This window comes from Phaenicophaeus curvirostris, chromosome 7 (assembly GCF_032191515.1).
Source record: "Phaenicophaeus curvirostris isolate KB17595 chromosome 7, BPBGC_Pcur_1.0, whole genome shotgun sequence".
Lineage (NCBI taxonomy): Eukaryota > Metazoa > Chordata > Aves > Cuculiformes > Cuculidae > Phaenicophaeus > Phaenicophaeus curvirostris.
In genome coordinates this window covers 13918672-14062850 of record NC_091398.1, presented here as the reverse complement: position 1 = coordinate 14062850, position 144179 = coordinate 13918672, and the positions used below count along the sequence as shown (strand labels likewise).

Genomic DNA, 144179 nt, shown 5'->3' with positions numbered 1-144179 from the left:
CCAAGGGAAACTGGCAATGAAGAAGCGGCATCTAAATAAACTGGGCTATCATGTCATTCTGGTAAGAGGCCTGTTGTTGTTCTGTTTCAGGCCTGTTGTTCTGTTTCAGGCCTGTTACCAGCAAAGCGATGAGCATGTTTGTTTGGTAGAACAGGCCTTGTAGGGGGCAGTCAGTCTTCCCCAGAGTGGTAATTGTGTATCAGCTCTATTAGAAGGTGGTGGTGATGTCCCAAGTGAGAAAGAATAAAGGAACTCTAGAAGACAACCTACCACTTAGCATTCAGAGTGAAGTAAATACAATTGTGGTTCAGCAGAAAAATAATAATCAAGCCACTGAATTGCTTTTTACATAAAAAATTACGTACGTGACTTTGGCTCATTTCCCTGATTTTTATAGAATGAACAATTTAGGTCAAATTGTTTTCAAAATACAGTGACTCCCTGTGGCCTTCCTGTCACCAAGGGTTTGGTTTATGGGACAGGGCAGTTTGCTAAAGGCAGTAGGACTAATGTGCCCTTTCATTTTCATTTCTTCAAGGTCCTGAACAAGAAGTTTCAAGAAATGACAAATGAAGATGCAGTTGAATTTTTGAAAGGAAAAATTTATTCAGAAAATGCTTTCTCTGAAGTGACTGTGCAGGATAATAATTGAAATAAACTAACAGTTTGGGGTCTCCTGATCTCTCTTTTTCCTGTGTAGTTAAAGTTAGGTTTTAACAGAAGAGATAAGCAGTTTTACGGAAAACTGCCTGCTCTGAAGTGTTGCAAATGGAGAAAAGTTTGTAAAGGAAACAATGTCTGCTGATAATGGGTGTTCTCTTTTGTGAAGTGGGAGTGGATTTTCTTTAGTGGAAGGAAATATTTAATCAATCCAACATGCATCCTGGTATTTATTGCTGTTGAAATTTCTTAAAATAATTTTATCATCACTTTGCTTCCTGTCCTTATGCTCCAAGTAAAATTTTTCACTTTTCTCAAGATGAATGAGGGAAAGGAAGTGACCATTTCAAGTGCTATTGGAATCTGACCTACAAATACATGCTAGGATACCCCCCACCATTCCCTGGATTCTTTATGGAGAACTGTAGGTGGTAAAGCAGTAAATAACTCAGCCTGAGAGGTTTGTTAAAAACCACAAAGTTATGTGGAAAGTTTCTGAAGAAAATCTCACCCAGTTTTCATAAGTTCAGGCTGAAAATGGTTCCGTTGGCTGTGTGCTTTTTCTTTTGAACCATTTGTTTCACTGTTACTGGAATAGATTTTGATACTTTGCTACAAGAACATGGGTCTGGCATGTCTTTATAAGGTGATTCTGATATCGGTGTCTCTACAACTGTTTCAAGAGGTGTTGCACTGCTTAGATTTGTTCATTACATAGCAGTGCACCTCCACTGACCGGTTGCGTAGTGGTGGAATTGGTTGTGTTGGCAGAGTCCTGGAAGTTCAAAGCAGCTTTGGGCCTTCTTGCCGAAGGAGCAGAGAGAACTGGTGCATCTTTTTTGTCTTGGTAACGTTTACCGTTAAAACCCATTTGTTGTGCTGGAGTTGCTGGAGGACTTAGCAATAGCATTGGAATGCGCAAAATACATTTGCCAACAACAGCTTTCTTGTTTCTGCGGTGTAATCGGATCTTCAGTCACGATTTAGCTGAACCATAGCCACAGGCCAGTTGGCGTGAAGGGAAACAGCAACACTTTGTACAGTGACTCTGCTACCTCACGGTGGTGCCCTTGCTTCACTTAATAGGCTACAAGAACGAGGTTCTTTGTCTTTTCGAAGTAGCGTGGACACGTGGATAAGGTATTACAATGATGAGCTTAAAAATGCATTAGAGTGATGAGGTAGGTGAAAAGGAACAATGTGGTTAGAAAAGATTTCACTGCCCAACTTCTTGCAAAACATGTGGGTGGAAGACGGTGCGTGTTTATGAAGGAAAACGCAACCAAAGCAGCATTGTCCCAGCAGTGTAGCATAAAAAGCAGAGTGAGCTGTTCAGCATCTCAGTCTCTGAAATGCAGCACATGCAGAAAAGCAGATTTGATGCAGTTGTGAAAAACGACCAAAGCAGAGTTCATCAGCTTGACTTGATGAGAAGTTTGTTGTGCCGGCCTTTTGGATCTTTAAGAAAGTATTGTCCATTCAGATTTGTCTGTGAACCAGACTGGCTAGAGCCATTCCAGCGTTCTGAGCTGGCCAAGCGACTCGGTCCCGGCCCGTGCAGCAGGACACCTGAAGTGCTCTGTGCTGGAGAGCCAGGTGGTGCTTGGAGATGTGTTTGAGAAAGAATGTGCTGTTCAAAGCTGAAGCCCTGCAAACCAAGATAACGCAGCGTTAGCTGCAGCTCTCACCCGGGCTGGGGCATCACTTCCTCTGCTTTGAGCTTTTCAGTCAGGTCCTCAGAGCTTCCTGGGGGGACAGGACAAGAGGAAATGGCCTCAAGCTCTGCCAGGGGAGGTTTAGGCTGGACATTAGGAAAAAGGTTTTCACAGAAAGGGTCATTGGGCACTGGCACAGGCTGCCCAGGGAGTTGGTTGAGTCACCTTCCCTGGAGGTGTTTAAGGCACAGGTGGACAAGACACTGAGAGGCATGGTTTAGTAGTTGATTGGAATGGTTGGACTCGATGATCCGGTGGGTCTCTTCCAACCTGGTGATTCTATAATTCTACCTCTTCAGAGAGAAAAGACCAGGGTGGGAAGTGTACTGTCCTCTTGTGTGCCATCAGCCTGGACAGAATAAGCCACCAGTGGGCACAAAATGGCATAATATGTTACATTAAATTAGCTGATCAACAGCTTTTCTTTCTTTTATTTTAAACACCTTACGAGTAGGTGGAAACTTATACAAGCAATATGGAAGTGTAGTAGTCTGTCATAATAATCACCTTGGTTGTTAAAAATATCTTGCTTTATGCTACTTCAGTAATTTAAGTCGTTACCATGTCATCTAAACTGATTCATAGTTCCAAGCAGCAAGGGAGATCTAATCCCATTTTGTGCATTACAGTCTATATTTAGAATACCGTTCTCCCCTCTCCCCTGAATCATGCTTATTAAAATTAGAGAGAGACTCACATTGAAGATCAACAATAACTATTTTGTTCCTGTAATTGTGGGGTTTGCCGCTGCAAGGATTGCTCAGTGCGAAAGGTGCAAAATCGGCTTTTTTAAGCGAAACAGATACTAACCAGATGTTTTTAGCTGATCTGTCAGTGAGGCTAACGGGGCATACACTGCACCTTTCTCACCATTTTCACAGTCTGCCTGCAGAGTCGGAACAGGGGTTTCCAACGTTTTGTGCTGGTTTTGGCTGGGATAGTGTAAATTTTCTTTATAGTAGCTGGTGTGGGGGCTGTGTTTGGGATTTATGCTGGAAACAGTGTTGATAATACAGGGATGTTTTCCTCACCGCTGAGCAGAGCTTACACAGAGCCAAGGCCTCTTCTGCCCATGAGTGTGTTGTGGTCGCACAAGAAGTTGGGATGGGACAGAGCCAGAACAGCTGACCCCAACTAACTCAAGGGATATACAGTAGTATAGGATATATGCTCAGCATGTAAAACTTGGGGAAGAAGAAAAAGGAAGAGGGGAGCATTTGGAGGGATGGTGTTGTCTTCCCCAGTAAGAGATGTGATGGAGCCCTGCTTTCCTGGGAATGGCTGAACACCTGCCTGCGGGTGGGGAGGAGTGAATGAATTCCTTGTTTTTCTTCACAGGCAAGCACAGCTTTTGCTTGACCTATTAAACTGTCTATCCCTCATTCCACAAGTTTTCTCTCAATCCATGAATTTTCTCACTTTTGCCATTTCAATTCTCTCCCCTATCCCTCTGGGCAGGTGTCAGCAAGCGGCTGTGTGTGGCTTAGTTGCAGGCTAGGGTTAAACCACAACACCTTTATTCACACTTGGAACACTTTGTAAGAGCAGAGGCTGGAAATTTTTTTACACACCCTTGGGTGTATGTATTATTAACAGACAGAACCGAGACATGTGTCGGGGTGTTGGACTCGCTAGAGGTATTTCAAGGGTGTATCCAATCTGTAGCAAACCCAAGGTTCTCAACCCCATGTAAACTGAAAATAGGTAATCTATTAAGTAAACTAAATTGCTGGTGGAGGGGATGATCCTCAATGAATTGAAGGCTTGTTAAAGAAGATAAAGCAAGTATAGGGCTCAGAATAATTACGTAGCTATGACTTAAAGCCAGTGGACTCGTGTGCAAAGAGCAGCCACATATTTGATCAGATTCTTGTATGAAGGCAGCATACTTTATTACTGAGCCACAAAGTAAGTCTAAAAAGTAAAACTGTACAAATCTCTCCATCGTTCTGAGCTATGAAATACTGGACTTAAGTATTTGCCCTGCTGATCTCAAAGAAACAGATACTATCTTTTATAATTCCTGGTTTTTACATGCTGCCTGCTCTTAGATATTTTTTGATTCATAAATTTTATCTTATTACAAAACACTAAAATGTCATGATAAAGGTGGCTTATCTTGTAAATATTTCCTTGAGAATAATACTGCATATACTGTTCATCCCTTGAATTCTCCAGGTCATCTAAAGTATGTCCACATATAGGAGGGTGACAAGCTCAGCTCATTGTCATGAATTGCGCAATCAATAAGAAAACATTGTGAGAAGGATTTACAAATGTAAGTTATACAGCAAAACTCAGTGGCCCAAGAAATAATGTTAAACATTGCAGGATGTGTGAACAGGTCTAAAATGAGAGCAAGAAGAAGTAGGCTACAAGGGTCAAAAACATTCTTGCAGTGAACAGTAAATAAACTAGTAACAACTGAACAAAAATAAAACAAGGTTTGTGAAGTAAGGCAGAATGAGAACAATGAGGGTTTGGGAAAACCATTGTTTCCATAAGCAGCTCGAGTTGCAGATCCTGATGACATGTAGTTCTCTCCTGCTTGGATTTGCTTGTGTCTAAAACCACTTTTCATCCCTAACTCCAGCATCATCAGGGTACAAAATATCCCAGCCCTTCATGCGAAAGAAACACCCGGGAACTCTCTTTATAAAAACTTCCACCTTGCTCTCAAATTGGTCAAAACACACAAACGTTACTGGCAAAGAGGGACTACAAGTACATTGCAGGAGTTTGATTTTTGTTAGAAAATCAGAATCTAAATAAACAGAAGTTTGGAATTAGAGAATTAAAAGTCTGTTTCTCATATATCAGAACTGTTTCAGCATAGACAAGAGGTTGGCTACTGCTTTGTATGCAGAGACCTAAAGATGCCACTCTGGTCAATTGCTACAGTGAAGAAAATACTCAGACTTCCATCTAATGCGTATTTTTTTCATCCCTGGCCATTGCAGTAGATACTATTTTATATCACCATTTGTTAATGTTAAGCTGTTCCCTGGGCACATGAATCTCACAGTGCCTAAGTTTGCATGAATGAGGTTCCAGATTCAATATGTCTTTGCTGACACTAGAATATCTGAACTAAAAAAGAATTGCAAGTATCTTTTTTGTAGATCTCAGAAAAGGTGGAATGCTCACTCCTACCTGAAATTAATTATTTCAGAACAAAAGCAGAGCCGTGGTTATCTGTTGTTATCTACATGTATACTCTTAAAATGATGGTACTTAGGTATAGATTTTACTGAACGTGTAATCCTGTGGTTTTGTTCTTTGCTAGTAACCATAGTGGTTTTAGTTTTTCCACATTGTTCCTCTTTTCTAAGCAGCGCAAATGGATCTCTGAGCCATGTTTAAGATCTGTGTTTCTAGTTGTAGCAGATTTTTCCCTTCTTCCGTTATTTCTGGACAACAGCAGTATAAGGTGAAAGTATGACTGCGGTGGCAAGTATAAACAGCCACCCAGGACAAGAGGGAAGAGAATCTGTGTTTGGATCTGCAGCAAAAGCCCTTATGTCCACAGATAACCAGTGAGCTTTTTGTTTCATCCTGTTCCCTCTCTCTGAAAACACTCCTGTGCTTTACTCCACTAACATTGTTGCCATGACACCCATCAAAACCCAGAGATGCTCTTGCTTTATGTAGCGAGATGCAAATTTCCACAAAGAGGAGACTTTCTTTTCACTTTTCACTGTGATAGGTAAGTGGCTCTATCCGTGCCTCCTGAACTTACTGAACACTCTTTGTCACTCCTGAATATGTGCCATAGTTGACTCCGAGCAATTCAATCCACAAGGGGCACCTGCTCACTTTTCTGTATTTGCCTGTTCACTTTTCATGGTGCAGATTCCACTGCACGTAGATGTCATCTTTACTCGACCACCCTTTAGAAAGGTGGGGAGTGTGGGGAAAGTGGGAGTGGCTCATCAGCTGGTTTAAATTAAATCCAGGACACTACAGCAACAGAGAGCAGCTGAGGTTGTAGCTCTAAAACTTCGAAGGAGTAAACTTTAACTGTTATGCAAGCCAAATTTTCTTCTTCTGCAGCAGGGAGCAGCTGGCAAATCACTCTATCTGTGCAGAGGCTGGTGTAAATGGTGAATATTTGAAGTCTGGTTGTGTGCTGACACAGATGAGACAAGATTAAAGAAATTGCAGTGGCTTGTTGTGGAGGAGATGATATGCATATATGTTAAGATGTTATTGCATACAATAGTAGGGAGGGAGGAGAGACCAAGCATGGAACCGACATCTGAAACGTTATTCACATGGTAAAAGACTATTTAATTTTTTTAAACACACATATTGAAGACCAATACTGGGTTGTCACTTGCCCTTTGTGCTGGCTCAGCTGTTAGTTATTAGCTTTGACAGAAGAACAGACAGTTCCTTGACATTGAGAATTCTCCAGCAAATACAAACACAGCCTAAAACCCTTGCACAGTGCGGTATGTGAGGCAAGAAGGGGGTCTCTCTAGTTTTAGAATATGCTCCATTTTGCTAGTGAACTACTGCGTGAATGCAGGGAATACTGTTACACTTGGTGATGCTGGTATTAAATAGAAAGCTAAGCATGTGTACCACTGTTGATAGAATGGAGGCCAAAGGTTAATATGAACATGTTTTATAGCTGCAAAAGCTAATTACTTCAGTTAAAGTGACTGTAGAGTATATTGTTTGGGTCTAAGAAATCATATGCAAGCATATTTGTATCTAATCATGAAGTATTTTAGTGCTTGTAATAGAACTCATTAAAAATAATGTTGGTTATTCTAGAATACACTGCAGTAAGCTTGTTTTTTTAAACATTAAGCAATAACAGAGACTTATGAGCCATCCTTTATAGTTCTGCTAGTTGCAATAAAATAAGACTAGTTTATTTATTTACAAAGGGAGTTATTTCATTTCAAACTACAAGATAGACTTTTAATGTTATATGACATCTTCTTTAAAAAGGCCTAATTAAAACAACCAACATACTGTTTTGACAGCTAAAGGTTTACAAGTTTTGTCTCTTCACCAAATCAAGGATCCTTGCCTAGTTCTTGCCTGCTCAGAACATCAACGTAAGATCAAACACTTCTGAAACTCCTTTTCCCCCAGAGTAATACCTTTGAAATTATATGTTCCAATCATGTCATCAGCCAGTATTCTTATGAGGGAAAGTTTTCAGGGCTGGAGAAGGTGAGCAAGAAAATCTAACTGGTCTTTCTAACAGTGGATTCAGGCACATTAAAAACTGTCTGCAAAGTGAATCCTTCCTTTGATCAAACCACGAGGTCAATATTTTGCAGCCAGCTTGTATATGTGGACATCGGGTTCAGTGATTTTACCATAGCACCTGAAACATACTCCTAATGGTTTTCTAAGCTGAACTGCACAAGCCTTAGGCAGACGAATTTCCCATAGGAATTGAGTTTATATAAGGACTGCAAGGGTTTGGGCACAACTCCTTCTAAAGGTGATCACCCTTAACTCCTAGAACTGAACCAAGAATGTTTGTTACCTTTTCATAACAGGTGATAAATATCTTGATTTCATTTTATATGTTAAAGGACCGGCTCAAGATCCCTTAGCAGAGACATTTTGCTGTCTGAAGACTGAATCCATCAAGCCACTTGTTATTAACAAAAGACAACTCGGTGACAACATTCCTCTTTCCTGGTTGAAGAAAATGGTGTTTGAGGAAGCTGCTCTGCCAGCCTAATTAAACCAATAGAGATTAGTCAGCCTGCTTCCATAAGGAACTGCTTACAGATCAGGTACCTGAAGCTCATCTCTGGTGATAAAGCTGTCTGAAAACTGCATCATGGGGCTTGTGGAGAAAAGGCAGATGTTATTTCCCACACTGACACAACACACTGATATTTCCACTGATATTTCAGTTTGGCTGAAAATATGTGAGTACGCATGTGAGTAAATGCTGTAAAAACTATGGAGAAATCTGTGAAAGTATCTCCACATGTGTATCTCCTGGAATGGCCAGATCGTGTACCAATCATCAAATTAGTTCCGCTAAGGTAAATCTTAAGTATCCCACGTCACTTGCTAATCTAGAGGACGCTTAAGGCTGGCTTAATGGAACTAATTTTAAAGTTTGCTAGTAAACTAGATGTGAAGGGGAAGCAGTCTAGGAGGCTCCTGGAGTGCGTGGAAAACAACTTCCTTGCACAGCTGGTGAATGAACCAACAAGGGAAGGTGCCCTCCTGGACCTGCTGCTTGTGAACAGAGAAGGCCTTGTGGAGGATGTGGCAGTAGGAGGAGGCCTAGGACAAAGTGATCATGAGATGATAGGGTTTTCTGTTCTAGGTGAGGTGAAGAGGGTGGTTAGCAGGACAGTAGCACTTAATTTCCAGAGGGCAGACTTTGAATTCTTCAGAAGGCTGGTTGGCAAAGTCTCATGGGAGACAGTACTTAAGGGCAAGGGAGCCCATGAGGGCTGGGAGTTCTTCAAAAAGGAAATCCTAGCAGCTCAGGAGAAAGCCATCCCCATGTTCCGGAAAAAAAGCTGGCAGGGTGAAAAAACAGCTTGGTTGAACAGAGAGACCTTGAGTGATATCAAGAAGAAGAGAAATGTTTATGGGCTCTGGAAGAGGGGACAGGCCTCTTGGGTGGACTACAGGAGGGAAGTGAGATTGTGTAGAGAAAAAATCAGAAGGGCTAAGGCTCAACTAGAAATCAGATTGGCAAAGTCTGTGAAAGATAACAAAAAATCTTTCTATAAATATATAAATAATAAAAGGAGGACTAGGGAGACCATACAGTCCCTATTGAATGCAGAAGGAATGAGAGTGACAGGGGATGAGGAAAAGGCTGAGGTACTTAATGCCTTCTTTGCCTCAGTCTTTAATTGTAAAGAAAGTTGTTCCCTCTGTGTACAAACCCAGGAGCTAAAGGAGAAAAATGAGGCTCCCGTGATCCAAGAGGAGGTGGTCAGAGCCTTGCTTGCCCAACTAGACACCCACAAGAATATGGGTGTCTAATACACCCAAGTGTATTGAAGGAGCTGGCGGGTGTGCTGGCCAAACCCCTTTCCATCATCTTCCAACAGTCCTGGAAGACTGGGGAAGTCCCACTGGACTGGAGGCTGGCTGATGTTGTGCCCATCTACAAGAAGGGTCGCAGGGAGGATCCAGGGAACTACAGGCCTGTCAGTCTGACCTCAGTGCCAGGGAAAGTCATGGAGCAGGTGATCTTGAGTGCTATCATGAAGCACATGCAAGAGAACCAGGTGATCAGGCCCAGTCAACACGGGTTCACAGAAGGCAGGTCTTGCCAAACTAACCTGATCGCCTTCTATGACAACGTGACTCGGCTGCTGGATGAGGGAAAGGCTGTGGATGTATCTTCCTGGACTTCAGTAAAGCCTTTGACACAGTTTCTCACAGCATTCTGCTTCGGAAACTGTCAGCCTCTGGACTGGACAGGCGCACACTCTCCTGGGTGGAAAACTGGCTGGATGGCCGGGCCCAGAGAGTGGTGGGAAATGGTGTGAAATCCAGCTGGAGGCCAGTGACAAGTGGGGTTCCCCAGGGCTCAGTGCTGGGTCCAGCCCTGTTCAATGTCTTCATCAATGACCTGGATGAAGGCATCGAATGCACCCTTAGCAAGTTTGCAGATGACACTAAGCTGGGTGGAAGTGTGGATCTGCTGGAGGGTCGGGAGGCTCTGCAAAGGGATCTGAACAGGCTGGACTGCTGGGCAGAGTCCAATGGCATGAGGTTTAACAAGGCCAAATGCCAGGTCCTGCACTTGGGGCACAACAACCCTGTGCAGCTACAGACTAGGAGAAGTCTTCTAGAAAGCTGCCTGGAGGAGAGGGACCTGGGGGTGTTGATTGACAGCGACTGAACATGAGCCAGCAGTGGCCCAGGTGGTCAAGAAGGCCAATGGCATCTTGGCTTGGATCAGAAACGGCGTGACCAGCAGGTCCAGGGAGGTTATTCTCCCTCTGTACTCGGCACTGGTGAGACTGCTCCTTGAATCCTGTGTTGAGTTCTGGGCCCCTCACCACAAGAAGGATGTTGAGGCTCTGGAACGAATCCAGAGAAGAGCAATGAAGCTGGTGAAGAGGCTGGAGAACAGGCCTTATGGGGAGCGGCTGAGAGAGCTGGGGTTGTTTAGCCTGGAGAAGAGGAGGCTGAGGGGAGACCTCATTGCTTTTTGTAACTACCTGAAAGGAGGTTGTAGAGAGGAGGGTGCTGGCCTCTTCTCCCAAGTGACAGGGGACAGGACAAGAGGGAATGGCCTCAAGCTCCGCCAGGGGAGATTTGGGCTGGACATTAGGAAAAAAATTTTCACAGAAAGGGTCATTGGGCACTGGAACAGGCTGCCCAGGGAGGTGGTTGAGTCACCTTCCCTGGAGGTGTTTAAGGCACGGGTGGACGAGGTGCTAAGGGACATAGTTTAGTGATTGATAGGAATGGTTGGACTCGATGATCCAGTGGGTCTCTTCCAACCTGGTTATTCTATGCTTCTATGATTCTATGATTCTAATGTCATTCTAATCTACCTTGGCTGGAATTCTTGCTGTTTTAAGATTATTTTAAAATCCCAAATGTAAGTTTCATGCAGCATTTCAAGTACAATCTCAGAGAAAGTGAGAGCGAGAGAAGAAGACTCAGCAAGATGACTCTAGAAGAGAACTGTCATAACTTAACGCAGCTTCCAGTATATTCCTGCTTATGCTAGGATTGCTGCTGGAGCTAATAAGGCTTGAGAAAAGCTGGTATTGTCAAGTCATTATAGATTCCAGAGAATTTCAGAAAAACCTTTCTCTAACAATGCTATGAAAGCTGAAGGCTCGGCATACTGAGAGGAGCAGTGATTCACATTGCAGACCACATGACGTATTGCTGAATATTCATATGCTACAGAAGTAAGACCATATACTTAATATTGTAGAATGAATAGGAACATTTTGAACATTGCTCTGAAAGACAGAAATACCTTTTAGTACTCATAGGGAAAGACCGTTCCTATAGAATAAGTTATCCCCTATGGCAAGTCAATGGGAGACAGAACTGTCAATTCATTTTCTTCTTCCTCCAAGTAAAGCTACAGAGATAACCAGAGGATATTTTAGTAAACTAGCTGAATTATCCAGCTCCTTTCTTCAATGGAGCAGAAGACTAGGATTTAAGGCACATTAGTCAGCACGCTACTGTATTGACCCTACTGAGTGATGAATCTGTCCTGGACACACATTGCGTTTACTGTAGCAATGAGAGAAGGAGATTTACTGGATGATGATTTTCTCAGGATCGAGGTGATGATTTTAAAAAATGTTGATTGTGTTGAATTCCATCTAGTTCTAGTTAGGTTTTTAGTTCAGATGGAATCAGTGCAGGATTTAGCTGTGGGACTGGGAAAGCTTAACATGATGAATTGGTGTTTGTGGAGACACACAAGTGTGCAAGTTTTTTGTCATTTTAATAAGCTCTTTGTCCTTGAATGTTACACACAGCTCAGCAGGAAATCTGTGTAGAGGCAGCTACCAGGATCAAACTCATTGCTATATGATAGTTGTTTAAAACATGTGATGTGCTTCTGTATGGACTCTGTAATCAAAACAGTTCCAGCTCGTGGCTGTTGCTACACAGACTGTATGCAGATAAGTCCCAAATAGCTGAGCATATGTGTGGTGCAAGGTTAAAACAATAACAAGCAGGTCGAATCATTCAAACACTGGAAATCACTTTGACTCCAGGCCAAAAGCTTAGCTTGAGATGATATCAGTATGGGATAAAAAGAGGATAAACTAACAGGCTTAGCAGCCAGCTTATTGGAGTCAGCATATAGTATCTATACTTCCAGCAGGAGAGCAGATGGTCATATATTTAAGGAAGCACCAGACAGGGAGTCAGGAGATCTGAATTCTATTCCTGGCTCTGCAGCAGTGTTTCTATGTCACCTTGGGGAGTCACTTTTTTCCCCTTTTTTCTTAATCTTTTAAATAGTGGAAATAATATTTGTTTGTCTCACAGGGTGGCTGAAAGGCTAAACTGATGCTGAAAAAAAATGCTCTGAAGCTCTAGCATGAAAGAACTGCAAAGTAAACTTGTTTGGAAGAAAGGGCACTCCATGGTTTCATATGGTATATTTGTGTCATGTTTATGACCTTTTCTCTCCCCAGAATGTCCCATGTCTTCTTGAATGCAGTTTTCAAGGAGGGAATAAATGGATTAAGCTGCCTTCCACATTTGCTAGAAAGATAAGCAGCTGCCAGTAAGAACCTGACCAAAGAACAGACTTTGTTACTGAGAGACACATTATTTATGCCCAAGAGGGCAATAGGCTTGTTGAAGTTAAATATTTGTCCCAAGATATTTTTGCATTGGTGGCAGAATAATGTCTCTAATGGCTTTTATTCTGAATTCATCAGTGGTGCATGCAAGCCGAACATTCAGTACATACATACGTATTGTCTTTTACAAACAAATCTGCTGAAGTCCCCAAACAAGTCCATTTTTTAAAGGAGATATGTCCATGATTATTTGCACAGGACTTTCATCTAAAGCCCATTAAAATCAACTAGACTTCAAAGGAATTTGAATCAAAGTCCTAGCAAGCAACTATCATTTCTTCCGAATCCTATGCCCATTAAGCAAAATGACACTATCTGTCTTCATAACTATCTGGCATCATAGGCGTAAAGTTTCCACCACAGAATAAATAGCTTCTGCTTTCAGCATGAAGGTGTAAGCTTTGAGCTGGAGTTGAATTTTAGCACATACCATGACTTGCTCCATTTGTTTATATATCTTCTGCAAAAGAAAAATAATTGATCAAGTCTTTTGTTTTTTTCCTCTGTGCCTCCATTTTTCTTGTTCCTAGAACATGAGTGTCTGTTAAGGGACTGAACCCCAGTTCAAAGCCAGCTTTTGGAATAGGACACAGACAACACTGCAGAAAACTTCACAATACTAGACTACCTCATAGCAGTGGTGGAGACAAAGAAAGCAAAAGCAAAGGTTTTCAGAGCCCATGTCCTGATTGTCAGTCTGGAATATGGTTCTCCAACATGACCTCATTTCTCTGATGCCTTATAAATGAAGCTGCTTCTAATCTTGTAAACTGGGCTGCCTTCAGCTCTTGTGGAAGTCACTGTCAGTTGAATATCTACATGGCGGAAAATATTCACCAGGTTCAGGTGAATTTTCAGGTTCAGGCTGGTGAGCAGGTAATAGTGTGTGGCAATAAAATGAGAAGGGGCTGGTGTGATCTATGAAGATGAATATATTCTTCTCTTTCATGCAGCCTGGTTTTGTGAGAACACACTTCTGAGTTAATCTGTTCATCTTTTACACTGGGACAGTTCTGTTGCCTGTTTCCTTAATGACAGCCTTGGTAGTAATGTAAAAGAACTACATACTAGCTGAGAAAGATTTACAAAGATGACATAATTACAGTCAGTGTCTATTGATGTGTACACAAACAAAATGACTTACTGGACTCTCTTCACCCAAAATCCACGGGGATACCTTTAATCCAAAAGAGAAGATGGGTGAAACAATTTCTTTCTGAAAAGAAATCATGCTGTATGTCTAACTGTAGTCTGTTAAGGAAGGAATTTAACAGTTTACTCTTGATATATGAACTAATCAAGAAATAAATTTTGAGTATATAATAAAAACATTACTTATTCGAGCATGAAGTTGATAGTTTACAGCCAGCGACTGATCTGGTCCAATTGAAACTTGTTTGGATGAGACTCTGATATCCCCATATTTCCCTTTTACAGGAAGGGTGTCCTCTTTGGCTGGTCAAGTAACAGAACTGCAGTTAAGAGGTCAAAGAAGTGTTCCACAAAGACACAGACACAGGAAGGAAGAGGGTGAGGATAGAGCTTGTTTTACTGCTCTCTCGTTCTTCCCATCCCTATGATTTTTATAAGCTAATCTTCACTAGTTGCCATGGACCTTGCAAGTACCACTTTCTCCAATGACTCCCTAGTTTGTCACGTAACATTTTCAAAAATTTGAAACTGGCATATAGGAAAAAAAAAATCTTCTGATTTCTTAGAAGAAGTGCTTTTGTGAGAATGTTGCTATTTGCAGGTGTTCATGTCCTAGGGTGTCTAAGAGAGCTTGGAGAATTAAGAAAACATGAAACTATTTAAAAGTACAGTTAATGATTCAACAAGGGCAAGTTCCCTTCCAAGATATATCTAGTTATATATTACAAACACACAAATAAAATGTTCAGTCCAGCTCTATCCTCCTCTTCCTTAGCCCTGCACTATTGGGGCTGGGTTCTTGGCACAAATATGCAGCTTTTTCTTGGGATCATCTTTTCTCTGGGGATGCTAATTCCTGGAAAACTGAGCTTGAAATTGCAATATGATGGGTGAGTGTGAATGGGGTTATTGTGAAGTTATGCATGTGGTGAAATTCCAAGGAACTGTGTAAGAATAATAATAAGAATTTTGAACTGAAAACCTGGACATAGCCTTGCTAAACTGGAAGCTTTATAATATTTGGAAAGGAAACATAGAGATGGGAAATGAAGAATAAGTGGACCAAATCCAAACCAACAAAGATAGGGCTGCGTCTGTAGGAGACACAGAATGTCCCTCAAATGCACCTCAGGATGTGTTGCTTCCATTAGCAGAAATTCACTTGGCTTAGTGTCTTTCATAATGAACTTTGAAATCAGATGTTGTAGGAACAAAATGCCTTTTCTGAGTATGAAGCAGGAGGGATGACTGAGCAAAATGATATCCATTAATAAAAGACAGATGGGGTTACATGAAAACAATGGGGTCTCAAAAGCAGCTCAGATACTGAACCCCTGTTCAGAAACCTGCAACAATAACAACAACAAAAAGCTAACGGAGTTGATCCAGACAATCTTCACCTCTAGGTGTTCAGAAAATCAGATTATCACACTTTTTATTACTGATTTTTGAAAGGTATAAATGTCTAGTTTTGCTGTTCTCTTTCCTCAGTTCTGCTTTGTAAGGAAATTTTATAATTATGCTGTTTGCCTATCTAAATTATTTTGTTTCATGCACCCTCAACATTACAAGGAATGGTAAGTCACTCTGACTTTACAGGAGACGGGATTTGCAGGAGGGGCACAAACTTAGTGTGGAGGCCAGCTATCCACACATAACTTTGTACACCAAATTTTCTAAAGTAAACAGAGAAAGCAGCCCAGTACTAAATGACTGTAGGCTGATTATATCCCCAGAATATAGATTTTAAAAGCAGAGAAAACCAAGCAGCACCTACTGCATGTAAGTTTGTTTGTAGTACACTTGTTCAACAAATCTCCTGGCAAAGCTCCTAGTAGACGACATAGAGTCCCCACTTCTCTCTTTGAGTTGTATTATTTGCCTTGGATAATATTTAGTCTAGATTTGTATCAGGGGTGCAGTCAGAGTGTGGTCATTTCACAGGATAGAATTCAACAGACCCTTGGCAATGTGGTGTTAGATTTTGTTTCTAATTGCTGTCCAGAACTGAACCTCTTGAGTACTTGCATGGGATTTAAAAACACACTTAATAAAATGATCGGTGTGACTTCGGGTGGGCAGCACCCACACAAAGATGAAGTGACTAGTAAAGTCCATTTTCATTGTCATTTGCTTTGCTCAACAACTGAAATGAAACACCCGAGCTATGAGCATCCAAGGAAACGCAGCTTGTGCTGAGAACAGTCCTTTAATTTGGTAAGAAATCTTAACCGTAGCATTTAAAAAGCTGTTGTTCTCACATGGTCACATGGGCTGACTTTGCACTTCTCCACTGAGAGTCCTAGTTCATAACCATAAATGACTGTGTGCTTTCTAATCTAAGTTTACTATTAAAAATCATTTGTCTCCACACTGGCTATTGTAAAAGGTTTATCAGTAAATAAGAGCTGGCCATCTGGCAGCAATCTGACTGTCTGGCATTTCTTTCATTTGGTGTAATTAAGACATAATGTCAATGAGGATAGAAAGATATTACAGGGTATTGTTTCCCTTCTTGATAGACAAAGAGCAAAGCAAGCCCAAGCATTTAGAGAGAATAAACTCTGAACTGCAGCTGAGATGTTTATTCTCCTAGCAAAGATGTTTATCCTGCATCTACAAGGTTCTATTACAAAGATATCATTGGCTGTTGTACCAAATCGTTAGCAATGCAAATGCAATCATTTTGCCCCACGGATGAGGGCCCTATATGCTAACAGCATCTCCTGAACCAGTATTAAACAGCCCATTTTGACTATCAAGTTCTACGTTTCTCTGTCAGCAAAGGTGATATTTTCAAGAGAGACGTAAAAACGCTGAAACCCCCTATTTTTCAGTGGATAATACAAATGAATCATGAATTCTATTTGCATGCATATTAAGCTGATAATTGTACATGTGTGTTTGGAAGTACAAATGATAGCTGTTGCAGTTCAGATGATGAGAGCACATTATGTTGATGACCATAATGACCATGGCTCTAATAAGAAAACATGCAATGCTTTAGCAACAAGATTTTCTGTCACAAAAGCTTTAAAATGTAAGATGCTCTTTTTTGTACCTGTCTGGTAAGTGCTCCAAGACTCAGTGAAGTCACTGAAAGAGGCTGTGAAGCAGTAGATATTGGTTACTAACAAACAAATATTTATTGAGTTTCCCGTTCTGTCACATCAGTAGCAGATAACTGCTATCTCACCTTTAAGTAATGTAATGTAGTCATCAAAATACAGTCCTCATTACAATCTCCTTTCATTAACAATGTCACCCATGCTATCAGTCCCAGAAAGACGAATCTGAAGCAACATTGAAAATAAATTAGAAAAATAATGACAAAGGGTTTATTTAGTAGAACATATAGATTTGCTTGTTCTGCATTTCCAACCATTTTACTTTGTTCTTTGTAAACTTTCATTATTTTTTTCAGTGAGCCTGCAGTAAAGGAAAATTTCATGGGGGCTCGTAAGCATATCACAGAATCATAGAATAACCAGGTTGGAAGAGATATACTTAGAGGCTGAATCATAGAATGATATAATGATAGAATCATAGAATAGTTTGGGTTGGAAGGAACCTTAAAGATCATCCAGTTCCAACCCCACTGCCATGGGCAGGGATACCTCTCACCAGACCAGGCTGCCCGAGGCCTTGAACACCTCCAGGGATGGGGCAGCCACAGCTTCCCCGGGCAGCCTGGGCCAGCGCCTCCACTCTCATCTGTGTGTCTTTTCTAGAAATACAAAATGATAAATATTTGTATTTGTCTCTAATAGATTCTTTTGTTTCCTATGAATTGAGTAAGAATATGCAATTCTGGAGACCACACTATTCACTATTTGTGGAATAAATTTGCTGTTCTCATGACAAGTAGTTTGTGAACACCTCAAGCTCTTAGCAATGTTCATTTGTCGTGGCTATCTAATGCTTTTGCATGCTGAAGTAAATCAGGAAAGCACAAAGTCTGTCTGGAATAATTGAGTAATTCCCAAACAGGAGAAAAAAAGTGTCATCTTATCAAATAAATAGTTTATTATACACTACCAATTATCTTGTTCTCGCCTTGCGAAGGCAGAAACACACACTAGGGTTCATGCAACCAGTTGGCTTCAGTGAAGTTGGTGTGGTGAATAAGGATTTGCCACTGGCAAGGAAGCAGAGTTAACCTAATGTTCTAGCAACAGAAAACCCACAACACTTACCCCTATATAAATAAAACAATCAGGAATTCATCACTCAGACATGTTTTTGTTGGAACAGCACTTAGTTACATGCTTTGTCTTTCTTCTGTCTTCCTTTTGATTTATGAAATCATGGATACTTTAACAGACATTAAACTAAATCTTGTTTCTCTACTGAATTTCCAGGGATCAGGTTTTGCATATTGTGCCAGAAACATTTCAGCAAGTCCAGCATCTTCAGCATCTTTGCAGAACTTTACTGGTGAGTAAGAATAACCATATGTGCCTGAAAACCACGGTGGGGTCTTGGGCTGTAAAACAGATTTGCGTGTACATTGGACAGGAATGAAGGGTAAAGTGAACTTGAAAAAAACTTTACCTAGCTTCTCCTAGTGTAGGGTGGAATTGCCCTTCACTACCTGAAGGAATTTATGGGAAGTTAGTTTCCCAGCGTGGCTCTGTGAAGGTGCTGCTCTTCATCAGTGGTGCCTGAGTCAATGGAAACACTAAGCCTGTGCTGCATGCTCTATGATTAGGTGGCTGGAGAAGAGATAAGGGAAGAATTTGAAGGAAAACTTCTGTTTGTTGATATGCAACTGCTCTATCTTGAATGTATTTTCTCATTCTGAAAACAGAGCTAGATTTGTGCATTTCTTTTTTTCTGCACAGCTGGATTTGTGGAAACCCCTCCTGCCTGAAGACATCTGGGCTGGAGAAGATATGCACATAAGGGTCCCAGCTCCTCTTGTGCAGGAGGCAAAAGACAGCTTAGATGAGCACAGGATCTCCTACAAGTATGACCCCTAATTTCCTCATGGGAAAGACTGGCTCTAACTATCTTCCTTCCTATAGCAAAAGGACCTGGTGCTTTCTAATGAACAGTCAGCAAGTACTGACAGTAGGAACCAACCTTTGATCCAAGTGCCTCCAAATTACCTTGACCTGCCCAATATGCAGATGCTATGGATACCTTTAAGTTTTAAAAGCACATTCCTTTGTACCCTGTTTATTCTCCACCCAAGTAGCCTGGACTGTGAAACTGAAGCTGGGATCTGAGACAGCCTTGTTTCCTGCTGTTACCTTCTCAGTGGCAGAGGATGGTCCTTGGACGTATGACTCAATTCTTCAGTCTAAAGTCTGGAAGCCAGCCCTGGTATAACCAAGAGCAAAGCGTGCTCTTGGGAAGTACGTATACTTGAACACAGGGTTCTCCCTGTTTTGAACAGCCCATAGGTTTAATCAGTGTCACTGCAGAGAAGCAATCTCTGTAGTTCTCCTTTTCCATTCCCTGTCTTTTGTTGCTCCTCTGGTTTTGACAAGGGCCCTTTCAAAGTGAATATTCAGCCAGTTTCTTGGAAGCTGCAGTTTCCTACCCCTATCTCACCACCATCACCACCAAGCTGGTGAGAATTTCCTGGCACCATCCAGCCAAACAGATACATCTGACCCTGGGTCAAAGGTTCTGGTGGCAGGTCCCCACTATGCACACCATTGGGAGCCCTGAGCTGCAAATGGTCCATGATTTGAGAAGAGGAGGCTGAGGGGGGACCTTATTGCTCTCTACAACTACCTGAAAGGAGGGTGTGGAGAGCAGGGAGCTGGCTTCTTCTCCCAAGTGACAGGGGACAGGACAAGGGGGAATGGCCTCAAGCTCTGCCAGGGGTGGGTCAGACTGGACATCAGGAAAAAATATTTCATGGAAAGGGTCATTGGGCACTGGAACAGGCTGCCTAGGGAGGGGGTTGAGTCACCTTCCCTGGAGATGTTTAAAAGACAGGTGGATGAGGTGCTGAGGGACATAGTTTAGTGACTGATGGGAATGGTTGGACTCGATGATCCAGTGGGTCCTTTCCAACCTGGTTATTCTATGATTCTATGATTCTATGATTCTATGATTCTATGATTCTATGATTCTATGCTTTAGCACACCTACCCAGCCATATAGCTTCACTAACTGAAGATATGTATCTGCTTCCAACCAGAAGATCTAATCCAGATACAAAGACTGTTTATAAAGCCAGATGGAATTAGATAAGGTCTAGTCCTCAGACAGCCCCATTCCCATTTGGAACTGACTTTTCCAGGTAACCAGCAGCTACATATACTTCATATAAACAATCCTGTATTCACTCAGGGCTGGTGACAAATGGCCTATGGACATACACCGACATTTACCAATAAGAGATAAGTTAAAGGAGAATTGATGCCACTTCAAAGCTGTTTAGAGGTAAATCTGGTCTTGACATCCTGCATCTTGCCAGACAATTTCTTTGTAGTAAGTGTGATGCCCTGACAGCTAGAGATGGAGACAGATGAGGTGGGAGACAGTACAAATGATCTGGCATCATGTTTAGGTATTCAGGACCTAGACCACATTCTAGAAAATATTTAACCTCTTATTTATATCAAAAGTCTTAATTTTTTAATGGTTTCAACTGATTCTAGTGGTAATTTAAAGACTAAACTGAAGTTAGCAGCTTAATCTTTGTGTTTGTTTTTTCTCTGGTGGATTGTAGCCGGAACAGTATCCACCTTGTGTCCTTGCGTAGGGTCCTAAAGAAAAGGACTTTGTAGTCAGGCTGCAGTTTTGGCTTTGTATTGCAAAGGGGTTGAGATGAATACGGCAATATTACAGTTAAAGTTTTTATAATGGATTCAAAGCAAGAACCATCTTTGAGAAGGCAGTTGACACGCAAGGAAGGTAACATGACAGCTAGGTATATAATGATAGAGACACGAATGACAAATTATAATCAGGACATCAATATTCTGACTGTGTCAGACTCATGGATTTCAGTTCTCCAGAGCTGTGATAAGGCATTTTGCATGTGTGGTTTCAGCTCATGGGAATTTGCACTGCCTAAATTTTAGTTTGAAGTTCAGATGTGAATAAACATCAAAGCTCAGAGTGAAAGTCAGCTGTAACTAGTCTTAGAAGTTACTTAGGTGTAGTTTACAGAAACGCTTCTGTCAGCAGAATAGCCTATTAGCACTTACAGTGTTCAAAATCAACAGTGTTCAAGCTGCCTTTGCAATTGTCTTATCACAAGTATTTACAATGAGAGTAGATTTGTAACAGTGTCCAAGGGGCTGATTTCACTGAGAAAGCACAGAGTATGTTCCAAAGTCCTCTGAAGCCAAGGAAAAGGGTTTATTGACCTTCTTAATCGTGGAATCACATCTGTGCTAAGAAGAGCTTCCTGAACAAAAGAGGGATTTTTTCTGATTTTTACAAATTGCAACAAATACTTCTGTGAAGTCTTTGCAAATGGAAAATGTCTCCATAAAAATACAACGATGCTGATTGTGATTTTTTTCACTTTTCACTCCTTTTCCCAGAAAGTGGTGTTTTAGAGTTTTACCCAGAAGTGCAAGTGGTGAAGAAAAGAAAGTTATTAAACATTTTCTTTAGTAGAAAATCGTAAATCTTTAAAAAATCTTGTTTTTAAAAATATGGTAAAATTATTACTTTATTGTTAAAACCCAGTGAAAAATCTCAGTGTTTTGAATGTTCTCTTACATGAATGTAATCATTATGCCGATTGTGATGAATTTGCCAGGCAGTCCACCACAGAATTGGCTAAATCCTTTCATTTCTTGATGTAAGCATTGTACCTGTCATGGCAGCTGTGCAGCAATTCTTTGTTTTCTTTTCCATCTCCACCTTTTTCCTCCTCACAGAGTCCTAATACCTGACGTGCAGGAACTTGTGGATCAGAGCATGCCAAAGGAGAGGAGCAGCCACAGGCAGGTCCCAGAAGGTTATGTCTACACCCAATATCATCCAATGGAAGAGGTAAAGAGTAACCCAGGTCTGCTTACTTTCTTTGTGCTTACAGAGAGCTGAAGTCGGTGGAGCTCTCTTTGGCTTTCTTCTTTGCAGTATCAATTCTTTCTCTTTGACTAGAATCTTGGCCTGCTTGAATTGAACATGAATTTTCCATTGATTTTGCTTAAATCCTCAATCCCTCCCTGACCAAAACCCAAAAGCTCTGCGTGAAGTAGTCATATTGCTTTGCAAATACTATTCGGGCATTCAGTTTACTGATTTGCTGCCTTTCTACCCTATTACACTTGATCATTATCGCTAGTGTTTATTCATTTAAGCAACAGTATGTTTGGAGCTGACCAAATGTGAAGTGCGATAACTACTGTGGTCTCTGGAATCCCGGTGAGGAAGAAGAGGTGAATGGTGGGAGACCTGTAGAAAGAAGTAATTGAAGGACAGGTTTTAGTCACTCTGGGAGAGAATAATGTTGTGGGGTTGGGTAGTGAAGGCTTGTTGGTGCTGTTTCACAGAGCAGTGTGTAAGCCCGGACAAAGGCAGAGCATGGTGATACTCTTCCTCCTGGCCACACAGTAAAAGTGAGAGAGCAGAGTCAATCCTCACATACATGCTGTTTGAACCACCTGTTGGGGATGACTGCTGCTGAACTCAGATGTGAAAAATCGGTACTGATAGGGGAGAGCCTGTAACACTGTTTTGAAGATTTGGTTGTGTCTCTACATTTAGTGAAGTCAACAGAAAGCTTCCCAATAGGATGGGCATGTTGAATGAGATCCAGAATAGACTATAAGTGTTGCCCAGCAGTGATGTTATCTTCTAACACCCAGGGAGGCGTGGATGTGGGTTTGCACAGAGGCAAGTGAAAGGACTTCCATGAGTGTTAAGTGATATTACAGACTGAAAAAATCTCTGCAGAAAACATTCCCTGTCTAAGTGAAGGAAAATGCTATAACTGGAAATGGAGGTGGGAAAGAGAAGAAAAATCCCACTTTGGACCAAGAGTTCTCTGTGACTATTTCAGATTTATCAATGGATGACTGAGATCCAGAAGAGCAACAGTGAGTTGGTGACTCAGCACTACCTAGGGAGGACATTCGAGAATCGACCAATGTATTATCTGCAGGTAACGGAGGAACTTTCTTAAAATGAGTAGAAGATACCTTCACAAAAAACTACACAGGAGAAGACAGGATTCAGGTCTTCCCTAAGGCAGTGCTCATCCTAGTTCACTGAAATTACAGGAGATGGTTTCACTCATCTACAGTACAGCAAGATTTATATACGTTATTACCATAACCTTGCTATTGCTCTTATGCAGTGAAGGCAACAAATTCAACCAAAGCCTTGTTCAGAAATACAAATCTAGTGGAAACAAGCTTGGCAACACCTGTGTGTGAGCATAAAGAGTTTTGTTTTGTTGTTTTTATTACTTTTTGCAGCATATAACCTAGGAGCATTCCATGACAGTTTTTATTGGATACTCTAGTAAAACCATAGTCTTAATAATTGGGTTAGTTATTGCCTAATCTGTCCCTATCACTGAGTAAAATTAGATTCTCTGCCATTTTGTGCTTCCCCTTCTAAAAAAGAAGAATGTCAAAGTAAGAACAATCAATCCTGTGAATGACTAATATAAATGGAAAATAAATGCTTTTATTGACATTGTAATGATACAATAGGGATGGGATTATTAGGAAAGAGAGCTTGTCATAATGATATCTAGCAATAAAAGTCTCAGATGGGTCAACAGCATATCAAGGCACATCCTTTTCTTTCTATATTACACTAGGCTACATTACTGTAATGTAACTGTTTTTCCTTTTTACACTCTCTCAGATCCGTCAACCATCAGATAAAACAAAAAAGATCATTTGGATGGACTGTGGGATTCATGCCAGGGAATGGATCTCTCCAGCTTTCTGCCAGTGGTTTGTGAAAGAAGTGAGTCCTCTCTTTTCCATTTAGATAATAAAAAACCCTTATCCCTTTGTATACTTCAGTTCTCCTCTCTATCGTGATACCAAGCATTATGCTTTTTCTGTTAAAGTGATTTTCAAAATTATTACAGATAACTGTGGACAACTAAGTCAGAATAACAGTTTGAGATGAGAAATTAAAACATTGTTTCTTGCACCTGAACTTATTCCAAAGCCACCGAACTTGATAGCAATCTCTCTGTTTCCCACTTGGAAACTTCTGGATCAAGCCTCTCTGCATCACAGAGCCACCGTCCCCCTGGAATAAAGCAACCCTAGTGTATGGTTTAGTAATATTCCACATGTACTCAAAGTACCTGGTGTACAGGTACATTATCATGCAGCTTTTATGCCTGCAAGACTCTACCATATGAAGTACTCTGCAACTGGATACACTGTCACTTTGTTAATGGCAAAAGGTAGATATCTCAACCTATCTGGGGACTGAGTAGATCCTGGATACCATGGTGATACCAGGGAGTGAGTGGTGCCCTGACGGTAGTTTTAAACTAGCCCTTTCCAGTGATCATTTCTGTATTCTCTGCTCAGTCCTTTGTACTTTCTCTTTTCAGATTCTTCAGAATTATGAATCTGACCCAAAGATAAGGAGATTTCTGCAGAATTTGGACCTCTACATCTTGCCAGTCCTCAATATTGATGGCTACATCTATTCCTGGGAAAAAGTAAGCAATGAAAACCCACGAACTAGCTTGAAAGTTTGACGCGCACATTATGTTTTGTTAATTTTAGCTACAATCGTAGCAATTATATTTAAACAGAGAACAGTGACAGAATCATTACTCACACAAATCCTCTCATGGCAGAGAGGTTTTGTTTCTTCTGGTATATCAGCAGTCACTTGAGCTTACAGGGCTAAAAATTTCTAGGAAATGTCATGAACCTTGGGAAGAGGGAAGGACAAAACCACACGATCAATTGCTGTGGGGTTTCTGAGGATGGTCTTACTTCCCTGCTAACAGCTCGAGGCTTGGTTGATGGAGTTAGTCATTTTTTGCAAGAGATCTCAAGTAGCAGATGGGTCCAAGCACCTTTGCAGCACTGGACAGGAGGAAGATTGGGCTATTTGGTTTAGAAAGAGGTGTATCCTCTCAAATAATCTCTCTTTTCTGCAATGGAGGATAATGCAAAATGTTGGTCTTCAGCAACTCTCATCATGCTTCCAGGCTCCTGAGCCCAGTAGAAACAACTTTTAATGCAGGACCTCAGCTCGGCCCCACAGGCTCAGCCTGTGGACCCTACTGTCGCCCAGCTTGCTCCCTGGCAGGTTTGAGGCGTTTGGCACCTTGCAGTGGAATGCACAGGTAACTCAGCCAGGCAGCTCATAGAGGCAGCACAGTGAGGTCAGTAGACAACCAAATATGTAGCAGTGAGTATAGCAGGGAACCAAGGAGCAGCAGCAAGATTAGCTGACAATGAAACTTTCACCTTCTTGAATCTGAAACAAACATAAGTTCTCAGACCAAGAGATATCCCTCACAATGCCAAGTCTTTCTTAGGAGTGCAAGACAGCATGGAAGTAGTTGAGTAGAACAGAAGAAGCATAATTTTTTTTTTTTTTTAAAGCTCAAAAAGCTCATTCCAAGGTGCATGCATGCTTGTGCAATGTGACAGCCTGGCTGTAGTAGATAAAATGTTCAATCGCTAAGCTTTATCACCCTTGCACACAGAGTTGCACTCTTTAAATGCAAGCATTGCTGAGAATGCAGGGGTCTAAAATAAAGGAGTCTTTATGCTGTATTATCACTAGGCCCTACGGATCATTGAGTTGTTCTTATGCAACTGAAGTTACTTCTGTTTAGGAACGTTTGTGGAGGAAAAACCGTTCTCCATATATGGATGGCACCTGCTACGGGACAGATCTAAACCGAAACTTCAATTCCTCCTGGGGCAGTAAGTTCCAAGTATTTCAGATTAGCAATGCAAACATAAAGCAAGAGTAATAACTACTCTATGAAATGAGATGAAGCCCTATAAGAAAGGAATATTCATCTTCTTGTCATCAAGAAATGTACAAATACAAACCTGGTTTGTAAAATATTAAGTCATTGACTTTCACCTGGCATATTTTTGTGAGCAGAAAATTTCTACTTACATAGCTACACCTCTAATCCACTGCAGGAACAATCATCAGCTCTAGGCAGCAAGGTTAGGAGTTAGTCACTTAACAGGCAGCATTTGTGTTTGCCATGAATTTCAAGGAGCTTCCAAAGCTCCCCTGGCAGGTGGTACACTGTGGCTGTGTCAGAGTGTTTTCGTTGCAGCCAGGCTGTAAATGTGCTTTAAATATTTCAGTCTTGTAGCAAATTTCAGTTGCTACCAACAGAGTAAGATGTTAAAGTCCCACTGAGCTGTCTAGTCTCCCTACCAACATAAACGCACGCCTTAACACTCCAAAGTAAATTTCCCTCTCCCCTCTGAACTAGTGTTTGTATGTCTCTCCTTTGATTCACTTTTTGTATTCCTCTCCAGGTGTTGGTGTTTCTTATGACTGCAACAGTGAAATCTTCTGTGGATCTGGACCAGAATCAGAGCCTGAAACAAGAGCTGTGGCTCAGTTCATTGAAGGAAAGAAGAGTGACATTTTGTGTTATTTAACAATTCACTCCTACGGACAGTACATCCTTACTCCGTATGGTTCCACAACCAAACCTCCAAGTAACAATGAAGAACTGGTAGGGCAAAACATTCATCTACTACACTTGTAGAGAACAAGTGCAGGCAGTAGTATGTGACACAACTCTGTGTGTCCTCTTGCCTCTCCTTCAGAGGATCTAGGCTTATTCAGTGGCTTGGATCCCAGAGCTACTCTCACTGCATGCAGCATCAGCAAGGTTTAATTGTCTCAGAATTAATCCTAATCCTTCATCTTAAATGGGGAAAATTGAACTATTACAGATAGGGTTACTGCAGTGGAGAAGAGCACCAAATCCTTTGCTGCATACAGGAACATGTTTGCACTTCAGGATGCCAGCACGTTTTACACACGTTTGTCACAATTGTGTCCAGAATTCCAAATGTACTCACTGGGAGAATGGGAGCAAAGTTTTTTCTTGATCACTTCTCTCCTCAGTTTCTGTGTGTTCTACTTTCAGTTCATTGACAGGTATTTATGAACACTCCAGTAGCTGGACCACTAGTCAGGCGCATGAGGGGCTTGGGTTAGAACTTCATTCGAGTCATTGGAGAACTCATTTAGTCTGTCTATGGTTCAGTTTCTAAAGATGGTGAGATGCAGAATCTATGGAGATATCATATATTTCTCCAAAATACAGCCCTCTAGGTTTACAACAAAGCAAATATCTTCTCTACTCAATAGCAGAGTAATTTTAAAATTTTAACATAATTTTCATTTAAAAAATCAAGAACAACTTGCTCAAATGTTTCTGATGGGTTTCTCTAGAGTTTTGGACTGATAATATCAAAACTTAAAGCTGAAAGAGACTAACATTTTGGTCAGCTCAAAAAAATTGTCAAATATACTGGCACTCGTGACAATGCTGTTTCTATTCTGAACTTACAGATGTATGTGGCAGAGAAAGCAGCTGCTGCCCTGATGGAAAAGTATGGGACCAGCTATCAAGTAGGATCAACCTCTTTAATTTTATGTAAGTTGTTTGATATTTCCCTTTGATTGCTCTGTTTTTCAAAGAAAAGAGTCATTCTTGTGTTGCAGGCATTAGTAAGTACTGTTTTGCTGAGTTTCCTTTTTGAGTAATATTTAATTGGCTGGTTTGGTGGAACATTTAAGCAGCAGTCATTTGAATAGAAGATAGCATTGTACGTTATAAAGCTGACTGTGGGAGAGAAGAAAGCATTGATCAGAAGCCAGTCCCTATACGAATTCCTCACACATACATCACAGGGACAGAAGAGATTGGTGATAGATCATCCTGACCCTGCTGAAGTCAGCAGCAAAACTCCTATTTGTCTTCACCAGAGTCAAGCAAAAATTAAAATCCCAATCAGGTCCATAGTTTCTCCACCAGACATTATCGCCTGGCAGCTGCTTGCAGTTCTGTGTGAAATATGTTGGTTTCAGCCTCATTTTTAGTAGGCTCGATAGCCACATCATGAAGACAACATGACGGGTGATACTAGTCAACAGCCTTTACATAGATGACTAGAGGGCCCTGTAGACTGCCACATAAACCAAATCTTTTCCCAGAAAGCAATGTCACACTAATCACTCCGAACAGAAAGCAGTTGAGTCTAGTTTTTTTGGCTTCTTTTGCATATTCGCAGCGTCTGTCTGTGCCAGTCCCAAAGCCATGCAAGTCACCTACTGCATGAGCAACGTGGTGTAAGGATGAGATAACTGGTCCTTGCCTAGGACTGCATTCTGCTGGGGTTTGTAATTATCAGTATAAGTAAATAGCACGCTAAAGAGAATAGAAGTAAATAAGTAAAATAGGTAAGAAAAAAGATCCACAAGGCAGATGTACAGGATTAGCCGGAAAATTCTCAGGCTTGACTAAAATTATGCTTAGAAACAAATATACAAAGAAATTCCAGGCAGTGTCAGTGTAGGAAATGAAGTACCAGAAGAGACAAATTATCAATCCGTCTTGTACTCCACTGTAAGCACAGAAATATGCTAAGCCCACAGTATTTCTGTAACTCATGTCCTGTTATTGTACAATACCTTCTTATGGAGAATTGTTTCACTTAGAAAATGCCGTGGAAGACTTTTAGTATAATTATGAATTGGAGCACCTAGAAGCTCTGCTCTCCATGTCACAGTGATATACAGTTACTGCTTACTTCAGGGATTCTGATATAATCTTTCATTAACTATAGCAAGAAGCATTTTCAAGGAACTGTGCTTAATACATATCTCTCACTTCTATTTTTAAATTTGCAGACAATAACTCAGGCTCCTCACGGGACTGGGCTCACATGATAGGCATTCCTTTCTCCTACACGTTTGAACTGCGAGACAAGGGTACCCATGGATTTGTTCTACCCCCTGAGCAAATTCAACCCACGTGTGAGGAGACTATGCTGGCTGTGACAAGCATCATAGACTCTGTCGACCAGAAGTACTTCCCAGATGGGGCTGTCACGCTGACCTCTGGCAGCCTGTGCCTGAGCCTGTGCCTGAGTGTTGTACTCACATGGGCTGGGTTCTCACCGATGTAGAGAACCCAGCAAGAGGCTCCCAGGGAAAGTAAAACTTCCCTTTGAAAAGACATAATTACACAAGCAGAGGAACTAAAGATCATGTATTTCAATAAAGGTTCATCCCACAAATACAAGCATCCACTCGTGGTTATGATAGTTTTAGGAAAGGAGGGAAAGATGAAGAGCTGTGGCAATTTCCCAAGCTTCACTCACTGGTGCTGCAAGAATTCAGCTTGAGTGCACAAGGGGACAGAGCACTGTTGTTCCCTGGTTCTTGAGCAGCGTTTCAGGTGCGACTACACAGCCCTTTTGCCAGCCACAGTCCTGCTCCATCACATTTCTCCCAAACGCCTGACCTCACTGACTCCTGGGTCTTGCTGAAATTAGTAGGACACCTGTGAGACTTAAATGTCCCCAGTTCTCACTATAGAAAATCAGACGGCTTCCTTAGCACCCACCTTCCTTCCCTAAACTGGCATATTGGGATTTACCAGAAAACACAGGGCCACAAAAGCTGTTGAAAGGCAATTATCAGGCAACCATCCACAGCAGCCTGAAACAAGCTGAAGAGCTGAAGAGAAACAAGCTGGGCCAAGCGTGTGAGGACAGACAAGAGTGTGGGGCCCTGACACTTAGATACAATCAGGTTCATGAAGATCAAAACTGTCCAAATCCTTCATAAATACAAATGGGAAATAGAAAAAGAAGATGAGGATGGGGCATTATTCCTATGTCACAGAGCAGACCAGAGAGTGATTTCTTCACATCTTCCACTTCTGAAACTATGTGACTCGTGGCTACAAATGTTCTCCTAAAGTCAGACTCCTAAAGGATTTCATTACACAGAGTACATAAAGAAAGTTTATTTACAGAGGGGTGCCTTTCTTACAAACCACTTTAATCCTTTGGGGCTGACTCTGCAGAAGGACTGGGGCTGGTTGTGTGGCTCTCCTTGGGAAAGCCTGTAGCCTGCAGGGATCTGACTGGGTCCACCAGGCAAAGCTGGAATCTCACTGGAGTGCCAGAGGAAAAGGAAAATTTCAACCATTGAGCAGGGACCCACTGCCTGAGCTTCTCAGAAGGAAATGCCAAGGAAAGAGCCAACAGCAGAGGGTGCAGGGCACAGGCTGAAATAGAGAAATCCTATTTTAACCTGTGCACTATCTCCTTTTGAATGCAGGAGTCCTGCATCCCAGGAATACATCCATCAGATCTGGCTATTACAAATGTCAGGATAGATTTTTTTTTCTCATAGTAAATGAAGAGTCCAGTGAAAAAATAAGATTTTGTATAAAATGCCTGATTTTCTTCACAAATTTCAAGATTCCACTTGAAAACTGAAAGTGTTCTAACAAAAGATTTCAACAAAATCTTTCCAGCTTTGGAAAGAGAATCTTTTTTTTACTCCTGACTGCTTGAAGGTTAGAGATGGCAAATGCAGATCAAGAGCTTCTGCCAGAGAACTCACAGATAAAGGATGTGGAAGGAACTGAAATGTTACTGTCCTCAAGATATAATGTACAGCAAGACTCAGTGACTTGACTATGATCTCATAGAAGGTCTGTGGCATAACCTGGAAAATTCTTTAGTCCAATTCTCTTCCAATGTTGCCAAGAGAAGGATTCATATCACTGACCATGGTACTGTTAAAAAAAAAAGAAGAAGAAAAAGAAAAATCAGTTAAAACCTTGCAGTTATTTTTCCAAAGCACATCTTATTGTCATTTTTTTTCTATATTGTTAGTCGACAAATCTCCTGTGTTCATTGTCCATAGATTATTACCCATCAGTGTAGCTAAATCTGTCTCACTCCTGCAGGTTCCCCAGAGCATAGTCCTTCCAGACCAGCCACTCATTTACAGTAAGACCCGTCTGTTGCTGGGCTCTGTAGCAGAAGGTGTCACTAATTAGCACTTCTCCCCACAGGAACATCACTCTCTAAACTTATGTTTAGTTTAAGATATGACTTGTAAGTCTTAATATTTTTATTTGTGTATTGTGTCTTTGGAACTGTAAGAAACAAGGCAAATCCATCTGGCCCAGGACTGTGAGCTGTTTGTAAGCAAGTGGGATATGACCAGGAGTGTTTCGTAGCCATTTGCTGGCAAACGGCAGTGAAGCTCCCAGTGCCACCAACAGCAGATGGGAGTGACCTCCAGGGACTGATGCTCACACACTCACCTTGCCAAAGCCAAGCAAGCTCATGCTGCCACCAGGCACTTTCCAAAACTAACCCATGAGTACAAAAATGTTGCCAACCAGGGCTTCTTTACTGGATTCAGAGGTGTTGGACAGCCTGCACAGCTAAAACCATAGAAGGACAAAGATGGTTTTGCTGATCTTGGTTGTCACTTGATAAAATCGTTTAACACTACAAGATACAACCAGGTGTGTCCTAAAGTCAATTAGCAGCTTTCCGTGGACAAGTTCAGTCCATCATTACCTCCTCTTGTTATAATAAACACCATCAGGCAGGGAAAGATGCCCCTGTACATGGCACCTAGGTGGGAGGATGAGGGGATGTATGCCTCCAGCATTCAAGAATCATAGAAGCAGAGAGGAAGACTTTACCAGAAAAAACCGAAATATTTAGCAATAACCGTTGCCTAGAAGAATGTCTGCTGCTGTCTGCTCACCAACCATGTCTAGACTACAGGTCCTTAGATCTGTCAGCAATGACCTACCCACTTTGCAAGGTGAAACCACAAATGAATGTTGTGTGGAAGCAGCACCTTGCCCCATGCCTCACCACTGCAGAACTGGTGTACTGCAATGACTGCTTACAGCTCCCTTTAGGAACTATCGTTGCACAATCAAGTCCCAAGCACAGAAAGGCCAAGGCTGCAGCAAACTGATCTTTACAAACATTCCATGGACTCTATGTGTAATGAGCTGACTTCTCTGCACACCTTTTGTGTTTGTAGAAAAGTGATATATATGACTGCCAAAACTCACTGCACAGAGGGTGTGCTTTATTGACCATGTTTTGCAAAGCAAAATTTAAAAGAAAAACATAGCATGGATGTCTTTATTGAAACTCCTCTTACTTCGTGAATTCATTGTCTCTCTTTATCTTTGGTATGGTCCTTTGTTGCTTTCTCTGACTCTTGTGAGGTTTTTCTTTATGATGAAGTATGGTAAGAGCCGCATTCTGATTTCTTGCAGAAGCACAGCATCATCCCATTGAGACAACAGAGTGATTTTCAATTTACTCATGTGTAAATACATGAAAAACTAAATGCTATCATGCAGAACTAAAAGATACTTTTATTCATTGTTATTTGCCCCCAATAATTTTACCATGACCCATGCCCCCTTCTTTTCTTTCTCATAGTTAAATACCCAAATCATCCTTTATTATATAATTACTATTTTGAAGGATTAATTACTTTTGGTCATTCAGGTTATTAAATAAAAACAAGGGCATCCCAGTTCTGAGTAACAGTGTTCTATATTATCCGTGTTAACATTTTCTCTGTAATACAAAAATAAAGATTGAAGAAAGGGCCTTCAGTGATCTCATTCCATTTCATGCAAAGAGCTCCTCTCTCTGTTCATTTTCCTCCATGCTATGTTAATTTGATACAGTCCTCAGGCTCCTAACAAGTTAGCAACACTGCCCTCATTAAAGAAAGTGAAAGATACCACGAGGGAACTATAACATTAAATGAACGTGTCTATCTTTGTTTCTTAGAGCATCACATTCTGGAAGAGAAAAAACCTAGTTTTGAGGGGAGTGTGGAAAACACCTCTGTCAGTTGACCTATCTGGGGATGCACTTGCAATGCAAGTTGTTGCTTCCTCATTAACTGCTTATCTTTCAGAAATCCACTCAAACATTATTCCCTTGAGCAGATTCTATTCCAAGCATAAAACTCTCAGACGTGAACACCTGAGATTGTGTATGAAAATTGGAGGCAGTCCTTAACTGGAACAAACCTGCTCAGAAACACAGAAAGATATTCTCAGTGTGTTCCAGACAATATTGTTGATGGAATTGCATTGATTTATGACAGCTGAAGATCTAACCATTTGTGCCCCAAATCCCTCTAGCCAAAAGTCCCATTTTCCCAAAGTAACCTGGGAACCTACTTCATACAGAAAGGCTTTGAATGGAAACCAAAATATCCCGAGCTGGTCATGGATTCCCGCAGCCTACAGCCTGTAGATATTCATAGTCCTGATAAGCTTTGTCTCATTCCCTGTGTCTTCTTTCGGCTTCACCCAGAGCTGGGTTTCCTTAACTAAATGGGATGTCCAGTCATATCATACTCAAAAAAACTTAGCAAAGCCCATTGCTTTGATGAGACATGCTGTGCTCACAATTTCTTTCCATGTAAATGCTTGGCCAAGGCTGCTTTGTTTTCACTACTACTAAGCTGGGAAGGGACCAATACTAGGAAAGAATAAACAGAAGTCATGATTGGGCATTAGAATTAGCAAACTTGGCTATTCTTAACGAAAATCTTGCTTAAAATGCATTTTGTATTTCCTGCATCCTCCTTCCAATGAATCTAGATGATCCTTTCTAGTGTAAAATAGAAAGGAATAATTTAATGACAACCAGTCATCACTTTCTCCTGTCTGCTAGATCTCATGGTCTCTGTTTATGCGCATGTTAGGCATTCGCATAACCAGCTTCTTTTCTGCAGGCTGCCAAACAATTTGAGAGCGTCATTTACAAGGCAGCCAGTGGCAACCAGACAGAGCAAATGGAGTGTCACAGTCCCACATTTTAACTCACCTTGGTACACTGAACCAAGGTGCATCCCAGCCGAGCCGCACTCTGCTGTGTGGGAATGCCTCAAAGGAAGGCCATAAAAAATCAAAAATCCCTAAAGAAAGAAGAGAATTTTGAAAATGATGGAAATTTATTGTGCTGGCAAAGATGTAATATTGGCTTTAGCAGTGGGAAAGGGGAAATGGGTAGGTCACAGACGGACTGATCATGCCATTTTTTCTATGTTTACCTTCTTCTGCATAAGTGTCTAAAAGAGACAGCCCTTGTTTTGAAAATACAAACACTTCCTGTTCTCAAAGACCCATAAAGCTTTACCTGGGTGAGGGATGAGAAGGAAAAGGGTTAGCGATGAGTGTCATTTAGCTCTGATTAGTGGGGCACAGGATGGAACAAGGACTAAAACTAATGAGGGAGATACTAAGCACAAGCATAACCAGGCAGCAAGGAACACACAAGTGGGCAGTATGCTCTGTAATAATTAGGTATAAAAGTCTGTTTGCCAGAGTCACATAACAGAAGTTTCCATCCTAACATTGCTGTACAGGCTTTTACGCAATTTACTGCTAGTGCCAGGGCAGGTCAATCCACTGATTGCAGCAAGGATTCCCCATCCACTGTCATAGTCTAACATACAAAAAGTAAGTTTGTATTTAATGTCTGTTCCTAGTTTTTAAATACGAAACAGTGAATCTTTGAAAAGGCCACTTTACTCCAAATTCTTCCTTCTCACTTCAGCCACTGTTTCTGCACATTCTTTACATTTGCTTGTCGCAACTGTTCTGTTTTTTCCCCAAGATACCTAGTTAGAAACAAATGAAGGGGTTTTTTTTTGTTAGATTTTGGGGGAAAAACACTTTAGCTTCTATTTGAAAAATGAATCTTCCTTGGGATAAGCAATGTCCCTCGTGGCTGAACACTTTGACATTGGAACTGTCTCTGAATTTGCTGTTGTTTGCTTCACCAGTTACCTGTGACATGGACCTGAATAGTATGATTTTAAAAACATTTAAAATTATCATTATGTGGAGGCAGGAATCTGGGAAAGGCAGCTCTGTGTCGAACAGTTGACTGGGAAACATTATAAAAGGGTCATGCTCAGAGTGTCAAACCATCCCACGCCAGGGTAATGTAATTCTATTGGGGAAATGATGCAAAAGAGTGCACAGCCAAAATGCATTACTTGGCATTGCTCCCCCCTCAGGAGCAGGTATCAAGCTACTTGTGCATGGAGAAATCCATCCAACTGTCTTTTGTCTGCTGCCTACAGAATCCCATTAATTTCACAAATCCCCAAAATATTATCCAAGGATATTCTTAGCATCCAAGCAACTGGGAATCAATAATAGTCTTGGGAAGGGGCAAGAAGGGGAATAAGGGTTAATAGCAGTTATTCATGGAAAGCAATCTAAACCATTTATTAATTGAATTTGGAGTGCCAAATTCACGAGATTCTTGAACACTAAGGGCATTTTCATCATGCTGATCCTGCGTCATATTGAAGAGGACCAGAGTATTACTCATTTTTGTGACCCTGAGTTATCAAGGACATGCTGGGCAAACAGCCAGTGTAGTAGGAGCTCAGTAATAATAATCTGTTCTTAAAGCTAACATGATGGCTATTACATGACGGCTGCACCAACTGGAGGAAGGCTGGATCTTCCAGCTCAGGTAACTTCTTGACTTAGCACTTTTTTTAGTGCATGAGAAACGTCATAAAACAAAGCATGTGCCTCACAAGTGGGAGAAAAGTCATGCAATGTAAGCAGGGAAGAAATGGGAAGAGCTAGCAGAATGATGGGGGTGGGGAAGCAGTAAACCCAAAAGCAGCTTGGACATGTTTTTCAGAAAAAAAAAGGGTACTAAAACTACCCTGGCTCCATGTGCACATAGAAGTGTCATTGTGTGCGCTAGGAGAACAGATCAAGAGATTGATAGGAGCCCTGTTCCATTTAAAGGACATGGATATGTACAGAAACAAAGAAGAGAGAAATGACAGAAAAGGCCAATGAAAGACTATCTGTCTCCTAGGATTGCTCTCTGGGGTACGTTTCTGGAGGTGGTTGTCTAAGCTGAGTCATTAAAATCTCAAACTCTCCTCTTCTGTGTCCCCCTTCAAACTGTGGAGTCGTACTTTTACCTTCAGTTTTCAGCCTTTTGCAATACATGTGACTCTGTTCAGCACAGGAACTATATATTTCAAGTATATGTGCATTTTTCTATATATACTTGTTTTGTTTAGCAAACCTTACTTGTTTTACTTCTGTGGATCCAATGGACTCTCAAAGATTCAGTCACTGGCTTCACCCATTACTTATCTATCTTGTGACCCCCAGCATCCCAGGAACTGAAAAAGACTAAGTTCCAGAAATTGCCACTTCCCCTAGACTGCATGGATGAGAGGTCACGAAGGTTTTTTTCAGCTGTAACATGTAGATTCAGTGCAGGTTATCAGGGATTTGATGCTGTATCTTTATAATAATACAAAGAGATTGAGATCTTTGACTATCTTCCAAGGAAAATCAGGAACTCCAGCTGAGTTCTCTAGCCTAAGATAGCTGTTGAGACAAAGCTTGTTCTAATTCTTCACCGACTACATGCTCTAGATCATTCAAATTAGGCTGGTCAGTCCCACGGATCTACCTATGTTATTCTTAAGCCACTCTGCCAAGTGGAAGTCCTCTCAGAGAGGTTATGTTGATCCAAAAGTGACCAGAAAAGAATAAGCCTTTTATTTTCTGAAAAGGCTAAAATGACACTTTCCCATCCTGTAAACTTTCAGGGACAGGCACCATTTATTTCACCTCCTTGTACCATCGAATACACCAATACCTACTGCAGAACTACTCTGGAGTTCTATAGTTATGAACAGTGAAAACATTCTCTTTTATGTGACTGTAACACTTCTGGTGAGGCCAACACTGTGAGGCCCACATGGCTATTCAAAGTCTCACTCTTAGTAGCAAGAGAAACTACTCAACAAAGTGCATGTGAACTGAGGGGAAAGACAACCAGCTTGCATGAGGGTACCTAGCAAGACAGTCTGCAGAACAAAGAAGGGGCCTGGATCTTTGGAGTCTCAGTCAGTGACCCTACTCACTCCCTGTACCATTCAAACTGAGCCACAGAGCTGTAAAATCAAAAATTACTTTGAAGGAAAGAAGTCATTTCTAAGCACAGGTCTCCTTCAAAAACACAGAGCAGCCTAGAGCTAGTAAATACTTTTTGCCTATGAATCACGTTTCTCTTACACGGTATTTTTAGTAACATAGTACGAACTTCTCCTTTTGCTTTTCATAAAACCCGAACAGGAATGTTAATACAATGATGGGTCAGGAGCAGGCTGCAGTGAGCAGGTGAGGAGTTCTGACCTCACAAAAAGCTGGAGTGTCTCAGAGGGCTCTTCACTAAAAAACAGCAGCATTTTCCAAACACAAGAGAGGAAACAGAAGCTGCTCAAAGGGAAATCATCCTCTCTGTTAAGCAGTCATGTCTTTGTAGGAAAAGGAAAAGAATTTGCAAAACCACAATGTATCACCAAGATGCAAATATATATTTTTTTAATATGTTTTAGGAGAAAAGATTGTTGTCTATAACCTAAATGACAATATTAAACTTGTTGTATAGACTATTCCAAACTTAATCTTAAAACTAGTCCAGCACATCAGCAATGTCTCAGAAATGTCTAAGGTTTCTGTCACCATGGCAGCTAAGTGGCAATGGGCTTAATCCTGCACCATTAGTCCATAGTCAAACTTCTCCTGGCCTTAGCAACACTGGATCTGACCCTGTAAATCCTAACATGCTTGAGACCAGAGCATGATTTCTAAAACCTTTTTACCCTGATTCCCATGGCAACTTGGGTTGGGAATTCTATGGGGACCATTCACTTGAAAGATGTCTGGGGGAGATTTCTTTCATTCAGCAACAAATCCCTGACTAATTTAAAGAACTGTTGACAGCCCAACAGGAAGACATACCATCCACTCCCTGGGCAGCAGGCACTTTTTTTTTGGCAACGTGTGCCAGTTTAGAAGACAAGTAAGAGAGGAGAATCGGGAGCCAGACAAGGTCCCTGGAAACTTCCAGGCTGTTTAAAAAAGAAGGGAATTGTTGCCTTGGTTAAATGCAGTTCCCAGTCTTCACAGCCAGCTAGACAAACTAACCATTATACTAAAACATTTCTATTGTCCTCGGTGGACGATATTAAAATGTAATAATTAGATAATATGCAGGAGTAAACAGAAGAACTCCTTAACAAGATCACCAGTTCTATGGGATAAAGATGCTTGTAAAAACCCAGGTCCATAGGCATAAAGACTTAGGCTCTAATCACCTTGTGTTTTATCCTCTTCTGTCCTCAAGAAATGAGGCCTAAGAGATCATACTGTTTGTGTCTCAGCCTTTCCTTAATAACCTGTGAACCAGCTGGCTGTCTTCAGTCAAACTAGCAATGTGAAGGAGATCACTAAAGTAAGAAGTTCCTACAAGATCTGTATAAAAAAGGTGGCTGCATGGAGGACAGACACCACGGTCGTGCCTTTGAGAGGGAAAGGGGTGTGCGATGAGGTCAATGATTAGGTCTTGTTTGAAAAAAAGCAGGTGGGAAGCCTCTCTGAGAAGAGAGTGGAGGAAATTGAGGGTGGTTTTTGGCACATTTATGATGGAAATTGAGAAGTGTATTACAGACTGTGTGTGGGTAGGGACACGATTTCAGAGGAAACTAGACTTCATTAATTCTGCTGTATTATTGTTTTCTGTTAAAACGATGAGGATTAGTAGACATAGCTGATTCAATTACGCTGCCAGCATGAAAAGGCCTGAACCAAACCACAAGAGGATGATGAGAAAAGAAGCTTGTATACTGAGAAGCCATGCAACATGTAGTCATGCACAATAAGAACCAATATCAACACGTAACTTACACTGCGTATTATTTAAAGTAATGTACATGCTGAAAGCCCCCAAAATAGGAAAGAACCTGCAGGGTGCTTAGAGCAAGGGTGGCACCTACATAAATCGGTGTTTTCCAATGTACTTGAGTTCAGCCAAAGGTTGTTCTGAGAGTTCTTTTATCCTTTGGGAAGTTGGACAAACCAAGACACCATATTATTGCGCTGCAGCTTCCTGTGGAAGAGTTAATTCAGAACCCATCATTGCACTCTCTAGAAACACTTTAACATCTTTGTCTTTTGTAGGAATACGCTTAAAACATCAGCAAAAATGCTTCAAGCTAAGCAAGTCTCAGCATTAACCCCCCACATCCTTCAGACAGAACAGATGGACAAGGCCACTGTGCAGAAGTGAGGAAGCTATGAGCTACAGAGGAGCTGCCCTTATGAAAGTGATAACTACAGAGTCATATTCTGCTCCCATTTGTGACTTGAAAAGCAAGAGTGAGCCTGTAGAAATGCCAGGCTTTTTCTCATTTAAAGACAATTAGGGGATAAAATCTGGTTTCTGTGTGAATTTAGCTCCTGCTGAAGTGAAGACTGTCTCGCTCTTCAGTTGTTAAAATACTGCTTTATCAAAGGCAAGCAGTAGGCAAGGAAGTAGTTTTGTTCTACAGTTAGGAAGACCGATTAAGAACATACCCCACATCTTTGTCAGGTGACAGGATGATAAGCTTGAATAACTTTTCTTGTTGAGTAAGTGTCACAAGGCTCAAAGAGACTGCTAATTCCCTTTCCTACAATGACTCAGGCTGGGATTTCCCCTAGCTTTGTTATTAGCCTAGTTGCTATTTTTATTCCTAACCATTTTGTTGCTTAGGAGACTGGTAGTCACAGGAAAAAAAACCCTACAAACAAAACAGGATAATAATAATAATAAAAAGCACCAAAGCTCAGTCCTGCCACTGTGATCCCAAGTTATGAAATACTGGATGCTCTTGCCTCTTGGGATCTGCCCGCACAGAAGGAGCACGGTTTGTTAGTATAAAGAGTTACCAGGGAAGCAATTTCCCAGGTACAGCCAGTTTGCTTTTCAAAAGCCAGGTAGTATAGATTCATTTTTTACATTTTCAGGGCAGTAACAGAGGTTGCTCTGGCAGAACGATGTCAATGATCTATGGGGCAGAGGGCTGCTTAGATGACAGATTCTTAGAACAGAGCAGCAATTTCCCTGTCATTACATCAGCACCGTGCAGTCCTACAATAATTATACTTACATCCTTGTGTAAATATAATAACAAATCCAGGGACTCCTCTTCCTGGGGACGCTCTGCCAAACCTGCTAGTGCACAGTCTAGTCCAGTATGAATATGTTGCCGCATAATACCTGCTGGCTTTTCTGTCCCGTTTTCATCAGGAGATCTCAATCTGCTTCATAAATCTGGTCACAATAATTTCCTCTTTTCCCCTTACGCTTTTATCCTCCATCCTTACTTTTCATGGTATAGAAGGTGAAACTGCAGCCAAGAGAACAGATCAACAGTAAGAGGTGCTGAAAATTCCAGGACCCTCGTCTGGTCCTCCAGAGGATGGATATAGCTCTAAAGAGCAACCAGTGTAAAATGCTGTAAAACACTTCACACAGGCTAGAAAATGAGTCCTGCATTACAAGCCCCATCTCTTGTCATTTTCTGGCTTTTCAAAAGGACCAAATATACTTTCTCGATGCAGAGTTGAAGTTCTTTAGATTTCATCCCTCTTGAAAATTCTGGTGTGTATTTTTAGGAACTTAGCCACAGGTTTAAGAACTTAATGTCAGGCTCTTGTGCTTGACATGCTGAATGTGTGGGTTTCTGGCTTATGTATTTAAAAAGAGATGTGTTATAAATCGGCTTCCTAGAGCCTGAGGACTTTGGAAAAAGACTTATTAAAAGATATGCACCATTAGAAAGCAGAACACTTTCAAAAACTGCTGCTGTACAAGATGACTCATAAGGTGATAGCACTGATTTTGCTGGTAACACCAGAGGAGAATTACGTCCTAGATCAAAACCACTCAGATCTTGCGGACTTGTTCCTGGGGAAGACATACAACATGTTTTACCAGGCTTGTTTCCTCAGCTGAATAAAGTGACTGAGAAAGTAGATAATACCATCACATTCAATTCAAGTGGCACGAAATGAGAGGATAAGGTCTCATGTCTTGATCTTGCTTTTATTTGTAGACATTGACACATCTCCCTTGGACTTTGAGGAAGGTAGGAGTGACACCAATACTGTGATCCCTAATTTCCTGCTTTCTTTTCCAATTTGTTGTTCTTATCTCTTGCTCCCTGTGACCAGTCCATTTAGATTCCCTCTCCAGGAAGCTTGCTCACATCTTTTTACCTGTTTGCCTAAGCCAGCAGAGCAGTCTGTGTAGCTCTTCACCTTTACATAACATTTGCTTACTGTCCAGCAGTATCTTTGGAAGAGCTGGCACTTTGATCGATCTATCTGAAGCACGTACAAAGTGATAGACTATTAATGCCCTTTCAGAATGACTGCCCTCCCACTGGCAAAGGCAAGGACGCAAGATGGGTTGCATGTGAACCAAAATATATGACCAAGAAAGAACAAACAGACAGATGCACTTTCCCACAAGGAGGAAGCCGGTGAGGTCACATTTAAAAGATGGCAATATGTTAGTTCTATCACAGCGCGACAGCCTAGGGTTGAAGACTCCTAGGGAGGGTGGGTCACGGGGTCATGACCAGACCTGCTTCCTTTATTGTTAAGGGTGAAGGATTTATGTATTAATTTCTATTTCTGTAGCTCTTAAGACCTATACCAAGAGGTCAGGGCCATGCTAAACAAGACACAACAGTGACATTTAAAACCAAGACAATGCCTCTTGTGCAGTACCTTGCTACCTAGATAGCACACAACACAAGGAGAGACTGAGACATAACAGGGAGACAAATGGAGGGCAAAGCAAGAGTCAAGCCAGGGGCACTAAAGCACGGTTGCTGCTCAGTCACAGGCAGAGGCAAACATCCTGATTAATGTCTGCTGCAAGCTAACTGGGTCATGCTGGCTGAGGGGGTGAAGAGGATCTTGTTTTCAGTACCATCCTGCTTCGCTACAGACAGCAATTATAACACAATTCAGCCTATGTGAGTTCAGGAGCCCATAGATATCTGCTTCCACCCTCAGTACACATCAAGGGGAGGACAGTTCCATCCAGTAAGGGTGCTTTAATCTCCCATCATTTCAACATGATTGAGGACAGCCAAGTAAGATTTGAAAGTCTGGTCTTCTGGCTCCAGCTCCTGGACTTTGAGCTCTCCTCTGTCACCTTCCTCAGCTGGGAACCGCTCAGCTTAGCTGGTAACTCTTCACATTCATTTTCTCCACTTATTTCCTTTGTAAACCTGTTGTGCTTCATCTCTTTAGATAAAGACCTCTTCAGTATCCTCATTAGAGTATGTGCCTACAGCGCCAAGCATGGCATGGTACCAGACCCCTGCTTGGAATGTCCACACTTCACTAAAATCTAAATGGAGCCATAGGAAGGACGGAACAAAGAAGAAACAACTCCAGGGGATTACGGGTAGCATAGAAAGGGCAAAATTTATCAGTGTTTCATTACCTTCTGCCATGAGGAAACAGGCAACCATAGCTGCAGCAGCAACTACCAGGAATGTCTTTGGTCAGGGAGGGGAGATGGTAACTGTGGTTGTTGGTAAACTACAGGTATCAGTATATCTCACAGCAACATCCCTTTTTTATTCACCTTAGCTTCTCTTCTGACAGCTTCTAGCTTTTTCCTTTTATTTTAATAATTTGAGGTTGTGGAGAGCAGGGAGCTGGCCTCTTCTTCCAAGTGACAGGGGACAGGACGAGAGGGAATGGCCTCAAGCTCCCCCAGGGGAGGTTCAGGCTTGGTGTGAGGAAAAAAATTTTCACAGAAAGGGTCATTAGGCACGGGAAGAGGCTGCCCAGGGAGGTGGTTGATTCACCTTCCCTGGAGGTGTTTAAAAGACAGGTGGATGAGGCGCTGAGGGGCATGGTTTATTGACTGATGGGAATGGCTGGACTCGATGACCCGGTGGGTCCTTTCCAACCTGGTGATTCTATGATTCTATAAAATAGAAGGAGATAGAACTGGGGCTGCTTTGTTTTGGAAGGCTAGGGAAATACAGTGTCACCTCCGTCTTGTCTGAAAGAGATAAAAGACATCACAGACTTCACGTAAGTTCTTGCTTCCTTGTGGAAGCAGGGTTAAGTCCTGTGTTTAAAAAAAAAGGTGGAAAACTTGTATTAAAAGTGCCTGGGGGCTTTTGAACTGGTTTATAAAAATAGCTGCCTGAAGATGAAAAAGAAGAGAAAAAGAAATATGAAAAACAAATTCAACACCAAATAGTTTCTAGTGTGCCCATCTATTTCAACTAGTGTGATATTAATATAACACACAACAGCAGGGAGTGAGAAAATAAACGAATTTTCACTCGCATAAAGGGACTGCCTAAATGACTCACAAATGCAAAAATAAATAAATGGCTCCCCATGATAATCTGAGGCTATATTATCTCCACGGAAACAACCCAGCTTCTTAACTGTAACCTAACCTGTTAAATTCACTCAGTTTTATTTGAGGCCACAGACAGATTGAGTGATCAATCTCTATTACCCTGAGCTTTTTTTTTATCCTGTCTTTACAGTGCCATTTTTCTTCTCACTAGACATTTCAGTTCGTTTTCCTGAGCCTTCTTTAGCTTAATAGGTGAATTTCAGACTTACAGAAAAAAATGGCTCTTGAACTTCCAGAGGGAAGTGAGCAAGTAAGTGTGTGTTGTACATGGGAGGGGGAAATACAGCAAAAAAAAAAAAGGGGGGGGGGAGCGGAAAAGCAGTTATTAGCATTGAACGTGCTGCATTTAGTGGATAAAAGTTATATATTCTGATTTTGTAATGGAGATGTTCATGGTCAAACAGCTGCTAACTTTAGATGTTGTAAAATCAAGAGGCAGTGGGGGTTTTTTTTGTGTTGTAGAATTGGCAAACAGGTATTCCCCGAGAGAAATGGAACGAGGACATAGCAATTAACTCTCCCGTTCCTGCGATCAGAGTGCTAATCACATCCTTAGCAACTACATGGTCACTATGGTACCGACACCGTCTTTTGTTCAAATCCTTTCTGATTCATTATCCTGGTAACTTTGGTGATGGCCAGAGCAGAGGTTACATACATTTGCTGACACTGTGCTGAATGGTTCAATCAATCTCCATTCTGCAGTATTGGACTCCACTGCAAATGAAAATCAGCTGGGAGGCTAGAAAGGAAGCCAGGAATTGTCCGGAGAATCTACGCTGTTTGCTTTTCAGAAACACTGTGCAAATGACAAACACAATGCTTCACTATAGCCTCTCTGCTCTAATAGTCTTAAATGTGAGGCTAATGAACTTTAGCTTTCAACTCCATTGAATCTCCTTATACTGTAAATACTCTTTGTGTAACATCTTCTTGTGACTCAGCTGCCAAAAACCAATAATGAAGCTATCAAAAAAGAAGGAAAAGAAAAAGCTACGATCTTAAAAACAAGCCAATCAGATTCATCTTTCCGCAGCAAATATTTGTCCTGGGAGAAGCAGTGACAAATTATAGAGGCTGTAATGGAAAAATGCTAGATCTTGCAACATTTGTGAATGCTAACAGAATCAGAAAATAGCACACAGGAAAGAGACTAATGATCTGCCCCTGATGGAGCCACTTTGAGTGCCCACAGAATCCCTCCTGTAAGAAGTTCTATCTCACACACTGCAGACACGAGCAACTGGAACCAGCTGTGATGTCAGGGCACCATGCAGTTATTGGGAATAGAAGAAAATGTTCCCTGGGAGCATATTTTCATATCTCCTCAGCTGCACAATTTTGTCCTCTGACAAAGCCAGTACTGATCCTTTTTGGAGGCAGAGCAGGTGGATGCTGTTTGGATCTAGAGTGACAAAGTATTTTCACATGTGAGAGATAACGTTAAAATGGAAGGCATGGATACTGGGAGGTATTCCACTGGAATGGGAATTCTGAATGGTACTGGCTGAGAAGCAGATAAACACATAGCATCAGAAAGATTTGCAGAGTGGATATTTTCCATAATATCAGCATTTATTGTACTTCTAATTGGAGGACCTCAGTTCTCCATTTTCCTAATTGATTCCTGCAACAAAGATGCCCTGAGTGCTATATACTGCTCATTGATTGCTGGGCAAACATTATTTGAGTGTCAATATTTGCCTTTTCCTAGAGCTATCAACATTGGAGAGAGTATAAGTCATTTGGGATAATGCTGTATTAAACACATATGAAAAGCATCTGGTACGCTCACTCTATTTTTTTCTTTACTTTTTGTTTTACTTTGCAGTGAAAACAATGGCTAGTCACTTGATAAATCCAGAAGATAAGACAAGGTATGTCAAAGGAACATGATTTTACCTGTCCTGTTGGTATCCCATTACTGGGGACTTAGGTTCAGAAAAAGCAAGAGTTAAAAATCTTTACCCATTTTACATTCTCAAAGCTGTTCTCTATACCCATATCTTCCCCTAACTCACCACCTCCTTCTACCCTGGGTGCTGATGCTTTGTCTTAAACTTGAAGTCAACAACTTTATTACAGATAGTTTCCATCAGAAGTTTGTGCAGCAGCTAGTGTAATGGATGCTCTGCCTCTAATTAGTTCTCCTTGGTGCTACCATGACCCAGACCTATGTTTTCATCTTAGAGGTGGAGGTTATATTTCTTGAAAGTGTAAAACAAAGCCTGACTGTATATCTGGACAGAATGAGGAGAAAAACAGAGGGTGGCTTCTTGTTAAACAAGAAGGAGGAATTATTTTCTGCTCTAGGCGATACATGATAGGGCCTCCCAGTTCCGCCAGGGGCTTCAACTTTTCAAATGCCACATAGACTTTCTCTGTAGCACGAGAAGTTGAGCAATAATCAATACAGTGGATCTGGAGATAACCTCGTAATTACCAGATTACCTAAAGCCTTCATCACAAACTTTATGAAAAACACTGCTCACCACATTGTGACAGTTGTGGGACACAGAGCGTGGTACTTCTGACAGGGTGACTGAGCTGCATCGCTGTGGAGTAATACTTCACATGATCCTGTTGGTCCTTTGGTCATTCAATATATAGATAACTGTGTTTCAGGTAGCACTGTCTCAATGCAGACAGAAGATCACTCTGATTTCTGGTAATGAAACGCTCAGGAAGTCTCCTGCTGTGTTTGGAAAGAAGACAGAAGAAAAGCAGATTGTAAAATCCAAATGCCATGGTCTTGGCTCCACGACATGGGTAAAGAAAAGGTTGGTTGGAGGTTGACCACATATTTCAGATCTAGAAATCCACATTGCAGGACAGGAAGTTTTTAAAGGACAGCTTTGTTGCCCGTGATTGTTTTGCCAACTTCAATGTTTTTTCCCTTCATCCCACTCTATAATCGGGTGAGAACTTGACCATATATATATAAAAATGTGCTTTTCAGTGGGTGTTTAAATTAGCTAATTATTCTTATGCAAGTCAAGTGGGAAGGTGTCTAAATTCACTACACAAGTCTTTTTATGTGTACAGAAATTTAGTTTCATGAATAGGAACTCCAGGCATCCAGAGTAGATAAAAATCCATGGTAAAGATCTAAGAAGGAACTTTTACCTGTTCTGCACTGGAACTTAGATTTCTATGAAACGTTACCAAGATCCTGCTGAACAGGACTTTGTTTTATCATTAAACTGACTGTTTGGTAACTGCTGGTCGGTGTGAGTCATGTTTTTCCTCGGCATAATCTGAAGAGAGTAACAGCCTCTCACAGCTCCACTTGCAGAGGACAAGTTAAAATATAAAAGCTTGTGTTTTCAGCTCTCTGTATGTTCTCGGGCCATTCCTCAATGGATCAGCTATTTCAATGGCTGTCACAGGGACACAAAGCTCCTTGTTTCCTCTTTTTTAACTTCTGATGAAACTTCCTCTATCATAGACCAGAGCTAATGGTCCAGATTTAATCAACAGAAGCATTTACTTTTCAAAATAATGAGACTCACTCAGATGGTAACTTGTTAATTAGTTCTCAAACATACTCCCTTTATCCTCTTGTGCTGCAGCTCCAAACAGAGGTGGCTGCAGCCGCCAACCCCTCCAATATTAACGGAGGTACTTGAGCAAATGTTATCTCAAGTCTTGTCTTGCTCCACGCTTGATTTACACCAATCTGTTCATTTCAGGAGAACTATTCCTGACCTACCCAGAAGTAAATGTCTTGATGTATCACATGGTCTTCCTTTCCTTAACAAGTTTTTGCCTTCTGGTTTTGCATGATGAATGCCTACAAAGAAATTACATGCCTGAACTTAAGCCCTTCTGCCCCTTTATTTTTTTAACAATGCTGTTCTTTCACTCTGGAGCTCCCAATACTTGAGGTCAGATTCACATTTACAGAAAAGCTATTTATATCACTTCATAATTCAACACATTTTTTTTTTCTAACATGAAGTCCCTTCTACCCAGCTATACAAAGACACCAGAATATAAATAAGAATCAATCCAATATATTTTCTTTCTAGCACACAGATACTTGTAAGTGAGGATGAACGTAATGAATAAGAATCTGTTCTGAATTTCTGTTCTGTTTCTAATAAAATCAGAAATACATATGCCGGTTTCACAGTCTTCCCCAGCAGATTCCTTAACAACTAGAGAACTCCACCAATTAGTCCTCAGTGGAGGATATGCTTCAGCTGACCTGCTGGCAGTCAGTTGCTCCAGAGCCCAGATCGATTTTGCCCTGAGATTATCAATTCTCTGGTCAGAGAGAACAGACAAGATCTTAAAGACATGAAGATGTTTTAGGAAATAAAATCAGGATGTTCTACTCAGCACAGTTTCCTCCTATATCCCAATGTTGCAAGGCACAGAAGTGTGTGCTTAACTTCAAGCACATAATCACCTCTTTGAGAACAAGAAGTCTTCCCTGAACTGGGGGCCATGCCTTCTTTTCTGCAGCTTTATAGATGAACACCTTCTTCTTTCCTGTTTTCTTTTTCTTTCTTTCCTCTCTTCCCCCTTTCTCATTTCCTCCTCTTTCCCCCCCCCCCCATCATATAACACATCTGTGCAAAGTTCTCCTCTTTCCTAAATATGGTGGGTGGGTGAGGGACTGTAGGAGGCACTTATTTAAATAATAAGGTAGGGGAATAGGTTATAAAAATAACACCACATTCCCAACTTTTTAACAGGAATCTGTACTTCTGAATCATTGCAATTTCTCTGGAAGCCTGATGACAAAGCATACATAAGACTGAACTTGCCTTTTTTATTGATGTTCGTCTTCTATAAATGAGCTGTTTAACTATGTTCTTGAAAACCACAAATTAGCACCAAAGAGCCTGGCAAATAGCAAATAAAACAAACAGAAGAGGAAGACATAAAACTGCCATGCAAAACTCTTCCCTTCCTAAGTCTCCTGGACTTCTTTTGAATACACATCTAATTTTACGTGTTTGTGACTGTGGCAAAAAGTGTTCCCACCTATTGCAAATGTGGAAAAACGTTGCCAATACTTTTCAAAGATCTTACTAAAGAGGTCTTGTGTTTTAATCAGATATTTGGAGCCTACATGTGTTGTCTGTAAAGCAAATGCAATCATTCTGACTTTCAGTGAAATATGACCCAGCCCTAGGGTAGGCAGTAATCATGGTTCTGGATCTGGATAAGAAGGATATGAAGCTGTTGGAATGGGTCCAGAGTAGGGCTACAAGGATGATCAGAGGGCTGGAGCACCTCCCATAGGAGCACAGTCTGAGAGAGTTGGGCTTGTTCAGCCTGGAGAAGAGAAAGCTCAGAGGAGCCCTTACAGTGATCTTCCAATAACTGAAAGGGGCTACAAGAAAGCTGGGGAGGGACTGTTCACAAAGGCTTGTGGTGATAGGATGAGGAGGAATGGGTATAAACTGGAGAGGGGCAGATTTAGACTAGACATAAGGAGGAATTTCTTCACCATGAGGGTGGTGAGGCACCGGCACAGGTTGCCCAGGGAAGTTGTGGCTGCCCCATCCCTGGAGGTGTTCAAGGCCAGGTTGGATGGACCTTGGGCAACCTGATCTGGTGGGAGGTGTCCCTGCACATGGCAGGGGGGAGTGGAACTGGATGATCTTTAAGGTCCCTTCCAACCCAAACCATTCTATGATTCTGTGATCTGAACTCCAGGGAGCACAACTCTACAAATGTGATTTAGGAACCGGGAGATCTCAGGTTGGGTGGTTTTCACTCAAAATACCTGAAAGGAGTCTAATCACTTGCTTTAAAATAATCTCATGTGTTTATAAGGTTTACTCATTAGGGATGATTCTATTGCAAGTTTTCCAGCTTGATAATCCATAGGAGGCATAAATCCTGAAGAGCAGCCAAACTTGTGATGGGCCATGTACTAATTGCTCGTATCTGCAAAAACCACTCATTTGATTAAAACTTCCTGATTAAATAGATGCTTCCCTAAAACAAAGAAGAGGAGTAAGAACCTGGGGGGAGGGAAAGGAGGTTGTTTAATTAATTAAATAATTTTTATTGTTCTACTACTATTTCTTTTCTTCCCAACTCCCTTTTCTGTACTTTAAAAAAAATATTCATCCTCCTAGAATCAATAGCACAAGCATTCACAACAGATTAGCTCAGAGAGAACTCTGATCCACTTTGACTGCTAAGACAAAACTTCGATTGATACCAATGAGTTAGACCCTGGAATATGCATTTGTAGTTGAGTTGTCAGAGCTCAGCTTTGCTGCCCATTTGGCGTGATACACACCACGCACCTATTTACTTAGGACTCAGACTGAGAAGTGAGAGTTACAGAAAATCTGTTCTGAACTACTTTGGTTTAATTTGAATATTTGTGGGATTCAGTAGAGAGCCAGCAAGACTAACATAGTTATGGAATACGAGTATTAACCAGTGCAAGTCAGGCTCTGGCCAAATTATTTCTCAAATACAAATAATCTTTGTTGTAACCATGAATATACAGGTTAGGTAGTTGGGATTTTTTTTCTTTCACTTTTGCAGGAGGTTTGGAGGCTCTGTCCATGCAGACATATGCGCATACTTGACCTAAATCTCTCTGGAGTAGCCTACCCCCTTCCTCCCACTCTCAAACTTTAATTGTATTTCTTTATTTTAGCACGTGCAAGGTATAAGGTTAAGCAGCTCAGGGATGCTGTGAGGCATTCTGTACAATGGTGCGGGAGTCTTCTTGTGTAGAGCCACAGCAGCAAGAAAACAGCTGGACTGTTGCTGTAACAGTTCTGTGTGAAGGACATACAAAGGGGAACAGTGAAAGAAAGACTATCTTGCAAAATATTTCAGTGTAACATTAGGGTGTGAGGTGGGAAGGCAGGGAAGCAGGCATTAGATAATCTAGTCTTTAACATCTACAGTATGTGGTTTGTGATCACTATGAGTTACTCAGAAAAAACCCTCCTTGCTCAGCCTAAGGCTATGAATATCCTCACTCACAGCTCTACGGCTTATTCACTAGATCCTCTATATGATTTTGTATTTTTAACAAGAAAATGCCTCCTTTCCAAATTTTAATATTGGCACTCTACCCTTTGGCAGGCTTCTTACCCAGAGGAGGTTGCTCAGTGTTATGCTGCGGTCCCTTTTATTTACTCCTAAGACAGAGTTGCTTCTTGTCAAACCATTTGTAGATAAATATTTTACAGTCTGGTTTCCTTCACTTACTAAAATCTTATCTATATAGATCCAGTGGTGTCTTACGACTGCAGAGTCCTCTTTCTCCCCCTCACTCTGTGACCTAACCTGTCCTTGCTTTGGAGATTATTGTAAGTATTATAACATCGCATTGATTTTTGACTATCCCCCATTCTTCAGAAACACCCATTATGTCATGTCCTCCTTCCACTGTCATACACTCTGCTTTCACTAGTTATTATTTTTAAGCTTGTGGTATGTAGTCATTGACAGCATTCATTTTTGGCCATCTACCTATTTTTAAACAACTCGTCTCCCTAGATCCCTACTTCAGAACATACCGCTGTGATTTCAGTTTCGTTGTCCTCAAGGTCATCCATCATGCCTGTTCCCATCTTTTGGAACCGAATACACAGTCAACACACTAATGGGGGGAAAACGAAGTATGTGGAAATGCAGGCACTTTTTTATCTGAAGACTTGACTACCCACATCCAACCCAGTGCTGATGATGCCTGATCCTGCATGGTGCAATGAGGTCAGAGCTGGGTGGCTGCAAGCCCCTTTCCATAATTAGATTAGAGCTGTATTTTCCCTTCAAAAAGCTTCCTCTTTATCATCCAGACATTTCAAAGATCATCTCTCTCTCTTTTTTTTTTTTTAAGCAGTGGGATAGCTGATTTTTCCTAGCATTTTTTTCCCTGTTAGGAAAAGGATAATGAAAAACAATTTCTACTTTGAATTTTTTTCAGCTGTTCCATTACTTGTCTTTCCACTGGCTCATTGGAAAATGTGAAACTATGAGAGAGGGTTTGATTCTTTTCTGTGGAAAGAACACGGGAAAACTTTGTTAGGCTTTTTGTAGAAAAAGGACAATTTTTTCTTTTATCTGGCATTTTGCTTGCAATTTTGTATAACATTTCTTTGAAAATACATGTCCTGGTTTCCTTTTAAATTTCTTTATTCTGTTCTGCTACTGAAAAGGCTGCAGATGGTAGGGGGGAACTAGGAACTCCCCGTGTCAATCAGCTCTATTCATTCAATGGTTCTATTTATTAGTTTCATTAAAAACATACTGAGCAGCCCCGGTTCCTCAGTTCCGCACGCCTACGCAATCCTGACTGCCTCACCATCCCCCTGTCAGTTAATGCTCTATCCTGAGGCCTCTCTCAGCTTGAGATTCTGCATGAAACATGAATACAAGAGGATATCACATGTTTTCAGGTCTTGCTGGAGAGCTTTCGCACAGCTTGGCGGGTGTGGAGGGGGCTGGGGGTGGTTAAATGAGAAAAAAGTGCTCAACATGGACTGATAATTAAGTTAAAAAAAAAAAAAGAAAGAAACAGCAGGAAAAAAACTGTGTAAAGTTTGGAAAATATCTCCATTGTTACAGCCATTTGGTAATCTGTGACATGAATGTACATGTAACATCTGACCAGTGTATTAGTCATAAACTATGGTTTGGTAGGGAATACGGCACACTGGGCTGTCACCACACAAAGGAGCAGTTCTTGAAGAAGACTGTTAATTGGCTACGTTATTAATGCTGAGGCATGGATGGGTTTCCTGCAGAAAATGCTATGCTGACTAGATGCCTCCTCCTGTTCTTAGTAAGATCAGAACTACACGGAAGAGCAGAACCATGGCAGAAATCTTTGGGGGACAAAAGAACAAGTGCTGACAGAAATATTATAACTAGATTGACCATCTTTTAGCACTTTTGTTGGTGTTTTTTTTCTTTGTTTGCTTGTTCTTTAAAAAGAATACTTTATTGTGTGACAAAATTTAAAAAGCTTGACATCAATCAAAAAAATCTTCATGCTCAGGATAGAGAATTAAGGTTGCAGTCTAAAAACTCTGTTTAAGTTGAAAACCTAACTAGTAGCTTTAATGGTCTTCAGATCAGACACCAGGCTAGGGTTAACTTCTCAAAAAAAGGAATTTTTTTCTGCATTCAACCCTGAAGAGTGATCTACAAAAACCTGTCTGCTCAGATACACTGAAACTTAATGCCTTCCTCTCTTTGGAGATGATCTCTCTTTCCAAAAGCATCAGATTGAATAACTGCTACCTAAACACCCTTATTTCCTTTTTCCTCCCCTATGTATTTATGGACCATGAACTATAATGCCTGCATCCTACAGTTCTCCAAGACAGGAGGAGACTGGAATATGCACTGATGCCCTCAAGCACTGCAAAGGATATGTAGTCTTATCCATATGCATCTTCTTTTTTTTCCTAAGTGGGTCACAGTGTATTAGCACTGGTCTCAGAGTTTCTTACAGAACTATAGCACATTTTTGTCTTTTGTGGCACCAGAGATTCAGGGATGCAGTAAAAAAATTCTGCTTACTACCAAAACATAATGTTCTTAGGAGTTACTTCTCCCCTTCAAAACATTTGATCCTCACAGTTACCTTTGATCGAGAGTTCTTAATATTGCTTCCAATTTCCGGATAAGAGAGTAGAGGTGCACTGACATCACAAAGTATCACACAGCACACAGCACTATGGCCTCAGCCATGACACAAATACATATGCTACCATAAATTTATATGTCTTCATGTGAAAAGAAACCAGTCCTACTGACATGGAAAACTCACCCAGTTCACAAGTGTGTGCTTGGTCCTTCCCAGACCACGCACAGCCATTGAGTAATGCATCACCCAAATCCAACAAGGAATAAAACAGAGAACACACAGCAGGGAAGGAGGAGAACCACGGTAACGCAGAACTTTCACCTACTGTATTTGAATATTACATAATTGCCAGTGAAGCTACCACTCATGGTTTGGCAGTCAGCTAAGGAGAATCATAGAATCACCAGGTTGGAAAAGACCCACCACATCATCGAGTCCAACCATTCCTATCAAACACTAAACCACGCCCCTCAGCGCCTCATCCACCCATCCCTTAAACACCTCCAGGGAAGGTGAATCAACCACCTCCCTGGGCAGCCTGTTCCAGTGCCCAATGACGCTTTCCATGAAATTTTTTTCCTAATGTTCAGCCTAAACCTCCCCTGGCGGAGCTTGAGGCCATTCCCTCTTGTCCTGTCCCCTGTCACCTGGGAGAAGAGGCCAGCTCCCTCCTCTCCAGAACCTCCTTTCAGGTAGTTGTAGAGAGCAATGAGGTCTCCCCTCAGCCTCCTCTTCTCCAGGCTGAACAACCCCAGCTCTCTCAGCTGCTCCTCATAAGGCCTGTTCTTCAGTTGGTGTTGAACAGGATACAACTTGATTGAAGGCAATATTAACCAGGAACAACAAGGTGCTATAACCAGATTAGCAGACAGGTGAGACCAGAGATGTCAGTCTCTTTAGAAACTGATAATATCATTAATGCAGGTACCCCTGTCTGCTAAAGGAGTGTCATCATTCCCGGATTAGGGAGTTGTTGGGAGGCTTTGGCCTCCCAAGAACAATAAAAAAAAATTATGGATTGAATTCCACCTGTGAATTTGGACCAAAGTGACTGATTTACAGTGTCACAGGAGTATCTGGCTTGGCAGACAAGGCCTCTCTTAACACCACACTAGTATTGCACTCAGAAAAACTTTACTATTCTTGTCTTCTCACATCACTTAAGAATAAAGGTGTTGGTAGGAGAACGTTCTTAAGGATTGTGCTATGGTACCACCAGGAAGGTCAGGACAGAACATAAAAACTCGAGTATCCCTAAATACATGTGCATTCACAGTATAAATACATACGCACATGTGGGGGGCAACAAAGCAGCAGTCGTGCTGATGGTGATTATCCATTTTGCCAGCACACAAAATAGATGTTAGTCTAGTTCTTAATAGACGTGTATCCACCTTCACAGCTGGCAACGCCTGGCACAGCTGAAGATATTTAGAATCAATAAGCCTTGAATTTAAGCAGTGCAGAGACCATTTTATTCCTCCATTTCAAACAGCTCTTCTAGGTCAGGTGAGAGGCACATGTGTGAAGAAAGAATCATAAACTTTCTTGATTTATGCAGTATTTTCACCAGCCATAATTTTTCCCCAAACAAAGTAAAACCAAAAACGTGAGGGGCAGAAAGAGATTTTAGCATCAGAATCTTCTTGTTTCCAGTCCCATCACATTTTATGATAACTGGTACCATAATCGGACAGATTAAAAATGGAGCTAACTGAGGGTCAATCCTTCTACGGGAATCATGGATTCTTCCAAAACTACTTACAGATTTTTTTCAGAAAAATCAACATGCAAAGTAATGATGTCTTTCTAAGCCAGATGAAATTGGTTGTTGTACTTACAACAGAGGGTACTGTAACCAACGGCTACAGTTATATGGATTTAGCTTTTGTAAAGGAGAGATGCCTTTGCCAACTTGGTGTCAAAATCAGCTCCAGACCTCTGCAGACTCAGCTGTAAATTCCTAGAATCTGGATTTAGCCCAGAATTCAGTAATAATAAATGACAGTTCAAACCATCCTCCTTGAGTCTAGCTACTGTCAGTAAAAACCCTCTTCCCCACCGCTTATTGCTTACGTTTGAACGTCTATTAAGTGGACCATCTTTGCTCTATCTGTGGAAAAAGGAAACCAGCATTAGCTATTCATAGCAGAATCACCCAAGCAAAATGTCTTACACAGATGTTAACACCTTGCTGTGTGTCTGCTAGAGCCATGGAGCAAGAGAATTCCAGAAGCATTCTATGCTTTTGTTACGTAGGAGCACACAGAGAAAAAACAGGTGCATATCACTAAAACTGAGCCAATGCAAGATGATGATATTTAGTTAAATTTACCTAAAATGGCTGCTGTGGTATAAGTACAACCTGAGGCTTGCAAATCCTGGTACAGTTCCTCGACGTACAGCTCCACTAACATCTTGCTCTATTTAAATCCAAACCTGAGCTGAGGTTTTCTTTAGACGTTTTGTCTTCAGTGTCCTCTTCATCCTCTTCTATCCTGTTAAAAAAAAAATAAATCAATGAAGGCATTAAAATTTAAGTGTCTGTCTCTATTAAGTTGACACAAACATACCGGCGATTTTCTCAGAGTTCTTGACTGTTTTTCATCTGTTTAACCCACTTCCAAGCAAGCCCGTCCCTGTGTGGAAACAGGGCCCTTCCGAAGAGTGAGGGATGAGTGGCCAAAACCCTTTTGACACAGTGACTCACTGCTGGGGATTTAAAATCACATAGGAGCGCATTCTCCCTTTGGTATGTGTACAATGCAATTCCTACTAACCATCAAAGGGAAAACTCACCTCAGTAAGTTTGTCAGGCAGCAACTTCCCAGGGACTGGGTGGCTGATCTTTTGCTCAGGGGCTGAAGAGAGCTGCTCGGCCTGTGGACCTGTGGTTTTTCTCAGCTGCTCACAGTGGTGGGCCAGCTTCCCTCTTGATGTACCTGTTCCTCCCGCTGCCTGGTGCCATCAAGCACTTACGTTGGCAGGGGAAGGGGGAGGACTGCCCAGCCTGGTGGCCGTCCTGGCTACTGCCAGCACAGCCACCATCTCAAAGCCTCTGCACCGCAGTGGACATCTGAGGCACCAAGCTGGAGCAGCCTGGCTGGTGTTCAGAGAGCAGCACGGCTACCTGCTCACCCCACAGCTCCATTCATCTCAGGCAACACCTGATCACAGAGACACAGCTCTTGTGACCCCATCCTGCTCTCCTCACAGACAGCTGAGATCACCAAAAGCAACCAGCAGCAGCTGCTGGAGGGAACGGTGCGGCGTGGCAGGGCTGATGGCGTTCACATGGACAAGTAAACACACCTGTGTCCTTCTCTGCCCATGAGGCTGACTGGCTCAGCACGGCTTCTGTCTCACACCACCGAAACCTCCTGCCTTCCTCCATGCGATCTCCCAAAACAGCACCTGTGTCTGGGCTGCACTGGGCACCTACTAGCCCTGAGCCTCACCCAGGTGGTGTTGCAGGGGGTGTCTGATGGTGCCACATCAGCAATTTAACAGTACAGACAGCCAGGCTACAGCCCTGGTGAGTTTACTAATGAAAATACAGCCCCTGGATGCTTAGGTGACTCGTTTTCCTTTGTGCCGTGACTTTGGAGGGCAGGCACCCAGCATCAGAAATGCTGAGAGAAAAGCAGATGAGGGGTTAATGGCAATTCCCACCATAAAGAACACGACAGCATTTTATAATTGTTTGGTTACTAGCACGGTGAAAAGGGAAGTCCCATATCTCAGCAGAAAGCCTGGCCAGCTTTGCAAGAGGGACCCCGAAATAATATTATTAACCTTATTTCTTGGGTCTCTGAACACTGATCACTTTAGCTCCCTGTAACTCACTCTTCAAAACAATGAAAATTTAATTCATCGTTTAATAATAATTCAATCATTAAATGTCAGTTAAAGAGTTAAATGTAAAGTGGTGATGATGGTCTTGGGCTATGAAGGGAAACTGTCATCTGGCAGCTTAAAAACCTGAAAAGGAGACAGATGAGAATGTTCAGAGAGGGCCAAGAGGATTTAGGGAAACGTTTGCAAGATAAGCTTCAGAAAAGCAGAAGAGAAACAGTTAAGATTTATTAATAATGGTTACTTGGGATTTCAGGGTGTTTGTGGTGATGCCTTGGAGTTATTCAAGTGAGTTCCACGGAGATAAAGATCTGTAGCTGCGACCTTCCATCGTCTGCCACAGCTCATGAACCATGTTTAGGTTACACTGGCAGCTCTTGCCATTTCCCAGAGCACTGGGCATTATTCTGATCATGAGGTCTGTGCCCTCCTTCCTCTTCCAAAATACCTTCCTCGTAGCAGCCCTTTCTGCACCATGAGCTGCCACAGTATTTCAGGGTCACCAGAAAGAGGTGGAAAGTATAACAAGTTCAGAGGGAAGGAGTTCATTCACAGTATCTCCTTTCCCTGGCCTCCAGCCCAGGGAAGTGTCTGACAGCTATTCTTGCAGACTAATAACCTCCTTGCTTCTAAGAGAAAGAATATGATTGTAAAGCACTGGATTTTCTCAAAGTTCCTGGAAAACAAACTAGTGTATTTACCTGTAACTGATAATCCTCCCTCCAATTCATGACAGGTGAACACAAGCCAATGAACCAACTGTGCTGCCCCAAAGTTTCCTTCAAAAACATTGTTCCAGAGCTCTCTAAAGTCCCTCTCAGAGGTGGAGAGCAGAGGATTGATTTATACAAGAAGTATCTTCATCTAGAGCTCAAGGTAGGAGAGATGCTAAGAGCTTCCAGAGGTTTTTAAGGAAGGAAGAAAGTGAAGGAACTCGGACCTTGTCTTTTTTTAGGAAAAAAGAAGTTATAATGTCAAAATTCTACTTTTTAAAAAAAAATTTTTAACAAAATTCTTAATTCTAATTTTTAACAAAATTCTGTTATGCATAGCTCCATTCATACCTACATCATAAAAATACTTCAATCTACAACAGAGACCTTTTCTTTCCAGCCTTCTAATTTCATGCTACAATGCCAAAAACTCTTGAAAACTGCCTGCCTCACTCACTCACACTGTGCAAGAGTAACACCAAGATATTGCTGCCACACTGGTTTGGTATTACTGCACTGTCTGGTTTCAGCCATTTGGAACACAAGCCCAAAATTTTGACCTGGGCTGAGCCCTTTTCCAGTGCTCAGGAGCTGCTCATTAATGTACACCCAAATACCACAAATTATGTCCATCATCAAACATCTGGTACAACCTGAAAGACCACAACAGCCATGGGCATCACTGGAACTTACCATGCGGCCTGCCAGCTATACTTGACATCATCTCAGCTCCTTTTGCATTCAACTCATCCCGGGAGTATAAATGAGTAGGTTAGAATGGTCACCGGGCTTCTAAATGCAGATGTCAGGAGGTTGGAATCCTACCCTCTGCCTGTTTCCCAATAAGGCAAGTGAAGCATGTTGTCCTAGAAATAAAAGCTGGCCAGTCCACATTGTACGAGCCCTGCAGAATGTTCATATGCAGCGTGTGATGAGGCTGCTGCAGTATGAGCCGAAGACAGCAAAGACCTAAAGGGATACCAGCCTGACTTGAAAAAGCAACATCATTTTATGCCATGACACTGCAAAGTAATTGTGCTCAGAATAACTGTTTTTACTGCCTAAATACGTTTTTAGTACTTGAGCATCCAGGTGGATTCAATTGTGCTTGCAATTTTGCAGACATTAAAGAGGGAGACTAAATGACTGAGGCGGAGGAAAGAGAACACTCCTGCGAGACAGCCTGATGCACAGGCTGGAGCACAGCACAGCGCTCAGGAGCCTCAAAGCCGAGTCCTTTCTTGACCACTGACTGACAAATGTTTTAAGGCCAGGCATAGCAAATGCAATGCAAATGTTCTCTGTGTCTTTTACAAAAATAATACCGGCTGAAACCTTCAGCCAGTGTAAACTGTCAAATAACAGAGGTTACTGAGTCCAACAGAAGCAGGATGACAAGCCAGATAGAAATCTGGTCAGCTGTTAAGAACAAGAACTTTCTCCCTGAGCACCTTTTCCAAAAGAAGCATGTGATATGGCATGAATATTAGCAACACTTGAACTGTTATAAAATACATTTTAAAAAAGAGGAATTATTTAAATCCAAATATGTGATTCTGACAGGCTAAAGCACACTTAGAAGTGATATATTTTATGTCAGTAACTGTTTACAGAACCATAGCCTTCACCGATACTCAAAATCCATTTCACTTCTCACAGAAGTTTTCATTAAGAAATAATATACAAGGCACACTAAACACTGTCAGGCCAAACACATTCTACTGTTTATTACACATATTACATTCTTAAATAAAAATGCGTCACATAACATTTTTGCATAGATATCTTACAATATACCAATTTAAAAAAGAATTATGAAACAGACCAGTAACAAAAATAAATTTTTTCTTCATTAATAATTTTGTAACATTAACATACCACCATCATATAATACAAATAATATTTTTAAATCTTAAGACTTTTTGTACAGCAAAAAAACTGACAAAGTAATATATTTATATATATATAGATATAAAAAGCTTAAAAAAAATAAAATGTCAAAAAAAGGCAGAACTGAGGGCTACAAGATTGGGTACTTCTGTGATATATTAGAAATACCAGAGTAGGCCTGAGAGAACGTGACCGAGGGCATCTCCAAAATGCACTTGTCAGACACATCTGGTAAAAGAAAAATTATAGTGCAAAATGAAAGTCCTTCAAGCAATATTGTTTTGTTGTTTTTGTTGTTTTTTTTTAAATAGGGAGCATTCATAGTTTTTGTTGTTGTTGCTAAAAAAAATCCCCAAATAAAAAATCTAATGTGTAGCAGAGAGCAAGAAAGGTTTCAAATGACAAGAAAGAAAACAGGCCACTTTACAAAGCAAGGAAAAAAAAGATCTCAGCTTGTATTCATTTTTTTTTCAACTAGATGAGGACACACATTAAGCGAAGGCCTTGTTTCTAAGAGAAAAGCTGTCATGGTTTATATGCAGTGCTTTCAGAACCAGGTACTTAAGTTGCTGTGAGAACCTTTCTGTAAAGGTGTCTTAATTGAAGCATTTCTTACACTTTAGCTTAACTGCACAAGATGCCAACACAACCTCAATCTGGGCAATCAAGTCATAGATGCAGATACAAAATTATTTTAACTAGACCAGTATTTTAGGATAGGGCAACTTCCCTAGTAGAGACACGGCCTTGGTAACAAAGTAGTGTTCAAACCAGCATTTTGATCTGCTTCCAGAATCTGGCAGGTCTGGGGTTTAAAATACAGAGCAATGGGTAAAATGTATGTTGCAAAATATAAAGATCAGCCCTTCAGCCATCTGGCCTTGCAGGGACTGCATGTTAGCTTTTCACTTCCCCAAGAACCCAACAATAAAGGCTAAAATTGTCACCTTTCTGTCCATTCTAGTTCATTTTTAGTGTGTTCATGCTAAGCCCTCGTCCCCCTCCCTTCCCGCCTCCCCTCCCAGTCCCCAGATTTGCAGCCTACTCATTCCCAGTACACAGCAACAGGTATTTCCCAGCATCATTGAAAACTCTTACAGAAGCTGACATGATTCCTAAAATGCAGTGGCAACAACAAGTGCCCTCCCTAAATCAAAGCAATAGGCACAGTTGGCTACTACAAACTGTAAGTCAGTAGCTCAGTTTCCTCTTCTGCGTGGGTACACACAGTGTGCTGTTGCACATCCACACCCACGCAGAGACAGGGTGGAGAATCTGTTTTCTGGCAGTATAGAGAAGTTAGGACCAAAGCACTTAAAAAAAATTCATCAAAGCTTTCATTCTGAAAATCGCAAAGAGTTCCAACTTTAACTATTACACAAAAAAATGCTATTAACAAGCATTAAGGAAAACTATAAAACCCTGTTTGAAAAATGACACCTGCATTTGACAGTTTTCAGGTAGGGGAACCCATTCGTGAGGTGATAAAGGCAGCCTACCCCTGTCTCCACTTTTTAATGTATATAATTTATATATACAACTATATAATTATATATATAACTTATATAGTACAAGTATGTCTTGGACTTCTTCCTCTAAGGGAGGAGGAAAGTCTCAATTTTACAAGGTAGATCTTAGTACCTGGCAGGCCAGATCCTACTGTTCTTACAACGCTAAACCTTGCCCCTGAAGCCAGCATAGAGCTGTGGAGGAGAAAGACTGCAGTAGTCATCCCTAAACTATTAATAAAAAGAGACACAAATGGGACAAAAGGAAGAAGAATATTTGAACTTGATCTAGAGACGATCGTTCAAGAAGGCATAGAATTGATGCTAATGAAAGACAGGCAAGACTTGTCAATGAGTAACTGTAACATCTTGGGAGGAAATAATTTGCAGTTTTCAAGACAGACTTAAATATTTGAGTTGCTGTCAAGCATTGTTTTTGTTCTTTGTATGTAGGGATCTTTGCAAGTGATATTTTCTCTCTGAAATCAGCAAAAAGTATTTTATAAGAATGTTGGGTTAGAGGCATCACCCAGGATATGAAAGCTTAAAACCAGTCTTACTGGGTGGAATGTCAGGATTTGCCAAGTCCTGAATCAAGAATAAAAGCCCTTGATCCAGTGTGTGCTGGCCTAGTAACATTAAATTATTTACAGAATTTTCCTCCATTTTAATTTTTAAATTTCACAGGTTTGACACATTTTAAAGGAAAGAGAAGGCAGAGAAAAGGAAACACTTAAACAAGCTAGGTCTTCATTAGCTTTGTCAAAAGCACCAATTATGACCTAAACAGATTACGTTTAATAAGAACAACAACCTTTGTGTCAAGAGACAGTTAAAAAGCCGAAATTGTCTCAGGACAGGTAAAAATGAGGGGAAAAGCCTGATTCTGTAGATACCAGAAAGGTCACAGATAGGATATACTCAATCACTGCAACTGTCATATTGATCAACTCCATTTTAGCAGCACACCCTAGTGATTAGTTATCTTTTTATTCCTCAAGTTCCAAAACAGTTGCAAAAGCAAGGATCCCAGGGCTCCTCTTGCATTCAGGCTCTTCTTCCCCATCCGTGTTTGGTCAGTGCATTCCATGCATTAAGTGAAAATGTGCTAGACCGGAAAAAACAGTAAACCCAATTCCAAAAACTCTGAGGAAAATAAGAATTAATTAAAAAACAAAAATCCATGTTCACTTTTGTAGAAATATATGTTGGCTTAGATTCCAGGTCCTGGGAAGACCCAAGACACCGCATAGGTCTTCCAGGCTACCAAACTTGTTTCCATGTCTGGTTGGTCCCTGCAACTGTTATATATCTCACGGTAGGATATTGCTTCAAACTGGTTCGCTAAGGGGCTTGGGTTTTTTTAAGTTTTCCTAAGGCTGTCTCAGGAAGAAGCATTATAAGGTTTAATAAGGATGAAACTATCAGAATTGGAGAGAAATCCGACAGACCAGTTCTACAGTGTGTTCCACCACCACAAGACAGGGAAGAAATAGACCCAGTACATATTTAATCAGTGAGAGCTCTTAAATGAATCACTGAACCACAGAAAAAATAATATTGGAAGGTACCTCTGGACATCACCTAGTTCAACCCTTTGTTTAAACAACAGTTTAGTTAGATCAGGCTGCTCAGGGCCTTGTCCAAGATGCCTAAAGAATCTAGGATTTTAGTCCATCCTTTCTTTTCTTCATTTGCCAATTTATCCAGGTAATATGATTTTCTAGACTGAGTACTGGCTATAGAAAAAGAACAACTCTGGGATAATGAAAAATACTCTGGGATCCCCTTTTCTATTAGACTGATCTTTATAAAATATATGATATTTTAGGTTGCTTTTTATCTCCTAAGGGAAAAAAAACCCCAGAACAGATAGGTACTGAAGTGTTGTTCTGGTCTAAAAAGTGAGTAAAATACAGTATCATGTTTCCTTGTATTTGATATAGTGTGACTGAAACAGTACATTTTTTACTTTAAGGTAAAACAGCTATGATTATATTGGAAGAACACAATTTTGCTTGCTAGATCTCAAGCTGGTTGTATAGAAAGCATATTTCTATAAGCATATTTTTATACACAGATTCAGCAAATATATGATATAATGTAATATATCAAATCAGTGCTTCCTAAATGATTTTTCGTAAGTCAGTTTTCAAAATAGAATCTTATCATAGAGTACAGCTTGACTTAACTGGATAATGAAAAAATCTGGAAAAAACAAATTATATTAACACTGTAACATATGGAGTATGGATCTGGAATATTCTGTCTGATTTTGGTCTCCCCACTGCAAGAAAACTATTAATATATTGGAGTGAGCGCAGCAGAGAGCCAGCACGGAAATCATGTTCTGGAACATACAATGGATGAAGAGAGGATGGGAGACACGATTCAGCCCTAGGGTTGGGGTAAGGGTAGATCTTAGTGCTGTCCACAAATACCTAACAGAAGGCGTAGAGAAAAAGCCAGACTCTTCTTGGAGGTGCATAGTGGAAGAGGTAATGAAAACAAGTTGGAACACAGAAAATTCCTACTTAACACATGGATTTTTTTTAATTTTCTTTTTTTTTTTGTTTATACCATAAACATGGTCAAATATTGGACCGGCTTGCAAAGAGAGGTTGTTGAATTTCCGTGCCTGGGGATATATAAAACTCAGCTGGACATGGCCCTGAGCAACCAGCTCTAGTTGGAGGTTGGCCAAAATGGTCTCTGAAAGCCTCTTGCCAACTGCACGGTTCTATGATTGACTGCACCACTCCAAATTATTATTTAGCTATTCAGAAAACATGATATTTGCTTTCTTATAATGGCTTTTCTTTTGCAAACATGCATAAATCTAGCACAAGGGAAACAAGGTCAAGCTTCTCCTTTCTACATCTGGATAACTTGGTCCTCAAATGTTACCAAATCATCTATTTATGGGTTTGCTTCCAAGAAGTCCTACAGAGAGGATTCGCCTTTCCTCACTAGTCTGTTTCTACTCATAGTTTACAAACAGAGGACAACTGTAGAACTTTTGCAAGGAGACAGAGGGCTAAAAATGACCTAGCTGTAACAGATTACATAAGTTTGAAGTGCAGAGCTTAAGATACCTATGAAGAAACAAAACTTGTCATTGTGAAAAACAAATCCTGGAATGTGTCACTAATTATGCCTTTTCAAAATGAAGACTTCTACAAAACACCAGTAATGGTTCAAAATTTCAGTAATGACTAAGACACTGGCATACGAACACCCAAAAACTGTGTATACAGGTGAAAAACATTTCCCTTCACGAACAGAAGACATGGTCCCAAAGCCCAAAATTTGGCTTCAAAGTTCAAGACCTGCTACAGAGAATGACTGAGAAATCTGAAATATGATTATGTCTCTTATCCCCCCTTCTCTATGTTTTTTAGGTTGTCTGGATCCACAATTTAGATGTAGGCCTGCCTCTAGAATGAAATAATCAGACATTTCAGCATGTTTTTTTCCATGGGGCCCTTGTTCTGTCATATTCAAATAAGATGTCAACAAGAACATAAATGACAACTGGAAGCAAATAAACAGTCTTGCTTGATTTTTTCCATTTTAAATAAGGGTCTGGTACTTAAACTGTTAGTTAATAATTAAGGTTCATAGACTACCAATAGCACATCCGAAGGCAGGTGTGTTCAGAGGTCAAAGGAGGATATTTATGCAGCTTCACAGCCAACGAGTATCATATTGGTGGGTTAGAAAGCACACATTTTAGGACACTACAGTAATGAAATTCTAGGATTCTCTTATCCTTTTTTTTTAATCTAATGCACTGACTGGATGCTCTACAGTTTCACACAGCTGAGGTTTCAGTTCCCATTAGACATCTGGCAGGATGCTCTATATATTCCAGCGCAAATTGGATTGTAGGGCCCTCAGTCCCAGTGGAACAGCTGGGTTCAATGGCCATAAAAAGTATGCAAATACAGAAGTAGAGAAATACGAGATTGTCAGCAAGCAGTGGCTCCACAAATTTTAAATGTATACATATATATATAGAAGCATATATATATATACACACATATAGAGTACAGTTAGTTTTAAATCTTTGGAATAAACTCAATTACCGTTCTTTCTCTCTTTCTTTCTTTTCTTTCTTTCACTCTCTCTCTTACTATCTCTCATGCCCTTACCACAAATATTATATCATTGTCCTTAAAAGATGGTTAGATTTTGGTCCATATTTCATGCCATATGGACCAGACATCGTATTTCCCCCCTGTCCCCAAAGCGTTCAGTTGACAGTCACAGTGTTTTGTGAAAACTGTGAGGAAAGCAGGGTCTTTTGAGTAAATTAAATCTCTCACTGGAACCAAAGGTTGCAAAATGCTGAGAATTCAAGTGCCAAGGATCCCGGTGACGGCTCTTAAACATCTATTAAGTTTCTTTTTTTGTTCTTTTTCCCCCTAGAGTACAATTTTACCTTCCAAAACATAAGTTAAGGGAAATATTTAACAGTCAACAAGTCAAAACAGTCAAAGGAGGGCAGTTGGCTAATACAGTATAAAAGAGCAGCAATCATTTGTGGCCCACACGCCATTTTGTTTCATTTCTAGACACATCTTGTAGGGATGGTCCAAGAATATACAAAATATACAACCTAATGACCACCTGCCTGCTTGCATAGGCCATTTTTATGGCCCTAAATGCAGTCTTTGGAGTCTGGCCAGTGCCAAATAGTTTCAAATGCAAATTATGGTAAGATACATCTTTTTTGTTTTTCTTTTGTAATGAAGATCTTAATCCACTTTGAGCCAACAAAGTCAAATTATCAATAGGACTGACCGGTGAGCGCAAGAACTTTCCTTCTTGACAGTTCACACAATAGACCAAAATGGATCTTTAGGTTAGTAACACTTTAAACTAATCATTTGGAAAAGCCTCACTGCTGTATGTAAAATCCAACCCTTCCTTCACCGCTCACATTGTTACATTTTTTCATCTAGAAGTGGGCTACAGCATCAACTTGATGAATAGAAAAGGAGGACTTTGATAATTTCTTTAAAAGGCTAATGCTGAATGAAGCCATTGTACTTGGAAGAGGTTCTCAACTTCCCACTCAGAGATCAGAGTAGGATTTTTGGTTTGTGGGTTATTTTGCGTGTAAGATGCTCAACAAAAATTAGCTTTAAATCAAAACATCTGCAGGTGCTCTTTACACAAACAAAGTCTAATGCTTTAAATCGGTTAATACAAGAAAGAGCAAGAAAGAGCAACATAATTCACCACTAAGTCATTGTGGGTTGTGGCTAACATGCTCACATGATGTGGAAGGAATCCTGTTGTTATGCCTGTGTGGCCAGTCCCAGACTGATATCCAGGTGAAGACAAGGAGTTCTGAAGATCACTCGTTCGTGGAGAAAAGAGAAAAAAAATTTTAAGCTTCCAAATAAGCTTTTACAGTTTTTTGTTCAACAAATAAGCAAGAAGTCCTAGCAATGGCAACAAGATGAGATACAGAGATATTAGGTGCTGTTTCTCAGGGGTTTATCCCTTGGCCACTCAGCCATCATGGCAGCAGCTTCCAGAGTCCCTAGTGCATATGTTGTGCAATAGCCAAAACAAAAATTAAAATAAAAACAACCAACAAAAATATAGTCCTCCGAGAAGTCTACATAAACTCAGGCCAAAAAGAGGATATTTGTGTCACAAGTGTCACTCCACAGTCTACTGCCATTAAGGCCACTGGTATTGACTTAAAAGGATCTCAATAGCTCAGTTCTAGGAAGAAGAAACAAAACCAAGACAGGTCAAACTGTCTGTGAGAAGTCTGACGCACTGAACATTAGGAATTCTCAGACAAAGAACAAATGAACCAAGAGGTTAATTTTGGCTACCAAACTGGGATTTGGTTTTCTAGGTCATTGTTTTCCCCCATCTATTTAAAAAGAATGTTAGTGCTACAAATACGCAACTTCAAGATGACATGTTCTCCTACTGAGTTGCACTGAGAAGCAAGTTAAATAAGCCCCTCCTACTGCCGTCCACCTGCAGGGAAGCCTCCTCCGTTTTCTTTGATTTCCACTGGCAAAAACAGGAAAAAATCCAAGAGGGATGAAGCACTGCAAGCAATTGTTCCTTCTCATTGACTTCACCTCTATACCATTTCCTTGCCTGCGTCTTCTCCCATCCAGCTGGGGCAAGGCGTAAAGAACCGATGTACATATTGAAGTATAACTAGGCGCATGACAGTGTGAGCGTGTGGTCTCTGTACAGAGGATTACATGTTCTCTTCTCCTGCAAGGCAGCACGTTGGAACTTGCGTCCCACTTTCATCTCACAACACTTAGCTCAGGGGACATCCATGCCAAGCTGACTGATATTCAGACGTGTCTCTTCATGTGGAGGGCGAGGTGATCAGACCTGGAAAAACACCTGCAAAATAAAGCAAGGGGGAAACGAAATAAATACAGGATTTGAGAAAACATAGTTCCTGCTATTTCCTCCCTACGTACAGGAGGAAATAAACATCCAGATTTAGATGCATTCCTTGTATTACCTATGGATTGCCACCAAACCCCTGTATGATTGACCTTTGTGACGACAGGTGGCCAACTATCTTCACAGTTAAACAGACTATTCTTCTTTCTCTGTTCCTTTCCCTCCCCCTCCTTTCACTGAGTCAAACACCAGGGAACAGTGCTCATCTATGCACCCACGGTATAAAATCCAATATTTAGTACAGGTGTGTGTGCATTAAAAAAAAAAAGGAAATAAAAGAAGTCAGTTTTGCTGAAGTATTCAGCAACACCCATTCAAAAAAACACCAGCTTTCTCAAGTGCCCAATAAATGCAAAAAACACGGCAGTACGATGCCAGTTTTGAAAGCTGAATTCTCATTTCTAACTCCAAACTGGAAGGGAAGCTGGATCAGAGTTTGGAGGCTGACAATCCGTCAGGCTACATATCTGTCCCATTCTCTCTACTAGGAATTTGGGTGGTAATATGTGGCTGCTGCTGAATGCTATCTCCCTGAAGGATGCTGAGAGAAGACAAGGTGTTTTACCTATTCTGTAAGAGCGAAAATTGAAAGACAGTGAAAGCAAAGAAATTGTAAATCACAAAAGTGTGGTAAAACCAGGAAAAAAAATGCCAGGTTTTAACTTCTGCTCTTTATCCACAAATCCATTTTTCTCAATCTCTTAAGAAAATGTAATGACATTCTGAACACGTAGATGGATGCTGATGAGACAGACTTAGAGCAGCGACCCGAGAGGACTAGTTGAGTTTTAGGGTTGGTCTAAATATGCAGTTAATTGAGAAGAAGGTAGGGCATGAATTTGAAATGAAGCATCTATTCTTGATTAACTCCCTCTCTAAAGGCTTATGATTGCCTTTTTCTGAAATGACTTAATCCACTTGGGAAGTGGGTTAAGATACTCAGAATAAAAACACGCTTACTCCTGGAGAAGAGCAACTCCACAAAGAGTTAATCAGGAATTACTATTCTAGAATAGCTGCCTTGTAGTAAACACGCTGCAGGGCACTCACAGCAGCAGGAACAGCAGCCCAAATTCAGACACTTCACATCACCAAGATATTGTCAGAGTGATCAGGGGAATAAGCTCTCAGGAGGACAAATGCTTTCTTTCCCTGTCGTTCTAGATATACCCCATTTTACTAAGACTGCCAGTAAGCAAGAATATTTTTTTGACTTCACATCCATTAAAAAAGTGACTGAAAGCACCAACCCATTTCACACCCACCATCACAGTGTCATTAAAGATATGTATGGCACCAGGAGCACTCCGCTGGACAAGCAGGCGGTGGTTCTGGCTGCCTACCTCAAAGCTGTAAAATGGAGCCTGATCATCAGAGCTCCAATAGATACTTCAAGTTGAGCACTAAAACCTGAGAGGTTTCCAAGTTCTCTGCAAATATTAGTTTGCCTTCTTTCCACCCTAAGCCATTAGACAGTGGCTTATTTAATTTTACTAATAGCAAAAAGCATCTACTGTAATTATCACACAAACCCTCACACATCTGTGGCTTTTGAGTAAACTGGTTTTGCAGGCTCCAAGGGCACTATGAAAAGCTACTTCCAGAACTGCCTTGCCTGTAACATCTTTTCACTCTCCCACATATTTAGGAGTATCAAAGAGCCACCAATACTAGTCTGAAGAACATCCAAATGACTTATTGTGAGAATCTGGGTAGCTCATACATGGACCTGAATGCATTTCCAAAAAAGCAATAGCTGACTATTTCATATTTTTCCGAAACGAAAAGGTAAAAGATTTTGAATTGAACTACTCTGTAAAAAAAGCCAAAAAAAAGAACACTCAGTCTAAAAGCAAACACTCAGAGGATGAACACCCTAGCAGAGAAAGGCTGAGGAAGAGAACAACTGTAAGAATGAAGATATTTTAAATAGTTAGGGGATCTTTTCTGTCCCTCTGGCGGTATTCCCCTACACAACAACCTATCTGCATTTATGCAGAGATAAGTGATCAAGAGGGTCGATTTTAAGACAAAGGAACTTCATAAGAAGAGGATTTCCACAAGAAAAGCTAGACACTCATCTTCCGTGAATGAACATAGCTCTGCTCCAGTCAGCTGTTCCCCACTGATCTGTAGCAGCTTACAGGGGGGTTAATACCTTTAGTGTGGCAATAATTAAAAAGAAAGACTTCGAAATAGGATAGAGGCTGCATTCCTTAAAGCTCCTACATGAAGCACAGTGAGACAGACATGAATGTGACAATGGACACTTGGCTTTCAACACAGCAGGCTCAGCACAGCTAGAATCTTCTAGCCCTAGGATGCCAAAATACACCCTCGGACCAGTATCTCTCATCAGTCTAAACTCAGAAAGCAGCATGCTCTGGCTACAAGGGCTGCCAAAACAAAACAACAGCTTGAGTGGCTTCCAAAAAGACATGCACCAGCTGGCACTCCAGTCTAGGTCTAGTCATAAGACCACCACCCAAGCACAGCTTTTCGTCTCCAATTGTCTCTATTACAGATGCAACCCAGGAAAAAGTATGCTGAGTCACAGCACAGCAAGATCTGTTAAAAACACGGATTCAATACACTGCTTCACATCAATAACCACAGTATTAGCATCCAGTACATTTTTCAGCCCTAGTATACTTTTATAGCTAATAAAGTGGTACCATATTTGCTAAATTATAGCTAATAAAACAATACAATACTAATTCTTCACATTCTCCTGCTGACTAATTTGGCTAGTTCTATCTCTTGGTAAGGCTGGTGGATGCAGGCATTTATTTTCAACAATAAAACAGTCACTACAAAATCTTGTAGCTAAATCACACTGTCAAAAAAGCTATTGATCATTGGGAACTTTTTTTGCCTCACGGAACTAGAGGCAGCAGTGGAAGAGGCTCCACTGGATAAGCTGTCAAGGGAAACTCCTTTATTCCCAAACTAAGAAACAGCAGCTTGCTCGTCTCTAGTCCTGCCTGTGAGATAAGACCTTGCTCTACAACCTTTCCAGTTCCAGACCAGCTTTGCACATTGTACGTGGACCCATCACAGTCCTCCCCATCATCTCTCCCCAAGTCCAGCTCTTCCTAGAACGGACAGTTTATGCTGGTGTAAGACATTCTAATTCTCAAAGTCCTACAGTGATACGTGATGCATAAACTCCCTCTTCCCAAACGCAATTCCTTCCTTTCTCTTTTTGCTCTATCTCCTTAGCAACACAGTGCTGCACAGCACTGAGGCCTCTGCAGAAGAAAGAGAAGGTAACTACAATGAGAATAGAATATATTGCTCAACCATCTTTCTTACCAGCTGTAGATTTTCCATTGCGGGATGTGTTCGCTCCAGCTAAGTATGCTCTTAGCTTACTGTCAAAAAGGAAACCCTGTGTGCAAGCATTCGTGCATGCACACACAGAGGAATATAAACCCCAATAGTCTGGCACTAAACTGCTATCTCCTAAGCACATATTTATGCTAAACAGGCAAGCGCCACTACCACATCATCCCATTCACCTTGGAGGGCCAAGGGCTTGCACTGTGCGAGGAATATAACTCTACCCTGTGTTTCTGAAGAGCATAATTCCTGGGGAATGTGAATAACCAGCAAATCCCTGGCGTATGGAAGGCACTAGGGAGCTGTATACTGCTTTCTACACCACTTTAGCTGATTCTCCTTTCTCCCTTGCAGCCACCAAACCACACACCATTTGCAGTACATATGGTGCTACTCAAACCAGCAGTAGTCTGCCAGCTATATCTAACAATGTGATCTGTGGGCTGCATGACGTTGGGATAGGGCTGGGACAGCAGGAGAAGAGATCTTCATATCAGTTTTGTTTTAAAATTGACCTGTGCACAGAGGACATGAATACCCTTTTGATGTCAGCCAGAAGGTCAGAGGCAAATGCATCTGAAAGCAGCCTGGAAAGGGAATTGCAGCCAGACTGTGTGCATGATATTCCCCTTCTTTGCTATTTGAATCTCCACTTTCATGCTCTAATTGCCAAGGTATGGCCTTCACCTCTGAACAACAGGCATATGTTTTGTACTATGTCAGTGTTGTTAAAAGTAGCTCCAAAAGACTCAAAGTTTAGCAAGCCACAATGCCTGAGGGAGTGACTACTGTCAGTAATGGTGAGTGCAATAAAGGGTAGCAGTTCAAATATGGAGAAACTCTTCCCCAGCTGGTAACCCTGGTTCAGTAAGGAGTGTCTTTAACATTAAGTGTCTGCCTAAATAGACTTTAGGCTTTAGGACAGTTTTAGGCACACGCTTCAGTGCTTGCTTGAGGTGACACCTGCAATAGATGGTAGGAGAGAGAGCTGTGAATGAGAAAAGAAGGAGAAATAGGGGTATGGCAGTGAGCCAAAAGAAAAACAGGCACTGTCATTCTACAAGCTTGCAAAACGGACTGGGAGAGTAGAGACGGTTATGTGCACGGACTTTAACATTGCACAATCTCCAGCACTCCTAACTTATTAAGGAAATAATAAATATTTTTCCTTCATATACAGATGCAGCTGAAGAAGAGAAAATGCATTAGATGATTACAGGAACATATCTCTCCACTGCAGTGACTGAGCTGGCTGTCAAAGAAAAAAACTAGGTGGGAAGGGATATGTAGAGGCAGAAGAATGAATACTAAACAAAGGGCTGAAAGAGACTGAGGAGTTGAAAATACTGACTGTATTGCTTTAGATCTCTGCTAAAAATATTTTCTGTCCTGACACAGAAACCCTGGGGCTTTGTGTGTGTGTGTGTGTGTGTGTGTGTGTGTGTGTGTGTGTGTTTTGGGGGCTAGAATGGACGATTTGTGAAAAGAGAAAGGCAATGCCTTACATTTGAAACAGAGAACATAACTGTTCCCCTTCACAGAGATGCTTACACAAAAGCAGAACTCCAAGATCCCTATTTGGCTTATCCTGTCCCTCACTCTGAGCAAACAAAACATAATCCAGGGATAAACTAAAAGATAATCCAAGAGGAAGCCCTCCATGGGGGGAGGGGGGCAGGAAGAGGGGAGACAAGGGGAGAAGAGCACTTAAGGAGATGAAGCTCTTGGAAAGGCAGGATGTGAAAATGATCGAATTTCCTTCCCATAAAAGGATGGGGTCCCTTGTTTATGTCCCACACATCCTCTCTCCACACATGTTCTCTGCTGGTCTGGTGTACCCAGAGGCTTCCTAGAGCCTTTATTGTATTACAAACTGTTTCCTTATCAGAGCAGAGAACCATAGAGCTGCATTAAAAAGATGTGTAATTTTCTTAAGCCTCTTTTAAAAATATATATAAATAGGATTAGCTGGATAACATGTTCAGATGCAAGCACATTATTTGATTACTTCATAGTGGTTCCAAGTTTCACCCAGGGCACTGCCAATCTCCTACCAGGGGGGTGAGAGGGGGAGAAGTGCTCATTGTTCTATCCTGTCAGTGCTGTCAAGAGTCATTACAGGGGTAATTGCTTTTGCTCCACCCTAATTTCTATCAGTTGGGATTCGGGATGGGGAGGAGGATTTTCTTTTGGTTTTGTTTCTCAATTCAAAGAACTCAGTTTTCAAAACCACTCAGCAGTAAGCAAGGACGACCAGATTCTTCAGATGAGCTCATCATTCATTCATAGCAGCTAAAGCAGGGAGGACTGCAAAAAAGGCATCGACAGCGAGCAGCAGCAGCAACCACAGCTCTCATTGGGAGTTGCTAGGTGCTGAGCTCACCTGGCAAACTTGGGCTATCATTTCTGAGTGCCCAGAGGAGGACTGCTGCATGACAGGCTCTTCAGGAACTCTGGCTCTGGGCATCTTGTCAGGCTTTTAAATCTGGGCCCTCACAGAAGTCACTGAGCATCTCACACATCAAACAGATGTCAAGGGTGAGGTTTAAAATTGTATGAGAAGATCACAGATTAGCAGGAATATGCAGAGACCACTGATCCTACATAAAACCCCATGAATTTGAATTGTTGGATGTGCCTAAATCACTCCTGTGCTTTTGAAAATGAAGCCCTTTGCTCCCCTGTTTCATCTGGGGAAACATGGAGCCTTGGACTCAGTGGTAAGAGAAGACAATGATTGTACAGAAGTGCTTTTCTCCTCAACATTTCGCATAGAATTATGGCACAAAAGTCATACACGCTCCCCGTCTCCCCTGCCGTACACCCATATACTCGTGAGGCCCACCCTGCCAAAGCACAGGCAGCCAGCATTGGCACTTGGGTTAGTCCATGAAGCAGAGCAAATAGACGAAGCTCTGCCTTTGTGAAGGCACCAGGCTCACAGGACCAGGAGACAGAAGGATATGGAGATGCTTTATCCAGAGGCCCATCACTGAGGAGGTCTAGTGTCCTCTGGATGTCGTCTCTGCTTGTAGAGTATTAACGAGAGCTGCCCTATGGACTGAATCCTGTGCCCACAACAGACACTGGCAGGTTTCAGTCAGACCTACAACTGGTCCCACATCTCTTTGTGTTGTGGGATGGAGATAGCTCAGGCTGCTTAGAAGCTGGTGGCTCCGCGCTGTTGCTTGTTGCTTGAACACCGTGTTAGGAGGCTGCATTACCTGTCACAATGGTTGCATTTAAAGGGCTTTGCACCCGTGTGCTTTCTGTAATGCCTCGTGAGCTCGTCACTCCGTGCAAAACGCCACTCGCACCCTTCCCACGAGCACTTGTAAGGCTTCTCACCTGCAGAGGGGAGGAGAGAACAGTCAGCGTGGCAGCAGGATTACTGAGCACTCAACTTCCAAGCCCTGTGTCCTCCCACTTGACCTCTGTCCCACTCAGGCAGGTCACACAATTCATGGCTAGTGTGGGATGGAAACAACTTGGGGCTTATGATGCATTGCACTGAGGATGGAGCCAGCCAAAATTATACCGCTGCTAAAATTCTTGCGCAACCTTATTTCCCATTTCTAACAAAGCCAGACAATTACCCTTCAAATAAGCCCACAAAATATCACCAAACGCCTGTCCTGCAGTGTGGCTGATGCCTGATATTCAGTCAGCTTTTCAGCTCACTCCACCCTTGCCAGATTAATTACTGTGGTATCAGTGAGTAGCTGTACTAACACATGAACACGCTACAGGTGTACACCACTCCTAAGTGACCAGAACCACTGCACTGCATGCTTTACCCCAGCTACCATTTACCCCTCCTATGGCCAGACTCAGATCTGTTCCCCCCAAGCTTTCACACCTATGGTCCCCTAGGACTGTGCCTTCTTTAGTTGCTTCTGACAACAAAAACTGTTCCTTGGTTCCTTGGTGTCAGGACAGTGAGTGTGAAAGGAAAAATGATTTGTTTCCTTAAATCAGCTGGTCCCTCAGGCTTTTTGCACTACACCTTTACCAGCTGTTACTCTGCCTCAAAATATTAACCACACCACTGAAGGCAGTGAAATGGTACTGTGATAAGACAGGATTTTGCTCTGCTGCATTCACATCTACCTGTCTTCTAATGCAAACCACTCCCTGTGGATCAAAGTCTGCCATGGTGTAACATCCATGAAGTTATTAACACCTTCTGATGAAGAATTCCAAAGTCTCATGTCTCCCTTTTTCTTTTTTAGTGCACGTGTATTTGTGCACATGCAAATGTATCATGTCCTCCCAGAACAAAAGCTCCAGTACATCTCCTCCCATATAAACTCTGTCACTATTCCCCACACAGTCAGCACCGTATAGATGCATTAGAAGAGGAGGGAGTTGAGATAAAAAGCAGACAAGAAATTACTCACTACCAAGCTTCTAAGCTGAGAATTACAAAGACAGAAGGCATTATTACTTATTTGTTCTTAAACTTGCTAAGAAGGTGATCTCGAAAAAGGCATCACTGACCAAACTGAAGTTGCAGTCTGTATGACCTCTCTATGCCATTTATGTGAAACAATCACTTGGCCACAGCAGACAAATTTCTTGGTGCCGAGATGCAGATTTCTACTTTCAGCATGCCTATTCAGCAAGTAAAGGAGTGAGATCTGATTATGGGAGACCTATGTATTTCAAGGTGACAAATCAGAGAAGCCAAAAGATCAAGAAAAGTGAAAAGGGCTAGAGAATTGCATTGAAATATATGAAAAAAAAAAGCTGACATCTGGTGAGTGAGTTTCTGCAGAGTTCTTTCCGCATAGGCAGCTCTGTTGCACAGTGGTCATCTGCTGCAGAGAGAAAAGCAGAGTGGGCTGAGACATTAACAGGAGGTGAGCCATTTAACTGGCCTCTGAGAAATTTCTTTGGCTCAGTACCTCAATTAAAGGTTTCACTGGGGTGAAGCAATGAAGAGGAGGCAGCAGCCAGCGAGACTTTGCCAAAATATTCATTTGTCCCTCGGTCCCTGAATGCAGAAAGGCCAGCCTGGACGTCTCTGTTGTGCGCCACAGTCCACCATGGGAAAATGCCCAACAGGACAATGGCCTGAGCCAACAGCAACACCACCCCACTTAGATTGTGCCTGCCTGGTCAACTCTGCAAACTTGCCTTCTGTTTTTTTCCGGGGTGGCGGCGGTGGGCGGGGGTGGGGGAAGGCAAGAAACTTCTTGTTAGTGAGCCAAGTAGTGGTGTCTTGTTTCTGTGCTGGGTACTCAACTGTAATTCAAACACTGTCACCAATGCCGGCCCCAGGCACTAGAGCTGCAGTTGCAGCACTCTCCTCCTCCAGTCCCTGACATCCTACCTGGCATACTGCATCTCCCCTTCTCAGAGAAAAGGGATTTCCCCATCCTTGGTCACATCAATGTCAGTGCATGGGTTCTGTCTGAACAGTTCATGCATTATTTTTACTAGCTGTCAATAAACAAGCCTCGATGATAATTCAGCTTCCTCGGTTCTCTGACGCTCTCTAGTGCCTACCTCACAGTGCAGGCAGCAAGGCAGACAAGCTGCCTCACAAGCCTATGTTTGCTACACGCGTTGCAAAGCAATCAGACAAGATTGCTCAGTCAAATCTGCCAGGTACAGCCAGACTGAAGGGTACAGTCGCCTACAGAGCAGAAGGGTGAAGGAAAAACATCCTGGGCTTTCTGTAAAACAAAGGCTATTAGAACTGATGCCAAGTTCAGCTTGTTAACATTTGTCAAGAGCTTTGAAAACGTACACTGCTATATATAGGTTACAAGAGACAGAAATGCCAAGCATGATTACTGGTAAACCCATAGGATGCCACATATCTCTGCTCCTTGCTGCAGGGGCTCCTCTTTTAAGTGTTCCTGGTCTGGCCTTGCACAGCCCTGAGCTGAGTTCTGTTTTCAGATGCTTTTCCTCTGTAAAAATGTCAGACAGTACCTCTTTGTGCTCCAGACAGCACGCTGGCACACTGTGCTCCACGTGGCAGAAGATAAATGCAAAGGAGCACAGTGACCTTTAAAGCCATGTCAGACAGCTCCTTGACCCAGAGACCTCGAAGAGGTTAGACTTCCTGCTCTCCTGCAAAAACATGAGAGGGCAGGAGGAGAGAAACCTTTGTATCTCTGCATGTGAAGACTAGGAACAAACTGCTCCTTTAATTAATGGCTGTTTTCTCCTCACCTGAAGAAGAAATGAAGGTGCGTCTTGCTGCATGTATGTAGGAAGCCTGGGAATGGAGGACAGGGGGAGAGTCCTCCTACCTCACTACTAGCAATGGCAGGGAGAAGAAATGGGAAGCATCCCTCTCACATGCCAGCCTGCTCTTCCATTGTTGCAGAGGATTAGCAAGAATAAAAAGATAGATGGTGAAATTCTCCTCTGCTGAAGGCAACGGCAAAACTCCCACTCACTTTTACAGGGCCAGGATCTCCCTCTTTTTAACAAATTAATTATGAGCTTCAAAATCCAATTAAAAATAGGAACATCACAGAGCTGTGTCACACTGAATTTTTTCAGGCTCTAATTCCTCAAAATTAATAACCGCACTTAAAACTCGTGCCTGCAAGCCACTCCCAGGAAGGAGGCTCTGCTCCTTAAGCCACCTTTATTCAACAAAAGGATCCGTGCAGCACTTAAAGAGATCCACAAGCCCACATTTACGCAAATCCACTCAAGGGAGGAGCCAATGCACATCCAAAAAGAAGCCGATACCCAGATATTGAGCTGTTAACTACTCAACTGTTTCAGTTCAGAACATGCTCCACACTGGCAGGCCAGTTCAGCTCTCACCCAGCCACGAACACACCTGGGAAGGACAGGCATACAGCAATGCAGACATACATTTAAAGCAGTGAATTATGCAGTTCTCTGAGATGCACACCAGTATTAAAACAACGTACAATTTGCTTGTGGAAAATCTTCTAGAACTGACCCAGAATAGCGGCTTTCAGCTTTTTCTAATTCTTAACCTGGGAGGTGGAGACCACTGCCTAGTGCTATCAAGCTTCCTGACGACATTCCAATTTCCTCGGGCAGCACGTGTATCAGCGAGCTGCTGAGTGAAGAAGTTGGGTGTGCAGGACCCAGCATCCGCGCCGTGTGCATATGAAGGGTGTTATTTTTGGCTAACCACAGCCTGGTCCTGTGGCCTGAACCTGTCTGTAGGTGAAGCACACCAGCTGTGCACTTGCAGATAAGATTATCCAAAACCACGTGTGTGCTCTGGGCAGGCTCAACCAAAGCACAGTGAATGGGAGGCAACCAGAAGACTCGCTTCAAAAGAGGACTCATGATTACCAGAAAACACACACATAGACACATCCTTAGTTGCCTGCTGAGGATCGCTAAGAAGCAGCCTGTACATGCCTGAAAGCGCACAGAGCACTGTGCTGGAACCTAGTGATCTAGAAGGACCTTTTCATCAGAAATGCCAGTGGTACAGAAATGCCCTTCAGATACGCTTTTTAGGGTTCCAATTCACTACATATTTCTACGAAGCAGCCTCTCTTCACTGTGGCTCTGTCCTGCAGTCCACAGCCCATTTTAATATTTTCATCTCCCTGCAGTATATTTTCACACTGAGACTGGGATGCTTGGGGACTTGGCTCTCTGTTCCACTTCTGTTTATGGCATCTCACATAACCTAGCTGTTCTTCTTAGAGTCCTACCAAAACACACTTCACTATAGTCTTGTCCTCCATTCTCCTTATTGCATCCAACACTGCACAATCTGGTAACTGGAGGACCTTTGCAAATTTATGGGAAACATGCAATAGTGAAGCTAGAATTTATGAGTCATAAACAAAAATCCATCATACTTTGGCAGCCCTGAAATTGGGTCACTATTACTTTGGTGACTAAGAAAAATGCAAGACTCTAAACATTAGTTACAATAATAAACAAATGATTTGTATAGTTTTCTCTTGGAAGCCAAAAATTTATCATTTGAAAATCTGAAAGAACCAATCACATAATCACAGCAACACTACAATGGTAAACACTCACTCAGCAAAATATGACTGAGAGAGCTGAGCTGGTTCAGTGACAGAGACACCGCCCTGGTCCTTGGGACTTCTCCCTCCGTGCCAGCCTCAGGAAGATTTGGCAAATTTCATCTCATACAACTTTAGATATTGAAAGCCATCATACGGAATAGCCACCTATAGATCTTTTTCATGTTAATGAAGAGGCAAGGGCACATGCAGTGTGATGCATCAGACCCCAGCCAGACTGGATTTGGAGGCAAGTTTCTCTCCTTTGATGGTACAGGGAGCTCTACCTCAACTGCAGGCAGCTGTATCTTTGCTCTCGAGGTAGAAAACAGAGAACATCAGGTTTTCTCTCCAATGCACACTTAGACTGTAAACCCTATACAAGCCTTCACAAAAAAACATTCCCTCACAAAACACAGCAGTGGGGATGTTGTCTCTTCTCAACATGCAGGGACCTCCTGTCCTTGCCACCTACATCCCGCAGGCACCCTCCAGGGTCCCACGGATATTTCTTTTGTATGAGGAGTAAGGCAACATTTGCTACAGACATCTCGAAGTGGCCATTTTAACAGAGAGTGAGTACTGGAAATACTACGCTACAGCATGCAGGGGTGCATAACCGAGATCAGCTCAGGACACTGTTGTGACCACAAAACTACAGCACACAATGGACACTGTGCATATGGTATATTAAGATGTAAAATCTTATATATTAAGATGTAAAATCTTAATATATATCTGCAGTATTTATTGCCAGCCCTAAGCGTTAAAATGTCATGAGTCCAGCCTCCCGTAGAAATAACGAGATTTTAAAGAAGAAAACAATAATATTTAGCGATCATTTGCCTTCTGCTTTGCAGATAACCTAGGGCCATGATTTTAAACTTCTGTTTGCAGCCCTGCAGGCAAGAAACATTTATTACAAAATACAAATCAAGGAGTTTGTCCTCTCTTCCCTGGATTTCAAGAGTGGGGACATTAAGGAGAAAACTCCAGATTTTGGGATGTCCATCATAAGATCACAAGAGCTGGCCGTGCTGTGGGGTGAATCCTGGCTCCATCAAAGTCACTGGAAAAGCACCCACTGAGATTCAAGTTTCACTCTGTATCTTTACAGAATGAAAAGTAAACATGTTATGATTATCCACCCGCATCTATTATCCCTCCCCTTTATCACCTTAAGTACCACAGCACAAACATATGTTGATTACAGTGCACTTAGTAAAACAATCAAGTAGTCTCAGCCCCTACTTCCTGAAAGGAACTTCAGCAAGACAGACCAAACCTAGGAAGTACAGTGGAGAAACACAGGCAAAACCCTTGCTGGTATCGCCGTGTGCTATCATATGGTATCATCATGGGACTCCATTAGTCAGCATGACTGATTTAGCCAAAAATGCTTAAAGAAAGTGAGGGGGAAAAATTCTGTTTGCATGCACATTTCGAAGGTGATTCAAATAAGATGGTGGTTGTACTATGTTTTAAGAACTCCTTAATATTGTGTTACATAGCTACACAAAACAAGCATGCAAAAGTGTCTTTAAGAAGACAACAGAAACATCCCCTGAAAAATCATCATGTGCTCTCATCTACTGCGAATTATTCACATCTAGTTTCGGGATGCAAAAAAAATGGTTTTATGAAAGAAACACAAAACATTTCCTTCCTTTTTAAAATCTGCGATTTAAAAACTATTCAAAACGAAACTAGTCCTAAAAGCCTCAATGTCTAAAAATATGTATTGAAAGACAGATTTAGCTATGCTTGCTTCAAGACTGGTGTTCCTGGAGAACCAGACAAACTGCAAATTACAACTGAAAAAGGAATTAAATCCAAGATTTCTCGCCTGGATTTCTCCCATAAAGAAGCTCTAGGGGCTTGAGGCATGCAAAGAAATATGTGAAGAATCAAGTAGTCCCACTGGCTTTTTAAGAGAATGTTTTAATAACTTTCCTTGCTAACTTTTTTGAAAAATCCTTTAGGGACCTGCTGTTCCCAGGCTGGTGACTAGAACCATGTTGTTGCAGTGAGCAGCGGTGTAAGTGCAGGATGACCCAAGGCTTCCTTCAGAGGCTGGTGCACACATGGATGCTGTCGGCGCAGATGCAAGTCATTCAGAAATGCCAGAAGCCGGTGGGGTTTTCAATGAGAAGCAGCTCCCCAAATCGCATTGCAGAGAAATGCCAGGCAGGCATTCGTATTTGCTTTGCATTTTATTACCAAAGTCTACCACAGCACAATGGGACGCCTAATGTGGAACATCATATTAACAATATTTTATAGTTATGTAGCACTCTTCCTTTCCAAGGGTCCCCCAGAGCTTTCCAAGCTACATACATGGCATACCAATGAAGCAGAGCCATAATTCTTCTAATTAGCTGAACATCAGCACACAGCACATGGCACAACAAAACGTTACCGGTCATTCCTCTCTTCCTATGGCAAGAGCTATGTGATGTTTAATAGAAGCATGTTCCAAAAGGACATTCAGTTCTAAGGACTCCTGAAAAAATGAAATCTCCTAACCAGACAGGTCTCCTTAACACCCATGCTTGTCCTCCCTTGTTACATACACACACTTGTCAAATATGAAACACAGAAAAGGAGTTAGCCCAAGACCTGCCATTTGTTAAATATCCCCACTTTCACACTAGATTCAGCAAGTTACCATTACATGGCTCAGGCAGCTGCTTTGCTGGTAACGTTACAGAAAAGCTAGTGAGCAGCTGCAGTTCAGCGCACAACAATATCACCCTCTTTTTAAGATTAATAAGTTCATTTCTTTAGCAAAAAGGAAGAGCAGGCTATTTAATATACACATCCTCTGGAGGTCAATGCTAACATCCAAGCATATGTGCGTGCAACCCATCAACCAGTAAAACCAATTACAAAAATCAATTTCAGATACTGAGCCCTTCATTCCTCAATATACTCTTAATTGACTTTTGTTGGAGAATAGAAAGCCTAATTATTATTTTTATTATTACAAAGGAATGCGGGGGGGGGGTGCCGGAGGGGGCAGTGGTCAGTGCTTAAGTGGCTGACCGATGCTTGCTACCCAAAAAGGGAAAAAAGAAAGGAAAAAGAAAGGTATTTTATTCACAGTTTTGCCACCTGCTGGAAAGATGGAAAAGCCTTTGAAAGGGTAACAAAGCACAAGAGAAACACTGGCAAGAGACAGTACAGTGACGGGATTGTGAAACACACAATATGAGAAGGTTGTACCCATTTTTAGATGGGCAGGAATGATCAAGTGTAAGAGCAGTACATTTCCATGAATGATATACAGGTCCTTTCATTCAAAAAGGTCAGCAGTGCCCTCATAGGGAGCTGGTTCTGATCATGTCTCTATTAGAGATGGGGGAAAAGAGGTTAAGAACCAGACCTGATGTCCAATCAGTCTTTCTACAAGCTTCAAAGCTCTGGGGATTAGTCTCTGAGGGTTTTACCCAAGTTTGTCTCCCGTGCCAGCAGTGGCCTTCAGCACATAGCCACTCAGGACACAAAAAGCAGCATTATGTATATATTTTTGCAGCATTATGTCTTACACACACGCAAGCACCTAAGTTGCATCCACAAACCCCACTCATCGAGCTGAAAAGCAGAGAAAAGCAAAGTGTGCAGCAATGTTCAAATAAATGGATATTTCCCATTTCCTACTCTACTTAAGAAGACACATTTCAGGGACGCCTGTTGCCATACATGCCGAGCACTGAATGTGGAGGGGAGCACAATGCTTTATCTTCCCAGGTCTATGCAAGACTCCCCTTGAGAGTGATAAAGCTTTCACAATGCTGCTCCTCTTTCAAACTCCTTCTCCGACGCTCCTCTCCAAAGGAAGCTCCCAGCTCGTGGGGAGCAGGGCCGGGGGATGGATGCTGGCGCCAGCCTGGGTACAACACCCACCCTTCTGCCCCACTAATTGTCGACACATCCTCACGCAGCCCCAAGCCCTGGGGACAGCAGCAGAGCGGCAGGCCCAGGCGGGCACCCGGCAGCAACACCAGCAGCAAAACTACCCAATTAAACCTCCTGATTAGGGAGGGGTGTTTAAAAGGAAAAAAAAAAGAGAGAGAGAGAGAAGAAAAAACTAAGGATGGGGTTGCTTGGCAACGGGAGGGCAGAAGCAGCTGTGCAGCAGGTCGGGCTGGTACCCAGGCGGCGGGCTGGCCCATTAGCACCCTGCATCTCATGCATTTCGTGTCAGGGTCTCCTAGTAACAGCCTGTGCATGCCGGGCTGTTGCGCGTTTCCCCTCCTCTCCTCCTGTTTCTCCCCATCATGCGAGGTATCGCTGTTTGCCCTAATTACACATTCTCTGCTGCTTCAAGCTGCCATTACTTCAGTCCCCAGAGGAGCGGCAAGAACTTTAAAAAAAATCTCCTTTAATAAGGGCTTTTAGTTTCAGATTCAATGGAGCTCTGTGAGCTCAAAGATGCAAGGCAAGGTAGCAGTGGCAGGAGGGACAGATGAAAAAGGAGCAAAATTCAGCAGTTCACCAGGTCAGATTTTTCCAGGACTCTGAAATATGTATTTTGCCTTTGGTTTTTCATAAGTTATCCCAGAGGGTAAACAATGAAGAGAGCCCTTCATGGGACATGGCACAGATTTACATAATCCAGAGCAGTGTATCAGAGACACGTATCAGGGCCTAGAACTGATGAAAAAAAAATTATGAGGAACAGACACTCCCTTTTCCAAGTGCTAACATTTTAAATGGTTTTGCTCCATGGTTTTCCTTTTTAATGAATGTGGGGGTTCTGCTTATTTACAGGATTGCAACACTGAAGTTTTTCACCATTTATGTTGTCACTTCATTCTCTCCTTTTCACCACCAAAAAACCAGAGAAAGATGACAAAAAAAATTACACAGACTGGCAGAGACAGCACAGGAATAAAACACAAGGAGAAAATAACATACATTCCCTTCTGTTTCCCAGTTTTGTCAACAACAAAAACAGGAGACTCAGGATGCTTTCATTCATTCAGATATTAGTTCGATTTGGGAATGGAAATGGAAAGGGAAACATGTGCTTGGGCTTAAAAAATAAACAGGCAAGTTCTCCCAGTGAAGGCTGCCCTGGTGTCAGTGCAAGGCTACCTATATGGTGTCAGGAGCACAATATTTCTGAGTGAGATCCCATTCTCCCCGGTGGTTTCTCCCTCTCCTGGGGCTGGAGCTTACAGGCTGTGCCTGGCAGTGAAGGAGCTTCTTGTTGCTTCACCCTGAGCAGGGCTCTGTAAAACGGTCTTGGCAATGCTTCTGGGCAAACCTTGGTGAACCAAGGAGCCTGGTCTCAGGAACGCAAGGCAGAAAGTAAAGACAATTAATTTTATCAGCTAGGAAGTCTCCTCATCTGGATTTTGCAAAAGACACCTTTAGGATTCTATGGATTTTGCAATGAATTAATGATAAAATTGTACCACATGTACCACACATAGGAAAGCCAGTTTACAACAGATCATAGCTTAGTCCATTCAAGATAATTTTCAGCCCATCAATCACAGATAGAAGTCTTCTACTCAAAGAATACTTTCTACTACATAGGCCAAGTTTTTAGCTAAACGTTTTACAGTGAGGACAGCTCTTTTCTCCCTGCCCCTTCCCAACACACACACCACATTCTCCTAAAACCCAAGCATTTTTCCTCCAGCTTCTGAAGCAACAAAGAGTAACCACATTGGAAAAAGACCAAATGTGGAAAAATTCACTCTGTAGGAGGAAAAGCTTTGCAAAGTTACAGATGACCAACGAGACGACATTCAAAAGGAAGTTTATGCAAAATTAACCATAATACAGTTCCTTGCAGTTACCTATTGAACAAAAGCACATGCAGATGTGCATGCCTGTATTTTTATAACATTCATTTCCAAGAACTAATACAAGCTTCTAGCGGACTAATGATCACTTATGATCATCATAAAAAGCCACAATGACATTGCAAAATTGTCCAACTAATCTATTAAGCTCTCTCTGTTGGTGGGAAGAGTCCAGACATACAGGAGGAAGGAATAAATCCCTGCTAAGCCTCTGAATGCACACTGCCATACAGTGGGGATACCTTTCTTTCAGAACTCAGCTGGGGATCAGCTTTTATCTTGAAACGCATGCTTGTCATCGTTAGCTTAGCTAGCACGCCTGCCAACGTTTTTTCAGTGTTCAGTTTTGCAGCCCCAGCTTTCAGTCCCAGGTTTTGAAGGCCAGATGCCTTCAGGAACAAATCTGCCCAATGCAGCATTTGGGTGCTGCCTATGTACCAGTGGGGACTGCTGGGACTGAAAATTTGCCTATAGTGTTTTAAGGGCTTTTAATTCCCATTAAGCCTTCTTACCATGTACAAAGCTGACCAACAGAAAGATTTTGGTTCTGCAGTGACACAAAGGTTTTGGTTACTCTCAAAGACCTGTGGATAAAGCATGTTCCAAGCAGTATTTTGTCCTCCCCTTTCTGAAATGGCTGCACTAGTCTTTAAACTACGCTCACTTGACGTCCTTATTTCTCATGCATTTTGATCTGCTGCAGCACCAACTGGCTTTTGAGAGCAGCATTAGACAGAAGTTTTCTGAAGACACAAATACACGTTCTCCTAAACTCCCAAAAAAAGAAACAGAAAGAGGTGATTTTATTCATTAAATCCACCCTGCATTCTCTGCATCACAAGCTTGCCCTTTAGCTATGCTTAAGTAAATTTTTTCAGTCATTATTTCAAGCGCTAAGGCAGGCCTGAATGGTCTCCCTACCCACAGTTGGCCTGTGCTGTACGGTGGGCACCACCTACACCATGGGGCCCATGATTTTGTTTGGGACCTCACCACCCTTGGCAGATGGGTGGACACCTTCACTGTATGTAGTTCAGCTTCCATAAAGCCTTGCATCTCATCCACTTCTGCTTGCAAGTTGCTGCTGCTGGTATAGAACCATAGAATAGTTTGGGTTGGAAGGGACCTTAAAGCCCATCCAGTTCCAACCCGTCTGCAATGAGCAGGGACATGTCCCACTATATCAGGCTGCCCAAGGCCCCACCCAACTTGGCCTTGAACCCCTCCAGGAATGGGATAAATGGGTATGTAGGGATGTGGGACTGTGCATGCATGGGGTGTGGAACTCAGACTCTGCATTAAGGGAGGTCCATCCAGACTTCTGGCTGCTTCCCTAGATGTGATACAGACTCAAATGCCCACCCTGTGCTTTGGAAGAGCCTAACCTGGCACCTGCTTTTGAGATGAGAGTGCATGCACTTGGCTTTTCCTGCCCAGAGCACTTCAGCTCTTCCAGTCTGCTCAGGCCCATCACATCCAGCAAGCTTACCTTCGCCTAAAACGGCATCTCTGATTCAGGCCTTGTGTGACCTCAAATATTTTGGAAGTGACAGTGCGTTGAACAAACAGACAAGAAAATCATAGCTTCCCATTGTCAGCCAGTCATCTGTATCCATAATGCAACATCAGCAATACAAAGGGAAACTGGCAGAAGACAAGTTGAGGGGTTTTTTCTTCAAGTCTTTCTCTGTGATCCTTATCATTTGCACCCTTACCAGCTGCCTCGCAGGGGCTCCAGGTGGATGGGTATAAAGAAAACACTGGATGACAAACATGATGGCTCCACTGTGCCTTACCAAGGCAACCTGCCATAACACTTGGAGGCGCCTGCACCCTCCCTCCTGCAGCTGCTGAACAGACAACAAACATCACTTTCTAAGTCTTCCTTGCGCCAAAAATCATCTCACACAGCAAACAAACAAACAAAACCTATTTACATTTTCAAACCCAAACAGTAAGACTGTCCTGGGCTGTTGATTTGGCAAATGATGGAGCAGAAACAAGAGACTGAGAATTCAGGTACTGGCAACTAAGCAATGGATGAACACCACTGGTGTTTTAACTGGCAAGGGCTGCTCTTGGCAGGGCTGTCCCCCTGCCTCCTAGGAGGTTCACAAAGCTTGTTTCCTTAGCCTAAGCTCTTGCTGCAATAATGAAGTGAGGCCTTGGCCCTCCACAGTGAAATCACAACACTCCCCTCCCAACTTGCCAAACGGCTAAAAGGCTTCAATACCAGGAAGTTTTGAAGAGCTCATGATCAGGTTTGGCTTATTTTAATCAGCTTTGATAAACTCTTGATCTGTTTTTACCCAAAAAACTCCAAAAGAACCCAACCTCACAACACAACACTTCTGTCCAATTTGGCAATACAACTATACTCCAAAACAAATACAGCCCTGAATGAAGGTCTTCCTCGCAATGCTCTCCTCCCTCAGTTCCCTTGCTGTCTTTTCCAGAGGCAAATTCACTTGTTGTTTCAGCTGCTGCGATGGGAGCTTTAGCATCCTCCACGTCCCTTAATATCTCCTTGCCGGGTTGCAGCCCTGCATACAGAGCCAGCGACTCGCTATGAAGCCATGAGTCTCTGTACAACAAAAAATCTTGGGGTCTAGCTTTCATTTCTCCTAAGCCATCTATACTGTCCTCCCAAATGCTTTTCCTTAAGTCATTATTCAAAACCTTCCATCCTATGAAACTAGTGCTGTGCTTGGCTATGTGTTTTTTCTTTGCCTTCATTGTCTTTCTGTTCAGAGGTGCTACTACACTAACACAGTAGAGCAGTGCTGCTTCCCATTTCATGTGGTATCATTGACACAGATATTTTCTCTATTATTCCTTTGCTTTGTATTCATCTTCTTAATCAACCATCCAGCCTACTTTCCTCAATTTGGTCTTTTTCAATAATTTCCAAATTCTGGATGTTTCCTTTTTTATCTCCAACATTTTGGGGAAGCTTGTCTCTTTTGTTTTAAATCTCATCTCAAAAACCTCCCTATTCACTATTGCTCTTTCTAACACTCCTGTGCGTCTTGACTTTTTCTTGCAAATGTAGTATTTTTTTTCCTGCAGGGTGGATTTGTTTGTTTTAGTTACTTTCACCCAGCAATTTGGAACAAAGAACTATATAATTTAAAGTAAGATGTCCTGACAATGTGAAACAGACTGCACTTAAATAAGTGCTATCTTAAGATCGCATGTAGACTTACAACATCTATTTACATCAGTATTTCCCACTTGCTTTAGGCTTTAGAAACCTAAATATAGATGTGAGGTGCCCAACTACTGTTCCTCAGGCTTGATCCTAGGTTGTATCAGATCTGGGTTCAGACAGATAAAAAAAAAAAAAACCCAAACCTCTGATACTCATAAAATGCAAACCCCAGCAGAACTCTCTAAGGGTCATTTCTTATCACTATCCAAATCTTAAGGATTTCCTGGTCAGTTTATTTGCAATGCTTTTTCTCTGGCCAGAAAGCATCCACACCACCTCATACCTTCCCCTGTATATTACTGTAAGGAAGACTGATATGAATGGGTTTTGTCTGGAGATAGAAATCTCTTCCAGAGGTCTTTGATCTGAGAGACACAGAGTCATCCCATGACTAATCTTTCCATAGGTCACAGGCCAGTTCACCCTTAGACTTATTTGCACCCAGACATTCGCCAGCTATATCCTGTTTTCTAATTTAGAACTTAGTGATGACTACACATGGTCTTTGGCTCATTCTAATTCCTTCCCTCTCCACTCTCCATTACATTGGCAATTCATCTCTATGCATGTGTGAATGCTGGATGAAAATTTCTGTCTCTCAAAAGAGACAAAATGTCATTGTTTGCACTTATGACTGCTCCATGAATAAGTGTGAGAGAATGTGCGAGGGCTGGATTAGCGTGCCAGTCCTGGTGGCTCCTTCTTCAGATATTTTTACCTCACTCTCACATAGGCAACACAGCCTTTCCAAACCTACAGCTCACCTTTTCCTTCTGTTTACAGGCCCCAGCTGCTATTTCTACCCTGAGCGGCTTCGTTGCTGCCCTCTGATAGTCAGTCCTATCTTACTTCATATTCCATCAAATATTTTCATTTCCCATTCCATCTAGACAATGGTTTTCCCTTTCCCTTCCAGATTAAATTCTCTCCCACACAGATGATTGTTTTTCCCTCTCCAAAGGTCATCCAGAAGGTGGTTTCATAACCAGTTCAACCATTGATGGCCCTTACAGCACTGTTCTGATTCTCTTACAGATGAGATGTGGGAGAGCAACAAGAGAATCCTGCACCAACTGCCATGTGCAGTCTGACTGTCTCTGGGCTCCTCAGCAAAGTAAAGCCCTAGGAAAAGATCAGCTCCAATCTAGCAAGCTGCTATCAGTCTGTATTGCCTCCAGCCCAGCCTGGCTCATCACACAGCAGTGAAGAACACCAGCCAGCGTCTGTCTGGTCAGCCTTACATATGAACGGAAGGAATGCAACCTCCTTCCACTCCCTAGCCCATGATTTTCTTGTTTTCACGCACTGCAGTAAACCCCTTTGATCCAACAAGTGGACTTAGCACGTGCAAGCTGGGTGACCAGCCCACATCTGCCTCCCTGCCTGCGAACCCCACATTGAGTTCTCTTTGTCTGTCGGGGCACTCACAGAGCCCGCACTGGCAGACTGCTCTTGCATGACATACTAACAAGCCACCAGCCAAAGGAAAATATCTCACAATCATTTCAGACCCTCTGGCTCAGACACTGACTAAGCCAAGTGGCTACTAGCCATTGGCACTGCTGGGTGCATTCGCAACACACAGCACACTCAGCTTACAGTGTGAAAAAAAAACAAAGCAGGGATGGAGAAAAGGCCTCCTTGTCCCTAGCCCTGAAGGCGTGCATGGGAAAAGAGGTGACCCTGCCGTTTATAATTCAGTCCCAAATTTCACAGCTATTCCTCTCTGCCTCTCTCTTTCACTGGAGGCAGGAGCTCCCTGCAGGGAAACCCCACTGCAGAGGTCAGTGTGAACAGATTTAATGTCTTGATTGTAACCAGCTCTGATTTAAGACATTCAACGGTCAGTGATTTTTAAGGGAACAAAGCACTTAAGCAGGATGAAGGGGTCTGAATGACTGTGCTCTGGACTCAAGATACAGTTAGATAATCCTATCACACCCCTCCCCTCAATTCACACAGATTGCTTCCAAGATGTAAATGTTCAAAGGTATTTAGACAATCTGCTTTCCATGGAGTGAAATGAGAGCCAGGTGCCCACCTACTCCAGGTTCTGCATCTAAGACACTTTTTAACAACAAGGTTGCATCCAGTCCTCATCACAAAATGAAACCATGCTTTCTACATAACTAAGCCTAGCTAGGAGGTGGTCGGGTGCAGGATGGTTATATGGCTGCAAAGACAGGAAAGCTCCTCACTCAGGTTTGTTTTCCCTTCCTGTCTTTCCCCTTCCTGCTTCTTAACAGTCTATGCTATCTGCTTAGGACTTGTGGCTGGAAACAGGAACGCTTTCACAAACTAGTTAAGGGCTGAGGGGCTGGTTAAACCATCGACAGTGTAACTGGCAAGAGCAGAGGGGCTGAAGCCACAAGGTAAGGTGCTGGGAGTGGGAAGCATGGGCGCTGCTGTTCCTGGTCAGCTCCAGTTTCAACATCTGCCAGCAAGGGTGGGCGGCCTGTCTCACCACGCTGAGCACCGCAGCGGATGGACAGACACACACGTATCAGTGGCACTGTGTACAGTCTAAGGCTGTTCAATGGACCAGTGACAAACATTTCTTGTCATGGATTAATTGTAAAATATGAGATTTCACACACTGATGCTATCCAGGAGAAAGGTTTTGAGCTCAGATACAAATACAAACAGACTGATGACTGGGTTCAAAAGTATGCAAAATATTGCAAGAAATTGACTTGAAAGGGTGAAGGTGTTAACAGAGGAGATGTTTTTGTAAGTGCTGTCTCAGGACACTTTGTCTACATCACCATCTACTGGGCGATAAAACCAGAAAAACTCCAGAAGTTCATCCTTTCTGGGCTATCATGTCCACATTCCTGGCTGCCTTCAGGAAGGGCCATAACGGACCCAACACTTCTAGCTTGAGAAGGAACACATGAGTAGCACCTGAACAGACAAGACCACCATGTCAACAGCTCTCATGCTCTGCTTTTGTGCCTTCCTTAGAGCTCTGTTGCCTTGGCTTGTGCAGGCCAGCGTCACAGCGGCACCAGTGTTGCAAGGGGCCTCCTGACCACATCGCTGCACATTTTAAAATGACTGCACTACTTTCGCTGACTTTCAAATCACTGGATCACAAGTGAGGTCACAAGGTGGCAATCCCTAGTAAAAGCACTAAAAAGTCCGTATAGAGAGATCAAAACCAATGCCTTTTATGCCTTAATATTATTCATACTTCAGACCATGTAACTTTTACAGGGCCTAGTATTTGATGGATGCAGCTCTCTTAACAACCCATACATTTGTTTGATTTACTGCACTGGTCCAACATGTTCTTTTCTACCTTGCAAGAACAACCTTGCTTCCAGGAATCTGCCTGCACAATAAGATTGTGAATTAAATGTGCAGTTATCACAAGAGACCACACATTTTACAGTAGAATTGAAAAAACTGATTGCAGCAATCCCTCTGGAAACAAGAATAATCACATGATAAGACAGTGCTAATGGGAATTTATCATCTCTCATCACATGTGAAGCTTAGAACAAAGCAGCAACATGAGCGAACTGCACAGCTATTACTGCCAGTGAATACCAGCTGAAAAGCTACTGGGGACTCTGAACAAATTAAAGGAGACTCAGGATCCTGAACCTAAGCCAATTTCGTATGCTTCAGGAAGCTTACACAGCACAGCTTATATGCAACATCCGTAAATATTACCCAAAAAAACCCAGCCCAACATTGTTCCATACATCCTATTCTCTCTCTACCTACACCAGTCCATTCAAACTCCATCTCACTCTTTAATTTGTTCCCACTGTATCATATCACTAAGAAAAGTCCAAGACTGTGAGTATCTCAAGGGTATGTGCATCCATTAACCTACACTTGTGCATCTACACACATTGTCTCTTATGTACACATTATTCCTAAACCACGTATCTCGGATCTGGAACACATTTATTTCTTTACCCCATACAAAAGCCAACAAAAACCTACCCACGCTACTTTCTATTTGAAGCAATTAACACTTGACTAAAATTAACATTTTTAAAGTTGTCTGGGGGAAATGAGTGCCGAATACCCAAACTGGCATACCCACAGTCTTAGCATGAATGATACATCTACATCCCTTAGGTATCCTAAAATTACTCTGCAGCAAGCTGCATAAGACATATGAAACCCCAACAGGTTAATGGTAGGCGGTGAACTCCTCCGTTCTATTGAATAATGGGTACATTTGCTGTCCTACTATATTTTTCCACTGCCCTGCTTCACAGATAGAAGCTTGGACTTTCTGAAGAGATTTTTTTTTTCTTTTCTAAATGAGAATAAAAGGAGATGGTTACGGTTAGGTGGCAGGCGGACAAGATGAGAGAAGCATCCTACACAAAAAGTACCTGTATGAGTCCTCTGGTGAGCCTTTAAGTGGGAGCTCTTTGTATAAACCTTCCGGCACCCATTAAATTGACAGCGATGAACCCTCTTCTTGTTTTCTGGGGATGCTTCTGCCCCTGTACCTCCTTGTTCACTGTCACTTTGCCCACTTTTTATCGTCCCTGCAGTTGCCGTTGCTACACCCACTTTCACAGAGCTGAGTGAATTTTTCTTGGCCACCAATTTCAACGTCACCGTGCCATCCACTGCTGAGAGAGTTTGTGAGGTTTTTACAAGGTGGCGGCTGAGCTCTGGAGAGGAGGGGGGTGTTAATGAGGTTACTGCATTGAGTTGGGCCTGGTTGACAGCTGTGTAGCTTTCTGTGGAAGAGCTGGTGGACTGCAAGCTGAGGCACGTCTCAGACAGCAGCTTGTCCCGTGAGAGGATAATGTCCATGTTGGTGCTTTTGTCACACGTACTTGTCTCCACTGGTAAAAGGATGGGGTCTAACCGTCGGATATCATCCTCTGCATCTATGGCTGAGGAGGCATGAAGGAAGCAGTCCAAGTCCTCACCAAAGGTCTCAGTGATCTTCCGTGGTTCAGTCTGAAGGTATCGCTCCAACTCTAGGCATGTCTGCAGGAGGAGAAGGGAGAGGGAAGAGAGAGAAACGACTGTCAGAGAGAGATTACAGTGCTACAGTGCAGGTCCTACATAAGGCAGAACAGCTAGTCCAGTGCCACTCAGAGACAGCATTCATGCACACCAGCAACTTCTCACAAGATGGTCACATTTGGGAGACATGTTTTACCAATTGTTGGATGCTGCTCTCAGACAGAGCGTGGGGATATTACTGTAGAAATGAAGATATGATGACCAGAAAGCATTTTCATGAAAGTCTGTATACTGTCCCACAGACAGCAGGCCATTCCCAGCTGTAGGTGTAATCTGGCCAACAATCACCTCCATATGAAACCATCCTAACAGCCCCACCACCTGGCCTTGTACAAACAAAAAGTCACCTCTCCCTAGAACTGCTTCCTCCTCCTTCACAAACATTAACTCTGAATTCAACTCAGCATAGTTGGCTAGGGCTGGTTTGTTCCTAAAATAGCACAGTTCTGAAGTATCCCATTTTAAGATAGGGGACAGAGAAAAACTTGCAGTGACATCACAGCTTGTTTAAAGGACTTGAGAGAAGGAAAGATGTGACCAAAAAAGGGTCCTACAGTCAGTTCTAGAGGGTTTTTGACAAATCTGGTCAAATGGGGCCTTCTTGTGTACAGGACATCAGACTTGCACACAAACACACACACAATCCTTACTAAAAAGTAAGTGAGGATGCAGTCAAACAGGCTGCCACAGAAAAACGTGTTCCTGCATCTCCACAGCAGTGATTATCAGCACAGGGATGGGGTAAGACTCCTACATGAATGTACCTTATATGAGGTGCCCTGAGCTAAGCCAAATAAAGCCTCTAGACACCATCACACTGCCCCGTATGCTCCATAACCAACATTATAAACTTTTACTGTTTATAGAAAACCATTTGCTGTAGTTTCAGGAGCTTTTAATGGAGTTTATTAGTGCTATTTTTCATTACTTGCTGCCTGAAAGGCTAGCTGGTTTAATACCACCACTGCGATTTTACAGGACTCAGAGAAACAGACAATGTAACTAACACTTCTTAGAAACCTCTAAAAACTACTCCTCAGAGAACACTTCTAGAGATATTAAGGAAGGGATCTTAGGCAAAATTTTCAGCCTATGGGAGCTAGTGACCCAACTACATCTCAGCCTGCACATTCCAGCATCTGATCAAAAACCAAAAGATTCGTAAGACCAGAGGAGAGACAGAGACTCGTGGGTACAAAGGTCCCATCAACAGAGGCTCCGCTCGCAGCTCTCTAGGAGCTATCAGGTAACTCAAGATTCTTACTTTCAATGTACTCAGGAAGGCTGTAGATACAACTTGCTGGGGTGACTTTCAGAGTTCAGAACTGAATTTGTCAGACAGTTACCTGTTGTTTCTTATTAAAACAGTAGATGATTACAAACCTGAGCTGTAAAGATGGACGTGGACAAAAAGCAATAAAATGGCAACAGAGATGTGCTGTACTTAAGCATGTAGGTTATTTTCAGAGGCATGACACTGTATACATGATGTGTCTGCACACAGGCCTGGAGGTGGGACAAGTATTCTTGCCTTAAGTAATCTTTCCATTTTCTTTTTAAAATGTATTTCTGGGACCATGATGAATAGCTTTAGCTGGAAATTGGTCTCTCCCCAGGCGAATCCTAACAGGTTTTGGGGTCTGCTTTCCAAATATGTTCCACAGTCTTTCAGGAATAACCCCACTTACCATAAGAGGTGGCGCTTTTGAATTCCCCATATCATTTAATTCGGGATTTCTGGCCCACTTAGCCTTCACCCAGTAGGGCAGAAACGGGTTTAGGGGCCAAATAAATAAAAGGCTTCCAAGGGACAGAGCAAGTGCAATCACAAATTAGGGATAGAAAGGGGAAAGAAAAAAAGAAAGAGACAGGGACTCAAGGCCATTAAATCTGATGACAGTGACATGAAATTTCAATTGCTGTGGGATCAGAAAGCTGTGCACCGTCTCTGGGCTGCCTGTGGAGGGGAGGCAAGTGGGAGATGCTGCTCCTTTAAGGCATCACTACCACATGACAACAATAGTGGGCCTGACAGTTTTTTCCAGCTTCACCATTAATTTTCCATAAAGAGCAGTTTCTCGATGAGCCCTTTTCAGGCAAAGCCTGATGCTTCAGAAACCTGTAATTATTCTTGGCTCCCCCCTCCCGCAGCCATTGCACCTGTGCCATTTCAAGACACCAGCTGGTCATGTCTTGCCTTCTGCCTCTGAAATCCAAAACCAGTGGATCAAGCCCATCTCCCCATAGAGGGAGGGGGGAAAAACAACTCAAAGAAACAACATAATGCAGTCCCTCCCTCTCATCCCCCCCTCAGCCTCTCCACCAAGTCAATAGGGGGAGAAGCCTAGCAACGCTGTGCCAGAAAAGCCCTCCACCTAATCTGCATGGCAGACAAAGCCTGGGCAGGGGTTATGGCTGCAGCCCTTGCTTTACCCCTCACCAGGGTCCTACCTGCTGCTGCATTTGCCAGGGCAGGCAATTGCTGGCAGAAACAAAGCGTCTTTCCCCATATGCACTTCCCAGCTTCTGCCAAGTACCTTATGCGACCTTCTGGCCCCAATCACTCAGGGAGTGGTGAGGAAGGGGTTTGAAACCAGCCTGCTTTCTTCACTCCTGCCCTGACATGACAATTTTAGGCCACCTAAGCCCCACCTCTCATCTTGAGCTCTAACCTGGAGAAACCAATCAGGCTGAGACCACCAAAGTCCCCACTCTAGCCCAACAGACCATCAGGAGGGGTTCTTTGGTCTCCATTCCTACCAAGTCATTTGCCAGAGAACATATCAAAAACTACCAATTTTTTTGTGGGAGGAGCAGGATATTGACCTCTACCCACAGGGATATGAATCCAAACTTCTGGATTCAGATGATGGTGAACCCCTGTAGATCTCCCACTTCTACTACCAGCATAGCAGGAGATGGTCCAAAGATACCTGAGACAGCAGCAAGCTGCTCTGGTGAACCCCTGTAGATCTCCCACTTCTACTACCAACATAGTAGGAGATGGTCCAAAGATACCTGAGACAGCAGCAAGCTGCTCTTGCCATAGTTTTTTGAATGTCCAGCTTTGCCTTAACCACTAATGCAAGAGAAGGGGAGCTCTGTGTAATGGACGTCACGTGAGACATTACTAAACTTTCTTACTCAGTGCCTGTACGATTTACAACAATAAAGACTTCAAAAATTGCAATGGGAAGAGGAAAATGGCTCCCTTCAAGAACAGAAGAAGATGATCCATAATACTGCTGTTTGCTGTCAAGTCAGTTTTGCAGCCTAGGGATAAAAAGTGACCTGTTACTTCAACCCATCTGCCCTGATTAACAAGGGTCATTCTCCTTGCACCTCGCTCCTCCATTTAGCCCATTAAAAGAAATGATGATTCATGGCTGACAAACAATAGGATGTGACTTTGCAAGACCCCATGTACTTGTAGAAAGCCACATAGAAAAGGACGGCAGTTTGGCACGTGGACAATCCTGACAAGGTCTCAGTCTGTTTTTTCAATTTTGCATATGACTGCAAGGCTTACTTTTCCAGCAGAGACACATTTCCACCATGTGCAAGAAACACTCTGCGTTTCCTGCCTACACATCGGTAACTCACAACAGCTTTTCACTCGCCACATTATACTATCATCTCAGTTCTCTGGAGCACATATAGCAGCAGAATGCACGTAAACTGCACACCGTAACACTTCCACATGCAGCACCAGATCTTTTAGACAGTACTAGACAGCCACTGTGGAGCTGTTCCATGCCTGGTAAGGACCTATGTCTGGTTAGTCTGTTCAGAGTTTGCAGTAGCAGTGATCCAGGGAAACTCAGTGTTCACTATGTCAATTCAACAAGGTATGACCTGTAATCTACCTGTAATTCTTACCTCTGTAGCTCATTTAAAGCTCATCTACTGACAATAAAGATTATTTTCCAAACACGTTGAGTATGCTCACTGCTGTGAAAGGCAATGCAAGAGAAACCCAGTGTGTGCCTCTGATAGTAGAGATGTGATACATACGTAGCATTTTCAGTGGAGCTTAGCACTCAATTCTGCAGCCAGCAGAAATCAAGATAGTTTTTCTACTAACTGCAACAACAAGTCAAAACTCAGACTTTCCAGTCCCTTCCACACTTGCAGATAATCAGTTTGGTTCAGAAAGCCCAAGTTTTAGGGTGCTTGTCAGCTGTCCATGTTAAAGAGTAACCCAGAACATTCAAAAAACAGGTATGAAGGAGCTGGGGTCCCCACTCACGATGCTGATGTTTGACTCAATCACTCACCAGCAAGAAGGCTCTAACTTGGACCACCACCGTCATCAGTGTGCCAAGCCTCCAGGCAGTGGAGGTATCCAGTGTCTCTGTCTCCCCTTCAGAGAGTAACAGGGGAAAGACTGACTAGGGTCCTCTGCAGGGACACAAGTCTGGTATCTGGGTTCAGATCCAGACAGTTCTGGAAAACCTAATTCCACCAGATGACCCAAAATGTACTCTCAGTTCCCAGGGTATAAATCTAAAGAACTGGTCCCAATTGACAACCACATCGTGTGAACTTGACCCACACATACAGGCTCTTGAAAACGTACAGGTTACTTCAGAACCACCTGCCTATGCTGTAAATTCTTTATGGCACTCAAACTCCTGGGTGTTTTGCAAAGCTAAAGACAGGACAAAATGGTAACAGTAAAGTTCTGTCAAGGGTAAAACAAAGTCCAACCACTTATAATGATTTGAGGACAGAAAGTCAAGGAAGACACTTTATCAACATGTTCAATGGATTCCTCTGTTTTACCAATGCTAGAGTATTTTATAATATCTTGATTTTGAATTTTTCTCACAGATCATGGGAAGTTCTTATCTGGAAGTGCTAGTTACTTCTAAGTGCCATTTACTGCAGATATAATTGGACATCAAGCACCGATCTTGGAAGTTATCCAAAATCTAATTAAGAAGTTGGATACTTAGATCAGGCTGTGACAGATTATGGAAATGTCGAATGTGGTTGACAAGCAGGTCTGATCTACCAGCTCTGTTTACAATACTTGAAAGGATTCTCTTTGCAGCACAATTTATGTGAGCAAAGCAGAATCATACATGCAATAGTGAAGGTCAAATTCCAGTCTCCATCATGGCCCCATTGCTTTCCACTGGCATATAAAAAAATAAAAAAAATCCCTAACTTTAAGTAATTGTGGAAGTTTAAAGACTGCAAAGGAAGAGAAGGCATTCTCAACCTGAAGGCAACCCAAAACGATAATCCTGAGGTCAGCGCCACCACAGGTCACTGAAGCTCAGACCAAACAGCAGCACCAGGTCCAGGGCCCAGTGTCAGTATTTCATTCTTCAGCAGAACAGCGAGAGCTTTGAGCTACTGTGGCACTTCCATTGCTGATGCCAGAGGGAAATATTAATCGGGATGTTGTGGGGCAGCCCTAAATTTAAAGGAATGAGATTCAAAACTCACCTGCCTTCCCTGAAATGCCATGCTGTTTTTGTCCTTAACCCTAAAACAAGGTTTGAAAGATGCACCTCCTACTGCCAAAAGCCTTCATTACTTCCTGAACAACAACAAAACCCAATACTCTTGCCCATCTATTCCAAGACTGTCATCTGTTCCCACCCAGCTGCCAAAACCTCCAGCTTTTCCTCTTGGCAGCCTCTACTGGGCAGTTGCTAGTTGTCAAAAAGCTGCTGCACATCAGAAGCTTAACATTTGGGACAGCATAAAATAAACAGAACTTTAGGATTAAAATAAGTACTTTTGCAAAATACACTTGGGAAAATGGAAAAACTGCAGTATGAAATGAATGAATAGTAAGAAAAAGTTTCAGGCAATAGCAAATAATTTGTATTGTAAAAAATTTAAGACAAAATTCCTAGTGACGCGCCAGCACATCTCACCTACATATTATATAGTTAATTGAAAATAAGATAAAACCACTTTTTAGGTACAACAATAAATTAATGATGGCTAACTCATGGTAAATATCTGCATGCATGCATTAATCCCTTGTATGTATGAAACGAACCAAGTTAACTGTACACTCAACAAACAGGCTTTTGCCAAGAGCAAAAAGCAGGCACACACATAGTCAGCAAAGATAATTTGATATGCAAAGACTTGTTTTCCAGTGTTAACATCATCATGCGCCTAAGCTGTCAGGCTAGTCCTCGCTAACACCATCTGAATGGGTCTCACCAGTCACTAGAGTCTGCAATGGACAAGTCTATTAACTCTTGATTGCACTACACTGAACTCAAGCCTCTGTTTGCAAATTTCTTCAGTATAATATTGGCCTTTGCCCATTTTTCCCTTTGGTCTCAGCCCAAAGAATGTATCTTTAGGAAATGTATTTAGCCAAACCAGCCTATTCACTGTTGTTCATGCACAACAGCATTCTCAGCAAACACTCTTGTACCATGACCCAGATGGCTTTCTCCCTAGATGTTCTTCACAGCATTTTTCTTCAGAGCATGAAAGATGTTGAAATCGGAAGCCTCAATCACATTCAGCAAAGATACATTTGAATGTAAAAAGTTCTGTGAATGTACTTTAAGGACAGAATCACTACCTTCAATTAAAGCAAGATGTTTCCCTGTTGTTCTGGGGCATGATGTAACTAGATTTATCAAAGACTTCAATCAACCTTTAAGGCTCAGAGGATTAAAACCAATTTTCTCATAAATCAGCAATTTACACCAGCAGAAATGGGCAGTAAAACAAAAGTCTTAAAACTCACAAAGATTCTGAACCTGTAACTATAACCATGAAGTCAAAATCAAGATTTGTTACCAAACTTAGTGATAATGAAATACATCTTATCTAACAAATATTCTTTTATACAGACAAGACAAAGTTGTTCACTAAAAATCTATGGTATTTGGGCTTTAGGCATAGAGAATTTCAGTGCACCGGTTGTGAGATATTGAACAAAGGACTGCAGCTAAGCATGGCTGAATTTGATAGGCATCTAGATAAAAAAAGGATGAAAGAAATCTGCAAACACTGAATCAGGGCTTTGGAGGGCTTTTGTTGTTTTCTGACTGTTTAATAAAGATAGAAAAAATATCCGCAACCAGTCACAACAACAAAAAAATAGCATCAATACCAGCAAAGGATTAAGGACAGCCAAATCAAGAATTCAAAGCGCAGTCAGTCCATTGTGCTAGTATCAAAATATGATGAAAGCCATGTGTGCTCGTACAGCAGCACATGCCCTGCGTGCTGCCATGCAAGCCAGACGGCAAGTAGCCATACAATGACCATTTGAGAAATGATATATATATGTAACGTAAGTGTGTTTCAAAATCTTTCTGAAGGCATAATCTATACACATAACTTTGAGTGAGCTGACTAGTGGCCCACACTGCAAACTTTTCCCCAAACATCTTCAACTGGGTGTTTAACTAGTTGCCGTCCAGTTTGGAAGCAGCTTTAATTTAGCATTATAAACAGCAAAAACGCACAATTAGCTCCTTGAATTGCCAGTCTCAGCTCCCACTGAAATCAAAGGATCAGGTTCAAAGCATGCCCCAGAGTGTGGTAAACTTCTCACAGGAAATGGATATGCAAGAGTAAATGCTGACGGCTGTGGAAAGTACAAGGCAGAGCAATATTTTAGATCTCGATCCTCAGTTAAGAATCATCCTTACATAGTATTGCAGTGGGGTTACACAGCAGAACTGGATTCCTTGTAATTACTCTGGATAGGATCATGAATGAAAAAATGTACTCTTTAGAGATGTTTCGTTAAAATCCAGAGAAAGCTTAACATTTCCTCCTCAGTCGCTGACACATACATATACACCAGCTGTGTTCTCGCACTCCCAGGCAACAGCATATTCGTAGGCACAATTCTTCACAATTAGCTTATTAAGTCAAACCTGGAGAAGAAATGTGATCATTTCATGAGAGTCCTGGGTTGCAAGTCATCTTCTGCTCTGACCTAAAAACATATTAAACAAGAGAATGCATAACACTGAATTCCTAACCCAGAAACTCGCAACCCCTCATTAGACTTTGCCTGTTCAACATTTTTGCTCTGGGACTAGTGCATCTACTCTGTACACGATGCCCATTCATTATCACATCTCATGGCTCAACAAACTTTTTGTATGTTCCCTTTTGTATTATTTTTGGCTGTGGGGAGGAAGAGGTGGGGACCTGTCTGGGAAACAGGAAGCAGGAGGAAGGAGGGGAATGTGTTGTAGAATAAGGTCAAAACAAAGAAGAATAAAAGAGCATTTATACAATTTCTAAACGATAATAAACATATAGGACCAAAGCCTTCCTCCAGCCATGCAGACAGCAGCATGCTGCTCGGCCGAAGTTGAATCTTTAACAAGAGCACAGAAACTGTCCAAGCATTAGCTTTTTTTCTTCAATGTTGTTTTGGGATTTTTTAATTGTTTGGGCAATTTATTATCTTACAAGAGCAAGAAGATGCATGTGCTACTGTGATAAATACGCCAGTATGGGAAAAGAAAAGAGCAGACAACAGACTTGAGTTTCACCGTCGCACTGAGAAAAAAAAAACTCTGGCTAGAAACAAAGCAATGCGAAGCACAACCGGATTCTCAGCTGGGGTAAATCAGCACAGAGCAGCCCTGATTTCATGGTTCCTGTTTACATCAGCTGAGGACCTGGCCAACACTCAAGCTCCATGAAATTCTGCTCTTGATTAGCGTCATTTAACTCTGTGGCTTACATGAAGCAGAATTTGACATGTTCTTTGAGGGCTGGAGAGGGTTATTTTATGTTACAAATATTGTCTACTTTATTATGAACAATGTGACCCAAATGGAAAAAGGGAAAAATTTTAAAAACAACACCAACTTCAGACATCCTGATATTTGAATTTGTTTCTTTTTTCTCCTTTTTTTTTGGGGGGGGGGGCAATCTATATGGAGGTATCCACAAACTGATTTTTGCCACTGTTGGAACAGTTTTCATCATCTATGCACAGAACCAACAGCCTTTGCACTTGAACATTCTACTGCAGGTAAATTTGACTCACTCAAAAGCCAGGTGTCGTCCAAAGGCCACAAACACCCTTGCAGCCAATGATGTTTTTCCATTGTTTTTCTTTTCTATACTGTTCTGCCAAGGTGCTTGTTCCCAATGTCTAGCCACCAGATATTTTTATCAGCCTCAGATCTCACCAGCAGCCACTTGAGATGCTATGGGTCCTGATAGAAGCAGCAGGGCCCCCCTTTAAAAGCAATTCGCTGGAGCACATTGGTAAAGGACCTGCCAGCATTGGCCCAGCTGCTCAGCAGCAACCCAGACAGCCGCCCACAGGCACCCAAGGAGACCTGTATCCCCAGAATGCATTAGATCAAACAAAAAGGGAGATCTGGCAGGGCCTTTTGTGGATATCATTAGCAACTCAAGGTGTGCTGTCAGAACTGGACAAGCCACTGCTTACTCCTCATGAAAAGATCACGAGATCAGTCATGTGTCAGCATGGTTTCCAGCAGGCTGTATGGCTACCGGCTGCAGCACAGCATGGGAAGCCGAGAGATCCCATTAAGAGCCCTGCCATTTATTGACTTGAGAAAGCTCGGCAGGTCAGATCACCAGCTGCTCAGAGTCAGCACACCTCTGTGAGCCAATTTACACAACCACGGCTCTCGTGCTGGCTCACTTTCTTCGGTCTGTTGACTGTGGACACCCACCCAGTTGTTATGGATTTTAATATGCTGCAATATGAAAGTGCTATTTCAGGACAGTGTTATTAATAGCAGAGCAGCCAGAAAATAGCCTAGAAGGAATGCAACGTCTTGGTACTCCTGGAAGATGCAACAAACCTCCCAGCATCCAAGCAGCCACCATGGTTAATTCAAGATGCTTCTGTGCACAACTGTGTTTCGGTAGAGGAGCTAACTATACAATAAGTCATCATTCACAGAAATGCCCTGCATGGGTACCTCCCAAGTCTGCAGAGACTACAGTGCAGAAAGGCCAAAGAGTGGTATTTTGTTACTCTAAGCAGGCTGGCAAAAATCAGAGGCTGGGTGCTGTGATGGAGCATCAACAGTGGCTACAAGAAGCTCTGCTCTTGAAGGAAGAGGATGGGATGGGACCTGTTTGAGCCCTGCTCAGAAACTTGTCTGACTACAGAACCTCGTAGAGGTTCTTTTCAGCCTTTGTTCCCTACAAGCACCCTGTCCTTCCACTGTTTCTTCATCCTGCACCTCCTCGGCAACATTCTTTACATGGGCAGGAGCATCTCAGTCAAGGCAAGTCACTGTTCATTTTCCTGCTCTCTCTTAAACTTTGTTTCTTCTGGCAAAACATCCCTGGAAACGCATTGGAGAATACCATGCGGAACTGCCAGACACTGCCTCGAGTTTATTTTGACATCTTTCCTTTTAAGATTAATTGGAAGGTTTCCCAAATTAACTCCAGGTACATCACCAAACAAAACACTCAGCACCACCTTGCAGAGATGATACCAGAGGAGAGCATCTCTTTGCTGGCAAGTCTTTTAGCATCCCTTATGCCTGCACCCACCAGCATTGCTAAGAGGCTCTCTGTGAGGCTTTCATTTTTTTTTTTGGCCCCATCCCAAGGTATCCTCTTCGAATAAACCAAATTAAACTCAACATGGCATCTCTCCATGAGAAGAAAAGGCCCAAATGATGATGCTAGGAATCAGAAGATGTCACATTCAGGGCACTGTAGCCTTACCAGTTAAACCACCATAGACAAATCCAGCCCACAACTGAACATGCACCGCAGGGAACTACTCTCCAGAAAGGGAAAAAACAAAACCCGCTTACCAACAAGGAAAAGAGGAAACATACTGTAGTGATTATAATCCCAACATTGGACATGTTATTTGGCATATTTCCAACTCAGACATTTGAAAAAATGTAGTTAGGGAAAATAGGACACTTGAGGTAAACTATTTCCCTTTTCCACATCTATTTAAGCCTATACAGCATCTCCCAAGATAAGCCGGCCTTTATGGGCTGGCTGTACACCACTCCTTCCCTCTATTGTCTTTCTGAGATGGGATGGAAGTCTCCAATGTCAAGACTCGGAAGATCGCAGCCAGGCTCTCTTGGCTCAGTTTGTGGGAAGAGGAAGAGCAGGAACTGAGGAAGGACACAGCCTCTCCCACTGCAGGAGCAGGGTCCTCTTCCTCACACTCCAACCAAACCTCCCTGGAATTTTTTTTATCATCAATACTGCTTAACCAAAGCTGGTTTCAGTAACCCCCAAAGGCAGTGTCTGCTGCCAGCTATCGTCATCTCAAACACTTCCAGACCTCTGTCACCATGCTTTGGTACAATGCCTGCAAGAGCTAAACACAAACATTATGTTCCTCCAAGTACAAATTACAGCTTTCAGGAGCTGCAATTTTATTCTGGTTATAAACATACAAAGGTAACCTTTATGCTGGGAGAGGAGGAGCCATGAGAGACACCACAGGCTGAGTCCCTGCTTCACAGGGAACATTCCTGGGAGCCGTCTGCCACTTTGCCTCTGGCTGGCTCTGCTCCTCAAGTGGATGCACTTCCCAAGCAGTTGTGTTTCCCAAGCAATTGCATGGTATCAGAGCCGAAGTGTAAGCCAAAATGCCTTGTGGTGGCCAGCACTGATGGAGTGATCTGCTTTAGTCCCAGCAGTTCAGGAACCAGGACTCAGAAAGGGAGAGATGCATTCAAACCATGCTGCTCTAGCTACAGCTGGTGCTGTTGCTAGCTTATGCATTCAGGACACAATTTTCCAGGCACAACTCATGACTCGGTTGCCATCCTAAACCCCTGCAGAAGACAACATGGCACCTCCAAACACACAGGCTCCTTTCAGGGTGCCCCCAGAGATGCTCCCACCACCACCAGAGCAAGGTTCAGGCAATTTCCTCCATTTCAAATGTCTCTAAACCTTTCTTGTTCTGCAGATGTCCCATCACTGCCGAGAATCGAGATCATGACACCTGTCAAAGACGCATGATGTTAAATTGCCCCTGCAAGCCCCCGTGTGCCCCCAGGCACTTCAATCCTCCTGCCAAGCCTGCTGTGCCCCTTCCCCACCACGAGTAATGGTGCATTCCTGGAAGCAAAAAACTGCACTAGAAGTCTTTTTTACATGCAAGCTAAGAGCCTTCTTTGCCTCATACCATTTTTACTCATAAATATAATATCAAGGTGATCGTGTTCTTCTCATGCTGCTCAGAGCGTTCTGTAAGTAAAACCTGCAATTGGCTATTTATCAGATGGAAAAATAAAAGCCACATTCAGTTTCTCCCTACACTTAAAAATGACCACGTGCAGCCTCTGAAGCAGACTGATCTTTTTAACAAGGTCATGAATATCAGCCAGCAGGAAAACAAAACCACCCTGCACGTGTTTTTCCTTCTATGCTGCTTTCTCACCAATGTTTTGCTCACTTTCTAAGCAGAGGAAAACTCTCCTGTTCCCATCACCCTGTGTTTATCCACATTCCAGCAGCCAGTAGCTGCTTCTCCAGGCACTCTCCAAGGGCAAACAACTGGATCTCACCGCAATGTGTTTTTGAACTTGAGACACGTACAGCTGAGTGGGAGTGAGGTGGGAGCCCTGAGAGCAGAAAAGATAACACGCAGTGGATGGTGGGACACCATGAAATCTTATGAAAGCATCGCTCCTGCAGGCTAAGACAAAAAGCACAACACACCCTTCATCTAGTGAAAGGACTGGACAATGCACTTAAGAAGGCGCAGCCCTAGGAGACAGAATAAATCCTCCCAGATGTCTCTGGTGACAAAGCCGCCCAACTTGATCAATACAGCAGCATTAACACTGTGCTACCTTACACGAGGATAGTCATATGTTCTTGCCTCTGCTGAGTGTGGGGGAAGGGGTGCCAACTCCTACAGCAATTCACAGGGGAAACATGTCTCTCAAAATCATTAAGATTGCACAAAGAATCTCTTACCCATTTCCATGCAAGCTGCTTTTTTGGGAGAGCTCTGCTTCGTTACTATTGATCAAGCTCAGATGGAATCCCAGAAACAGCATGTGCTTTACAGCTTTCTCAAAAAGAAATTTTGCTTTTAATTACTTTAGGATCCCTATCTCCAGGCTTTTCTTTCTGCAGCCATGAAGTTCCTTTGTCTTGGGGGCTAGGTACAGACACATAAATCTAAGTGATTAACAACAGAAGGTAAAACTTCATGATTAGCAAATTTCATAAAATGAGTGTAAGTATTAGGGGCTGAGTTAAGTGCATTTGATTCAAGCAGAAGTAATGGTAATAATACCACTGCCACTCCCAAGCACCAGACAGAGTCATGGCCTTTGTGTTTGGCTCTTGACAAACATGGTCACAGACAATCCTGGTAAATAACTCAGAAATTGGCAAGAGAATGGAAGGGGAAGAAAAACAGTCCTAGCTAATCATGCTTAACCATGACCAACAATTTGAGGATATTTTAAAAACTAGGTCCTGTGTGTGCCTCATGATGAGTTTGAAGACGGCTACAGGGGTAGCCAGGTGAGTCAGTGTGGAAGAAAACATAGCAGAGAAGCTAAAGGCTGAGTGATAAATACTGACGACACGGGAGGAAGGACTGACTGTAATAATAAACACAAATTAGCTAATGGCATTTAAAACCAGGAGGAAGACCTTCTTACCCACAGAGAGGTGTGTCATCCATTGCTGGAAAGGAAAACTACCACAAAAATGCTGCATCAGCACCAGCCACCCTTCTCCAGCACTCAGCTGGGTCAACACATCATCAAAACCGGGAAAATGACACACTCGCTCTCCCTCCACAGGGAGAAAATCCTGCCATGAACACCCTCTGCCACCTCTCCACCAAAACCCATTGAGACTATCAAAGCCAAACCCTGCACTAGGGATTTGAAGTACAGAGTTTGAGCACACCAGGCCACCTCCACACTGTGACTGCTAAGCATTTCTCCCCAGAAAAGCGTGGTGCTCCTCCAGAGCTGCTGGCACAAAGTGCCCCCAGAAAGGGGTGCTGCAAAAGTGTCTAGACAGACTAAAATTAAAAAGAACAAAGTATATGACACTGCCCACTGTCTGCAAATCAGGGCCAGATTCTCAGAGGGAGGAGTAAATTGCTAGCACTGTAATCGTAGCTAGTGGAATCATCTTAATTTACACTAAGCAAGGATCTGGCCCAGAAAAATATTCCTGTCAAATTTGCAGCCAAAAATTCCTCCGCTAGACCACATTCCACCCATTAAACTGCCAGGGAAGACAATTGCAGTAAGAATTTAATTAAAATGGAGCTAGTATCCTTTTCAGGCTCTGCTCTCGACTTCCTCTCTCCAACAACTGAGCGCTTGGGTGTCCTAGATTCCCAGCCTGTAAAATGGGCACGTTACAGCTTTCCCTGCTCTGTAAAGGCAATGGCTGTGAAGCATCCTATCTGTTCAAAGCTCAGCTATCAAATCAAACAGACATCTGAATGCTCCAAACCTCTGGGTCTTTGATGAAAGGGTACATATTTTTCTCTGCTGAAACAGTTCTGTCATTGCTGTTGGGAAATTTGACTCTCAGAAAGGCAACTTGCAAGTTTTGCTTCCAAGAGCATAGGTGTCAGGTCCTCTGACTTAGCAGGGTACTGCAAAAGATTTTTTACTGCTCCAGACCGTACAAATTTGCTGGCGTAGTCCCTGGTACTGAAGAGGTAGGCACAGAGTGTACTGCTTTCCCACAAGTTTCTCATTCAGATTTTACTTCTCAGCTTTGACTTTTATACTAATTAACATCTGGGTGGACAGTGGATTTTCTGTTTACACCTCCGTTTTCAGCTCTTCCAGTAAGTCATTAGATGGAAGGATACACCCAGGAGGGTGAATCCGTGCAATCACACCATCAAGTCATAAGGATGGTGCCACATGGTGCCTCACTGTTGCAGGTCCTTTCTTCTTATCCTTAATTTCTATTAAAACATTTGGCTTTTTACATGCTGGTCTGCAGGATCATTAGCAACAGCACATGGTTTAGGACTTGTTAATTTACAGCCCTTGCGTTCAACACAGAAACACTGCACAGATACCCAGAGCTTAAGAGCTTGCTGAATAAAGGGCAGAAAGATGATACTTGTTATGAGAAGTTTTCACAGAGGCAGAATCAAGCGAAAATCAGCAGAGCCCCACTACCCTGTGCACCTCAATGCTATCTGGCACAGCCCCACTGTTTTGTTATAACCCCAGCACTGGAAGGAAAGGGAATCACCCATCTTCCGAAACACCTGGAAGTATTTTTCTGCCATGTGAGCAGCCCAGGCTGGCTCAAAGGAGCAGAAATGGTTAAAAGCAGTGCAGTGGACAAACACAACAGGAACATCCAAAGCATGGGGTGACCCACCAAGCAAACCAAACAGCGTCTCGCAGTCCAGAGCAGCTAACGCTCCCCTCAGCTCAGGAAGGCTCTTCTACTGTACACTAGCAGCTTTGGTAAATCCTCCTTTAAGGTGGCAGATGCAAGTTGGCAGGGCATTACCCTGCTTGAAGCCACCACAGTCACCAGTGGGTGACTGCAGATGGGGGGACCCTGCCACTGAACCCGCAGTGTTCCTGGCAGCCTGCTCCCTGCCCACATCAGAGTAGCTACCTTTGCTGAAGAGAAGGGCAGAGGTATGCTGGGTGGGCACCAGAATTCAAGAGGCCTTTAACCATGACCAGGGCTGAACACCCACCTCACACCCATCAACCACAACTAGTGGTCCTCTACTAACTGACTAGCCAGCACATAGATACTGTTTCCAAAACAAAGGGCAGCAACTCACAGAGGCCCTGCTCTTCTCAACACTAATATTACCCCGTGATTTTTCAACCCCATAGTTGTATTCGTTGGTTTAGGCTCTCTAAAATATTGAGATTTTCCACAACTCACTGTCAATAGCCAATACTCAGAATGAGCTACCATCAAGTCAAGTCACCGGCACCAATTTGACTTCAACCGGTTTAAAGTCTGATCCGTTTCATTAAACAAAACTGAAAATTTTGCATCTTTTTTTGTTTCTATTTATTTTGATGGATCGCAGATCACACTATAAAAACATGCTTAATAAAAACAAATCGGAAAACTAAGGAAACTGATGAAAAGCTTTCATTGTGAAGAAAAGCAGGGGAAAGGGCTTAGGGAGGAAATACTAACTTTTTTGTGTGTGTGTGATGCAGCAGAGAGAGGCAGCATATAAAGAAAATCACACTGGGGCAGGAAATAAATCCTTGAGACTGAATTTGGGAAAAGACAAATTGATGCACTTATGAAAGAAACAGCAACACAACATGCACACTTAACCAAAAGCAGAGATTTAGTAAGGCTGAAAAGAGACCTAGAGCAGGTAAGACACAGAGAAGACAGATACAGCTTTGAGGACAGAGACTTAACATCTGATAAACAGGAAAACTGGAACACAGAGATGAGAGTACGACAAAATTGAAAGGGAGGTGCACATTTATTACTATTTATCACATCTCTTCCACAGTCAGTGTTCTTTGGTCAATGAGCAGGGGTCTCATTTCACATTTAGATAACTTTAAAAAGTTAACATAGATAAAGATGGCAAAAAGTATCACAGTCGGTGCAGCTACAAACAGGGTGAACTCAAATAAAGCAATGGACTTGCTCATGGAGAAGAGAGAGAACATGTGAGAAGGAGGAATTAGACTACGGTAGGAGACAGAACAGGCTGTTAGATACTCCTCTCCGAAATCAGGTTTTGTCATATGCTTCCAAGGAAAGCACGGCCTCAAGCGAGGTGGATTTCAAATGAGATTGGAAAGCACCACTGAGGCATACAATAAGAAATGGCACCTGAGCAGAACAGTTTCATGATCCAGCAGTGCTTATTTCTGAGCTTATTTGTTTCTGGACCAGATGTGCTTATATGCACAGTTTACTGTTGCTGGACGAAGACAGTCACCAAAAATTACTTTTCATCATGGCCACCCTGCTCTTGAACCTCATTTGCCTTCAAAATTAGCCAGTAAGCCCCCTTGCTGAACGCAAGGTCTTCCCTGACCCTTCCCTAACCTCAGAGGCCACGCTGCAGTCAGAATGTAGCCCCATAGTCTTTCCATGACATGACATGGACTCACTTTTGATTTGTCAGTGCAGGAGGAAATCTCACCTGCACAAACCTAGTCTCTCCTCTGACACATTTCCAACCTGACACACAGTATGTACGTGAAGCGATTCTTGAAATGAAACACGTCTGGCCACTCGTACGTGCACATGAAGAGACCCTTCATGACACATTTACACTACAGCTTTTTTACATCATTAAAACACAGCAAAAAGGTCTTGAAGAGCATTTGCTTACAGAAGCAGATTTTAAGGTTGAAAGGGGCCATTTGGATAAGTTAGTCTGACCCATGGAGGACACAGCCCACTGAATTACACAAAGGGCTCCTTTAGATACTCATTTACACCCGCTTCCAGGTTGGTTTCCACTACTGGATATGAAAGCCTGAGGGTAAATCAGAATGGGATCCTTCCTTCTTCTTGTGCGCTGAAACTGCTTAGAAACCTCTCTCATCTGTCTTCATTTCACAGATGGGTATTACTGTCCTGGGGGAAGCAATGCCCACACCAGACATCATCCTACCTTGCAGTGTTGGTGAGAGCACATTTAACACTTAGAAACATCTCCTCTTTCCCTCCCATTCCCATAATTTCTTCATTTGAAAAACCAAAGAAAACAAATCATGTTACATCCTTTGTTTTATAGAGGGCAGCTCAGGACCTCCTACTCTTCCATGGAAAGAAAATTTCTTTCTGGTACAGTTTCCATTATTTATTAGCTGAAGGTGGGGGGAGAAATGGTATTTATAGGATGCCTAAGGCCATGTACACTATAAAACAGAAATAAGCCAATACAGCTAGAACACAACTTAGTGGCCTATTGTGCAACAGTTTAAAAAATGTACACTCTCATTATGGCCCTTGAGAATATCTCCTCCCGCCAACACCAGTGGAAATACATTTATGTGAGCCATAAAAAAGCAATATTGTTTTAATCAAATCATTAAAATGGGTGTGCTGCTATCTGCCCACATCCTGATATTTACTGCACATCCTGACAAGACCTGAGATTTGTATAGACCGTTCTCCTGCAAGGTGTCAAGTGCTTTCATGGACACTGGGCCAGTGTAAATCCGCGTATCTCCCCCTGTGACTTTGGCAGATCTGCATCAGTTTACATCAGTCCAGGATCTGACTCACTAGCTGATCCAAAATGTCCAACATGGCATGGGTACTATTCTTCCCATTTACAAGGAGAAAAAGCATTCAGAACTCAATGTCAAATGTTTTCTTGACCTTTTCCACTTAGAGAAATGGAAACGAGACAAAAATTCATATCTTATACCACAGCGCAACAACATCTGACCAGAGATGCAGCTTGCTCAAACGCAATGGTGATTGAATTACAAGGCCTTGCAGGTGGTATGGCTCTCACTGCACGAAGATAATCCATGTGAGACAGCCTCAGTCAGGAGGAGTCTTCAACCTGAATCATCCACTCAGTGTCCAGCTCAACAGTCACTCAAGACTTGGAAGATGAGTATTCAGCATTTTCTAAAAGACACATGCAGTGGAGGTATTTGGGAGTAAGACAACACCTTGCTTCCCTTGCTCTCCCACAAATATGTCCTCCAAAGAAACATGGCATGAATTTCTCATGTCAGAAAAAGAAATCGCAGCACACCCTTGCCAGGGCTCTGTGCACCTGCTGGTATTCTCAGCACTAAGGAACTGTGCTGGGAAGTCACCCATTACCAACCAAGTCCTTGACACCAGACAGTAACTGTGCACTGACATTCTTCTGTTCTCCCTCAAAAAAAAAAAAAAGTTCTTTTTCATGTTTTAAACAAACCATCAAAGCTCAGAAAGCTCAAGATGAGTGAGGCACACTCAGTAAAGAGTACTCTGGGGTACTCTGATACTCTGAAACTCATTTCCCAGCATCCAAGGAAGATTAATAATGAAGTCACTCTCAGAAAACACAGAACTGTCTTGAGTGAACAGAAAATCAGGGCTGCCTGAAGACAGAGCATGAGCTTTGCAACCAACTCCAAAGTACAGCATGGAGCCACGGGATAAGGCTGTCCCAGAGGCACATGAACCGAGCAGAGCAAGGTCCTCACATTAAGCTTCTTTAATCCCCAAATCACCCCACCTCTATGGAACTGATTCAAGCAAACATCTTCATCCAGGGAAGCACTGGAGACAGAGATTTCAGCCTGTGTCTGGACAATTTCACCCCGTAATCAATGGGAAAAAAAAAAAAAGAAAGCTCCTCCTGACCTTAACGGTACAATCAAACACCAAAAGACTCATTCCCTCTAGAAAAAAAACTCACAGATTAAAGGAGACCCTTCTGTTTCAAGCACTGTATACAACAATCTTTTCACTTCTAGAACACAGGAGAGCTGAGAGATGCGCCAGTAAGGGAAGTCTAGGCTGTTTTCCTGCAGCAGACAGTAGGAAATTCGTCCAGGTGACATCTACTTACCCTGAAATTCTCAAACCTGCAAAAGAAGCACCTTACAAGCTCTTTCACTGGGTCACATCAGCAGTTACAGTAGTCTGCCTCTTCTTCCAAGGTACTGGAGAACTCTGAAACGGTGCTCCCTTTCTCTGGTATGATGACACAGAGGCATCTTTTCTCTTGCTATTAGACTGCAACCCCCGTGTTTCTTGAAAGCCCCAACTCTCAGAGGCTTCTGGTTACATCAGAGCCACCCTTCTCAGCATCAAAATCAAGGTCCTGGTTTCCCTGATGGTACAGGAAACATGACTTTACGCTATCCCAAAAGGCAAGAAACAAAAAACAAACAGAGGGAACACACATCTTGCTAAGAACCCGATGTACAGCAACCTTCAGATGTTCACAACCACTAAGGTGCCAGGGGAAGGCTGTGACACCACCAGAGTGAACTGGGACAGCAGCATCGGATGGAGACAGACAAGGGCTGCTTTGGCCAAACTGGCTGTATTCTCAAATCAAGGCAGTTCAGTGCCCTTTGCGTCTCCCTTATTATTTTAAAAGGCAGACAAATTTTAAAATAAAATCAAGAGGCACAGCGTCTCTCCCTGTCTGATCCAGTCACTAATAAGGGAGGTTTCTGTTCACTGGCACAGATTTTCTATTGAGCAGCAAACGCAGCCTCTCCACTGTCCACGTGTCGGAAACAAAGCCACTTCTGGGCTGATGCTTTCCATATGAAACAGCAGCTCCCGTCTTTCTTCTTCCTTCTCCCTCCTTTCCATACTTTACTACTCACATGGCAGCTGTAGTGGCTTGTAGATGAGTGGAATGTTTTCTTCAGAGCAGCATAAATTTTCTAGGCTGACAGGGGAGGCCAAAAAAAAGAAAAGCAAAAACCGAAACCCCAAACCAGGATTATTTAGTACTCATCACCAGCTCAAAGCAGACAGCAAACTCTGCAGGGCTGGCATCCTACAAACTGTTCTAAAGCCACGGGGAAAAAAAACAAAGACCCTGAGCCCCTCACCTCACTTTGCACACTGGAATGTGGGGCACCTCAGACTCAGCAGCAAGCCAGAGGTGCTAAGGGAGGATGAGTGCACTGACTCCTCACCAAGTGGCACCGCACCTCACTGGCAGCAGCTGAGCAGAGGAGAGAGAGGAATGACCAGCAATTGTGAGGAGCCAAAGAAAACATGTGACTGTGCTGTTCCTGTGCATCTCATACATCAACATGCTTGCCAGCTCCTTGCCCAGAGGGAAGGAGAGCAGGCTCCCAGGTGGGAGACCAGGAATATCCACACATTGCTTAGGGCATCACATAGGATTGTGGCTGCAGTTCACAAAAGACACAAGAGAGTCACAGGATACAGAGTTTTGATACCTTTTACTAGAAAAATTGCTAATAGCTGGGAAAAATTAATCGAGTTTTAGGGGCACAAGCTAAATGGAAGGCTAAAATTGATAACAAAGCTGAAGCTGTTAGCCAAACCAAGTCTCTCACACTGAATATATGGTCAGGTCCTCAGGAAAAAGTCTAGAAAGTAGAACTGGTTGAAACATTTTTACCAAACATTCTCAAAAAAATTTACATTTTTGCCCAGCCTGAAGTGTTTTATTGGAAAGTATCGGTTTTGGAGTCACCATGTCATCCACTGAAATTTCACAAACCCAGGACGTAATCTGGAAGGGCAGACATGAATCAAGCAAAGCCACGAATCAAGCAAAGCCATGAATCAAATCTGGGTCTCCAGCAGCACACCTTAGCCTGTGATGTGGCCAATGTCCATTTTGGGTGCAAAATGCAAGCAGACAGGAGCACCTCTCACCCCTTCTACACTTCTACCAACTGTGGCCTTTGCTTGCTGGAACTTTTGTTTTCCACCAAGCCCTGGTGGAAAATAAAAGCAGGTAATCAAAGGCAGTCCCCTACTTCACCCTCACCAGCACAAAGCAATTCAGCACAATGCTGATTCCCCTCCCTTGCAGGAGTGAAAACAACTCAGCAGAAATTGCAAATGTTTACAAACTCAAGAACCCTCCTTATGCTCAAAAATGAACTTTGCCCACTCAAGAGTCAGGATTAAAACCAAATGCCTAATAGCACAGTAGCCTATTAGTAGTGAAAGCATTTTTTAAATCTAATTTACTTGTCATACTACACGCATTTTTCCTCACCGCACAATCCAAGCAGTCATTTGCACTTTGATTTCCAGTCACTTCACTTCAGTTGCACAGGAAGAATGCTGCAGTGTGAGAGCTGCAAAGGCAGCACGTGGGCAAGACAATCCTGTCCATACAAACACAAACCCTGCTTCCAGTGCTTTTTTAATTATATAGTTGGAGATACTTCCATTGATTGCTGTTTCTGTCAGAACATGTTGGTTTATGAAGGTCCATCATGGCCAAATATCAACTCTATGCCAGTGTCCCTTTAAAACCGACCTTGGGAGGCTGCAGGTTTAAGGGCAGGATTTGTAAATCACAGCATTAATTGGAATGTCTCAGAAGAGCTTCCCACAAGCCACCGTCCTTCTCCTTCACATCCCTCCCCATCAATCACACTGTCTCACAAGCACACCCAGGTCACTGCCTACCTCTCTGTCCCTTGCGGAGTAGGAGCTGTTGACCCCCACGTATGATTTAAACCCCAGCTTTGCACTCTGGTCCACAGTGCTGGGAAACAACCAAGAAGATTAGGATATGCAAGACGTGATTTATAAGCACCATGTTCAAAACTGTTAAGACACTTAAAGGAATATGCCTGCTGGATCTTCAGCAAGCATTTATACACAATCTGTGCATAAATTAATCGGACTCCTTAGTGTATGATGTAAAGTATACCATATGCATCTTAATAGTTCTACAAACAATAATGCATGTAATGAATATGCAGTTGCATTGAGCAGAAATGCTCTGGATTGGCAAGGATCTTTCAAATATAAGAACAGGGACAGGGCGGGTGCCTGCTTTAAAAGAACAAGGAGCAGAGCAGCTTAATATATTAGAGCTGATATATTAAACCTTTAAAGAAAAAAAAAAATCCATGCCTCCTTGCCCGAGATTCCTACACTCAACTCCAACACTTTTAGAAACTTGGAGCAAGTGCTCAAAGTAATGTTATGTACAGGTTGTCTCAAAGGCAACACAGAGCTCCGGGAAGAGGGATTTACACTTACCTTTCAAATCCTTATTTTCATTAGTTCAGAGCAGCTATGCTGCATCCAGCCGAAGGTTCCCGGTGCAGGAGCTGTCCTGCACTTTCAGCACCTGCCGCCTGCTGTGGCGGGATCTGCGCCGGCAGCTTTGGAGGGGCTGGCTGCCTGTCTCCCCATACCAAGTGCAACCTTCTCCTATCCCAGCTACAGTGCTCGAGCACCGCAAACCCCCAACAGGAATCCTCACAGCAGTCCTACGAGAATGGAAGATCTGCCAACTCATCTAGTAACTGAAAAACTGCAAAACAAAGGTTTGGTGCCCTGATGAAATTCAAGATACCCAACTATCTTTGAGCATAAAGGCTGAAATTATTTCTTCTAAGAATGGAAATAAGACATGAAACCTGCTCTCACAGGCAGCCTAACAACCTGAACAGCCAGGCAGCCTTCCTCACCAGCTGTTCAAAGAGCAGGGATGGCAAATATAGCCTGGTGAACGCAGCAATATGCAAGCTTTTTTTGGCATTCACACCTATCTCTGTACTGCCAGCTCTTGAAATGCCACAATAGTGGTTGGAAGTGCCATGGTTTTATTTTTGATAATAATAAGACAAATCTTCATTGGCTCAGAAGCAAGGAAAGTAAAAAGAACATCACATCAAAAAATAAAAAGTCTGTGACGTTAAACACAATCTCGGTGTCTCAGGAACCAGGCACATGAATTTTTTAACTCAAAGTGGCAATGCTTTGAGACACAGCCAAGAGAGTGCCAAACTCAGACACTCAAAATACACATAGCACCTATCAAGACTGAAGCCAATGGAAGAAAATCAAGACTGTCTCAAATACAACAGCACCAAGCTCGGGAAGACACCTGTGTCACATCCATACTCCAGAACTGCTCTCTACTCAGGAAAATTTAGGAGGAGGGGGGCTCTTTCCCTGGCAGGTTTGTTTTGTTTGTTTGCTACAGAATCAAGCTGAACCCTGCAAAATTCAAGTGAATCCAGATTCATCTGGACCAAAGCAGAAGCATCCATAGTACAAACAAGACCACCCTGTGGCAAGAAGAAATTCAGCAATTCAAGTGAGCGATTCCTGCAACTTGAGCCTGAAAGACACAAGAAAGGTACTCCCAGCTCCTGAGTGTTGCTGGGAGCTTGGAAGTAGTGAGGGCATTGTAAGTGAATATGCAAGAGAAGGGGCAAGGAGGCACTTGAGAGTCCAGGAAAACAAAAAGGAAAGAAAGAGGGACTCAACACTATTCTTGAAAACACCTTCATTAACTCTCTAGAATTCAGGCTTACTATCAAAAAGGAAAACTGTCACCAATTACAAAACCTGTGAATAAGTTTTCTTCCCCTGTGCACTATGTGACCAATTTCATAGGAAATGAGGTGTACTATTACTCCACTGCTTCATGTAGCGAACACCAAGGCTGCCCAGCCAGTGAGCAAAATCCCTTTGCTTTGTAAGGACAACTACAATAAAGGTTGTTCATACGCAGCTACGGAGTCAAACAGAAGCAGCTTCCTTCTCACTTCCTTATAACACATTTCCCAATGTGGAATGGGAAAGCAACACACTGTGTGTTTCTCAGTGAAGAGTCATTTGACAAGGCCTCAAAAAATATGACAATATCCAGAAGATACCATTTGCCTGCACCCTGGAGAGCTTAAGTGTGAAATTATTGCCTGGAACTGAAGTTCTGCTGCCATTTCCATACGGAAGTATCACACTGCAGACTTTCTGTATATCATGATTTTTATGTAGCCTTCTCTAATCTATGCATTGCTTATTCAATGGGACACACAGAAATACGTGGGCTTGGGGGAGGAGCAGTTAGAGCACCCCCCCAAAAATAAGAAAATAATTTCTAGCTGAGTGCCCACAATACAATTGTGCTTTGCTTAAAGGTATTTACTCCATTTCAAAATCACTTGACACAAGTCACACACATCATCAGCCATTTAAGACCTGTAACATGGACTGCAGGGCTCTACACTTTCATAATGCCAAGAAATAATCACAACAACATATTCTGTAATAAAGGAATCATGAAACAATAGAGACACCAGTTTCAAGTTTGTATTTCCTCTCTTTCTCCATCTCTTTCCGTAAGGTGATAGGAGCATGCTTTCAACACGCAGGGCAAGCAGAGACCCTGCAGGTATAAATGGACCAGTGCTCAGAGTCTGAAATACACTACATTACACATGTGGCTGTTCTTGGAAGTCAACCATTTCTGCAAGTTATTCTCAAGAGGCATGATGTACTATAAGCACTTAAGAAATGTGTTACACTGTGACTGGAACCAAGATGAAATAGCAATATTAAAAGAGATAGTTTAGTTTATGTAGTGGCCAACTATGCCATTAAACTAGAACAATGGAGATGATGGGGAAGCAGGAATGTTTTCCAGTGTGATTTATTCCTTTCCAGTAGCGGTGGAAATTTTTCCTTACAGGCCTGAAAACGACCCTGTCTGCCAAACAGAAGTCAGCATGAAGATATAAGAGTTCTGCTAGATTAGTCACCTTGGGATATTCTCCTCTCGCACAGCACAAGGATCTCAAAGCCCTTTGCCAAAATGGGTCAAAACTCAGCCTCCCAATCCCACAAAGATCATGCCTTAGCACTGTTACTGTCAGTTACTTCTGAAAGGGGGAAACTGAGGCTCAAAGACTTGATTAAAAACATGCAAAGCAAGCTCTACAGTAGAGGCAAAAGTGAAACAAAGGCTTCCTTGGTCCTATGGTTTACAGGACGTGCATCTCTCTTGGAAGAATCATTTTTTGCTGCAGCTGAGAGAAACCAAGTCAAACAAGGCAAGAGGAAACATTATCAGGCAAACGACATAATGCTGTTTCCACTTCTGCCAGCCAATTAGACTTGGGAAAGGCAGGCTCTTTTAGAATAACCCAGAGTTTTGCAACTAAGTCCTGTCGATTTTATACACCTGCATCAGCTACGCACATGGTGACCCTGTGCGTGTACCTGCTCTTTGTTCTCAGACACTATATGAATTGTCATGCTAGAAGCTACCCTATGGCCCCCACAGAATAGGAAGAGAGCGCTTCTCCACACAAGGATGGAGAGTCCCGAGTCCTCCAAGGGGCCTACGGAGAAGGATAACAGGCACGGTTTGAAATGTTACCCATAGGAAGAGACATGTCTGACTACAAAAGATGCCTTCTGCACACTGATCTTTTAATGATCCCCAAAATGCCACTGTGAGGGTCCAGCAGGAAGAACTAACTGAAGCCCCACATCCAGCCCTTCCCAATTCTCAGCCTTGCTCTCGCCCTCTCTGCAGCGTGGCACACAGAGTGGGACCATGTGCAGCTGCACGGACTATGCTCCTCAGGGTCACCTCCTACCCATTTCCTTCCCCTGCAGAGTAATGAGGCACTCTTCAGCCTCACACTGTCTCTCCCAGCAGTCTGGTTTCAGTCTTGGGGACGCCATACCAGACAGATACCCCTGAGCAACAACACACGTGGCCAGAGGTCCTCAGGCTGCACTGCAGAAACCACACAGGTGCTGAAGTCTCCCACTACCCCGCGTCCTGAACTGCAGAGTCAGCCCGTAGGGACAGAGAGCAACTAGGACAGTTCAATCAGAGTGAGGGTGAAGCACCAGGCAGAAACAAACAGATGCTGAGATACTAAGCCAGCCAACATACAGCAAACACCTCATTCCAATGTAAAGAGCCCACCTCTTCCTTTCAGTGCTGTAGTGGCTCAGCGCTGCTGAAAATGCTAAACAAAGACTAAACAAAGTTCCCTCACTCCTGATTAAGCTGTGCTATGAGCTATGCACTAGATCCCAACCTCCCCACTCCAAGAAAAAAATCCTCCTGACCTCAAAAGTGTTTTGCCTAAAGGAATACATCCAAACCTAACATAGTGAAGCTAAGCTTTTGCTGCCTAATACCCAAGCCGCCCCTTCCCAACATGTGTTTTAAAATAACGTGAAACGCATCATGGATTCAGTTCCAGCTCCCATGTCAGGTATTTCCACTTTTGCAATGTAAATTACACCCAAGGCAGAGTGAGGAGTTTTTTTTGTTTGTATTTTTTCCTTATAAAAATGAAACCTACAGGACAGACAACAATCCCTTCCTACACAAAATTTGTTTAGTACATATTGCTGGGTTGCTCACATTCAACTCTGATGCCAGTAGTCAAAAGCAGAGATACTGAACTTGTTCACATTCTCTTGCAGTGGGAAGGAAGAAAGGGAGAGAAGATCAGCTGATTGCATGAAGCATTTAGCAACCTGCCTGTGCTGTCAGTGCCCTCTGTGAGTGACGGGTGTTTCACAATCGGAAACATGAGCAACTGCCCCAGTTGCGTAGTCCTCAGCCAGCAGCTACAAAAGCGTGGCTCAGACTCCAGAGAAAAGGAAGACTGGACTGTGACAACACTTTCACCCCAAAGTGTGGTCTGATTTTCAGTGGGGCAAGTGCGTCTTTTATGGTATCACAGTAGACAGGATTTCTAGGTGCAGAAGCCAACACGGACTAACCTCTCCACATCAAGCCCTCGTACTGCTAATCACAAAACAATTAGAAGTCACAACATAATAAAGAAGTCTGCTCTTGACCCACACAACTACTTTGCCCATTTTAAGACGCTGTAGCAATCTCCTAGGGTGCAGCTTTGCTGTTGGTAGAAGCGCTGCTCTGGACCCTCTGTGGAGATTGGGTATGGCACCAGAGTTCTTCATGGGAGTAGAGGCAAGACCCATTCAAGTGTTTTCACTCAAAATGAAAGCAGCTGCCTCCCAATTCTGACGTTTCCCACAGGTATCAGTCACTAGCGTATCAGCCCTCTTCCCTGGAGTCTCAACTGCAGCCTGACAGCTTTAAGGGATACCATTAGAGAGAAACATATGTGTGCACATGCATCCTTTGTCCCAAAGTTGCTACGGTTTCCCTAAAATAAATAAATCCCCAAGATCTGGTTCTATGTGCAAGTGATTGACAAGAATAAAATCAGGGTCTCTGTGTCAGTGGGTCTGCCAAGGCTGCGCAACAGCATGCTCTGTAGAGCCAGCTTCAGCTGCTCCCACCACCGATACAGCAGTTTTGCTGCCCGTTGTTTGCAAGGAGAATCCAAGCAGCAACAGGGGAATAAAAACAAACTATAAATACAGGATGTATTATGAAACATCAGGCACTGGCTGGAGGATCTATGGGGAAATAAGGGAAAATGTAATAAATTATTTTCAACTTCTCTTTTCAAACATATGTGAAGAATCAGTGGGGTTTAACTAGGAGAGAGTGAGTTTAAATTTTGCAGTAGTAACAGTGGTAAAGGGTACGTACATTGTACTGTATAAAATGAACTGCTGCTCTTCCACGCATAAAAGAAGGCAGCAGGAGAGGGAGTATCACACACAGCACTGCCTAAAGCATGCTGGCTATGTCAACAGATTATCTCGCTTTGGACTGTCTGGACTGTTACTAATACGCAACTGACTATGCAACTGAGCCAACAACAACGATGCTATGAAATTCATCTTTTAACTGAAACTATATTAAGCTCCTTAGTTTAATTAGCATGTTAAAATATAAAAGGAAAGCAGATGTGACCATCATGGATGTGCAAGCTGAATATTAATAACAAAAAGCATCCCCTCCCCCTCGGAGGATAAAGCAAAGTTGATCGGTCATTTTGCAAATTAAATCCTGAATGTGTTTGTAGGTGTCAACAAGCCTCTCATGTGTGTGCACAAAGCTGAAGCCACAACAATTTTACTAGGGTAAACGTTTAAAAATCCAGCCCTGGTCCGGCTGGATGACATTACTACAGTCCACGCGCTTCCCTGAAGCTCTATGGTCCACAGTTCTCCATACACATACTTCTAAGGAAAAATTAAACTAACATCTCAAGCTGTCACTTACTGGGGACCTAACACACATCTATGTTAGCCAAGACTAAGGCGAATGCTGGCAAGATGAAATCCAGTGGTTCGTTATTCTTACACCACAGTGCCACGAGTCCGTGAGCTGCATTAGCACCACATGTCATCCCACTCCACTATTCCTACCCACCAGCGGATATTTTTTTTTCTTTTAAAGAGACACTAGTTTCCAGAATTTCACCTAGTGCACCACCTCTGCCAGAAAATCACACCAAGAACCAGGACTGCCTCACAGTGTCCTGCCGTAACGAGGAATCCTGCCTTTCCCTTTCCCTCAATAACCCAGCTGATAACTGTTTACAGATCTAAGCATTTGGGCTCATAGTTCATTTTATACAACTCTTTTTCTCTGCAATCTACTCTTCTCCTCGGTCTTGTTTATTCACATCATCAGTCATCATTTTAATGCATTCCTAATACTTGATCACCATCTTCAAAGCATTCTGTCAGCATATTAACCCTACGGTGCCTCAAAACACACTGGTTTACTGTAACCAGCCTACGGCGTCATTGTTTTAAGACACAGCAAGAAACGTGTGTTTCTCCCCACCTTCTAAAAAAATAAGAAAATAAAAAGAATGAAAAATAAGTCACCTCCCTAGTTACAGAATTTAGCCTAAAATCTTTCCTAGTGCATTCGCACACCTGCTCACCCCCTATCTCTGCTTTAAGCTCCAATTTTTATTGGCATATACTAATTACCTGAAAATAAGAATGATCTACCCTGTTTCCACCAGCTGCCAGTTGTCAGCACTGGCTGGAAGTGATCAGCCTCGTTTAAAACAACAACAACAAAACCAAAAACCTAAGCTCAAAAATAAAACAAAACCAGTATTCATGGCAAAACCAAAACCCTGATGAACGCCACCGGCTCTCAGGTGCTGCCACGCGTGCTCCGCAAGGACTGAAGGCAGAAAGGGCTTGAATGTACTGCTCAGTCTCAGGGAAAAAAAAAAATATACATATTCAAACCCACGCGGAAAAAAAAAACACCAAAAAAAAAGCCCAACCGTGAATTAAATAAGAAAAAATAAAGTCAGAAACGCAGCCCCAACGCACCGACTGCCTGCGCTTAAGAGATTTACAGGAGTAACGTAAATGGTTCACCTGCTGCCAGTTCTCCTCCAAGGATGGCAAAGCTGAGAAGTAGCCGGTGTCGTGGACAAGCTGGAGTTCCTGGAATATACTATAACTAGCCAAGACATCCATGCTGCTGCTGAGCACGACCCTTTCTTTCTGCTTTTGTGTGTGTTTTGCTCGGGTGGGGGGGTTGTTTTTTTTGCTCATAAAAGAAAAGCGAATTAAAAAAAAATAAAAAGGAGAGAGGAAAAAAAAAAAAATAAATCAACCAATGATAGATCCAGCGTCCCTTTGGCTTTGTGTTGTTTCAGTCACACTTTAGAGAGGAGCGAGCAGCAGCGGAGGCAGCAGCGCGGGGGCCGGGCAGGGCGAGCGGCGCCGGCGCGCACCGAGGCACGTGTGGCCGTGTCCCCCCCCCTCCCCGCGGCCACGCGTGACCGGACCCCCCCTCCTCCTCCTCTTTATTTTCGGGAGACTCCCTTCCCTTTTCCTTCTATCTCCTTCCCCGTTCCTTCTATCTTCTATCCCTCTTCTCCCTCCCACGCCAAGTGCGCTACCCGCCCCCCCCCTTCTCCCCCCGCTACCCCCCCTCCCGCGCGCATCCAGCGCGTGACCATATATGGTAAACGGCGGGGCGGGAGGGGCGGGCCCCGCGGCGGTGACTGAAGTCGCCGTCGACCAATGGCGGCGCCGCTCTGGGAGCGGAGGGGGCGCGGCCGGCGCCGGTGATTGGTCGCTGAGGCGGGTCCCGCCTCCCTCTCTCTCCTCCCCTCCCCGCGAGGCGGCGCGCGAGCGGCGAGCTATTTTTAGGGCGCTATATAAGGGGGCGGAGGGGCGCGCGGCGGCGGCAGAGCGGGGTGCGGGTGGCGCTGCGGGCGGGACGGAAGGAGCGGAGCGCGGTGTCCTCGGTCGCAGACGGGTTCGAAACATGTGTGGATGGTTGAATCGTAGAGTCCAACCATTCCGATCTGCCGCTAAACCATGTCCCTGAGCACCTCGTCTACCCGTCTAAACATCTCCAGGGATGGGGACTCCACCATCTCCCTGGGCAGCCTCTGCCAGTGCCCGGTGACCCTTTCTGTGAGAAGTTTTTTCCTGATGTCCAGCCTAAACCTCCTCTGGTGCAGCTCCAGGCTGTTGCCCCTTGTCCTGTCAGTTGGGAGGAGAGGTCAGCTCCCTCCTCTTCACAGCCTCCTTTCAGGCAGTTACAGAGAGCAATGAGGTCTCCCCTCAGACTCCTTTTCTCCAGGCTAAACAACCCCAGTTCCCTCAGCTGTTCCTCATAAGGCCTGTTCTCCAGCCCCTTCACCAGCTTTGTTGCTCTTCTCTGGACTCACTCCAGAGCCTCAACATCCTTCTTGGGGTGAGGGGCCCAGAACTGAACACAAGATTCAAGGAGCGGTCTCACCAGTGCTGAGTACAGAGGGAGAATAACCTCCCTGGACCTGCTGGTCACACTGTTTCTGATCCAAGCCAAGATGCCATTGGCCTTTTTGGTCACCTGGGCCACTGCTGGCTCATGTTCAGTCACTGTCAACCAGCACCTGCAGCTTCTCCTCTGGGCAGCTTTCTAACCCCTCTTCCCCTAGTCTGTAGCACTGATGTGGGTGTTGGAAGGAAAGAGTGGGAATTGCCCTGAGCAAGGAGCATGTCCTGGGTGTCTGTCCCAAGGTGTTGATGCTGTGAAAAGCTAAACTTGGTAATCAGTGCTAATTTGATTATTAAGCAGGTATTTCTTAAATGCTATGTCAGACATGCAGGGAATTATTTCACCTTACGTGTGTGTGCATTGAGGCTGGTTACAGGACTTTTATACTGGTTAAGCATACATATTCATACAGATTGTGGGAAACACTGGTTATGTATTCTGGAAAATATTGGTTAAACAGACATAGAACTCATTATCACTTCTTATCACCCCACTCTGTATGTACAGCACAGTTCCTTTGTGTTTTCAGAATCCTCTGATGCTCTTTATCTTCTCTCCTTCCTCATTGTGTCCTCCTGTTGAGCTCAGGTTTGTTCTTTTTTCGGCCTTGGAGCATCGGTCAGAGATAAGTTTCTTTAAGATACACAATACTTGATTTGTTGCTTGTTTCGACTAGTAAACAAGGTAAACTCCTGTTACAATCGCATTCTTTCTTACTGCAAGCTGGCCAAGATTTGATTCTTACTATTATTGCTTAAGCTAATTCATTCCCTTAACATAATGATTTATTCCTTCCTTCAGCATGGGCAGCGACGAGCCAGGCTGTCCCTGGAAGTGCTCCTGTACTTATTAAGGCATCTGTTGCAGTGTTTAACCAGGCTTTGCTGTGTGCTGAGCCTTCTCCAGTGCTGGTTTGGGTTGGCTAATGAGCTGTTTGACCGTAAATGGTGAGTGTGGTGCAGAGCTTCCCCAAAATTGCTCTGGCACTGGGCGCAGTTGCGTTTCTGCTTTTGGAAGGATTGCAGAACTGAGCGTGCTCATTTCAGGGTGATTGGGAGGGGGGGATGTTCCAGTAATAGAAGAAATAATGTTCTCTTTGTTCCTCTCAATTTTGGAGGGCCCTGTAGTCCCATCAGCTGCATTGCCAGGGCTGTATCTGGCTGCTGGATGAAGATCCCCCTGGCCATTTTATGGTCCCTTGCCAGCTGCATGAGTCAAACTGAGTATGGGGCAAGCACATGTTGCCAGGCTTTGTTAAGCTGTCTGGTTTTAGAGCAGTTAAATTCCACTTTTCTAGCCTTAAGTAAGATGTCTCTACTCACAATTGTCTTCCTTTTGCAACCAGATGCAGTGCTTGGGCCAGGCTGCAGCTGGTGTAAATTGGTGCAATGCCACTCATACACACATGTCTCACCCCAGGTGTCCTACTCAAATTGATGTGAAAGCATGAGGCAGCAGAACTCATCAGTGCTAATTAGATCGTTGTGTGTTTTGTTTCTGGGTGATGAAGACTAACTGCCTTTTCCAAGACTGGATCTATGATAACAATTTTGAAAGCCGTGTTTGAAGAAAGCTGCTCAGAATAAATCTTTAAAGAAAGGCCAGGTGCTGGCTGCACCAAACCCAAATTCTTGTAGGTGCTAGCAAGCAACGCTGCTGTAACTTCAGAATAAAACAGAGTAAGCACCACTCTATAGTTTGAGGAGTCAAAATCTAGAGGGGAAAGGGGGAAATGAAGCTGTTGCCGAAATAACTGCAGTAATCAGGAGAGACTGGACATAGCCAGTTTTCTTAAAAGATTTCATCTCTACAGAAAATACTTTTTGTTTGGGTGCTTGCATTGCAGAAGCAGCAGGGTGGCTCATGGGAGCTGTTGAGACCTTTGGAGGGAGCTTTGACCCTAAGACTGCAGGTCTGGACAGTCCAGAGGCAGCTCACTTGAAGATGGCATGTTTTGATCTGGCAAAGCAACACCTTTACTGGGCACCTTGGGAAGGGAAAACTTAAAGACGGGAGAGGAGAGAATCGAACTAAGATGGTTAGAACTGGAAAGTAGCAGCATTTGGGTGTTGTAACAGAGCTCCTGTACTGAGAGGGTTATGCAAGAAATACCTGTTTCAGAAAAAGCTTTTGATAAGCATTTATCCTGAATAGCTTGTCAGAACAAGGCCGTATGCATATGCAGAGGATTTTTCTGACCTAGGCAAGGAAATAGAGGGCAAAAGCAGAGAAGCTTTATGATATAAGCCACTTGAAGATATGCTTTTGTCTTCAAACTCTGTAATTGCTTTGACTGAAAATCATTTTGGTGCTATACTTCTGGCCTTGTTTAGCATATCTACCATTTTGGTATGTAGAATGTTTAGTGCTCTGATGTCCAAGCTCCCCTCTAACATTGATGTGAGGGTAGACCTGGCCTGTGCATGCTGTGGGTTGCTCATGCTTTGGTTTGTTGCAAAGCTTGGTGTGCATCAGCAGCCCAGAAGTCCCCTCTGCTTGCTACTGAGAAGCTCTCATTTGAATAAATTAAAATCTTTCTACTTTTCTGTCTTATCTTGAACTTTCTGCTGAACACATGTCCTGTAGGAACAGCCACTTTTCCACCCTCGGGGTGAAAGTTGCTCTCAGTTGTGGAGCTCAGCTACTTTACACAAGTGAAGAACCCAGCCTGTGCCCTGTAACTGATGGCCAGATCTGATGAGCAGATGCTGGTCTGCTGCTCTGGCTGGCTTCAGGAGGAATTGTGTCTAAGGGCAGGATTTTGGCTGTGAGCCTTGAGGTGAAGAGCTGGGCTACAGATCTGGCCGCTTGCCTGGGTGGTTTCCAGGCAGACATTGCATTTTTATTGTCCTGGATATTCTGTTTTGGAGGTCAGTTGAGAAAGCAGAATGGGTTGTCACTTGGCAGAAGTAGAAAAGTCTAGACAAAATTAATGTGGTGATACACTGGATATAGTGCTGTCAGTCCAGAATCCGAGATAGCATCTACCTATGCTAACCCAGAGGTAAGAATTTCTGCCAAGCGCTCTTTTGTTTCCCAGGCTGTACTGACCTTACTCTTGGCAGATAGCCACTTTCCCTGCTCTAGCCCAACCACACCACCCATCGTGGACAGCAACGCAATCACGCCTGGAGGAGGAGCAATACCTCCCCACTGCTGCACAGCTGGGCTCAAGGGCACAGAGGACTACGCAAAAATTCAGGTAAAGCGTGCAGGCTGGACCTGCAGGAAGTAAGGACAGGGATTTCAGCCATAGCACAGACTTTTTTTAAGGGGTAAAGAGAATGGCCTGGATGGGGAGAGGGTTTTTTTTAGGACAACCCTGAACTTCATCATTCCTTTTACTTGCTTAAATATCAGGAAGATGCATCATTCTTGTTACTTGCTCAAGTGTTGGGAAGATATGGCTGGTTGTACAATAGCACCAATGGGTCTTGGCAGCTGGAAAAAGGGAAGGGGTTGTAGTTTTGGTATTGGGGAGCAATGGGAGTAGTTTAGTCCTAGTGAAAGGAAAGAAAACATTTCCTTGTTCTTTCTACTGTTCTAGAGAAAGAGGAGAGGTGACTTCACTGTTTTCTGGGAAGAGCTTGAATTTCTCATTGCCTGCCCCAGGACCTCTGGCAACAACCTCTTCTACCCTGTCCAAGTTGGGAGTGCAGAATCACCCCCTGCACTTGGCTAGTTCTCTGCAAGCCATTGATGTGCATGAAGTTACAATTTTGGTCACTCTGATTGCTTTTCATTCTGATACTTCAAGCCCCACTGCCCTCAGGAGCAACGGTGAGGGGTGCATAGTGGAGAACTGACAGGGAAGGCTGATTTTCGGTGGACTCTGGAACGTTGGGTGTGTTTCATTGCCCTGGTTTGGGCAGTGACAAGGTGCCAGTAAGCCATGGGGTAGTACATCAATTTATAGTTTAAACATTTCACTCGATACACTCCCTCTGCTACCAATGAAATGGCTACACTGAGATCTCCTCTACACAGCTCATGATGCAGTTTTAAAGCCTGTGGTGTCCACCATAGTCAAAAAAAGTTGTAGAGGACTTTCTCCAGGTGTCTGGGCTATCAGTTTCTTCTACCATTGCATATGCACATTAGGCTGCCAGCTGAATCTCTTCCTTTCTGCATCTCAAATGGAGAGCTAATACAACTTCCCTGTGCTTAAAAGCTGCAATGAGGATGTTCAAAGGTGTCGGTTCTTCAGTCAGTGTCCCTGGAGAGTAGGAGGCTGTATCTGCAGGTTAGGAGGGTTGAGGTTGCTGCTGGTTTTAAAGCCTTAAGAAGTGCAAAGGGGAAGAGCACCGAGAAGCCTGCTGGAATGTGCTTGGATTTGCAGCTGCACACTCTGTAGGAGTGGATGCATAAAGCTGTTGCTGGGGGAGTGGAGGACTTGTCATGATTAACGGCCAAGTGGCATGACTGGAAAAGGCTGCCAGAGGCGCAGCAGGAAAGCTCAAAAGCCACCCCATTGTTCAGCATTGACACTTCCTGATACCTGACCCTGTCTGTGCATCTGTAACCATGTCCATGTCTGATGCGAACCAAACTCCCAACAGACGTCAAGGCCCTGAAGGAGACAATTTCCTTTCCTAACATGAAGTATCTCTCTGCAGATCTGAGACATCCCCCCATTCCCCTTTGAGTTTGATACCTCACACCCTCCCAACTTCTTGTCTTCTCAGACCTCATTTTCCTGGAGAAAAGCCTCTACTGTTGGCCCCACATCCTTCTCCTGTCCCTGCCACACTGGCATTTTGATGACCTGGAGAGCAGTTTGGTATTTCATGCTCCCTTCTGGTAGGTACAATCCAGGAAAAGCATCCCAAGAGCACAGGGAACAGAGGTGGTTTCCCTTCCCATCTCCATCATGGGCTCACAACCATCACCCTTAACAGCGCTTGGTTCTACCTGAGTAGGACACACTGTGAACCAGGGTGATGGCATGTCTGTGCTGAGCTTGAGTGGGTGGAAGAGCCTCCTGCCCTTCAATGAGTCACGAGCTGCTCCCCAGATTTGCAGCAACAGAAACAGGCACCAGAGAGTGGCACAGCAGGTTCCTGTGTCTCCTTCCTAAAAACAGGCACCATTTGGCTCCCCTTGCCTTTCAAATCAGTCCCCTGTGGTCATTGCAATGGGCTTAATTGCAGAGCAGCTAACGAGCACCTCCAGGACTAGAGATGAATGGGTTTAACTCGTAATCATAGCTTAGGGCATCCAAAAGTCTCAGTGGACTTCACAAGTTGATCACTGGCCAGATGCAGCTGTTTGGTGGGAAAGCAGAATGTGCCATCCTGAAGTGGAAACATTATCCAGCTGAGTTCTCTGGCCTTAGAGAACAAAGGCCAATGCTTCAAGGGAAGATTAGAAATCATAGCTGAACAGGCCTGATCTGGATCTAGCCAGGTGGCTTTTGACCCTGTATCCTGAAAAGGCACCAAGCGCACTCAGCATGCAACGCGATTGAGTTTCCACTTTGGGGAAGGAGTCTTCATCTGCTGTTGGTTTGTTCATGTGCCCTAGGGTTTTTGTATTTCTTGTAATCATTTTTAACTTATGGCTGTGGCTGTTTGCATTAGGATCAGTCTCTGTGTCGCAATTTCAAAGCCAGAATGGAAAGCAGTGCTGTCCAGGAGGGCACTGCAGTTATGCTCCGAGCTCCATGGTGATGGGTCAAAGTGGCAGATAGGTGTTACCAGTGGGAAAAGTGATTTCCTTTGGGTCCCACTGAGAGCTCTGAACCCACCTGGATCCAACCATTCCCTCTGCTGTCTTCAAGTCCTCCATTCTGCCCAAAGTGATCTGTATGCTTCTGAATCTCTTGGCAAGGGCAGTTATCATTGTTATTCTGTTGGCGTTCAGCCTCTGACATACAGTCTCCGATCATATTAGTAGGCTCTCAGGTACTTCTACAGTACAAATAATAAATAATAATGAGCTGCAAGGAAGGCCTTTTGAGTCTCAGGCTCAGGCTGGACTCTTGTGGCTTCCACCCGAGGCATCCACTTTGTAGGCGCTTCTGGGCTGCTGCTGCTGTAGAGTGGCCTGGGAGGCAGTCTCATCAGTCTTGGGAGGTGCTGTGCGGCTGCCAGTAGATATGAGAAAGACACATTTTCATGCAGCATCTCTGGGTTGGTGGCCTTTTAATGACTGAGTTGAATTGCACTCCGGTAATTTGTAGGAAACCTTACAATAAAGTAGCAGAATACTGGCATGGTTCAGCAGATGGCAACTGGGGACTGGCTTGTGTTATTACACACATTAGTCTGGACGCAGTGTTGGTTTGTTTTGGCTTTAGCCTGCAAGAGCCCTTTCAAGAAGAGCTGGCATCACAGCACAGGTAGCACATGCAGCAAGGGAGGCTTGCTGTACACTGCTCCTCTGCGGCACCACAGCGAACACCTGCAGCACTTGGTGCCTGTGGGAAGGAGAGGGCTCTCCAGAAAGCAGGTATTAGAGCTGCGTCACTGAGTTTTTCTCCCTAAACTTTTCACAGATGAAGGAGGTGTGGTGCATTCAAAGCAAAGCCTGTGTTTCGCTGGAAGCTGCAAGATTCTCATACTGTGCTGTTTTCACATCCTCTTGGGGTTTCTCTTTTATGCTTGTTCCTTATGAGAAGCTGCTGAAGACGTGGCTCTTGCAGTCAAGTGCAGATGTGTGAATTAATAAGGAAATGCTGGAGTGCAGGGACACAAGCTGAGACTCTGAGCTCACCTGCCAGAGCGAGTCGTGCTGTGTGCATGCAGGTTTCCCAGCTGCGCTGCTTGTCTGCTGCTTTTCATGTTCCCCAACATGAGGTGCATGAAGAATAAAATTCCTGGTTTGGCGTAAGGACACAGATTCCCCAAAGCTTTGACCAGGTTTCATAGAAATAATCCGGGGCTAGACTGAACCATGGGCCAGAGTCCCTGCGTGCAGACTCAGCTGGTGTGACGCAGGGGCATCACCTGGGTATCATAACATTTCCACCTCTAAAGAGTGTCTCCTTGGGGACTGGTGTACGAAAAAAAGATCTTTTCCCTTGGGCAGCCTCTTCCTATGCCAACACCAGGTACACCACCAGGTACACCTCCAGGCCTTTGAACAAGGCCCTTCAGACATAGTCTGTTAAAAAAAAATTGCTCACAAAAGAGCTCTCCTGGGGTCTCAGCCTTCATCTGCTGGGCAACCGTGGAGTGCTGAAAGGAAAATGGATGTTGTTCAAGAGGAAGAGGTGATCCTCAGGCCTCTCTCAAACCACAGTGTTTGTTCCTTGGCTTTCATTTCCCTTAAGGATCTACATGACTCTGTCTATTGAAGGAGCCAAACTCAGCGGAACATGTCATCCCATTCAGCCCATGTTGCAAGCTGCATTACTGAGTCAGATGGATACCTAGCTGCTGGTAGAAAGACGGTAGCACCAAGGGCACTCGAGTCATCCGAGGGTGTTGGTTGCACTATACAAGGGCTCATGGGTTAAATGCAAGAGAGACAAAGCATAGCCCAAAATCAACAAAGCAAGTCAGAACCCAGAAGAAACCCTCTATCTGCAAACTGCAGATTAATGTGCAGGGTCTGGCCTGTAGCTGTTGTACCTGCTTCCTCAGTACCCTTCGTGGCTGGAGAAGACTTCTGGCTGCCTGCCGTGATTTGGTAGTTGAGGGAGCTCTGCTGAGCTGTCTTTTCCTCTGGGGCAGCACTCAGCAGTGTGGGCAGCAGTTTGTCATCCCTGCACTTTCTACCCATAGCAATTCCTGCCAACAGTGAGTAATTGGTTATTACTATTAAAGCCATAGGGAATGTTATGAGATTATTTTATAAGGAGTGGGGGAAATAATTTTATAAAGTGGAGGTTGCCTGCAGAAGGTGAGTTGGGAAGTTGTTCTTTCTGAGGAAGGAAATTAAGAGGTCATACAGGTTATAAGTGGTGGCTGAGAAGGTCTGAGTCTTGTTCTGCAACACGCTTGCCCTGAGAGCTGGCTTGTGAGTGGCTGAGGGTAGGGATGCTGCGCATCACCATCCCTGCCAGAGCTTTGCCGAGCAGAGGGCAGATGTCCATTGTGCTTGGTGGATCCTTGCCGATTTCTGAAACCAGGAGTTGAGAGATGGAGAGGCAGACCCTTGGAGGAGAAAAGGAAGAGAGAGATGAGTGTCTCAAGAAACTCTTGTAGATTCTTGGAAGCAAGCAAGCAGGTTCAGAGGCTGCCTCAGTCTCTGACATTACTTTTTCTCCTTGGCAATGCACAAAGATGTCACTTTGGGGTTTTAACAGGGGAGCCACAAGGTCTTGCATGACCTGGATGGTGATGTACAACGCTACCTTATCCTTGCTGTCAGTACAGCTCTGCTGCGGAATGAGTACTTCCCTGTCTGGATGAGAAGGAAAAGCTCTGGCTACAAACTTCCCACTCTTCAGCTCCTCCACCCTGGACAGACTCCTGTTCACCAGGGACCCACCGGGGAGACTGACTGTGGGAGTTGAACCTCTGCCCTCTTGCATTTTTCAAGCATGTTGTCATGTTGCAGAGAGCGCCCCAAAAAGCTCTTGAGTCATCCCTTTCTAGGCAGACCTGTTGCAGCATGCATATATATTTTTTAATTTTTATGAACGCATTCACTGAATTCTGCACAAATGCATGCGTGTTTTTCATGAGTTACCATGATGAAAGTTAGTAGAGTATTCCTGCGAAAGTTTTGACCCAGCACTTGTGGTGTTAAGTGTGACCGTGACTTTATAAGCTGGCAGGATTGCTTGTGCTGTGCCAAAACTGGGGATACACAGTCCTTTTCCTTAAGGAGAATGACTGCTGCAGGAGCTCACTCCAAGTCCCTTTGAAGTCAATGGCAAATTTCCCATTGGCTTAAGTAGGAGCATGTGTTTCAAGAAATGAATAATATGAAACTTGAAAAGCAAGGATTAGTATGATCAGGACATGGCCTGATTTGACCTGGAGACTCAACTTGTGTTTTACTGCTGTGTGTGCCTCATCTCTTCAGTTGTACTGTAAGCAGTACAAGTTTGATTTGTGTTCAAGAGAGCTACATGCTATTATTAGTAATCTACATTATTAGCATTAATTGGATTGGGACTGATAAACTATGGAAGTTTCTGTGTTTTCTACCGGTAATTTCCACTTTAAATTGGTCTTGGACAGAGTTTGTCAGGGTGCGTGGCCCCTCTATCTGTCATGCATGTTTTGTTCCTGTCTTGGACAAGCTGATAGAAAAGTCTAGGAATACAAAATAAAGCAGTCTTTGGAAAGAAAAACTTAAACACAGGCTTGTTGGAGCAGCTGGTGTTTTCTCATTCAGAGCAGAGTAGACAGTAAAATTACATTGATGTTCCTGCAGTAATATTTGTGGCTGACACAGTGCACGTCCCTGGGCGCAGCTCTCACTGGCTGCAGGAAACTGGGTGAAGATCCCCCGAGCCTTGAAAGAAGCAGGCACCATTGGAGGGTTTCAATACACGATCCTCAGCTTAGCCCTTATGGTCACCCCAAGACCAACACAGACCTTGGTTGCTGCAGCATAAGGAGGCAGTGCTGGAGTCTCTAGCCAGGTCTAAGGTGCCTGAGTGTTTGTTTTAATAAAAGCCACTGGTCCTAATGTCAGGGATTTCTAAAACAGCGCAGAAACAGTCTGTAGTGCAGGGCTGTGGCTGTGTGATTGTGGTTTGAGGTTCTGGTAGCTCAGGTGCTTTGCAGAGCACATTGGTGGAGGCACCTCCTTTTGCAGGACTGCAAAAGCAACGTGCCCATGGCCACGTTGGGCAGCTACAGCCACCCAGCATCAGAAAAGCACCAGCCACCGCAGATCCAGCTGCGTGGGGAAGCAGCGCTAGGAGAGCCCCAGCTGCAGGGCAAGAGCCAACACGGTCCTCACTATCCAGACCACCGGGGTGAGGCCAGGGGCACCTGTCCCCTCGCAACATGCTGCCTGAGGACTGTGTCCTCCCCACTGCACTGGCGGGAGTCTGGAGGGGCATCCTATTTGTCTTGCCATTGATTGCAGGATGAATGCTTATTGAAACAATTGCCTCTAATAGCTCAGAGAGGCTGTTATGGTCTGCCTGGGCAGTGATCTACGGATAATGGCTCCCTCTGAGATATCCTCACTCTCCTGCAATCCTCACATCGGGTGAGTTAAAGCTGACCTGCAAAGAAAGAAAAATGTTTTATTTTCTTCTCTCTCCTCTCTTTTTCCCTTTTCCTTTCCCTTTCTCCTTCCCCTTTCCCTTCCGGGGGGGAGACAAACTTGCTTATATTTTATCTTGAAAACAGAGGGACTGTTGAGTCCAGCCTCCACTGACTGGAGAGAATGTGTGGGTCTCAGGCAGGGATTCTGAATCCTTAACCAGAGGGGCAGAGGTGCCCAGTGTGACCAGAGGCTCCTGCTCTCCGAAGCCCTGCAGGAGGAGCGGCTGCAAAGGTCTCCAACAGAAGTGAATTTTCATCCAAAGAACATGCAGCTTTTTTTTTTTTTTAATTGAGGCATTTTATAAGAATGTGTCAATCTGAACACAACTTGCAACAGGAAAGTCAAAGTGAATCATTTGGACTTTTCTGTTTTGTTTTGATAATGGTGAAATGTCTTGTTTTGACAGGGACAGAATTGTCATTTCTGTGATGCAAAAATGTTTACCTCCACATTCTCATTTTACTACATTTTCTGCTAGCTATAAATAAACTGTTCATAACAGCTATTTATTTATCCTTAACTTTTTCTATATTTTATTTAATACTGTATCTAATTTTTTATACATGCTGTTGTGTTTTGACATCTAAGCCAAGTGTCTCTTTATTTTACTCAAATGAAAAAGATAAATTAAGATGTCAAGGCAAAACAATTCACTGCTAATTGAAATTAAATATTTTCTTGGGTTTGAAATTTATTTGTTTTCAGTTTTCTACTTCCTGACAGGGAATGCAACTGTATTCTAAATGTGAGAAAGGAGCTGTTTCCAGTCAGTATGCTCTTGGGCTCTCGAGTTAAATGAGTGCTAGCAATTAAAAAGCAACTACAAGGAAGCAGGTTAAAACAGTATGAGCAAAAATAATTTTCCTTTTCAGTTAATGAAGAAGAAGAAAGAGAGGATGAAAGACTTTGGTGTGGCCTGTTGTGTAGCTCTTATCAGTGATAGTGCCTAGGAAATAACTGTAGGATGTACATGCCTACAGTCCCCATCTCATGACCTCCCGGGTGGGAGTTTATCAGGTTGTACCTAGAAGCTGGTATTGCTTCCCCAGCCAGTGGTCAATGCCTCTGCCTCACACAAAAACCTGCCTTTGAGTGCTAAGGTTTCTGTTATTAGTGTTGGTAACTTGTTGTATGATGCTTTCACGCTGGGTTGTGAAAATGGCATTTATACATCACGCTTTGAAAATGCCTTTTATTGACTTAATGTGAATATTATTGTCATCGTTTATTATGGGGAAGCATCTCCTAGTAATTTAAATACAATATGGTGTCATTAATCACTCTGAATATGAAATGCTAACTTTAAAATGTTCATAGTATATTAAGTGCGCCTCTAACCATAAACCAATTTGACTTGCAGTTGAATAGTTTACAAATGGCCAATGTTTAGGATTGGCGGCGATTGACATTTATGTGGCCGTGTTCACATGCTCATGTTCCTGAACAACATATTTTCTCTGGGCTTTCTGTGAAGGTGTTGAGACCTGCAGCTTTCTGGTTTCCTGATGCAGAGGTGTAAAGGGGTACAAACTGCAGGCATGACTGTTGTCTGTGTAACAGCATCTCTACTGCAAACCCGAGAGATGCATGGGAGTCTGAAGCACCCAGTGGGCTGTGTACAGTCAGTTTCCCTCCTAAAATATCACTGGCCTTTCCTTGAGATGCCAGGTGAAGGGAAGCAGTAAAAAAGTGACAGAAACTTAACTAGTGAAGTTTTAGGCAGGGACTGTTGAAATAAAGCCTGTTTGCCTTCATGGGATGCTTTTCTAAATTTTCTCTGCTGTGTTTCTTAGAAAAGAAAGGGGTTCCCACTTTTAAAAATAGTTTTCAATTTAAAATTAATCCACCTACCAAAAAAAAGGAAAAAATAATTTAAACCAATATCATAGTAAAAAGCTATAACAGTGTCATCTGCAGTGTTTTGGTTAGCTGTGACAAATCCCCTCCAGGTCTGCCCAGCTTCTGACCTCTCCTTACTGCCTGCAGAGAGGTGAGAGAAAGCCTTCAGGAGCAGCTCCAGCCCAGCTCCCATCTGCCAGAGGTAGCAAAGCCCCCTGCACGCAGTGCCCCTGGATTTAATCAAGAAGCGTCAGGCACTGGCGTTGGGCTGTGTCCATCCGTGCTGCCTGTGGCACCGCAGCGCTCGCAGGGGCAGGGCAGGAGCCGTGTGCCAGGCAGCTGCGCACACTGACCGTACGTGCCTGGACGTCACGGCACCGCCTGGCCGGGAGCGAGGCAGGTTGGACAAAATGCAGGATTTTAGAAACCTCAAACACGTGCTGCTGCAGCAGCTGTGAAAAGCATCACTATTAAACCGCTTACAGGAGACTCACTTTTTACTGATGGTTTTAAATCTGTACTTCAGTGTCATTCACAGGAGAGGAGATGTGTAAGGTCATTTTGCGGGGCATACATTTAAAGATTTCCCAAGAAGAGCACAGCGAGGTCTTTCTTCTTGGAAGGGAAGGGCTTTTTTTTTTTTTTAAAGCCAGAGCTCTTATTGTCAATATGTATTTTTAATAAAAGGGAAGTGATAGGAGCAGTGGCAGATGATGGAGCCCGCTGTTGTTCAGCTGCTGACATTTATAAGACAATGCCAATGTCTCTTCAAAACACACACTTGCTTGCCGCTACTGTATCAATGTACACATTTATTTTATAACTGACAGCAGCAAGATGAAAATGATAATGCATGTAGAAATCCCAGAGGCACAGCCTGGCAGTTTTGCAATGTAGCCTCTTTGCCGTTGGCATCATCTGGAGGATAACGGTCCTGGATGAGTCAGTGTGAAACAGCACAGGCTGCTCTTTCATACGTACTCAGTGCTCACTCCTTTTCACTGTTTCTAGTCATTCCAGCTGTGTATATCTTAATCATTTCAGTGTGTTTACATTTCTTTCTCAATTATCTACAAACAAACCTGGACAGTTACATGGCAGGTGATTTCTGGAGAGCGTTGGTCAGCTGTGAGGTGGGATAATGTGATGGGCACTAGAGAAGTGAAAAATATGTTTACTACAGGCTATAAAAGAAGAGGCATAACCTTCCTAACAGCATATTGGAACAGGATAAATTTAGTGCACAGGATCAATATGGACTGGTGGATGCTGATCTGCAGGCTTCAGCTCCCGTGTCAACAGTTCAGAGCCTGGGTCTTTGCTGGGGAAGCACTTAGGTGCCAGTGGACTTGTACTGAAAGCCCCGTGTGTAAGGGCTTTCCTTAACTGGTCTTTAAGTGCCTTGTGGTTTCAAGAGAATGAGGAAGACTGGTCACACTAGAGCCCAGTCCTGCAAATCAGCTCTTCATCAAGCGCTTTTGGTTGTGTAAGAATAGTCCTTGTGGTAGCAGGCTGACCTTCACTCCGGGAGGGAAGCTTATTCCTGGGGCAAGTCTCATAGGATCCTCCTTACCACAAGGAAATCAATACAGCAGTATTATGGTAATGTTACGCACAAGCTTTTATTTCCGGATGAAAAATGAAAATAAAGAATACGCCATATCTATTGATTCTTTGAATATACATATTTAGATATACACATTTGATGTCTGCCCTCTGTGAGCAGCTGTTTGCCAAACGTGACAGGATTTGTTTTTTAAACCTGGGGGCGAGTTCTGCCTTGTGCATTTAAAATAAGATTTCTCTAAATTATTGAATATGTCAATAAATAAGGCAGAGGAAGCAGGCAGAGAAAAACCCAGAGGTCCTTGGTGAAAGGAAGTCGTAGATGCTGGTAATAGGCTCTCACAGCAGTAAAAAGAGGTAAAAAAAGGGCAACTTGAAAAAAATGGAAGGGACAAAGGGTCAAACTGAGTATCTCTGCTCTACTTTTCTCTGGATTTGATGGTAATTACTAGCTTGGCTCTGGACTGCATTTCTTGGTTTTCTGTGAATTAAATTCCACCTTGTGATGGAGGGTGAAGGAGAAGAGAAACATTTAAATAAATGCCACAGTGAAGGGAGGAGAGACGTCTGACTTGTGTGGGTGTCACAGATGTCCACAGGATGGGGGAGACAGGCCACAGGATGGGAGAGCCCCAGCGGAGCCGGCAGCATCAGGGCATAAGGACGGACTGTGCTGGGGAAACCCAAGGGGCCAGCCAGGAGGAGAAGGCTCACATGTGACTGGTGGCAGGGCTGGGAGCTGCCTGTGAGTGCCTCAGCCCTGGCCCTGCGGCCCTGCTGGCTCTTGGGGAGCTGATGAATAAAACATCACATCTCACAAAACATGTGTCATCCCAGTCCCAAAATTATAAAGTCCCTCACTCTCCTCTCAAGACATCTTGCATGAGCAACCATTTAAATGAGTGTTACATTATTTACAAGTTTCACTATTATTAAATTAATGTTACATTCATTGAGGTTTTTGTTTCATTTTGTTTTCAAGGCGGAGCTGTAATTTGAGCAACATATTCATCAAGTCTGAAATGGTTGCTCCAATTATTTTAACATTCATTTGCCCATTCAGCTTCCTCTGCATCTGCTGGTTTCTTCCCAATGACAGCGTGTTGAAGCTGGGGATGCATTTGTGCAGCAAATCCACCACAAGGGAGGGAATGGGACACATTCAATCCTGACGCAGACAAATCCAGCGGGGCTCTTCTGTGGGGGCAATAAGGAGGCAGTTGCAAATGTAACATGTCCCCATGTGCAGATTTCCTTCCCCCACTGGTGAGAATTCCTCCCAGCATCAGACCACATGAAGACAGGGCTAACAACTTCTTGAATTCAGGCAGGATAACAAAGCAAGGTCCCATTGATTTGCTGGCACAGGAGCCTCAGTACGACAGTTGTGTGTGTATGTTGTTGCAGAGCTCGTTGAGGTGAGCGTGGGCTAATTGGTTCAAATCTGAAAGGATGCTCTTGAGTGCTGGGTAAGAAACCATAACAAAGCATCAGCCATTCAGCAAGTGCTGAAAATAAGCCAAAATTGCTAAAAAAAGATATTTCATTATTTATTTTAATGCTGGAAGTGTAAGCTTTCCTGACATGATCGTAAAATCTTATCATTTATTAATGTTCCTTGCTCTGAGGATGCATCTTGTACCATCCCCAGCCTTCTGCCATTCCTGCCATCTTCAGCACGGTTCCACGACTGTGCCCCGAGAGGGGGATGCCCACGCTGCTGCCCATCCCGTGGCACGTGCCAGGACTGCCCTCTACCCAGCCATGGGCTCTCATAAGGTGTGGGAGGAGGGGGGAGTGGGCTTTTAAATAAAAAAATCAATAACCATGATCTCTTTTTCCTTTTTCTGCTTTCTCAGCCTGTGAGATTCATTTGAGCTTTTCCTGCCACAACAAGAGCTAATGACATGTTTTAGTTTGGTGTTTGCTTGTTTGTTTGATTCCCCGATTAGATGATAGGATCTCATCTAATTATTTGCCTGCAGGAGCTAGGACATCTGGGGTAGGCACAACCCAAACATCGTAGGGCTCCCCGTAACACCATGTGAGGAGAAGACACTGATGTGTGAGCCTTTGTAAGAACACACTGACATTTATGGGACAAGCTCTGGGAGCCATCAGGGCTGATTTCAAGCCTTCCCCAATGCGCCGCCGAGGATTTCTCCACTGGTGCAGCAGTGCAGGAGCCATGGGACCAGCTGGAGTATCAGTAGGGCACTTGGCTGGAGTGGGGGACAGTGGGGGAGGCAGGATGGCAGTCCTCACAAAGATAATGAAATGTGGCCCTAGAAAGACCCTCAGTGATGGCTCCTTGGATGTGCGTGCACTCTGTTCATTAATCTATGATAATTAGACATATTTGCAGAGGTTAACGGTGGTGGCACATGGTAATTAGCCACTCATTCTCTGCCAAACTACTCATAAAGCTTCTCATGTGCCACGGGTCTGGCTGCAGGTAGTTTTGGTGAGGGTGGGTCCTGGTGCTGAGAGGTCAAGGGACTGCCTTTCAGCCTCCCAGTGGGGGCATCTCTCAAACACCCCTGTCTGTCTCTGATCTGCCACAGGGACAGAACTGCAGGTGGGGGTAGGAGGAAAGCAAATTAGTATCCTTCTGCTCTTTGCTCCCCTACCGTCCTGTCTCACTGGCTGACCAGGGTCTCTAAGTTCCTCAAGGCAGCCCCTGCAGGGCTGCTGCTGCAGACAGGTGCTTTAGCAAGGAGGGTGGGAAGGGCCAGCGTGCCCCCCAGTTTTGCAGGGCATTGGGTATGGCATTGGAGCCACCGAGCACCAACCCCACAGTGGGTCTTACTGGCCCGTGTCAGTGGAGCCGTGCTCAGCTTGACCAGATTGGGCTTGGGGAAGATGGAGCACAAGGGTGGATTTTGGACAAGATCCTCCCCTTTCCTTTCTTCCCCTCTCCCCCTCTCTACCCCCATGCCCCCACAGCGAAACTGAGCTAATTAGTCAAATAGATGAGGGTAGGCCAGGCAGGGAGAAGCCCCGTTGCGTGTCCTATATTAGTAACTCACGTGGGAGTAGCCAGATTGGAAGGAGATTGAAAGGGAAAATTGTAGGTGTATGTTGGAAGATAAGTGGGCTAAGCCTTTCCCCCAGCCCCGCACGCCTCGCTCCTGGCACGACAATGATGTCATCCTTCTCCGTGGCCGCCAGCCACCCCGCATCAGCCCCCTGCAGCGTGACGGCCAGCAGGATGCCGCTCGGGGGGGGTTCAGCCCTGTGAATAAATGATGAGCCACCGGTGGGAAGGAGGCAGGGTGGGTGCCTTGGGATGCATTAAAGCAATTAGCCGAGAGCTAGGAGGGAGTGGCACCAGTTTCAGCCCCTGAAAAGTTGCACAGGTGGCTGCGCCAGGGGAGCTGCGGGCCGGGGGGCGGCCGGGGACAAGAGTTTCCATGTGCGCCCACTGCGTTTGTGTTTCTCAGGCTGCCTGTCCCAGCTGCTGCGGGGAGCGGGGGCTTTGTTCTGCTCCTGCCTGCCCAGCCCCAGCCACTGCGATCCCTACCTCATGCAGAAGGGCCCTGCTTGCCAAAATACAGCCACGATCTCTGTGGGTTGAGTTGCTTACATGGGATTTATCACAAGTAACTTCTCTTCCCAGAAAGTTGCTGCATGCCAACACCAGCCCTTCTGCCTGCAGACCCCAGATGGAAATCCTCACCAGTGAGAAATCCTCTCTGCTCCCCTGGCCTGCAAAGTCTAGTCCCACCCCACTCCACAGATATTTAGTGGACTTTTGGAGTGGGCATCACAGAAACACGCACATGATGGCTCTGCAGCGTTAGAAAGCGTCTGAAATGAAGGAGCAATCTTGCTGCAGGTGGCAGCAGCGTGGTGGGTGATTTTTTGGCTTAGTAATGGGGAAAAGTCAATGATTCTATGATTCTATGATGTTGGGGCCCCGTGCGGTGATTTCTGTTCCTCTATCCATGACAGGTGGCAGACCCCTCCGTCGAGGAAGGACGTCACACTGGCTGGCAGAGCTGTCCTGCTGCTCTAGCGGAGTCAGTGGGTGTTTGCAATTAGTGCCTTCACCCTAGGCTCGTGAGTTTGCTTCGGTTCTCAGTCAGGTGAGTGCAGCTGGTGGCTGGGGAACCTGCAAGATGTAAAGCGTCCTTGCAGAGATCTTCAGCCTTTGCCGGAGGCAGGTGCAGCAGCAGCGCCGTATGCAGTGCCGTGGCTTTGGGAGAGCAAGGGCTGCCCACCCTGCCTGGCATCCTGGCAGCTGCCCTCGCTGCTTACTGGCTGGTGTAGGACAGGATTTGGCTAGCTTCAGGAAGACCCCCAGCAGGGACCAGTTGATAAAGGAGGATGTGCTGGATGTGCTGGAACTTGGTCGCCGCAGGCCTTGGGAAGAGCGAGATAAGGCTTTTGTTTAGAAGGAACAAAAGAGTCTGGCTATGTGAGGATGAGCACAGGTGTCTGTGGTTGTGAGACAGTCACCTTGATAAGAGGAACTATTGTTGTTACTGAAGGAAGTACATGTTTGAAAAAAGCTTTTTTGTATTAACCAATCTGTGATTGCCTAGTTTGGTGTGGGGACCAATCGGTTTGAGACACGCTTCTTGTAGCTAGTATAAATATGTCTGAAGAACACAATAAAATTGACACTTTTTGCTTGTATCAAGTATTGTCCCGTCTCTCAATCGCGGCAAATTGGTGACCCCGACGTGATACCGACGTGATTGCCAAGGGTCAGAGAACCACCTATCTGGTGGCATGCCACGAGTTCCACAGAACGTTGAATGAGCTGCTGAAAGGAAGCAGGAACCGGCCGGTAAATAATCCCTCTGGAGCATAGAGGTGAGCTGTGGGAAACGGGAAAATGGGGAACCAGGCTTCTTCCCCTGAAAGAGACGTATATGAACTTATGAAAGCCCTTCTTCAAAAGCAAGGGAAAAATATCTCTGGGCATGATCTTAAAGTAATACTTAAATGGGTACAGGCGAAAATACCCACCGTAACTGCATCCACTATCTTTACACGGGAACTTTGGGATGATGTGGGGATGAAACTGTGGGATGCTACGATAGAGAAAAAAGAAGGAGCGAAAAAGCTGAGGGCTCCCTGGCAGAAAGTTTTTGAAGCGTCAAAGGCGCATGTCGGCTCAAAAAAGCAGAGCGATAATTTCGAGCCGAGTGCAGGATCGTCAACAACTGTACTAACCCCTCACCCCCCTAAACTGGCTGCGCTTGCCTCTGCACCCCTCGACGGGAGGGCTGACTATCCCTTTGATCCGGGTCCGATAGACAACGACAAGGAGCCCGATCGCCCCCCTCGCTGTCCCTCAGACCAACGGGTGCAAGTCAGGAGGGAGGCACAGCAGCGGGGAGAAATTGAAATATTGCAAGCTTTGATCCATGCGTGGCACGGCGGTCCGCGCTGGGAACTAATTAGTGACGAAGTGATAAAGGAGGCTCCAAAAAACTGTAAAAAGAGAACCAAGCCACTCGGCTGAGGGCCACTCCCCCAGCCCTCCAGCTCCCGCGGAGCGGCTCGCCGCGGGGGGGTCTCTGCCCTGGGCTGGGGTGTGGGTGGTGCCTGCTGCCGCCGCAAAAACCCGAGCAGTTTCAGCATTGCAGAAGGGACTGTTAAGAGATACGATAAGAAATGGCTCAATTACCTACAACAACAGCTAGGATCATTTACCTATCAAGCAGAGCATTTTAAAAGACACTGCCACACGCAAGGCCAGGAGAGAGGGCCTAAAATCTGCCCTTGGTGTGGAAAGGGCAGACATTCTACCAGTTGGTGTAGATCAAAATGGGGTAAGAATGGGACAGTATTGTCAGAAAACCAGGAACAAAGCATGGTTCAGAGGCACGTACCAACACAGACGCCTCCGCAGCGAGCAGCAGCTGTCACCTCAGAGCAAGAACCAGAGGCAGCACCGAGATAGATGTGATCGCCACCATCGCAGCAGTGCTGCAATCGTCTGCACTTCACACAATACCACGGAATGTAAAAGGACCATTGGAGGGTGGCTTTACTAACTTGTAATTTGAATGATTGTCAATAATTCGATTGGGAATCTTTGTTTTACCTGGGGTCATTGATGTAGGCTGTACTGGAATAATTTAAGCAAGGATATGGATGCTGTCTCCACTAGTGTTATGAACACCATTTCCACTAGTATTAATACCAACAGATAGCCGGATAGTGTATTTAATTTTGTTCAAAGCAGGTGTATTCCAAGCTGACTCTGTAAAGCGTGGCTCACAAGGATTTGAGTCCATAAGAATCCCTGAAATACATTTGGCTTAGTCTACAAACTCAGCCTCTTATGTTGAAGTGTAGTGTAACCCTTAGTTGTGCACGTTCCACTAATCTTGTGGGGGAGAGATGTGTTAAATGCAATGGGAATAGATATTGGAATTATGAACAAGTGAAAAATTGGGTACATTTCAAAACTTAGTGAAGGAGCAAATAGATCACGGGCATACAGTCCCATTTAATAGTCCTTGGAACGCACCTGTATTGGTGATAAAAAAGAAATCTGGAAAATGGCGTTTATTACATGACTTTTCTAGACAAACTACAAGAGGCCTTAAATAAGCAGGCAGACAATATCACCGCTAGATAAGTGTTGCTTAAACAATTAGCCTTAAAGAATGCAAAGATGGACTTAGTGCACTGTTAATTGCTTGATCATCTGTTACAAAGATTGCTTGTTTTACCAGAATTGACTGATGCTGACTTTACGAGAGCAATGCAAGTAATAGTTTGGATGCCTACGCCTTCTGACTTTATATCAAAGGGCACTAGAATCACTCATCTGATTTGTTTTTCAGCAGTTGTACTCCATGAAGAGACAGAGGCTGTGGTTCAACTGAGCAGTCCATGATTCTATCAATGCAGAAACTACAAAAGTCTACCATAAGTGAAATATTTGTTAGACAATCGATATAAGCCTCATTAGATAATGCATCTACATATTTTAAGTGTTGTATGTTCCCGGTACCGTGTGTAGATTAAATATCCGTAGCGTGGAAAAATTGTGGA

At 43.2% G+C, this 144179-nt stretch overlaps 3 protein-coding genes across 4 annotated transcripts in view; 2 read left to right on the top strand and 1 right to left on the bottom strand.

The window, feature by feature from the left end:
• Positions 1-680, top strand: part of FASTKD2 (FAST kinase domains 2) — a 12032-nt gene extending 11352 nt beyond the window's left edge. Inside the window, exons 11-12 of the mRNA XM_069860802.1 lie at positions 1-61; positions 539-680. The exon at positions 1-61 is cut by the window's left edge and continues 54 nt beyond it. Coding sequence (XP_069716903.1) covers positions 1-61; positions 539-652 — 175 coding nt within the window. The 3' untranslated portion in view covers positions 653-680. The remainder of the gene's footprint in view (positions 62-538) is intronic.
• A 13942-nt stretch (positions 681-14622) lies between these two features.
• On the top strand, positions 14623-28938 carry CPO (carboxypeptidase O). The gene is made up of 11 exons (XM_069860481.1): positions 14623-14730; positions 18202-18277; positions 18685-18809; positions 21697-21811; positions 22824-22925; positions 23639-23743; positions 24351-24461; positions 25599-25689; positions 26269-26471; positions 27320-27404; positions 28661-28938. The coding sequence occupies exons 1-11, from the start codon at positions 14651-14653 to the stop codon at positions 28936-28938; spliced, it is 1371 nt and encodes a 456-aa protein (XP_069716582.1). The 5' UTR covers positions 14623-14650.
• A 30043-nt stretch (positions 28939-58981) lies between these two features.
• On the bottom strand, positions 58982-122540 carry KLF7 (KLF transcription factor 7). Of its 2 annotated transcripts, XM_069860799.1 has the most exons (4): positions 122174-122540; positions 91867-92479; positions 73706-73829; positions 58982-67073 (listed from the first exon to the last, which is right to left on the bottom strand). In XM_069860799.1, the coding sequence occupies exons 1-4, from the start codon at positions 122351-122353 to the stop codon at positions 67022-67024; spliced, it is 969 nt and encodes a 322-aa protein (XP_069716900.1). In that variant the 5' UTR covers positions 122354-122540; the 3' UTR covers positions 58982-67021. The 2 variants fall into 2 exon arrangements, with proteins under 2 accessions (XP_069716900.1, XP_069716901.1); XM_069860800.1 differs by lacking the exon at positions 73706-73829.
• Between the last annotated feature and the right edge of the window lie 21639 nt (positions 122541-144179).

Bases quoted from the DNA above. Each gene is read 5' to 3' on its own strand.
- CPO (XM_069860481.1), top strand. From the start codon at position 14,651: ATGCAGCTTTTTCTTGGGATCATCTTTTCTCTGGGGATGCTAATTCCT. The intron at 14,731-18,201 runs GTGAGTGTGAAT...CTGAATTTCCAG, and splicing joins TTGAAATTGCAATATGATGG to GGATCAGGTTTTGCATATTG. The intron at 21,812-22,823 runs GTAAAGAGTAAC...TGACTATTTCAG, and splicing joins AATATCATCCAATGGAAGAG to ATTTATCAATGGATGACTGA.
- KLF7 (XM_069860799.1), bottom strand. From the start codon at position 122,353: ATGAGCAAAAAAAACAACCCCCCCACCCGAGCAAAACACACACAAAAG. The intron at 92,480-122,173 runs GTGAACCATTTA...CTCCTCCTGCAG, and splicing joins TGGAGGAGAACTGGCAGCAG to ACATGCCTAGAGTTGGAGCG. The intron at 73,830-91,866 runs GTACTTTTTGTG...TCCCCTCTGCAG, and splicing joins TCACCAGAGGACTCATACAG to GTGAGAAGCCTTACAAGTGC.